General features: G+C 41.6%; 2 protein-coding genes across 3 annotated transcripts in view; one reads left to right on the top strand and one right to left on the bottom strand.

Annotated features, from left to right (window-relative positions):
* The first annotated feature begins 50553 nt into the window (after positions 1 to 50553).
* Positions 50554 to 120852, top strand: Rim2 (replication in mitochondria 2). Of its 2 annotated transcripts, XM_053793797.2 has the most exons (9): positions 50575 to 50675; positions 52767 to 52990; positions 60412 to 60696; positions 65458 to 65639; positions 109026 to 109150; positions 110586 to 110695; positions 111915 to 112015; positions 113395 to 113584; positions 115051 to 120852. In XM_053793797.2, the coding sequence occupies exons 3-9, from the start codon at positions 60425 to 60427 to the stop codon at positions 115127 to 115129; spliced, it is 1059 nt and encodes a 352-aa protein (XP_053649772.1). In that variant the 5' UTR covers positions 50575 to 50675; positions 52767 to 52990; positions 60412 to 60424; the 3' UTR covers positions 115130 to 120852. The 2 variants fall into 2 exon arrangements, with proteins under 2 accessions (XP_053649771.1, XP_053649772.1); XM_053793796.2 differs by lacking the exon at positions 52767 to 52990 and having other exon boundaries at positions 50554 to 50675.
* Positions 120853 to 131787: 10935 nt separating this feature from the next.
* The window catches only part of LOC128700541 (proteoglycan 4-like), a 25219-nt gene continuing 12827 nt past the window's right edge, over positions 131788 to 144179 (bottom strand). Inside the window, exon 2 of the mRNA XM_070098950.1 lies at positions 131788 to 136047. Coding sequence (XP_069955051.1) covers positions 132193 to 136047 — 3855 coding nt within the window. The 3' untranslated portion in view covers positions 131788 to 132192. The remainder of the gene's footprint in view (positions 136048 to 144179) is intronic.

The raw sequence follows: 144179 nt of genomic DNA, 5'->3' as shown, positions 1-144179 counted from the left end.
TGAAGAAACCTAGAGTTTAGGATGTAACACAGGTGATAACAGTGGAAGTGAAGTTGAAGTAAGCATTTCAACACTCCAGCAGTTCTCCCGAGAAGAACTCAGTCTGTCAAAGCAAGCCTCTGAATTTTTAGCATTCACACTAAAACAAATGAACAGTCTACAAGAAGAAGCTAAAACGGAAGTTTATCGGACAAGAGAGGTTGAACTTCTTTACTTCAGCCAAGATGAAGAACTTGAATACTTGGTGAATTAAACACATGTGCAACACTTGGGTATCTGTAATGTTTCCTCAATAAAGATACCCAGGTGTTGCATATTTGTCTCATCATGAAGTTGTCGGTTCTCTAAACCATTTACCTACAAACTTGTATACCACAATAACATCACTGGACGTATTCTTCGAATGGGACTTCAGCATCGACCAGGAGATTGGCGGCTGTTTATAGACGGCCATTACAAGCTTGATATGTGTTTTATTGCACAGTGGTAACCAATGTACGTCTCTTCCAACAAAACTTAAAGAATACGAAAATATCAAAATGGTCTTTCAAAAGCTTTGTTATCATGAGCACAAGATGTCTATTTGTGTCGGCCTGAAAATGGTAACCTTCTTTCTTGGATGACAGAGTGGATATACAAAGTACATTGTTTCATCTGTTTGTGGGACAATAGGGACAAAGCAGATCACTGGACAAAAGTGACATGTTCTGTAGGTGCAGCAAACATCATTAACGAGCCATTGGTTAACAGGGATAACATTATTCTACCAACACTCCATATTAATTTAGGACTAATGAAGCAATTCGTTAGGGCGTTGGACAAAGATGGCAGCTGCTTCAAATACATTTGTAGATGGTTCCGGAATCTTGTTGATACTCAAATTAGACTGCTTATCAAGGATTCTAATTTCACAAAATGTATGAATGGTGTTGAAATTTCTGTCTGGTGCAGTTATGTCGGTTGTCAAGAACTTCTTGGGTAATCATCAAGCAGACAATTATGAAGAACTAGTGCAAAACATGCTGACAAGCTTTAAGAATTTAGGTACTAATATGATCATAAAGGCATACTTTCTCCATAGCCACCTGGACAGATTCCCACATAATCTTAGTAAGGTCAGTGAGGAACAAGATGAGAGGTTCCATCTAGATATAAAGGTGATTGAGGAAAGGTATCAACACACATGATGGCAAACTATTGCTGGAACCTCCAACGGGACTGTGCTGATGACCAACACAGAAGAAAATTGCAAATACAACGTTTTTCAAATGCAGTAATTAATGCTATCTGAATTATGTTAATCTGTTGTTATAACGAATGAAGTGCCAGTATGTATTACATGATCTGACTGTTACATGATCTATAAAATAACTTCAAAGCGATTTGTAAGATACCTCCGCCTGACCAATATATTTTCCATATATTTTATGTTTTCAATGGGATACCAAATTTATCAAAAGTTATAGCCAGTTAAGCAAACCGATGACATTTTGGGAATCAGCAGCACAAACTTACGCTAAAATCGGTGTAATATCGCTGGCCAGAAAATGAATGTTGACCATATTACTGAACTGTTCAAGTAGCGGTATTATTTACTCTATTCGCTTCTTACTACACCTGGAGTTTACCTGGAGAGAGTTCCGGGGGTCAACGCCCCCGCGGCCCGGTCTGTGACCAGGCCTCCTGGTGGATCAGAGCCTGATCAACCAGGCTGTTACTGCTGGCTGCACGCAAACCAACGTACGAGCCACAGCCCGGCTGATCAGGAACCGACTTTAGGTGCTTGTCCAGTGCCAGCTTGAAGACTGCCAGGGGTCTGTTGGTAATCCCCCTTATGTATGCTGGGAGGCAGTTGAACAGTCTCGGGCCCCTGACACTTATTGTAGTGACACCCCTGCTTTTCATTGGGGGGATGTTGCATCGTCTGCCAAGTCTTTTGCTTTCGTAGTGAGTGATTTTCGTGTGCAAGTTCGGTACTAGTCCCTCTAGGATTTTCCAGGTGTATATAATCATGTATCTCTCCCGCCTGCATTCCAGGGAATACAGGTTTAGGAACCTCAAGCGCTCCCAGTAATTGAGGTGTTTTATCTCCGTTATTCGCGCCGTGAAGGTTCTCTGTACATTTTCTAGGTCGGCAATTTCACCTGCCTTGAAAGGTGCTGTTAGAGTGCAGCAATATTCCAGCCTAGATAGAACAAGTGACCTGAAGAGTGTCATCATGGGCTTGGCCTCCCTAGTTTTGAAGGTTCTCATTATCCATCCTGTCATTTTTCTAGCAGCTGCGATTGATACAATGTTATGGTCCTTGAAGGTGAGATCCTCCGACATGATCACTCCCAGGTCTTTGACGTTAGTTTTTCGCTCTATTTTGTGGCCAGAATTTGTTTTGTACTCTGATAAAGATTTAATTTCCTCGTGTTTACCATATCTGAGTAATTGAAATTTCTCATCGTTGAACTTCATATTGTTTTCTGCAGCCCACTGAAAGATTTGGTTGATGTCCGCCTGGAGCCTTGCAGTGTCTGCAATGTCTGCCTGGAGCCTTGCAGTGTCTGCAATGTCTGCCTGGAGCCTTGCAGTGTCTGCAATGGAAGACACTGTCATGCAGATTCGGGTGTCATCTGCAAAGGAAGACACGGTGCTGTGGCTGACATCCTTGTCTATGTCAGATATGAGGATGAGGAACAAGGCTTTCATCTGTTACCACATATTTTGGATGATTTTTTTTATTTATTTTTTTGTTAATTTTTGGCCTTTGCCTATCTAACATCTCTTTGCGGTTCGCCTCTTTTCCTGGATAATTCCTGGATGCTGCAGCATCCTGTTAATTTATCTTAATCGTTCACAGCAAATGATCACTGTATTTAATATTGTACAGTGTCTTCCCAGTTATCTAAGGCCACGATCTATTTTGTTTATCCTCCTCTCTTTCACTGATGCTGTATCATCAAGGATTGATGTTCTAAAAAATTCCCAGACATCATAAACATCAGTGCAATATGCAATATGCTGAGAGTTTAATCTTTGTTTTAAGTATTAAAGTATTTCGACTGGTGGTGTTAAGGTTACGGTTAATTTTAATGACCCTCGTGTAATTGATAGGTTTTAAACCACATTAACCAATAATATTTATCAGTCATAGTGTTGTAGTTTACTTATTAATTCTTCTTAGTTGTAGTTTCTTGTTGATCTCATTATTATTATCTTAAAATAACTCATTAATATTAGTGTGACTTACATTAGGCTGCATGTCACCCGTGCAACACCTGTCTAGCATACTTTAATACCTAAATTAGGGATTAAAGTCAATTCAGTGTACATGATGAATGGGTCACACGTGTAAACACCTGGGTATCTTTATTGATGGTCACGTTTCTCCAACCAGTAGCTTCTTCACCCCAACACACAAGATATACGGCTGACCTTGGAAGAAGTGGAGAAGTTAGGTTAGATAATTAGCCCCTTGGCCTTGATAGGAGGTATTCAGCCCCTCGGCCTTCATCGAAGGTGTTCCCTCCCTTAGCCTTGATGAGAGGTATTCAGTCATCTGTCTTCATGCAGAAGCATGAAGATAGAGATTTATATCCTCGAGTCAGCAGAGCTGTAGTAATCGAAGACATCCTCTCAAGTGGGCGGGACCCAGTAACGCAAGTTGGTTGGGTAATGGGATTATTTAAATTGGTTGGTTAATGGGGTTATTTAAGATAGTCCCTTGATGACCCACTGACTTTCTTGGGTTATCCTGGGCGAATAACCCTCCGGGGTTAGTCACCCAGACAACAAATTATCACTACACTTCTGTGGCAAGAAACATAAACTGAAAAGGGTAAATCATTTTAATGTCCAGTGTATTGGGGAACCTATTATTGCAGTAAATTCGGTGAAATATCTGGAAATCCCCTACGATCCAAGCATATCAGAACTAATAGGGAACAATGTTGTAAAGAAAGCCAAATGGAAATAAGTCACTCTGTCTGACTTTTTTGGGTTATCCTAGGTTCTCTACATATATGCTGCTATGTATGATAATTCTATGTAACTGTATTTGTGTATACCTGAATAAACTTACTTACTTACTTACTTGCCAGACTAAAATTCCTCTGCAGACAGGCGCAGTGTTTACCTGCTGAGGCTCGCAGGACACTATGTCTAGCTGTCTTACAATGTATTACAGACGACTCTTACTCTTCATGGTACTCTTCCTTAACAAAAAAAAAAAAAATAGCCATGTAGGCCAAAATGCCTGGGCATGATAGTGGCTATCTTTGTACTTAGCAAATCGAAATTGTAATTACACATCGTAACCTTTACAAAGAAATAAAGTTTACCTTACTTTATAACAAGTGAACATGCTGAATGTTGAAGACAGAGTAAATCAAATAAAGCTAAATTACGATGATAAATTTGCTCACAGTCAGTGTCCCCAATATCTTACTGCCAATTTTGTTAAGCCCGAGAACCAATGCTATTACAGAACTAGGGGGAAGGGAGAACAACTTTGCAGTACCTTGAGTCAGTGGTCAGGCTTCAAACATATATTTCTGTACTGCTATACAAGAATGGAATAGACTGCCTTCACATGTCAAATTATTATTATTATTATTATCATGGGGGAGCACTAAAATCGTAGAATTATACAGCCCACATATCAAAGCCTGTCATAGCACGAGCCAGTTCAAGAAGAGCCAAAATATACCTCATGAATAAGGCTACAGAAAAAGGAGGAGAGTGATTCCTTGTATAAAAATAACTAATTTTACCTCTCCCATAGTATATCTTCTCTTATTGTAGTCAAGATACTTCCCTGTTTTTAACTTTTAAATATAAATAATTATCACAATGGAAATAAGCCACTCTGTCTGGTTGTTTTGGGTTATCCTGGGTTCTCTACACATATGCTACTATGTGTTATATTCTCTGTAACTGTGTATACCTGAATGAACTTACTATCTTAGGAAGGTTAATGAGCTTATTAATGCTGCACGTAACCATTTCACCACCAGTCAGAAATACTTTATTTCCTATTCTATGGATTAAGATAAACTTTCAGCATATATACACTGAGAGAAATATGTCTCTGTGTATATATCCAAGAGTTGAGACAAATATAGACAGTAGTGTTGAAGAAACCTGTACCAGTGAAGTCACATTATTTGACTTAATTGAATTATTCTAGGTTCATTCTACATAATTTATTATATAAGACCAGTGACGGAGTTTAAATTTATCTACGAGACTTAAATAAGCGTTTATTTACTTCATTACATGTTATCACAAGTATTTTTAGTATCAGATTAGTTTACGTTAAAAATTAACAAAGAAAACTAAACACTTTTGTTTCATAGAGAATGTAAATTAGTGTTGTGGGTATTTATACTATTTTAATATTTTTCACATAATATAGTGATACATTAACTTTCTTCAGTCTCTCAAGGCTATATATAATTGCATAAGAATAGAGCAGCACTACAGTAGGCTTATGAGTCCATGCTAGGCAGGTTCTTCTCACAAAGACATTAAATACAAAACCTAGGATACTTTTATTGTCACTGCTTTTACATAGTTAAGATACCTACATTTAATTTTTAAATATAAATAATAATTATCACAAAGACCCCACTGGAAACAAGTCACTCTGACTTTTTTGGGTTATCCTGGATTTTCTACACATAGGCTGCTATGTATGATAATCTATGTAACTGTGTATACCTGAATAAACTTACTTACTAAATGTTTTGGCCCTGTGACCTTGGTCACTCCAAATATACATCTGCGTAGGAAAAATAAGCTTAAAATGGCCAGGAAGATCCATGCGTGGCACTGAGGTTCTGGTTTAGTGATGAATCACTCGACAACCGCATCTGGTGGTGGAGAGGCAAAGTTTGTTTCGTTATCATGTGTAATTACTTATTTATTTTACCGTGGCCTGGTGGCAAAGCTCTCTCTTCACAAGCTGAGGGCTCGGGTTCGATTCCCGGTAAGGAAACATTGGGCGTGTTTCCTTATACCTGTTGTTCTTGTTCGCCCATCAGTAAAATAAGTACCTGGGAGTTAGTCGATTGGTGTGGGTCGCATCCTGGGACAAAACTGACCTAATTCGCCCGAAATGCTCTGCATAACAAGAGGCTTTCTACATAGTAGTATGTCATGATGTCAGCTTATAATAATCAGGAAGTCTTCCAAACACTGGCGTCTGTTGAGCTCTGACTCTATTACGATTTGTGCATTGATCTAATTCATCAGGTATCCCTCTGCTCCTGTGTACCAGGTCTGCACTACTCATGTCGCTCCTATTCTACCTATCTTTCCTATGTACGTGTTCTTCCAGGCGTTGAAACCTGACTGATGAGTAGTGGGTCGCTGCCTGATGAGTTCACCGATGGATGTGGTAGGCATAGCAGCTTCAATAAATAAATAAGGAGTTCCTTGATGGATGTGCAAGACACAGTAGCCTACTAAATGCTACTTTGGGGGCCCAGTCCCTGGACCCGTTATGTACCTCTGTAATCTGTAAATACTTTTGTAACTTGTCATGATTGTGACCAGATCTACCTGGAGTTCATTACCTCTATAACTTGCTCAGCTGTCATAACTTTGGGGTCCAATCCCTGGACCCATTATGTACTTCTGTAATCTTTTAACTACCGCCCACAGAATGGGTAAGGGGGTGTATAATAAACATTTTAAACTTACTAAATGCTACTTCTAGCCAGTGCACATATTGTGTTGTTAGATTGCAAACACTAGGACATCTGGAGTGACTAAGGTCCCAGAACCAAAACCTTTCCAATAAAATGTCCTATCGTTCGCATTCTGTCAATAATGGGCTTAATAACATACCATTGTTATTTCCACATATGTCAGGGGCTACACTGCCCCAGGAGAGGACCATATGTTGGTAGTTTCCTCTCTGGATATCGTGTTAAGCATGGCCTTCGCCCCTGTGCTTACTGTTAAGAAAACCAGGAAATTGAAGTCGTGTAAACATGAAGGGTGAGAGAGGGACATCCTTAACATGATACCTAGTGACCAGACAGCTAAAGGACCCCAATGAAAATAAATAACTTTGACTCTTTTGGGTTATCCCAGGTTCTCTACACATATGCTGCTGTGTATGATAATCTATGTAACTGTATTTGTGTATTACTGACTTAAGAGATATATGGTCCTTCATTGCGGCAGTGTTTCTCAACCTACCTTCACACGTAAGACAGATTACCAACAAACCCCCTCTAGTAATAATAATAATAATAATAATAATAATAATAATAATAATAATAATAATAATAATAATAATAATAATAATAATAATATCTTTATTTCTACAAGTACATGTACAAGGTATACAGTACTAGTTGACATCAATAACATAGTACTATATACAAAGCTGCTTGTTATGCTGAGCATTTCGGAAAAATTAGGTCAGTTTTGTCCCAGGATGCGACCCACACCAGTCCACTAACTCCCGGGTATCTATTTTACTGATGGGTTAACATGGACAACGGGTGTAAGGCAACACGTCCAAAGTTTTCACCCTCATTGTATCAATCGCATCTGCTAGAAAAATGACAGGATGGATAATGAGAACCTTCAAAACTAGGGAGGCCAAGCCCATGATGACACTCTTCAGGTCACTTGTTCTATCTAGGCTGGAATATTGCTGCACTCTAACAGCACCTTTCAAGGCAGGTGAAATTGCCGACCTAGAAAATGTACAGAGAACTTTCACGGCGCGCATAACGGAGATAAAACACCTCAATTACTGGGAGCGCTTGAGGTTTCTAAACCTGTATTCCCTGGAACGCAGGAGGGAGAGATACATGATTATATACACCTGGAAAATCCTAGAGGGACTAGTACCAAACTTGCACACGAAAATCACTCACTACGAAAGCAAAAGACTTGGCAGACGATGCACCATCCCCCCAATGAAAAGCAGGGGTGTCACTAGCACGTTAAGAGACCATACAATAAGTGTCAGGGGCCCGAGACTGTTCAACTGCCTCCCAGCACACATAAGGGGGATTACCAACAGACCCCTGGCAGTCTTCAAGCTGGCACTGGACAAGCAACTAAAGTCAGTTCCTGATCAGCCGGGCTGTGGCTCGTACGTTGGTTTGCGTGCAGCCAGCAGCAACAGCCTGGTTGATCAGGCGCTGATCCACCAGGAGGCCTGGTCACAGACCGGGCCGCGGGGGCGTTGACCCCCGAAACTCTCTCCAGGTAATACTCCAGGTCGCCGGGAATCGAACCCGGACCCTCACCGCCACCGAGAGCTTTAGCCACCAGGCCACCGGCCACCGTTATGCTGCACAGTTGTCTTCAAGGAAGAGTTTGATAAACTCGTTAAGCCAGTTCCTGTTCAGCCAGACTATATCTCAGGATGGCGTTTTAGAGATCAACACCCTCGCGGCCCGGTCTGTGACCAGGCCTCATGGTGAATCAAAGCCTGATCAACCAGGCTGTTACTGATGGCCGCACGTAAACCGGCGCACGAACCACAGCCCAGCTGGTCAGATACTGACTTCACGTGCGTGCTGCTGGCACCAATAACCTGGTCGTTCAGACTGAAAAAAACCTCACCCCCAAACCTCCCACTAACAGGTAAGAAAAAATTTAACACTAGTTCGACAAAAATTTAATGTCTCATATCCATCTTTAACTTTTTCTGTTTTTATAACAGGAAAAGTTGGTAGATGGATCTATAATTTCCTCACAAACAGAACACAAAGAGGAGTAGTCAACAGAGTAAAGTCTGAGGCAGCTACGGTGAAAAGCTCTGTTCTGCAAGGCACAGTACTCGCTCCCATCTTGTTCCTCATCGTCATGTCTGACATAGACAAGGATGTCAGCCACAGCACCGTGTCTTCCTTTGCAGATGACACCCGAATCTGCATGACAGTGTCTTCCATTGCAGACACTGCAAGGCTCCAGGCGGACATCAACCAAATCTTTCAGTGGGCTGCAGAAAACAATATGAAGTTCAACGATGAAAAATTTCAATTACTCAGATATGGTAAACACGAGTAAATTAAATCTTCATCAGAGTACAAAACAAATTCTGGCCACAAAATAGAGCGAAACACCAACGTCAAAGACCTGGGAGTGATCATGTCGGAGGATCTCACCTTCAAGGACCATAACATTGTATCAATCGCATCTGCTAGAAAAACGATAGGATGGATAATGAGAACCTTCAAAACTAGGGATGCCAAGCCCATGATGACACTCTTCAGGTCACTTGTTCTATCTAGGCTGGAATATTGCTGCACACTAACAGCACCTTTCAAGACAGGTGAAATTGCTGACCTAGAAAATGTACAGAGAACCTTCACGGCGCGCATAACGGAGATAAAACACCTCAATTACTGGGAGCGCTTGAGGTTCCTAAACCTGTATTCCCTGGAACGCAGGCGGGAGAGATACATGATTATATACACCTGGAAAATCCTAGAGGGACTAGTACCGAACTTGCACACGAAAATCACTCACAACGAAAGCAAAAGACTTGGCAGACGATGCAACATCCCCCCAATGAAAAGCAGGGGTGTCACTAGCACGTTAAGAGACAATACAATAAGTGTCAGGGGCCCGAGACTGTTAAACTGCCTCCCAGCATACATAAGGGGGATTACCAATAGACCCCTGGCAGTCTTCAAGCTGGCACTGGACAAGCACCTAAAGTCGGTACCTGACCAGCCGGGCTGTGGCTCGTACGTTGGATTGCGTGCAGCCAGCAGTACCAGCCTGGTTGATCAGGCTCTGATCCACCAGGAGGCCTGGTCACAGACCGGGCCGCGGGGGGCGTTGTCCCCCGGAACTCTCTCCAGGTAAACTCCAAGTAATAAAGTTACCTTCTTCATTATTTTCAAAACATGGAGGAATAAATCTGAATATTCACCTTCCCTCCCATCTTTTACCCACCTAAAAAATTATACCCATAAATTTGATTATGATTATTATTATTAGGCTGTTATAACTCTCATAACCTGCTATGGAAAATATACAGAGAGTTTAAGTTTCTATGCTCCACAACATAAGATTCTTTACATATAACAGCTCTGACATAGACCCCAGCCGCTTGTCTTACTGCATCTTATGTTTTTATTAATAAAATTACAAAACCCAGCGTTGTGTTAGGCTTGTTTCTCAAAGTTGGTGGTTGTTAGGTACTTCTCGCCTCCTTCATTATTCTTATCAAAGTTGGTGGTTGTTAGGTACTTCTCGCCTCCTTCATTATTATTATCTTACTTCTGCCTCCTTCATTATTCTTATCTTACTTCTCGCCTCCGTCATTTTATTATCAAATAAATTATTCTTATCAAAAGGTACTTCTCGCCTCCTTCATTATTCTTATCAAAGTTGGTGGTTGTTAGGTACTTCTCGCCTCCTTCATTATTCTTATCAAAGTTGGTGGTTGTTAGGTACTTCTCGCCTCCTTCATTATTCTTATCAAAGTTGGTGGTTGTTAGGTACTTCTCGCCTCCTTCATTATTCTTATCAAAGTTGGTGGTTGTTAGGTACTTCTCGCCTCCTTCATTATTCTTATCAAAGTTGGTGGTTGTTAGGTACTTCTCGCCTCCTTCATTATTATTATCAAAGTTGGTGGTTGTTAGGTACTTCTCGCCTCCGTCATTATTATTATCAAAGTTGGTGGTTTTTAGGTACTTCTCGCCTCCTTCATTATTATTATCAAAGTTGGTGGTTTTTAGGTACTTCTCGCCTCCTTCATTATTATTATCAAAGTTGGTGGTTTTTAGGTACTTCTCGCCTCCGTCATTATTATTATCAAAGTTGGTGGTTGTTAGGTACTTCTCGCCTCCGTCATTATTATTATCAAAGTTGGTGGTTGTTAGGTACTTCTCGCCTCCGTCATTATTATTATCAAAGTTGGTGGTTTTTAGGTACTTCTCGCCTCCTTCATTATTATCCCAACAACCTTGTGTTCACTTTGTCTCGCTAAGTTTGTTGTCAAACAGATTGCACCCATGTGGCCCTTGAACCTTAGAACTTGTACCCATGTGGCCCTTGAACCTTAGAACTTGTACCCATGTGGCCCTTGAACCTTAGAACTTGTACCCATGTGGCTCTTGAACCTTAGAACTTGTACCCATGTGGCCCTTGAACCTTAGAACTTGTACCCATGTGGCCCTTGAACCTTAGAACTTGTACCCATGTGGCCCTTAAACCTTAGAACTTGTACCCATGTGGCCCTTGAACCTTAGAACTTGTATCCACTGTGACCCTTGAACCTTAGAACTTGTATCCACTGTGACCCTTGAACCTTAGAACTTGTATCCATTGTGACCCTTGAACCTTAGAACTTGTATCCACTGTGACCCTTGAACCTTAGAACTTGTATCCACTGTGACCCTTGAACTATAGAACTTGTATCTATTGTGACCCTTGAACCTTAGAACTTGTATCCACTGTGACCCTTGAACTTTAGAACTTGTATCCACTGTGACCCTTGAACCTTAGAACTTGTATCCACTGTGACCTTTGAACCTTAGAACTTGTATTTACTGTGACCAAGATTTAAAGATTTTGTGCCACTCTGGTTTAGACACATAAGCACGACAATACAAAAACCCCTGATTTTTTTTAGAGAGAGAGAGAGAGAGAGAAAGTCCTTCAAGTCTGGATTATTTTGGATTGCATGTACTTTAAATTTTAATGTAAAGTTTCAGAAATCCTAAAGTTAATAAGATAACAAGTAAACAAACATAAGGAGATAACATGAGAGGAATGATAAAGTTATTAGGATGTTTATTATCACTGACGTCAGAAGTATTTTGATGAGACAGATTATTGTGACAATCTCAACTCTGGATGGGAACAAACTCTCCTCTTACATTACCTGCCTCAGGTAACTATGCAAGCCATGTATGTGTTATGTATATATATATATATATATATATATATATATATATATATATATATATATATATATATATATATATATATATATATATATATATATATATATATATATATATATATATATAGAGAGAGAGAGAGAGAGAGAGAGAGAGAGACCACCTCTGGTGTAAATTGTGGGACCCACACCCTCGAAGTGGATAAAAAGGCTTCAAGGAAGAATATTTGGGTTTCTTCCTGAAGCAATTTGTTGTGGTTGTCTACCACAGGACCTGCTGTGGTTGTCTACCACAGGCCCTGCTGTGGTTGTCTACCACAGGCCCTGCTGTGGTTGTCTACCACAGGCCCTGCTGTGGTTGTCTACCACAGGTCCTGCTGTGGTTGTCTACCACAGGTCCTGTTGTGGTTGTCTACCACAGGTCCTGCTGTGGTTGTCTACCACAGGCCCTGCTGTGGTTGTCTACCACAGGTCCTGTTGTGGTTGTCTACCACAGGTCCTGTTGTGGTTGTCTACCACAGGTCCTGCTGTGGTTGTCTACCACAGGCCCTGCTGTGGTTGTCTACCACAGGTCCTGTTGTGGTTGTCTACCACAGGTCCTGCTGTGGTTGTCTACCACAGGCCCTGCTGTGGTTGTCTGCCACAGGCCCTGCTGTGGTTGTCTACCACAGGTCCTGCTGTGGTTGTCTACCACAGGTCCTGCTGTGGTTGTCTACCACAGGTCCTGCTGTGGTTGTCTACCACAGGCCCTGCTGTGGTTGTCTACCACAGGCCCTGCTGTGGTTGTCTACCACAGGCCCTGCTGTGGTTGTCTACCACAGGTCCTGTTGTGGTTGTCTACCACAGGTCCTGCTGTGGTTGTCTACCACAGGCCTTGCTGTGGTTGTCTACCACAGGTCCTGTTGTGGTTGTCTACCACAGGTCCTGCTGTGGTTGTCTACCACAGGCCCTGCTGTGGTTGTCTACCACAGGCCCTGCTGTGGTTGTCTACCACAGGCCCTGCTGTGGTTGTCTACCACAGGTCCTGCTGTGGTTGTCTACCACAGGCCCTGCTGTAGTTGTCTACCACAGGTCCTGCTGTGGTTGTCTACCACAGGCCCTGTTGTGGTTGTCTACCACAGGTCCTGCTGTGGTTGTCTACCACAGGCCCTGCTGTGGTTGTCTACCACAGGCCCTGCTGTGGTTGTCTACCATATGCCCTGCTGTGGTTGTCTACCACAGGACCTGCTGTGGTTGTCTACCACAGGTCCTGCTGTGGTTGTCTACCACAGGCCCTGCTGTGGTTGTCTACCACAGCCAGTGTTGTGCTTGTCTACCATAGTCCTTGCTGTGGCTGTCTACCACAGGTCCTGCTTTGGTTGTCTACCACAAGTCCTGTTGTGGTTGTCTACCACAGGTCCTGCTGTGATTGTGTACCACAGGTCCTGCTGTGGTTATGTACCACAGGCCCTGCTGTGGTTGTTGACCACAGGTCCTGCTGTGGTTGTCTACCACAGGCCCTGCTGTGGTTGTCTACCACGTTCCCTGTTGTGGTTGTCTACCACAGTCCTTGCTGTGGCTGTCTACCACAGGTCCTGCTTTGGTTGTCTACCACAAGTCCTGTTGTGGTTGTCTACCACAGGTCTTGCTGTGATTGTGTACCACAGGTCCTGCTGTGGTTATGTACCACAGGCCCTGCTGTGGTTGTTTGCCGTATATCTTAATAGAATGGTAGTTAAGGTAACGATCCTATGACAGAGAATAATATGACATATATTTCTTAACTTCCGTATCCATTACTTGTATCTAAAGTTAATATTATTCATACTAATTTCCTAAAACCGACCCTACTTAAGACAAACAGCTTGATAAACAAGCAAGTAGTGCTGGGTGAGTGATATCAAATGTCTTTTGTCAATATAACGTAAACCGGCTATTAGTGCTCGATACGGCGTTATGCTGTCACTGGCTCTATAACCCCTGCTTGATTACCAGGTTACATTAACTGCTAGAGCAGCAGGTTACATTAACTGCTTGATCAGCAGGCTACATTAACTGATTGATGACAGATTACATTAACTGTTACATCAACAGGTTACATTAACCTGTTGATGTAGATAATGTAACCTGCTACATCAACAGGTTACATTAACTTCAACAGTTTCAAGTGCTACAAGTGAAAATTGGCAGATTACCCAAGGCTTGCATGGGCGTCCTCCACGGAGTTATTGTGGAGACAGAGGTCCCTGGAGACTGCCAACGGAGGTAATGGTGGCGCATGTTGATATTTGTCTAATTAAATAACTCCTACGCCATTCTCTTTCCTTTTCCCACTTTCTTCTTCTTCCTTCATCACTCCTTTATCTTCACTCTACGTTCGCCTTCATATCAACAACATACCACTAAGTTTGTGTGGTATGTTGCTGTTATAGGTCCACTCTTTCCTGCTTGAAGGATATCTTGAAAACTGTCGTATATACTAAATATTTACTGAATATACACTGGGAGGTATATTTCTCCCAGCGTATACACGCTATGAGTTTATTTTAACAATTGTTTTAGGGATCAAAGTTTACGTGCAGCCTTAATGAAACTAATGTAGTCGATAGGCTGTAAACTACAAAAACCAACTTACTGGAATTCTTGACTATATCCTCGAAGGACAAGGTACTGACTGGTACCCAGGTATTAAGGAAATTTACACAGATGGATTCTCTTGGGAGACCTTTAATGAAAACCTTTCGGTACTTCAACTTCGATTATTTCAAGTACATGTGTTTGAAATTATCAACCTCTAAGGATTGATAGGTTTTCAGTAAAGGTTTCCAGAATGAATTATGGTTCTTTTTCCTGAAATTGTAGACAATCATTTGCCTTCTCATTACCCAAATATCAGGGGGCCCGAAAAAAAAAAAAAAAAAAAAAAACATTGGTAGGGACGACAGAAAGCCACTAGTAGGCAGTACAATGTGTGAGTATTGTTTTATCCTGGGTTAAATCTGCATAATGGACTGTTTTGTGTGCCTGTGTGAACTCAAGACCACTGTAAAATATTTGTATGTTATGCATGCAGCATACATTCCCTCGCATCCTTGAATGGCTGAGATAACCTCCAAAATCCTCTGCAGTGGAGCTTCTAAAGTTCGCTAAAGTTGTTTCCTAATTCGGAGACTGAAATTCAAGTATGTAGGTTCAGATTTGACCATTTTATGTGTGAAATACTGTGAATTTTAAATCCCCGTTTGATCATAACGATCAAAATATATAAGTCGACCTGTTCTGAACAGCTTCAGTATTAATGGCTGATGCAGGTGGCCCGGTGGCCTGGTGGTTAAAGCTCCCGCTTCACACACGGAGGGCCCGGGTTCGATTCCCGGCGGGTGGAAACATTTCGACACGTTTCCTTACACCTGTTGTCCTGTTCACCTAGCAGCAAATAGGTACCTGGGTGTTAGTCGACTGGAGTGGGTCGCATCCTGGGGGACAAGATTAAGGACCCCAATGGAAATAAGTTAGACAGTCCTCGATGACGCACTGACTTTCTTGGGTTATCCTGGGTGGCTAACCCTCCGGGGTTAAAAATCCGAACGAAATCTTATCTTATCTTACAGCCAGGATAGTACTCATTCAGTCTGGGCAAATTTTGTCAATCCAATAAATATTTTTTTTAAGCTTGGAGTCTTTGGACTTTTCACAAAATTGGACTATCTTATAAAGGTATTTTTTAGAAGACTGTAAAAAATCTTAAAATTAATGCAAATGAAAAAAAAAATATATTGAATATTCACATTTTCATGGCGTTTTAAAATTTATGAGTTGTGTGAGCCCTTAAATACTGGACGGCGTGATGCCAGAGCCGTCCATCTGTTAGCTACAGTTTTCTTGTTCCATCTAAGGTTTTTGCTCATTACTTCAGAATGCCTTATCCAGTCAGCTTCAAATTTTAAGCCCTGGTCGGCTGTTACTGGGTGAAGGTTCATAGAGCATTTGACAAGTGCTGGTTGTTTCTGTTCAATTTTATATCGAATATTCCTTAAATTTATTTCCACGATTTTGTTTTAAAGATCTTCTTCTGAACGGCATCACAATTTCACGTATTTTTTAATTCCCGAATATTAAAAATCTTAATACCCGGGTATTTAAAATGCTTGAGTCTTGGGTATTAAAAATTTGATACCCTGGTATTAAAATTTTAAATATCCTTATATATTTTTTTAATAACCAGGCATTATTTTGATTTAATATCCAAAAATACATACACACGTATACATGTTTTATATATAACTGCATTAGAATTGCATGACCGCCTTGCGTGCACTGAGGTAGAGGGGGCTAGGTTTGTAAGACGCGGGGATACTTCCACTACTATATAGAAAGACACTTGTTATGCTGAGCATTTCGGACAAATTAGGTCCTTGTCCCAGGAGTTAGTTAGTTAGTTTAATATGTTTATTATGCACCCCATACCCATCCTGTGGGCGGTAGTCAAAAGATTACAGAGGTACATAATGGGTCCAGGGACTGGACTCCAAAGTTTTGATAGCTGAGCAAGTTACAGAGGTAATGAATTCACAATTTACAAAGGTAATGAACTCACAATTTACAAAGGTAATGAACTCCAGGTAGGTCTAGTCACAATCATGACAAGTTACAAAGGTATTTACAGATTACAGAGGTACACAATGGGTCCAGGGACCGGGCTCCAAAGTTTTGATGGCTGAACTAGGTACAAGGTAATGAACTCACAAGTTACAAAGGTAATGAACTCACAAGTTACAAATGTAATGAATACTGTAAGAATGGTTACTTACGTTTATACATGGCTACAATCATGAACAAATTTTAGAGTAATGAGCAATTCACACTTCCACACCCGGTCACAACTGTAGTGAGTTATTGGTGCAAATGTTGATTGCTGAGTCTCTCTCTCTCTCTCACACACACACACACACACACATACAAATTCATACACACACACACATAAACACACACACACACACACACACACACACACACACACACACACACACACACACACACACACACATACACACACACATACACAAACTCATACACACACACGCACACACACTCATACACACACAGCAAGAAGGCCTTTGACACAGTTCCTCACAAGAGATTAGTGCAGAAGCTAGAGCATCAGGCGCATATAACAGGAAGGGCACTGCAATGGATCAGAGAATACCTGACAGGGAGGCAACAACGAGTCATGGTACGTAATGATGTATCACAGTGGGCACCTGTGACGAGCGGGGTCCCACAGGGGTCGGTCCTAGGACCAGTGCTATTTTTGGTATATGTGAACGACATGACGGAAGGGTTAGACTCAGAAGTGTCCCTGTTTGCAGATGATGTGAAGTTAATGAGGAGAATTAAATCTGATGAGGACCAGGCAGGACTTCAAAGAGACCTGGACAGACTGGACACCTGGTCCAGCAAATGGCTTCTCGAATTTAATCCTGCCAAATGCAAAGTCATGAAGATGGGGGAGGGGCACAGAAGACCACAGACAGAGTATAGGCTAGGTGGCCAAAGACTGCAAACCTCACTCAAGGAGAAAGATCTTGGGGTGAGTATAACACCGAGCATGTCTCCGGAAGCACACATCAATCAGATAACTGCTGCAGCATATGGGCGCCTGGCAAACCTGAGAACAGCATTCCGATACCTTAGTAAGGAATCATTCAAGACACTGTACACCGTGTATGTCAGGCCCATACTGGAGTATGCAGCACCTGTTTGGAACCCGCACTTGATAAAGCACGTCAAGAAACTAGAGAAAGTACAAAGGTTTGCGACAAGGTTAGTTACAGAGCTAAGGGGAATGTCCTATGAAGAAAGATTAAGGGAAATCGGCCTGACCACACTGGAGGACAGGAGGGTCAGGGGAGACATGATATCGACATATAAAATACTGCGTGGAATAGACAAGGTGGACAAAGACAGGATGTTACAGGGAGGGGACACAGAAACAAGAGGCCACAATTGGAAGTTGAAGACACAAATGAGTCAGAGAGATAGTAGGAAGTATTTCTTCAGTCATAGAGTTGTAAGGCAGTGGAATAGCCTAGAAAATGACGTAGTGGAGGCAGGAACCATACACAGTTTTAAGACGAGGTTTGATAAAGCTCATGGAGCGGGGAGAGAGAGGGCCTAGTAGCAACCGGTGAAGAGGCGGGGCCAGGAGCTAGGACTCGATCCCTGCAACCACAAATAGGTGAGTACACACACACTCATACTCACACACACACACACACACACACACACACACACACACACTCACACACTCATACACATACACACAAACACACACACACACACACACAGCCAAATGCAAAGTCATGAAGATTGGGGAGGGGCAAAGAAGACCGCAGACAGAATATAGGCTAGGTGGACAAAGACTACAGACCTCACTCAGGGAGAAAGACCTTGGGGTGACCATAACACCGAGCACATCACCGGAGGCACACATCAACCAAATAACCGCTGCAGCATACGGGCGCCTGGCAAACCTGAGAATAGCGTTCCGATACCTTAATAAGGAATCGTTCAAGACACTGTACACTGTGTATGTTAGACCCATACTGGAGTATGCAGCACCAGTCTGGAACCCACACCTGGTCAAGCACGTCAAGAAGTTAGAGAAAGTACAAAGGTTTGCAACAAGGCTAGTCCCAGAGCTCAAGGGAATGTCATACGAGGAAAGGTTAAGGGAAATCGGACTGACGACACTGGAGGACAGAAGGGTCAGGGGAGACATGATAACGACATACAAGATACTGCGGGGAATAGACAAGGTGGACAGAGATAGGATGTTCCAGAGAGGGGACACAGGGACAAGGGGTCACAACTGGAAGCTGAAGACTCAGACGAGTCACAGGGACGTTAGGAAGTATTTCTTCAGTCATAGAGTTGTCAGCAAATGGAATAGCCTAGCAAGTGAAGTAGTGGAGGCAGGAACCATACATAGTTTTAAGAAGAGGTATGACAAAGCTCAGGAAGCAGAGAGAGAGAGGATCCAGTAGCGATCAGTGAAGAGGCGGGGCCAGGAGCTGAGTCTCGACCCCTGCAACCACAATTAGGTGAGTACAATTAGGTGAGTACACACACACACACACACACACACACACACACACACACACACACACACACACACACACACACACACATACACACACACACACACACATGCACATATGTGGTAATGCTTTATTTACAGCTAGCAAAGTCAGGGTATTTCTCCAGAATGGTCTGTAATATACCACTGTGGATAAAATACTTAGCCACAAAATTGGATGCGACCCACACCAGTCCACTAACTCCCAGGTACCAATTTTACTGATGAGTAAACATAGACAACCGGTGTAAAGAAACATGCCCAATGTTTCTACCCTCACTGGGAATCTAACGCAGACCCTCGCCGTGTGAAGCGACAGCTTTAGCGACCAGGCCACGGGGGCACCTTAATCTCGGATACCGCAGCGATCGGAATCCATCTAGGTGTTATTATAAGTCGGACTAGTTGGAGTACAATTTCTACGTGTTTTATTTAACCATTGTGGACAACACTGAGGCTTCCTCCTTCAACTTGTTTATCTTCTCTGCTGACTTTTACATCTCCTTGATATTTATATAACTGAATTCTTTCAAGTTTGATATTTTCCGAGATGTACACTAACCCTGGGACGCGTCCTTGATGCCATCTGTATGAGACACGCTAGTCGACTCCCTTGTACATCACAACCGTAGGTCCCGGGGTCGATGCCAGGACATGGGGCATGTTGGCAGGGAGGTGTTCACCCGGCAGTAAATAGGCACTCGTTGTGGTGGCATTTTCTAAATAGGTACCTGGGTGTTGATCAACTGTTGTGGTGGCATTCTGTAAATAGTTACCTTGGAGATGGTTAACTGTTCTGGTTGCATTCTGTAAATAGGTACCTGGGAGTTGGTTAACTGTTGTGGTAGCATTCTGTAAATAGGTACCCGGGAGATAATCGACTGATGTGATTGCATTCTGTAAATATGTACCTGGGAGTTAGTCGACTGTTGTGGTTGCATTCTGTAAATAGGTACCTGGGAGCTAGTCGACTGATGTGGTTGCATTCTGTAAATATGTACCTGGGAGTTGGTTAACTGTTGTGGTAGCATTCTGTAAATAGGTACCTGGGAGATAGTCTACTAATGTGGTTGCATTCTGTAAATATGTACCTGGTAGTTAGTCGACTGTTGTGGTTGCATTCTGTAAATAGGTACCAGGGAGCTAGTCAACTGATGTGGTTTCATTCTGTAAATATGTACCTGGGAGTTAGTCGGCTGTTGTGGTTGCATTCTGTAAATAGGTACCTGGGAGCTAGTCGACTGTTGTGGTGGCATTCTGTAAATATGTACCTGGAAACTAGTCGACTGTTGTGGTGGCATTCTGTAAATATGTACCTGGGAGCTAGTCGACTGTTGTGGTGGCATTCTGTAAATAGGTACCTGGGAGTTAGTTAATACGTATGGTGACATTCTCTAAGTAAGGTTAAATTAGGTTAAGTTCTGTTGCCATAGGTTAGGCTAAGTTACCTTAAGTTCGATTACATTATGAGTGCAGTAAATTTCAAACCTGTAAAAAACGTACCTGTGCAACTGCAATTAAGGAAACTGAAAGAAGAATGACTGCAAAACGTCTGGCAACGTGTTAATCGAAAATAACCAGGATACGTTGAAATCTGCACGAGTATTCCTGGCGGCAGATGTGTGACACACTTGTCCAACACTTGGGAATTTGCATTAAGGAAACGTTTCGCCCAAATACAGAGGAAAACTGTGGAAGATGTGAAGAAAGAGTTTGAGGTGGTCAGTCCCTCAACCTGGAGATGACGTGGTCAGTCCCTCAACCTGGAGATGACGTGGTCAGTCCCTCAACCTGGAGATGACGTGGTCAGTCCCTCAACCTGGAGATGACGTGGTCAGTCCCTCAACCTGGAGATGACGTGGTCAGTCCCTCAACCTGGAGATGACGTGGTCAGTCCCTCAACCTGGAGATGACGTGGTCAGTCCCTCAACCTGAAGATGACGTGGTCAGTCCCTCAACCTGGAGATGACGTGGTCAGTCCCTCAACCTGGAGATGACGTGGTCAGTCCCTCAACCTGGAGATGACGTGGTCAATCCCTCAACCTGGAGATGACGTGGTCAGTCCCTCAACCTGGAGATGACGTGGTCAGTCCCTCAGTCTGGAGATGACGTGGTCAATCCCTCAACCTGGAGATGACGTGGTCAGTCCCTCAACCTGGAGATGACGTGGTCAGTCCCTCAACCTGGAGATGACGTGGTCAGTCCCTCAACCTGGAGATGACGTGGTCAGTCCCTCAACCTGGAGATGACGTGGATAGTCCCTCAACCTGGAGATGACGTGGTCAGCCCCTCAGTCTGGAGATGACGTGGTCAGCCCCTCAGTCTGGAGATGACGTGGACAGTCCCCTCAGTCTTGATAAAAGTGCAGCATATGCCCGGGTTCAGCATTCTGTTGTGAATACAATGCTACCAGGTTGAAAACGGTGGTGAATGTTGCACAGCAATGCTAAAGTATGATGGAGTGCTAAACTAGGTGGGGAATGTTGCAACTACCCAGTTAATAAGATGGTAGAGAGTAAGTCCCTGATGGTCCTTGACAGAGCTACTGACACAATCACGGACGTACAGAGAGTTCAGATCATCTTGCAAGGATAATCATGAATAAACTACTACTCATTCACGGGTAGATTACGTTACGTTACGTGAACGTATGATAACCTGTTCTATAATGAACAGGTAACACATTGACAAACTAGGCGTCTTAAGGGGTACGTTAGTTCCCCCGTCTTTTAATATCTTGTTTATTTTTCCCCCATAATCTACTTTTTTCCATAATTATTAACGCATTTGCTTTGAAGTCTGAACTTTGCTCAAATTTCTACAACATAATTGTCCTCAAAGATTTGTTAAGTTATACCATGAATTAAGGAAAGATCCTGGACTTCACCTTACGGAAGCGAACAAAGCGAATGTGATAGTAATTATGTACAAGGTAGATTATAGGAGGGAAATAAATATATTAGGAGACAGGGAAACTCAGGCATCTCTTGGAGGATTACCTGTGTATATAACAGAAGAAGATTTGGTATATTTGTTCGGTCTTTAATCACTGTTAAACAAGATTTTTTATATCCGGATGGCTTCTCTTTACAAAATTTCATTGTCTTTCAAACCTTTTACAACACTTGAAAAACCACAAAATCGCCACCTTTATCGCATAAAAATAATGATAATAATTTTATTATTATTATTATTATTATTATTATTATTATTATTATTATTATTATTATTATTATTATTATTATTAATGGAAAAGCCTGAGGAATCAAGAAGAATAATAATAAGTATATATTTCTCGGTTTGTAAACACCGAGAGGTGTATATCCCTCAGTGTATATACTCTGGTACTTTAATCCCAGATTTAGGTATTGAAGTATTCTGGACTGTTGGTGAACAGGTGAGGTGCAGCCTTAATGACCCTGGTGTAGTAGATCGGCTTCAAACCCAACAAGCAAACCCGCCAGACCTTGGTATATTTTATGGCTGTATACCCTGTGACAGTCTCTAGAGTTGGCAAGAGTCCCTCATACACACTCCTCTGTATAATCATGTATACGTCGTGATGTGATGATTGGTTTTGCAAACCGACACTTATGCAACATATGGAAATCTTTATTAAAGAAATGTTTCGCCACACAGTGGCTTCATCAGTCCAATACAAAGTAGAAAGGTGTAAGGAGAGGAGGAGTTTGAGGTAATCAGTCCCTCAGCCTGAATTTACACATATTACCAACCCTTAACACATTAAACTCAGCTAATTGCAGCAAACACAGCATATTTATCTTCGTAAAAATGTAGCTAATAATAGTTATAACGTACTTACATTCTCCATGCATGTCTCTGGAATTAATTCTGTACCCTTGTAATCTGCTGTATCTTAAAACACAGTACAGAGAGTGTTTACAATCCCCTCCACACATTATCTGCATTGTCACATGGTGTTGCTTCATCAGCCTGCAACACTTGCAATATCAACACCACTGCTTCAACTCTCCCATCCTAGTCTTCCCTTCAAATAAAAGGGAACATTTTGCTACGAGTGGTTTCCTGGGTGAACGTGGGTAGCATTTATTCTAATAAAGTTGGTAGAATTACCGACAATATGTAAAGTAAAAGGACACAAGTGCAACTAATGTGACATTTATTGTGGCAACGTTTCGCTCTCCAGGAGCTTTATCAAGCTTTATCATGCCACAATAAATGTCACATTAGTTGCACTTGTGTCCTTTTACTTTACAGCATTTATTCTGTTAGTGGGTTGGATTTGTGAAGGACCTGCCTAGTATGGGCCAACAGGCCTATTGCAGTGTTCCTCCTTTCTTATGTTCTTATGTGTCCTGAACTGTACAAAAGATATCTTTTTCATATATTGTCCGTGTAACTGTACCATTTACAACCATTTCGGATTAAGGCGACATGTGGCGATAAAGACGGTAACAGGAAAGTACTTTATTGTTACGTTCCTCTTCAGACAATGACTGATTCATGAAACCTGTCCTCAGACAGCGACTGATTCATGAAACCTGTCCTCAGACAGCGACTGATTCATGAAACCTGTCCTCAGACAGCGACTGATTCATGAAACCTGTCCTCAGTCATTGACGAACTGAAGCAACCTGTCCACAAGTGGGACATCTCAACAAAACCTCCTTCTACCATCCGTGGTATCACCTAGCTTGATGCTAGGTGATACCACGGTTCACATAACCAAATAGTTGGATCTGATGCAGTTTTATTGTGATGCTGTACAAATTCACTATAAACACTGGCCTCGCGAGCCATCACTCACCCAGGTTCACATACGAGGGTACGGGGCCAACATAGCCTCGTCTTGTAGTAGAATAAGGGTGAATTTCACCTCCCACGAGGTAACCTTCAACTGGTGCTATTGCCACATTGTAAATATCCAGGCAGGAGCGACTGTTGCCTCGCTTGGTGCTATTAGTAGAATGGTTAGCATGTCTTGTGTGTGTGTGTGTGTGTGTGTGTGTATGTGTGTGTACTCACCTATTTGTGGTTGCAGGGGTCGAGTCTAGCTCCTGTGTGTGTGTGTGTGTGTGTGTGTACTCTGTGCCTACCATCACTCGCTATGCACACGTAATGTGCATACTATATACAAGTACATGCACTCATATATACATGCGTTGGTCTAAGTATACATACTTTTATCAAGATTGATGGACTGAGCACATCGACTCAGGGACTGATTACCTACAACTCCTCATATTCTACCGTTCGTCTCTGTACTGAACCGAAGAAGCCACTGACTGGCGAAACTTTTCCACAATAAAGATTCCCTGATGTTGAACTAGTACCAGTCTTATACAACATTTACATCACATACCTTGTCTCTCAGTGTACTCGTGGCTCCTCTGCTTTACTTTCCCTCACTAACAAGCAGGGGCACCACGCGCACACTGAGTGACAACACAGTGTCAGAGGCCCAAGATTGTTCAACTGCCTCCCAGCATACATAAGGGGGATTACCAATAGACCCCTGGCTGTCTTCAAGAAGTCACTGGACAGGCACCTAAAGTCAGTACCTGACCAACCGGGCTGTGGTTCTTATGTCAGTTTGCGTGCGGCCAGTAGTAACAGCCTGGCTGATCAGATCCTGATCCACCACGAGGCCTGGTCTCAGACTGGGCCGCGGGGGCATTGATCCCCGAAACTCTCTCCAGGTATACTCCAGGTATACAACTAGCCTAGCCCGAGGATCGAACTGACGATCCTTCGATAATAAAGTGGAGACCCCACCCACTTTAAAAGACTCGCAAGCGAAACTGATTTCAAATACCAGGATTCGAACCCTGGCCTCCTAGGTTTAAAAAATACAGATCTCCTAGCCACTAGGATCACATAGGACGTGCTAGGATAGACTTCCGTCAATTATTAACAGGCGCGTGAGTTTCCCTGTCTCCTTAATGAGCTGTTCTGAAAGATTTGTTAAGTTATACCATAAATTAAGATCCCAGACTTTACCTTACTAAAGCAGACAAAGGAAATGTGACAGTAATTATAGACAAGGTAGATTACAGGGAAAAAATAATATTGCTGATAATGTGGTGCGAAACTATCTTGTATTGGGAACAATGTTTCGCTCTATTAAGTCGTGTTTCACTTTATGTAGAGCTTTGTTGATTCATTTTATCTTCTGCGTACAGCTTTATGTTAATGTATTTCTGTCGGTGTAGAGCTTTATTAAGTTGGTTAGCTCTATGCAGAGATTTATTTAAGTCATGTTTCACTCTGTGTAAAGCTTTACCATGTCAGCTCATGGTAAATATACACTGATACAGACACTTCACTGTGTATATACTTCCAGTAATACACACCCTTCAGTGTGTATATATTTGAGACACACACACACACACACACACACACACACACACACACACACACACACACACACACACACACACACACACACACACACACACACACACACATAGCAGTTACAGAAACAAAACTCACGGAGACAATAACAGATGCAATCTTCCCACCAGGATACCAGATCATGAGGAAAGATAGAAGGGGCAGGGGGAGAGGTGGGGTTGCTCTGCTCGTAAAAAAACAGATGGAAATTCGAGAAAATGGAAGGCATAGATGAGACGGGAGAAAGAGACTACATAGCAGGCACACTTCAGTCTGGGGAACACAAAGTGGTCATTGCAGTGATGTATAATCCACCACAGAACTGCAGGAGGCCAAGAGAGGAATATGAAGAGAGCAACAGAGCAATGGTGGACACACTTGCTGAGGTGGCAAGAAGAGCTCACTCCAGCAGAACAAAGTTGCTGGTTATGGAGGATTTCAACCACAGGGAGATTGACTGGGAAAACCTGGAGCCACATGGGGGTATCGAAACATGGAGAGCCAGGATGTTGGACGTGGTGCTGGAAAACCTCATGCACCAACATGTTAAGGACACTACCAGAGTGAGAGGGGAGGATGAACCAGCAAGATTAAACCTTGTGTTCACCCTGGGCAGCTCAGACATTGAGGACATCAAGTATGAGAGTCCCCTAGGAGCTAGCGACCACGTGGTTCTGTGCTTTGAATACATAGTAGAGCTGCAAGTGGAGAGAATAACAGGAGTTGAATGGGAAAAGCCTGACTATAAAAGAAGGGACTACATAGGGTTGAAGAACTTCCTGCGGGAGGTCCAGTGGGACAGAGAACTGGCAGGAAAGCCAGTAAATGAAATGATGGAATATGTAACAACAAAATGCAAGGAGGCAGTGGAAAGGTTTATTCCCAAGGGCAACAGTAACAACGGGAAGACCAGAACGAGCCCCTGGTTTACCCGACGGTGTAAGGAGGCAAAAACAAAGTGCAATAGAGAATGGAAAAAGTACAGAAGGCAGAGAACACACGAAAATAGGGAGATCAGTCGCAGAGCCAGGAATGAGTATGCACAGGTAAGGAGGGAGGCCCAGCGACAGTATGAAAATGACATAGCATCGAGAATCAAGACTGACCCGAAACTGTTGTATAGCCACATCAGGAGGAAGACAACAGTCAAAGACCAGGTGATCAGATTAAGGACAGAAGGCGGAGAACTCACAAGAAATGATCAGGAGGAATGTGAGGAGCTGAAAGGAGATTTAAGGAAGTGTTTACAGTAGAGACAGGAAGGGCTGTGGGAAGACAGCACAGAAGGGAACATCAAGAGGGAATATACCAACAAGTGTTGGATGACATACGAACAACTGAGGAGGAGGTGAAGAAGCTCCAAAGTGACCTTGACACCTCAAAGGCGATGGGACCGGACAACATCTCCCCATGGGTCCTTAGAGAAGGAGCAGAGATGCTGTGCATGCCTCTAACCACAATCTTCAACACATCCCTTGAAACTGGGCAACTACCTGAGAAATGGAAGACAGCTAATGTAGTCCCCATATTTAAGAAAGGAAACAGAAACGAGGTGCTAAACTACAGACCTGTGTCTCTGACATGTGTTGTGTGCAAAGTCATGGAGAAGATTATCAGGAGGAGAGCGGTCGAACACCTGGAAAGGAACAAGATTATAAATGAAAACCAGCATGGGTTCATGGAAGGCAAACCTTGTATCACAAACCTCCTGGAGTTTTATGACAAGGTAACAGAAGTAAGACACGAGAGAGAGGGATGGGTAGATTGCGTTTTCCTAGACTGCAGGAAGGCCTTTGACACAGTTCTCCACAAGAGATTAGTGCAGAAGCTGGAGGATCAGGCGCATGTAAAAGGGAGAGCACTGCAATGGATCAGGGAATACCTGACAGGGAGGCAGCAACGAGTCATGGTACGTGAAGAGGTATCAGAGTGGGCGCCTGTTACGAGCGGGGTCCCACAGGGGTCATTTCTAGGACCAGTGCTATTTTTGATATATGTGAACGACATGATGGAAGGAATAAACTCTGAAGTGTCCCTGTTCGCAGATGATGTGAAGTTGATGAGAAGAATTAAATCGGACGAGGATGAGGCAGGACCGCAAAGAGACCTGGACAGGCTGGACATGTGGTCCAGTAACTGGCTTCTCGAATTCAATCCAGCCAAATGCAAAGTCATGAAGATTGGGGAGGGGCAAAGAAGACCGCAGACAGAGTATAGGCTAGGTGGACAAAGACTACAGACCTCACTCAGGGAGAAAGACCTTGGGGTGACCATAACACCGAGCACATCACCGGAGGCACACATCAACCAAATAACTGCTGCAGCATACGGGAGCCTGGCAAACCTGAGAATAGCGTTCCGATACCTTAATAAGGAATCGTTCAAGACACTGTACATTGTGTATGTTAGGCCCATACTGGAGTATGCAGCACCAGTCTGGAACCCACACCTGGTCAAGCACGTCAAGAAGTTAGAGAAAGTACAAAGGTTTGCAACAAGGCTAGTCCCAGAGCTCAAGGGAATGTCGTACGAGGAAAGGTTAAGGGAAATCGGACTGACGACACTGGAGGACAGAAGGGTCAGGGGAGACATGATAACGACATACAAGATACTGCGGGGAATAGACAAGGTGGACAGAGATAGGATGTTCCAGAGAGGGGACACAGGGACAAGGGGTCACAACTGGAAGCTGAAGACTCAGACGAGTCACAGGGACGTTAGGAAGTATTTCTTCAGTCACAGAGTTGCCAGGAAGTGGAATAGCCTAGCAAGTGAAGTAGTGGAGGCAGGAACCATACATAGTTTTAAGAAGAGGTATGATACAGCTCAGGAAGCAGAGAGAGAGAGGACCTAGTAGCGATCAGTGAAGAGGTGGGGCCAGGAGCTGAGTCTCGACCCCTGCAACCACAATAAGGTGAGTACAATTAGGTGAGTGCAGCACCAGTCTGGAACCCACACCTGGTCAAGCACACAACAAGGCTACACACGTACATCACACGACACACAGAAGGGTCAGGGGAGACATGATAACGACATACACTGCGGGGAATAGACACATGTTCCAGAGAGGGGACACACAAGGGGTCACACACACACGAGTCACACGTTAGGAAGTATTTCTTCAGTCACACACACACACCATACATAGTTTTAAGAAGAGGTATGACCAATTAGGTGAGTACACACACACACACACACACAGTCTAGGGGGTCAGAGACTACAAACCTCACTCAAGGAAAAAGATCTTGGGGTGAGTATAACACCAGGCACATCTCCTGAAGCGCACATCAACCAAATAACTGCTGCAGCATATGGGCGCCTAGCAAACCTCAGAACAGCATTCCGACATCTTAATAAGGAATCATTCAGGACCCTGTACACCGTGTATGTTAGGCCCATATTGGAGTATGCGGCACCAGTTTGGAACCCACACCTAGCCAAGCACGTGAAGAAACTAGAGAAAGTGCAAAGGTTTGCAACAAGACTAGTCCCAGAGCTAAGAGGTATGTCCTACGAGGAGAGGTTAAGGGAAATCAACCTGACGACACTGGAGGACAGGAGAGATAGGGGGGACATGATAACGACATACAAAATACTGAGAGGAATTGACAAGGTGGACAAAGACAGGATGTTCCAGAGATTGGACACAGTAACAAGGGGACACAGTTGGAAGCTGAAGACACAGATGAATCACAGGGATGTTAGGAAGTATTTCTTCAGCCACAGAGTAGTCAGTAAGTGGAATAGTTTGGGAAGCGATGTAGTGGAGGCAGGATCCATACATAGCTTTAAGCAGAGGTATGATAAAGCTCACGGCTCAGGGAGAGTGACCTAGTAGCGATCAGTGAAGAGGCGGGGCCAGGAGCTCGGACTCGACCCCCGCAACCTCAACTAGGTGAGTACAACTAGGTGAGTACACTGGAGGACAGGAGAGATAGGGGGGACATGATAACGACATACAAAATACTGAGAGGAATTGACAAGGTGGACAAAGACAGGATGTTCCAGAGACTGGACACAGTAACAAGGGGACACAGTTGGAAGCTGAAGACACAGATGAATCACAGGGATGTTAGGAAGTATTTCTTCAGCCACAGAGTAGTCAGTAAGTGGAATAGTTTGGGAAGCGATGTAGTGGAGGCAGGATCCATACATAGCTTTAAGCAGAGGTATGATAAAGCTCACGGCTCAGGGAGAGTGACCTAGTAGCGATCAGTGAAGAGGCGGGGCCAGGAGCTCGGACTCGACCCCCGCAACCTCAACTAGGTGAGTACAACTAGGTGAGTACACACACACACACACACACACACACACACACACACACACACACACACACACACACACGTGGTTCTGAGTTTTGATTATATAGTAGAGTTACAAGTGGAGAAGGTAACAGGAATTGAATGGGAAAAGCCAAACTATAAAAGGGGGAACTACACAGGTATGAGGAACTTCCTGTAGGAGGTTCAGCGGGACAGAGAACTGGTAGGAAAATCAGTCACTTGCGGTCACACCTGCCTAAGCTCTTGGGAGTTAGCGTGGGCTGTTACCAAGCACCATGACTTGTTGTAGTGTTTTAGAATCTCAGGTTCAAGTGTTGAAGAAGGAGATTCTACTTCTTCAGGAGGAAAATAGGAAGCTGAAGCTTTGCATAGATAAGTTTGGGAGCGAGTGTGAGAAGGTTTTAGCTGGTAAGGAGGAAATGGTCACCAGCAGTGATAGTGGCAGCCGCTTTAAGTGGCAAGTGGTTCACAGTTCAGGAACAAGGAAGATGAGGAGAGTTAATAGAGAAGATGTGAAGGTAGGAAGTCGATTCTCTGTTCTCCAAGACGAGTGTACTTCAGTGGTTAGTGAGGTTGAAGGTACCACTGATTCCCCTGCCAATCAACGTAAGAATATTTTAATAGTAGGCGATTCTCAGGTAAGATATATGGACCGTGCATTTTGCAACAGAGACAGAAAGGTCAGACAGAGAGTGTGCCTTCCTGGAGCTGGTGTTGGTGACATAGTCAGCAGGTCGGATAATATTATGGCAGGTAATGGGAACAAGCCCATTATCTTTCTTAGTGCTGGGGGTAATGACACTGGGAAGGGCAGGAGACAGGAGCTGCTGGATAAGTACAGGTCAGCCATAGAAGTAGTTAGGTCTGAGGGAGGGATCCCAGTCATATGTAGCATCTTGCTTTGAAAGGGAGTGGGCAATGAATGGATGTCTAGGGCAATTGGTATAAATTGCTGGCTTAACAGGTACTGCAAGGAACTTGCAATCCCATTCATTGATATCTGGGACCTATTCTTTGGCAAACGTGATATGTATGCAAGGTGTCTTCCATTGCAGACACTGCAAGGCTCCAGGCGGACATCAACCAAATCTTTCAGTGGGCTGCAGAAAACAATATGAAGTTCAACGATGAGAAATTTCAATTACTCAGATATGGTAAACATGAGGAAATTAAATCTTCATCAGAGTACAAAACAAATTCTGGCCACAAAATAGAGCGAAACACCAACGTCAAAGACCTGGGAGTGATTATGTCGGAGGATCTCACCTTCAAGGACCATAACATTGTATCAATCGCATCTGCTAGAAAAATGACAGGATGGATAATGAGAACCTTCAAAACTAGGGAGGCCAAGCCCATGATGACACTCTTCAGGTCACTTGTTCTATCTAGGCTGGAATATTGCTGCACTCTAACAGCACCTTTCAAGGCAGGTGAAATTGCCGACCTAGAAAATGTACAGAGAACTTTCACGGCGCGCATAACGGAGATAAAACACCTCAATTACTGGGAGCGCTTGAGGTTTCTAAACCTGTATTCCCTGGAACGCAGGAGGGAGAGATACATGATTATATACACCTGGAAAATCCTAGAGGGACTAGTACCGAACTTGCACACGAAAATCACTCACTACGAAAGCAAAAGACTTGGCAGACGATGCACCATCCCCCCAATGAAAAGCAGGGGTGTCACTAGCACGTTAAGAGACCATACAATAAGTGTCAGGGGACCGAGACTGTTCAACTGCCTCCCAGCACACATAAGGGGGATTACCAACAGACCCCTGGCAGTCTTCAAGCTGGCACTGGACAAGCACCTAAAGGCAGTTCCTGATCAGCCGGGCTGTGGCTCGTACGTTGGTTTGCGTGCAGCCAGCAGCAACAGCCTGGTTGATCAGGCGCTGATCCACCAGGAGGCCTGGTCACAGACCGGGCCGCGGGGGCGTTGACCCCCGAAACTCTCTCCAGGTAAACTCCAGATGGGGTTCATCTCTCTGGGGATGGAGTGGTTGCATTAGCCAATTCATTTGAGAGGGTAATTGATGACTTGTCTAGGAATTTAAACTGATAGATTATAGAGGTATGGGTGTTTGTGGGAAACAATCAGGCTGCAGCATTAGGGTTAAAAACAGCAGTTATTACCGGGATACCTCAGGGATATGTTTAAAAGACAATATTCAAAATAAAGTTGCTAGTAATGGCAAATCAACTGATCAACAAACAAAGAGAGATAGTAGAGGGCAACGAGTGACTAGCTCCCTTAATTAAGGTTTACTATACAAATAGTAGGAGTCTAAGAAATAAGATGAGACCTGGTTCAACCTGAAAGATAGAGAAATGCCTTCTGAATGCAACATACAGGATTATAAACTGTTCCACACTGATAGGGTCAACAAGAAGGGTGGTGGAGTGGCGATGTATGTCAGAGAAAATTTAAATTGTTGTCTTAGACATGATATAAGATTAGAAACATCGAACACAGAATCTGTTTGGCTACAGTTTCTCGAGGGACGTGACAAATTAATTTTTGGTGTGATTTATAGGCCCCTCCCCCCAAACCTTGATAGGGAGTGCAGTAAGCTGTTATGGGACGAAATTCATAAGGCATCTAGATATGAAAATGTTGTGATAATGGGAGATTTTAACTTTAGACAAATTGATTGGAACAATATGATAGGAAATCTTGAGTCTAGTGACTTTCTTGATACGGTTCAGGATTGCTTTTTAGAACAGGTTGTGACAGAACCAACTAGAGGAAACAATCTGCTTGACTTGGTTCTTGCCAACAAAGATTCACTAATTAATAATCTTGAGGTTAATGATGAGCTTGGGGAAAGTGGTCACAAATCACTTAGTTTCAATATATCATAGAATTACCCAGATAACTGCAATCAAATCTCTGTCCCAGATTTTCGCTTGGCTGACTTCATGGGACTGAAAAATTACCTGGGTGGGCTAAATTGGGATGTCCTGACTATGGGTCAGGTAGGTGATCTTGGTTGCCAATATGACGTTTATCAGAGCATAGTTCTAGCTGCCCAGACAACTTTTGTTCCGAGTAGGGAAATTAGATCTAACAAAAATGATCCCAAATGGATGAACAATAGATTAAAACATCTCATTGGTCAAAAGAGAGGCATATATAGGCATATCAAAAGATTGGATGGACAGTTAAGAAATCAATACATTCAATTAAAGAGAGAAATAAAGAAAGGCATAAGAAAAGCAAAAAGGGATTATGAGGCTAAGGTCGCAAGGGATTCAAAGATTAATCCAAAAGGGCTCTTTCAGGTATACAGAAGTAAGATTAGGGACAAGATTGGCACACTTAAGAGTAACTCAGGTCAGATCACTGACAGTGATAAGGATATGTGTGAAATTCTCAATACCTACTTCCTCTCAGTTTTCACCCAGGAGAATACTAGCGATATTCCTGAAATAATAGATTATGTAGAACAGGATGATAATAAACTATGCACGATTGTGGTAGCTAGTGACATGGTCCTCAGACAAATAGAGAAACTAAAACCTAACAAATCCCCAGATCCTGATGAACTGTTTGCAATGGTGTTAAAGGAATGTAAAGAGGAACATATCACTACAAACTGGCACAGTGCCTGATAAGTGGAAAATGGCAAATGGAATACCTATTTACAAGGCAGGCCAGGGAGGTACTACCGTCCTGCCAAGTGAGTGTAAAACGGAAACCTGTAATTGTTTTACATGATGGTAGGATTGCTGGTGTCCATTTTTCTGTCTCATACACATGCAAGATTTCAGGTACGTCTTGCTATTTCTACTTACAATTAGGTCACACTACACATACATGTACAAGCATATATATACACACCCCTTTGGGTTTTCTTCTATTTTCTTTCTAGTTCTTGTTCTTGTTTATTTGCTCTTACCTCAAGGAGGTCTGGTCACAGACCGGGCCGCGGGGGCGTTGACCCCCGGAACTCTCTCCAGGTAAATCTCCAGGTAAGGTGACAGGTCCTTGGCTTCGAACTATAGACCAATGAGCCTTACCTCCATAGTAGGAAAATTTATGGAATCAATAACTGCCGAGGCAATTCGTAGCCATCTTGACAGGCACAGATTGATTAATGAATCTCAACACGGTTTTACAAAGGGACGTTCCTCTCTTACGAATTTACTAACTTTTTTCACTAAGGTGTTTGAGGAGGTAGATCATGGTAATGAATATGATATTATGTATATGGACTTCAGTAAGGCTTTCGATAAAGTTCCACACCAGAGGCTATTGAGGAAACTTAAGGCACACGGAATAGGAGGAGAAATTTTTTCCTGGGTAGTGGCAGGCTAACAAATAGGCAGCAGAGAGTTTGCATAAATGGGGAGAAATCAGAATGGGGGCACGTCACAAGCGGTGTTCCTCAGGGGTCAGTGTTGTTCACAATTTACATAAACGACATAGATGAGGGAATAAATAGCGACATAAGCAAATTTGCTGATGACACCAAAATAGGCCATCCAATTCATTCTAATGAGGACATTAGAGCACTCCAGGATGATTTGAATAGACTGATGCAATGGTCAGAGAAGTGGCATATGCAGTTTAATATTGACAAATGCAAAGTTCTAAATGTTGGACAGGTAAATAACCATGCCACATATAAACTAAATGATGTATATCTTAATACTACTGATTGCGAAATGGATTTAGGAGTTCTTGTTAGCAGTAATCTAAAACCAAGACATTAGTGTTCTCAATAAAGCTAACAGAATTCTTGGCTTCATATCTAGAAGTATAAATAATAGAAGTCCTCAGGTCGTTCTTCAACTCTATATATCCTTGGTTAGGTCTCATTTAGACTATGCTGCTCAGTTCTGGTCACCGTATTACAGAATGGATATAAATGCTCTGGAAAACGTACAGAGGAGGATGACAAAGATGATCCCATGTATCAGAAATCTTCCCTATGAGGATAGACTGAGGCCCTGAATCTGCACTCTCTCGAAAGGCGTAGATCGAGGTGTATAAATGGAAAACAGGAATAAATAAAGGGGATGTAAATAGCGTGCTGAAAAATTCCAGCCAAGACAGGACTCGCAGCAATGGTTTCAAGTTGGAAAAATTCAGATTCAGGAAGGATATAGGAAAGCACTGGTTTGGTAATAGAGTCGTGGATGAGTGGAACAAACTCCCGAGTACAGTTATTCAGGCTAAAACGTTGTGTAGTTTTAAAAATAGGTTAGATAAATACATGAGTGGTTGTGGGTGGGTGTGAGTTGGACCTGACTAGCTTGTGCTGCTGGATCTTGTGCCATGCTCCTTCCTTGAGTAGAGGTGGCCAGACTGGGTGGGTCATTGAGCTAATCCGGGGGGGGGGTCATTGGGCCTGCTCTGCATGGGTCAGTAGGCCTAGTGCAGTGTTTCTTCTTTCTTATGTTCTTATGTTCTTATAAGTGGGAGGAGTGGCACGAAAGAGTCAGAGGCATCACCGGACATCATAGCTCTCACAGAAACCAAGCTTACAGGTATGATAATGGATGCCATCTTTCCAACAGGATACCAAATCCTGAGGAAAGACAGAGGGAACAGGGGGGGTGGAGGAGTGACACTGCTGATCAAAAACCGATGGAATTTTGATGAGCTGGAGAGAGGAGACAGTGGATAAGCAAGTGATTACATAGCGGGAATGCTTCACTCTGGAGGACCCAAGGAGGTAATTGCAGTGATCTATAACCCACCACAGAACAGCAGGAGGCCAAGGCAAGAGTATGATGAGAGCAACAGAGCAATGGTTGACACATTGGCTGCAGTGGCCAGAAGGGCTAATGCATGCAGGGCAAAGCTACTGATCATGGGTGACTTTAACCACAAGGAAATCGATTGGGAGAATTTGGAACCACATGGGAGCCAAGATATATGGAGGGCTAAGATGATAGAGGTGGTATTGGAAAATTTTATGTACCAACACGTAGGGGACACTACAAGAGAGAGAGGAGAGGAGGAACCAGCAAGACTGGACCTAGTGTTCACCTTGAGCAGTGCAGATATTGAGAACATCACATATGAAAGACCCCTTGGGGCCAGTGATCATGTGGTTTTAAGCTTCGAATACACAGTAGAGCTACAAGTGGAGGGGAAGCAGGAAGGCCTGAGCGAATGAAGCCAAACTACAAGAAAGGGGACTATACAGGAATGAAGAACTTCCTGAACGGGGTTCAGTGGGACAGAGAACTGGCAGGGAAGCCAGTTAATGAGATGATGGAATATGTAACAACAATATGCAAAGAAGCTGAGGATAGGTTTGTGCCCAAGGGTAACAGGAATAACGAAAAAGCCAGGATGTGCCCATGGTTCACCCAAAGGTGCAGGGAGGCAAAAACCAAGTGTGCTAGGGAATGGAAGAAGTATAGAAGGCAAAGGACCCAGGAGAATAAGTAGAACAGTCGTAGAGCCAGAAATGAATATTCACAGATAAGAAGGGAGGCCCAATGACAATATGAAAATGACATAGCAGCGAAAGCCAAATCTGACCTGAAGCTGTTATACAGCCACATCAGGAGGAAAACAACAGTCAAGGACCAGGTAATCAGGCTAAGGAAGGAAGGAGGAGAGATAACAAGAAGCGACCGTGAAGTATGTGAGGAACTCAACACGAGATTCAAAGAAGTGTTCACAGAGGAGACAGAAGGGGCTCCAGAAAGACGGAGAGGTGGGGTACACCACCAAGCGCTGGACACAGTACACACAACCGAGGAAGATGTGAAGAGGCTTCTGAGTGAGCTAGATACCTCAAAGGCAATGGGGCCAGATAACATCTCTCCATGGATCCTGAGAGAGGGAGCAGAGGCGTTATGTGTACCCCTAACAACAATATTCAACACATCTGTCAAAATAGGGAGATTGCCTGAAGCATGGAAGACAGCAAATGTAGTCCCAACTTTTAAAAAAGGAGACAGACATGAAGCACTAAACTATAGACCAGTGTCACTAACATGTATAGTATGCAAAGTCATGGAGAAGATTATCAGGAGAAGAGTGGTGGAACACCTAGAAAGGAATGATCTCATCAACAGCAGCCAACATGGTTTCAGGGACGGTAAATCCTGTGTCACAAACCTACTGGAGTTCTATGACAGGGTGACAGCAGTAAGACAAGAGAAAGAGGGGTGGGAAGATTGCATTTTCTTGGACTGTAAGAAGCCGTTTGACACAGTTCCACACAAGAGATTAGTGCAAAAACTGGATGACCAGGCAAGGATAACAGGGAAGGCACTACAGTGGATCAAGGAATACTTGTCAGGAAGACAGCAGCGAGTCATGGTACGTGTCGAGGTGTCAGAGTGGGTGCCTGTGTCCAGCGGGGTCCCACAGGGGTCAGTCCTAAGACCAGTGCTGTTTCTGGTATTCGTGAACGACATGACGGAAGGAATATACTCCGAAGTGTCCCTGTCACAGTCCATCATCATCATCATCATTATCACCATGAACTTACCAGTCACAGTCCATCATCATCATCATCATCACCATGAACTTACCAGTCACAGTCCATCATCATCATCATCATTATCACCATGAACTTACCAGTCACAGTCCATCATCATCATCATCATCATTATCACCATGAACTTACCAGTCACAGTCCATCATCATCATCATCATCACCATGAACTTACCAGTCACAGTCCATCATCATCATCATCATCACCATGAACTTATCAGTCACAGTCCATCATCATCATCATCATCATCACCATGAACTTACCAGTCACAGTCCATCATCATCATCATCATTATCACCATGAACTTACCAGTCACAGTCCATCATCATCATCATCATCACCATGAACTTACCAGTCACAGTCCATCATCATCATCATCATCACCATGAACTTACCAGTCACAGTCCATCATCATCATCATTATCACCATGAACTTACCAGTCACAGTCCATCATCATCATCATCATCACCATGAACTTACCAGTCACAGTCCATCATCATCATCATCATCATCACCATGAACTTACCAGTCACAGTCCATCATCATCATCATCATTATCACCATGAACTTACCAGTCACAGTCCATCATCATCATCATTATCACCATGAACTTACCAGTCACAGTCCATCATCATCATCATCATCACCATGAACTTACCAGTCACAGTCCATCATCATCATCATCATCATCACCATGAACTTACCAGTCACAGTCCATCATCATCATCATCATTATCACCATGAACTTACCAGTCACAGTCCATCATCATCATCATCATCATTATCACCATGAACTTACCAGTCACAGTCCATCATCATCATCATCATCATCACCATGAACTTACCAGTCACAGTCCATCATCATCATCATCATCATCACCATGAACTTACCAGTCACAGTCCATCATCATCATCATCATTATCACCATGAACTTACCAGTCACAGTCCATCATCATCATCATCATTATCACCATGAACTTACCAGTCACAGCCCTATGATAAAACTCACTGCTGATAAAGTCACCCTAGTCTTAATTCTACTCTCTCTCTCAGAGCTGAACGACCCATTCGGGTTGATACAGCAATAATTTTATTAGGAAGGTTGGATCAAAGACAGATGATAATTCAGATAATTCTAGTTTGTCTAGATTATCTAGGCTGTGGATGTGATGTTTGTTGAGTGATGGTACTTCATAGCTACCATGGTGATGGTAGGTACCTAATAGCTATCATGGTGATGGTAGGTACCTCATAGCTACCATGGTGATGGTAGGTACCTCATAGCTACCATGGTGATGGTAGGTACCTCATAGCTACCATGGTGATGGTAGGTACCTCATAGCTACCATGGTGATGGTAGGTACCTCATAGCTACCATGGTGATGGTAGGTACCTAATGGCTACCATGGTGATGGTAGGTACCTCATAGCTACCATGGTGATGGTAGGTACCTCATAGCTACCATGGTGATGGTAGGTACCTAATAGCTACCATGGTGATGGTAGGTACCTCATAGCTACCATGGTGATGGTAGGTACCTCATAGCTACCATGGTGATGGTAGGTACCTCATAGCTACCATGGTGATGGTAGGTACCTCATAGCTACCATGGTGATGGTAGGTACCTCATAGCTACCATGGTGATGGTAGGTACCTCATAGCTACCATGGTGATGGTAGGTACCTCATAGCTACCATGGTGATGGTAGGTACCTCATAGCTACCATGGTGATGGTAGGTACCTCATAGCTGCCATGGTGATGGTAGGTACCTCATAGCTACCATGGTGATGGTAGGTACCTCATAGCTACCATGGTGATGGTAGGTACCTTATAGCTACCATGGTGATGGTAGGTACCTCATAGCTACCATGGTGATGGTAGGTACCTCATAGCTACCATGGTGATGGTAGGTACCTCATAGCTACCATGGTGATGGTATGTACCTCATAGCTACCATGGTGATGGTAGGTACCTCATAGCTACCATGGTGATGGTAGGTACCTCATAGCTACCATGGTGATGGTAGGTACCTCATAGCTACCATGGTGATGGTAGGTACCTCATAGCTACCATGGTGATGGTAGGTACCTATAGCTACCATGGTGATGGTAGGTACCTCATAGCTACCATGGTGATGGTAGGTATCTCATAGCTACCATGGTGATGGTAGGTACCTCATAGCTACCATGGTGATGGTAGGTACATCTTAGCTACCATGGTGATGGTAGGTACCTCATAGCTACCATGGTGATGGTAGGTACCTCATAGCTACCATGGTGATGGTAGGTACCTATAGCTACCATGGTGATGGTAGGTACCTCATAGCTACCATGGTGATGGTAGGTACCTAATAGCTACCATGGTGATGGTAGGTACCTCATAGCTACCATGGTGATGGTAGGTATCTCATAGCTACCATGGTGATGGTAGGTACCTCATAGCTACCATGGTGATGGTAGGTACCCCATAGCTACAATGGTGATGGTAGGTACCTCATAGCTACCATGGTGATGGTAGGTACCTCATAGCTACCATGGTGATGATAGGTACCTCATAGCTACCATGGTGATGGTAGGTACCTCATAGCTAGCATGGTGTAGGTACCTCATAGCTACCATGGTGATGGTAGGTACCTCATAGCTACCATGGTGATGGTAGGTACCTCATAGCTACCATGGTGATGGTAGGTACCTCATAGCTACCATGGTGATAGTAGGTACCTCATAGCTACCATGGTGATGGTAGGTACCTATTGCCATCATGGTGATGGTAGGTACCTCATAGCCACCATGATGATGGTAGGTACCTCATAGCCACCATGATGATGGTAGGTACTTCGTGGCCACCATGATGATGGTAGGTACCTCATAGCTACCATGATGATGGTAGGTACCTCATAGCCACCATGATGATGGTAGGTACCTCATGGCCACCATGATGATGGTAGGTACCTCATAGCCACCATGATGATGGTAGGTACCTCATAGCCATCATGGTGAAGGTAGGTACCTCATAGGCACCATGATTATGGTAGGTACCTCATGGCCACCATGAGGATGGTAGGTACCTCGTGGCCACCATGATGATGGTAGGTACCTCATAACCACCATGATGATTTTAGGTACCTCATAGCCACCATGATGATGGTAGGTACCTCATAGCCACCATGATGATGGTAGGTACCTCATGGCCACCATGATGATGGTAGATACCTCGTGGCCACCATGATGATGGTAGGTACCTCATGGCCACCATGATGATGGTAGGTACCTCATAGCCACCATGATGATGGTAGGTACCTCATAGCCACCATTATGATGGTAGGTACCTCATGGCCACCATGATGATGGTAGGTACCTCCTGGCCACCATGATGATGGTAGGTACCTCATAACCACCATGATGATGGTAGGTACCTCATAGCCACCATGATGATGGTAGGTACCTCATGGCCACCATGATGATGGTAGGTACCTCATAGCCACCATGATGATGGTAGGTACCTCATAGCCATCATGATGATGGTAGGTACCTCATAGCCACCATGATGATGGTAGGTACCTCATGGCCACCATGATGATGGTAGGTACCTCATGGCCATCATGATGATGGTAGGTACCTCATGGCCACCATGATGATGGTAGGTACCTCATGGCCACCATGATGATGGTAGGTACCTCATAGCCATCATGGTGATGGTAGGTACCTCATGGTCACCATGATGATGGTAGGTACCTCATAGCCATCATGATGATGGTAGGTACCTCATAGCCACCATGATGATGGTAGGTACCTCATGGCCACCATGATGATGGTAGGTACCTCATGGCCACCATGATGATGGTAGGTACCTCATGGCCACCATGATGATGGTAGGTACCTCATAGCCATCATGGTGATGGTAGGTACCTCATGGCCACCATGATGATGGTAGATACCTCATGGCCACCATGATGATGGTAGGTACCTCATGGCCACCATGATGATGGTAGGTACCTCATAGCCATCATGGTGATGGTAGGTACCTCATAGCCATCATGGTGATGGTAGGTACCTCATGGCCACCATGATGATGGTAGGTACCTCATAGCCACCATGATGATGGTAGGTACCTCATAGCCACCATGATGATGGTAGGTACCTCATAGCCATCATGGTGATGGTAGGTACCTCATGGCCACCATGATGATGGTAGGTACCTCATGGCCACCATGATGATGGTAGGTACCTCATAGCCATCATGGTGATGGTAGGTACCTCATGGCCACCATGATGATGGTAGGTACCTCAGCCATCATGATGATGGTAGGTACCTCATAGCCACCATGATGATGGTAGGTACCTCATAGCCATCATGGTGATGGTAGTCACTTTATAAACATCCTATGGTTGGTAGTGATAGACGTGTCATGTTCTTGCAGAAATAAAAATTATTATTATTATTATTATTATTATTATTATTATTATTGCTATGGTGGCCAGTTTTTGAGGTCGGTCTGTTAGTGGGGTTTAAATGCTGTCGACTACACTATGGTCATTAAGTCTGCAACAGTAACCTGGTCACCACCAGACAAGAATACTTTAATACCTAACACAGTGAGCAACTTAAAACGCTCGTCATATACTGAGGGAAATGTACCCTTAAGGGGTAAGGTACATGGAATGAACAGAACTACCGAGAATCATTCAATAAAGATAGGAATGTATAGAAGCCTCGTGAGCTCCTGAATTCCAGAAGCATTATTTTTATTATTGGGGAAGAGGTTATAAAATTTGTAGATTTTTTTTTTCGTCTCCAATGAAGGTTTCCAGTACTGCCATAGTGCCACCGAGTTTTATTATTATTATTATTATTGGTAAAGCTGTGCACACAGAAAAGCTACACAGACTATAATTATAGCTGCAACGTACGTTTTTCTTCACTTTTGTCGGCATTAGGCTGCATAGATGACGAGGTTGTACATGTAAAACAGTGGTAAGCAATTATAGAGGTGGAGGGGTAAGCCGGTGAAAGGCCTCGGTCAGATGACCTAAAATTCCAGCTGTGGATCATCATATGATTAAGATCCGCGTCAGGAACACTTGTCCTGTTTCCTAACGAACCTTATCTAACCTAATTTACCTCTGAGGAGACAGAATATCCCCATGAAAGATGGGAATCATCCTTTAAATTCTTTCATTCCTTGATTGAAACATATTAGTTTAATATGTTTATTATGCACACCATACCCATGGTGTGGGTGGTAGTCAGAGGTTTACAGAGGTACATAATGGGTCCAGGAGCTGAGTCAGAGGTTTACAGAGGTACATAATGGGTCCAGGAACTGAGCCCCAAAGTTCTGATAGCTACACAAGTTAGTGGTAATGAACTATTTGTGGAAATTTTTGGATTTTCCTAAATTTAGAACATGTAAATTAGAATAATACAATAACTGTGTAATTAAATGTGATGCTAATTTGACCCTTTCAAAAAATTTCTAGTGAGAGGGAGTGTAGAACAGCTGCTGAGTGACGCCGTGAGAGACGCCATTTGTAATTTGTGGGCGCTGGTTGTCGTGGAAAATTCAGTTAATAATCCGGCGTCTTTGTGGCCAAATTACGTTTTTTCGGCCTGAATTTGTAATAGGAACCCGTGTTAATGTCCTCTGCTGAAGAAATGGGACAGGAAATTTGTGGGACCTCAAAAATTACGTGTGGATGGTGGAAGATACGGGATACGACCATCACTCACAGGGAAGTGTGCCATTAGTCCTTTCATTTAGATCGCTAACAGGCCAGTGTAGGGTCTAGGTGTAAGGCAGGTGTTGTGGTGTGATCTATCTATAGTAACTAAATGGTAAGTGGTAATATGAATTTCTATTGTGTACCCAGCAAGCCTAATCATATACAATCCACAATTTTAATTTACCAGAGTAACTGGTTTTAATACTGTAATTATTGATTTAAAGTCAGGTCTAGCTTTTATGTGAGAGTGGTAGGGAGTGGACTTTAAGGGAGTGACAATTCGTCGACCTACTGTGACTAAGTCCCATTTACCTCACCCAAATTACTTGCAGGTAATAATTCAGGTAATATCTTGTAAACCTCCTACAGGTAATTTACTCACATAATAATAATTCACAAAACTATTTACATGTTTATATCTGGTTACAATACCTCCCAATCCCCGGGTGCTGTGTGGCCCCTTATGAGCTTAGCATTAATTGTTAGTTTGACATCTTCATTATGCACTCGATACCCATCCTGTGGGCTGTAGTCAAAGGTTTACAGAGGTACATAATGGGTCCAGGGACTGGACCGCAAAGTTTTTATAGATGAATAAGTTACAGGGGTAATGAGATATTATTTACTGATGAATATAATAACTAATAATTGCCATCTTAGTACTAATGAGGAGGCGAAGAAGTTGGCAGGTAGGCGTAAGGAAGCCATGATAACTCTGTGAGATAAGACGTAATGGAATCTCAAGATTACAAAACTCTTATTATCTAGAAATACGTCTCATAGTGCTACAGAGCTCTCATTGTTATCTAGTAACACGTCTCAGTCTATAGAGTTCTTACTGTTATTTAGAAACATGTCTTCTAGTGCTACTTAGCTTTGATTTTTATCTAGAAGCACGTCTCATAGCTTTCCATGTCATCTAGACCCATGTCTCGTAATGCTACGCATTAGTGCTGCATAACAGAATCACTGATGGCAGCAAGACTCAGAGATTCGATCGAGTGCCAGGCTTCACTACTCATCACAGCGAGAACTGTGGTTACCAAAACCCGGTGGGTGATCCGGGTTTACCTGTAAAGGCGCCTAATATCATGTTTATTTCCCCCCTATAATTTACATTGTCCATAATTACTATCACATTTGCTTTGTCTGCTTTCGTAAGATGAAGTCCAGGATCTTTCCTTAATTCATGGTGTAACTTTACAAATTTTTTATGACAGTTGTGTTGCAGACAAAGCAAATGTGATAGTAACTGTGGATAAGGTAGATTATAGGGGAATAACTAAGTTTATTCAATTTAACACAAATACAGTTACATAGATTGCCATACATAGCAGCATATGTGTAAAGAAAAATAACATATTATAGGAAGACGGGAAGGAGACTGGCAGGTGTTTTGGGATACGGTCAGTTCTCCATCGAAGGACATTAAACTAGTCTGGGTATTGGGATCCCTCATATCTTAAGTCTTGTAAAATGGAGGTAGTGATTAGCATGTTAAGGGCGCTTATGCTGGTGCTGACATCCAACACTACCTGAACGGCACGTTGAGGAGTTGTTTGTGGGGTTTACGACAAGGTTTGTATTTATAACTCATTACAATTGTGACCGGGTGTGGACGTGTCACTGGCTCATTACTTTGTAATTAACCATGTATAGGAGTGAAGATGATTCATTACCTTTGTAACTTACCATGATTGTGACCAGATCTACCTGGAGTTCATTACCTTTATAACTTGTCATGATTGTGACCGGATCTACCTGGAGTTTATTACCTTTGTAACTTGCCATGATTGTGACCAGATCTACCTGGAGTTCATTACCTTTGTAACTACTTCAGCTATCATAACTTTGGGGTCCAGTCCCTGGACCCATTATGTACCTCTGTAATCTTTGAACTACCGCCCACAGGATGGTTATGGGGTCCATAATAAACATATTAAACTAACTAACGGTCAGGCCAGTGCATCTGCTCCTCCACTAAAATATAAACAAATTATTATATCCATAACCATAATTTCTAAATGGATGGAAGGGTAAGCCAGTGGAAGGCCTCGGTCAGTTGAACAAAAGCGGGTCTTAGTCATCATATGACTAAAACCCGCGTCAGGAAACACTTGTCCTGTTTCCTGATATCCTCCCTAACCTAACCTAATCCTCCACCGCTTCAAATATTACGCCTTTCGTGGGCATCTTTAGACGTATGCAACGTTAAAAGACGTTGAATGGGACGGAGGATTTTGACGTATAACTTGCCCTTGGTCTTCGTAGTGGATTTTCTTCACCGCAGTAGTCTGTGAGAGTTTTTTTAAACATTTAGTGATTGGGGTAGTTTTTCCCCCCTCCTGGTTGCCTGGTGTGTATTTTCCATTTCTTCTGGTTTGTTTTTTCTCCAGTACCTGACCAGCCGGGCTGTGGTTCGTACGTCGGTTTGCGTGTAGCCGGCAGTAACAGCCTGGTTGATCAGGCCCTGATCCACGGTGAGGTCTGGTCGTGTACCAGGCCGCTGGGACGTTGACCCTGGAACACCCTCCAGGTAGGTCAGTAATGGTGGCGGTTGTAAACAACCGTACATCAGTGCAAGTGTCTCACTATCTACGCTCGGTTTTGTTGTCCTGTACGATAGGCCTATGGGGCTAATGACCTAGTTGCTGAAGCACCTTAAGCAGCGAATAACAAGAAGGCCAGTAGGCCTGCTGCAGTGTTCCTTCTTTCTTATGTTCTTATGTTCTTATATGTATATATTAGAACTGAAGGACTCCACTGGAAATAAGTCACATTGTCTGATTTTTGGGGTGGTTATCCTAGGTAATTTACACGTGTATAATAATTTGTGTAACTGTATTTATGTGGTTACCCATGAATGATATATAACACCGACAAGATGAAAATTTAGACACATGTGCAACATCTGGGTATCTTTATTGTAGACGTTTCACCATCCAGTGGCTTTATCAATACAAATTCCAGGACGTAACTGGAAGCTAGAAGAACTATATACAAAAGATGAGATAATCAGTCCGTCAACCCTGGCGGTGGTGTGAAGAACACTGTAGTGGTGAAGATTGTTTGAATTTTCGCCACTACGGTGCTGAAAAGTTACTTTTAATAAATCTCCCGAACTGTACATAAGCGTTCTTTAAGCAGTAATGGCTAAAAAGCGATAACAGGTGCAAAACAGTCACAGGTAAAGTTGACTGAGAGCTGTCATTCATCTTCCTCTCCCTGTGGTTGTTTTGCACTACAGTTGACGGTGTCCCGTGGCCTGGTGGCAAAAGCTCTCGCTTCACAAGGTGAGTGTCAGGGTTCAATTCCCGGCGAGGGTTGAAACATTGGACGTGTTTCCTTAAACCGGTTGTCCATGTTTATCCATCAGTAAAATGGGTACCTGGGTGTTAGTGGACTGATGTGGGTCGCATCTCGGGACAAAATTGACCTAATTTGCGGGAAATGCTCTGCATAACAAGCGGCTTTATATATAGTAGTATGTCATTGATGTCAGCTAGGTCGGTATTTTATACCATTTATATCCATCGTGTCAAACACTGCAGTAGAAATGGATCCTTCACACAGAGAATACCTGGACCTTCTTCACCCCAGGTAGATCTGTTTGTGACTTGAAAAAGCCCACTGTGTGGGTGAAACGTAGCCAATAAAGGATCACATTATACTGCATATGTGTTTATATTTCCACTGTATACCTTGTACATGTACTTGTAGAAATAAAGATATCATTATTATTATTAAAGTTTGTTGGTATCAGCATACCGTTACAAAAGAGCAGACTTCGTTATCAGCTCCCTACTTACAACTAGCCCTACTACAGAGAATCACCCTGGTCCTAAGGTTACTGATAAGATTGAGTTGAGATGATAGTCTGTATTTCATGAAGCGTTAAACCCATGTGGGTCATTTAGTGCAAGCAGTGATGGAGGCTCAGTACTCCGTCCCATTAATCATGGCTCTGTGTTTGATCAGTTAGGCAAGATGAAGAGGCAGACACATGTGCAACATCTGGGTATTTATATTCGAAGAGGTTTCGCCAATCACTGCCTTTATAATTCCAATACGGAGATGATATTCGGCGACAGAAGATGAGGTAATCAGTCCCTCAACCTGGTAGCAGATATTCAGTACCTTATTCTGGATGAACCTCTGCTATTGGGCGATAAGTCTTCAAATACGGATACCCAGATGTTGCACATGTATCTAATTCCTCGCCAGTTAGGCTGCTGGTAATCGCCTGGATCAGAGAACCAGTCTAAGTATTATTAACCTATATAACCAGGGGTGAATGACTGCAGACGTCTCTCAGCGAGTTTGATGAGCTTAATCTTCACGCACACTAGCAACACAAGTGAAGCGTTGGAGAGAACGAACGTTTCATTAATCACCTAACTGCAAGTGTCTCTTATATGCAGAACTTGTCCATATCTGATTTTGTTTTTCGTTTCCGCAATCCTGGTTTTTTAAGTCGCTTTCGCTGTTTTTTTATAAGCAGGTACACCGCATGTTTCAGATTATAGGGGGATTAAACCCCCTATAATCTCAATCAGCTCTCAAAGTCCCCGCCCAAATAATAGTAACTACGTAGCTTCAGGACAAGTCCCCTAACGCCCCTTCCAAACAGTCAGCCACCCTTAACAAGTCCCTCTTAGCGTCCCTTTCGAACAGTCAGCCACCCTTAACAAGTCCCTCTTAGCGTCCCTTCCAAACAGACAGCCACCCTTAACAAGTCCCTCTTAGCGTCCCTTCCAAACAGTCAGCCACCCTTAACAAGTCCTTCCTAGCGTCCCTTCCAGAGAGCCACTCTTAACCCCTTCCTATATAGAGATGCTATAGCCACCTCAGGGCTGCAAGGATAACATTTATTATCTAACTATATCTTGAGATCTTAAACTGGTATTCACATCTACACAGCACAAATCAGTGTCCATGACAAAACCAATCTAATATTGAACTTTTTACGGGAGTAAATATTTTCCAACTCGCCCAAGGATTGGATTTCCATAATTACCTCAGCGTTATCACCCAGCTGCACGTCACTGTAAATACTCGTGGAAGTCACCCACTAAAATTCTTATGTTTTGATTAGAACGAACAGTATTTAGAAAAAAAATCACAGTCCTTGGAGTATACCTGGAGAGGGTTTGGGGGTCAACGCCCCCACGGCCCGGTCTGAGACCAGGCCTCGTGGTGGATCAGGGTCTGATCAACCAGGTTGTTACTGCTGACCGCACACAAACTGACATACGAACCACTAGTTAATGGTCCAAGTCGGACCGAAACATCGTCATAAGTTTCAACCTTCTATGTGCAGGTTATTTGTTTGTATTATTTAACCTAGGTTGGTTATTATCCCAGGAAAACCTAATATAGCCAAGTAGAAGAGGAAGACTTGATTCGAATTAACACTCAGAGGGTTAATAAATTAAGATAATATTGGACAGCAACGTACTGTGAGCTGTTCATGTTGTCGTCCGTAAGTCCTTGCCCAGGATGCCACTCACAACAGTCGCTAATTAAGGAAAAGAAGTAACATTTCTCAAGATTAATGGACTAAACACATCGACTCCCTCGACTACCGCCCACAGCATGAGTATGGGGTACATAATAAAGATGTAAGTTTATTTAGGTACAGGTACACATAAATACAGCTACATAAATTATCATACATAACAATATATACTTAGGATAACCCCCCAAAAACCAAACTGGCTTATTTCCATTGGGGTCCTTGTTAAACTAACGACTCCAGACTGAGGGATTGATTACACAGTAAGTGTCCGGGGACCAAGACTATTCAACAGCCTCCCACCAGCCATAAGAGGCATTACCAATAGACTCCTGGTTGTCTTCAAGAGGGAGCTGGATAGATATCTAAAGCTGGTGCCGGATCAGCTGGGCTGTGGTTCGTACATTGGACTACGTGCGGCCAGCAGTAACAGCGTCGGTGATCAGGCCCTGATCCACCGGGAGGCCTGGTCGTGGACCGGGGCCGCGGAATACCCTCCAGGTAGACCTAAGATAAGATAAGATAAGATAAGATTTCGTTCGGATTTTTAACCCGGGAGGGTTAGCCACCCAGGATAACCCAAGAAAGTCAGTGCGTCATCGAGGACTGTCTAACTTATTTCCATTGTGGTCCTTAATCTTGTCCCCCAGGATGCGACCCACACCAGTCGACTAATACCCAGGTACCTATTTGCTGCTAGGTGAACAGGACAACAGGTGTAAGAAAACGTGTCGAAATGTTTCCACCCGCCGGGAATCGAACCCGGGCCCTCCGTGTGTGAAGCGGGAGTTTTAGCCACCAGGCCACCGGGCCACCATACTCATACTCATACTCATCCTCATCTTCCTCTGTTATTCTCTGTAATACGCTGAAGAAGGCCCTGGCTGACAAAACGTTTCTTCAGTAAAGAATCTCCAATGTTGTACAAGTGTCTCATTCTTTAACAGGTTTAAGGAAACAGTCATACGTCTGGTTGCCCTGGGTCGGACCCGGGTACTTTCGGTTGCGAGCCAAACGCTCTAATTTGTCTTCTGAGTAAAGTGTTTTTAGGCACAGGTACACATAAGCACAATTATCATACGTAGTAAACTTATTTCCATTGGTGTCCCTGGGGGTGTATATGGCCACTAGTCTCCTAGAGAGACTAGTCCCAAATCTGTACACAAAAATCACTCCCTAAGACTCGGCGGGAGGTGCAACTTCCCCCAATGAAAAGCATGGACGCCACGAATACACTAAGAGATAACACAATAAGTGTCCGGGGCCCAAGACTGTTCAACTGCCTCCCAGCATACATAAGGGGGATTACCATTAGACCCCTGACTGTCTTCAAGAAGGTACTGGTCAGGCACGTAAAGTCAGTACCTGACCAACCGGGCTGTGGTTCGTACGTCGGTTTACGTGCTGCCAACTAACAGCCTGGTTAATCAGGCCTTGATCCACCACAAGGACTGGTCACAGACCGGGCCTAGGGGGCGTTGACCCCCCGAAACACCCTCCAGGTAGCGCCATGTAGAACCTAAAAGATCGGTCTTTATAGCGCCCTTGTTTAGTACCAGTTGAGCATAACCAGCAGGCGTAAGGGCACTTGTTCTGCTTTGTAATCGAACTCGGGACCTTTTGGTTGTGAGTCGGTCTACCGTTGGAGGGTCAGCCAGGTTAAACACTATTGGGTGTGGTCAGGGACGAGACTGGTGACCTTGTGGAGAGACCAGTGTCCTTGGCCAGAGGGACCTTAGTAAGCCGCGGTTATACTCTCCTTGGCAAGATATAAAAACATTGACTGTGCATGAGGTCTCTCGGAGAGTCAGTCAGGTCACCGAGTAAATGCACAAAAAGTTATTTTAGTATATAAGTAAATAAAAATGTTTTGTCTGGAGTCTGCATTACGTACTATTTTACCTGCATTTTGAATATTAATAATAATTATTAATATATATATTCTTTGGAAGGTTTAGTGATAAACACACCAAGCGAACCCATTGAGAAAATAAAGTGAATGTTTTTAAGTAATGTTAAAAGTAAGTTTATAACATCGAGGTTGAGGGTTGGATGTAAACAAATATCACATGTACACTTGGAGTGAACCCAAGAGAAGGACCAATCAGCGTCCCCGGCCTCACACACTTGACCAATCAGCTCACAGTGATCACGTGATGGAAACCCACTCAAAACATGAGCCAGCAGCAGACCATCAGTGATGACTAGACCAGTGGTGTGAGTACTCATATCTGCTCCCTCTTAATAAAACCTAGCGCAAGATGAATCTGAATAGGGATACGCTAATCCATCTGTTCGCAGGCGGGTAAGCTATCACTTTTGATCTGTACGTTAATCAAATTACTGTTTTATTGCTACTAACAATGTTTTTCCCACTCATCCTGTGTAGGAACTACAGGCTTTTTAAAAGGCCTTGAAATTCTTAAATGTCTCTTGAGAAACGTTCACTGAGCAACAAGAATGATTTACATGTCCCCGAGGATCCAGGTTACGAAATGGTATTGGTAAAATACGTATTAGAAAATGAAATAAGGAGGATGTATTAGGTAATAAACAGGTTATGGGAGGGTTGTAGAAGCCACCATGGACGCCACCTCTTACTTTTATTATACTAACTAGACAATATGCATCACCCTCAACCCCTCAAGGGAGGTTCCTTGACGCTGGTGAGGTGCTCTTGATCTAGGGAACTGGATCTGTGCTCTGGTTCCCTGAATTGAGTCTTGAATACCTGCCATCCCCCCCCCACATGCGCAGTATAATCCTACGGGTTTAGCGCTTCCCCCTTGATTATAATAATATCTTCAAGGGAAGGTTCCTTGATGTCAGTGAAGGGGAAGGGGCTGGCTCTCGATGCAAGGAATTAAACCTGGCTTCAGTTTCCTTGGATCATAATTGAATTCTTCCCAGGACTTCAGTGGAAATAAGCCACTTTGCCTTTTTTTTATCCTAGGTAATTTACACGTATGTTACTGTGTATGGTAATTTGTGTACATATTTGTGTACCTGTACCTAAATAAACTTGTAAAGTAAAAGGACACAAGTGCAACTAGTGTAACATTTTATTGTGGCAATATTTCGGTCTCCAGGAACTTTGTCAAGCCGTTACAGTCTTCCCCTTCCTTCCAGGCTGTGTCCCCTACAGGTTTAGCGCATCCCTTGACTAATCACATACAATACACAAGTAACCACAGTAGGTATATTTAATCTTTGACTTCATTGGGTTTTCTAAGCTTAGTTCTACATAATTTGTTATATAAAACTTGTAAAAACTGAAGATTATGTATAAGGCTTAAATCAACATGAGTTTTCATCTAGGAGTCCTCAAAACCATTGTACGAATGTGTTCATCTGTACTAAATAAATGCATGGAGAACTAGTGTAGTACACATGTAAGTTTATTTAGGTACAGTTATACAATTTTAGATCAATACAATTTTCTCATATAATATCATGTATTCAGATTAGCTAGGATAACCCAAAAAAGGTGTAAATTACTTAGGATAACCCCAAAAGTGTCAGTGACTTATTTCCACAGATTTTTTTATATATATTAATATTTCTCTTCATGGGGGTGGCTTGATGCCAGTGAAGGGTTTGATAAAGGATATTAATCACCCTTCCTTTAGATTTAATCTCATCACGTTCAGTTCCCAAAATGCTACAGCTCATTGCTTTAGCGTTTCCCCACACTTGTAATAATAACTGAATTAGTATTTGCAGTGATGCTTTGATGAGGGAACCCATTGCTGGTTATTGACATAAGATTGTGGAGAATTATTGACTAGTGAAACCTAATTCAGTTCACCATATGGAACTCGAGTAATCCTAACGGCAATAAATTATAATTTTTTACTTTCCTGAATTTACGTAATATAGAGTAGATAACAACAGTACTAAGTCAATTTGTCACCCAGCCATAAATAAATACCTAGAAGTGGCATCCAGAAAGTGGACCTAAAAAGAACCCCAACAGAAATGAGTTACACGGCTTAGCTTTCTTGGGTTATCCTCTGTTGTTAATTCTCTGGGGTTACTAATGATTTTTTTCTTCTGGGCCATATTAGGCAGGTCCTGTTCCTAAATTAAATTAAAATAATTTACCTCCCATGTTTACCTATAATATAGTAAGACAAACCATTCAGAAATCTAAAACAATAGGGATAATGCTGGTAATATATGGCATAAGCATATAGGCCAGGTGGGCAGATTTCAAGCAAATTGCTTCAGGCTGCAAATTTGGGGGAAAATGGAAAAAATAAAAGATCCCAATTTGGAGAAAGAATTTTTTTAGTGAAAATTTCTTTGCAGTCTTGTGTGCCTAGGAGGTGTATTGCTGAACAACTTGTTCTGATTACAGCTTCAAAGTGGTGTCAGATTTTTATCATGTTGACAGAGATCGACTAGAAATCCAAGAGGATCACACTCTTAACTTCACTCGCTGAGCATTCTACTTCCAGCTCTCCAGTAAAAGCTGTGGCAGAAGTAATCAACAGTGTTTCAGGATGGACTAATTGAATTTCAACTATTCTGTCATCAATCCTGGTCAGATGCTCAGCAGAACGGTCCATCAGTAGGCTGCGATGCTTGAAGACCTACCTCCGCACAACAATGGGACAAGTTCAGTTAAATATTGTTGTTATAATAAACACTGAATAAGCACAAGCTAACAACATGGTTGAAAACGATCTGGACAAAATGATCAACACTTTCGGTGGGCAAAAAGAGCAAGAAAAAAATATTTCTAATCTGGTCATAGTTGTAGGTTAAACAGAAACATGTGGCTGTTGATAGATTTTGATAATTTTTACATATTCATGAATTGGCTTTGTTTACTACCTTATTTTGCTCTGCTTTGATCAAGCACATCAGTAAAACATGTTTAAATTTTCACTGGGAGGCTAGGAGCAGGGGTGCAGTTTTTGTTTCCTTGATTTTGAGAATGTGTTTGCCATGCTAGGTACATAACAAATTAGTATAAGTCATGACAAGAATTTCATTTGTATCTTTTTTATTAGTGCTTAAAATGTGTCAGACTGGAGGCTTCTGTGATGATCCTATACGATACGTAGTTGACAAGTTGTTTACTGTAATGAAAAATTTAGAAAATTCCATTCTCCCCCTCCCCCCCCCAAAAAAAGGATTTAATGTTGTACACCTATAATATATAGTTTTTGAGCCTCTCTTTATCACCACAGTAAACTTTGTTCAGGTTAAATGTGCAGTTATCTCAGTCATTTGGGAAAAATCATCTGACACTGGCTTTTGTCATATTATGACCTATTCAGCTTTGACATTTGTCTTCATAGAAGGGGTATGACAAGGAAGAGACCACTGGCACATATTTTTTAAGATAATGCACTCTGACACAGATATGATTGTGATTATAGCAGACTGTAGCAGAACTTTGGTTTCGATAATACTATCCCCATGATGTTTGCAGGAGGGAGCTGTGAAGAAGAGAAATGGAGGGGGGGGGGACTAGACTGTCGATGTGAATATGGTTCAGAGGCTTTTGCTTTTGGTGATGGAGTGAATGATGGTGAAAGTTTTTCTTTTTCGGGCCACCCTGCCTTGGTGGGAATCGGCCAGTGTGATAATAAAATAAATAATACTATATACGTATTTATGTATGTGTGCACAGAAAGCATACTAACCACATTAATAAATGGAATATACTGTACAGTATATATACTTCAGATTGTATATATGTATTTATATGAAGGGTTAACAGTTTCAGCTTAAAATACAATACAACAACGAGTCATGGTGCGTGACGAGGTGTCAGAGTGGGCCCCTGTGATGAGCAGGGTTCCACAGGGGTCAGTCCTAGGATATGTGCTGTTTTTGGTATATGAGAATGACATAACAGAAGGGATAGACTCAGAAGTGTCCCTGTTTGCAGATGATGTGAAGTAAATGAGGAGAATTAAATTGGTCGAGGATCAGGCAGGACTACAAAGAGACCTGGACAGGCTACAAGCCTGGTTCAGCAACTGGCTCCTTGAATTTAACCCTGCCAAATGCAAAGTCATGAAGATCGGGGAAGGACAAAGAAGGCCGCAGAGTATACATAGTGTAGGTGGACAGAGACTGCAAACCCCACTCAAGGAAAAAGAACTTTGGGAGTATAATACCGAGCACATCTCCTGAGGTGCACATCAATCAGATAACTGCTGCAGCATACGGGCGTCTGGCAAACCTAAGAATAGTGTTCCAATACCTCAGTAAGGAATCGTTCGAGAGACTATACACTGTATACATCAGGCCCATACTGGAGTATGCAGCACCAGTTTGGAATCCACACCTAGTCAAGCACGTCAAGAAATTAGAGAAAGTGCAAAGGTTTGCAACAAGGCTAGTCCCAGAGCTAAGGGGATTGTACTATGAAGAAAAGTTAAGGGAAATCGGCCTGATGACACTGGAGGACAGGAGGGTCAGGGGAGACATGATAACTACGTATAAAATACTGCGAGGAATTGACAAGGTGGACAAATACAGGATGTTACAGAGATGGGACACAGAAACAAGGGGTCACAATTGGAAGCTGAATACTCCTCTTAGTCAAAGGGATGTTAGGAAGTATTTCTTTAGTCATAGAGTTGTCAGGAAGTGGAATAGTCTAGGAAGTGGCATAGTGGAGGCAGGAACCATGCATAGTTTTAAGACGAGGTTTGATAAAGCTCATAGAGCAGGAAGAGAGAGGACCTAGTAGCAATCAGTGAAGAGGCAGGGCCAGGAGCTGTGACTCGACCCATGCAACCACAAATAGGTGAGCACAAATAGCCAGAGCATTTCGGGTAGACTAATCCTAATGCTTACACACTACTTAAAACTAGATGTAGATTAGAGGGTAACTTTTAATCATTCTTTATTTTACCTTATTACTAAAGTGAGGTAGTCAAAAATTTTATAATTAATAAGATTTATAGTAGTGAGATAGCAAAAACAAATAACAGTATTACAGTTTATAGTGTTACAGCAGCACAGTTTTAAGAATGTATTAATGTTTTAAATTGATCAAGCAGTCCTAAAGTTTGAGATTTTTTGAGTTATTTCAAGCTGGTTGAATAATTAAGTGTATAGTGTTGGTATGGTTAATTTTGGGAGATGAGATAATGTTAAAGTATAGCTATAAATTCAATGGCAGACAGGGGACCTTTTCCTGGTTCAGGTAATGAATTTCAGATTTTAGGGCCTTTCATGTGCATTGCATTCTGGGCTGTGGTTCGTACGTTGGATTGCGTGCAGCCAGCAGTAACAGCCTGGTTGATCAGGCTCTGATCCACCATGAGGCCTGGTCACAGACTGGGCCGCAGGGGCGTTGACCCCCGGAACTCTCTCCAGTTAAACGTAGTGCGAGACAGACACAAGGGATGTCAGAGAGTTTTGTGCCTTGTATTGTGCATTCTGTTGTAGCTATCTTATAGATTTTTCCATTTTCTGCCATATTATATGTGTTGGATTTACTTTTTTTTAATGCCCTCTTCCATGCTCTCTTACCTACTCTACATTCCTGGTTGAACTATGGGTTTGCATAAATGGTTTAGATAACCACTTAGTTGATAAATGAGACGCTTGTGTAACATTTGAATATCTTTATTCTGAAAACATTTCGTTAGCCATTGACTTCTTTTCTGAACTGTGCTGAAGAATCCACTGGCTGGCGAAACATTTTGAGAATAAAGATACCCAAATGTTTCACAAGTGTCTGTCTCATTTATGAACCATGGGTGCTTTTCATATTTCTTTTCTTTGAGCTCATTATTGCTTGTCTAGCTTTGCTATCCTGTTCCCTTTCTCATTGCATTTTTAATTCTGTAAAATTTCTCATAATCCTCTGATTAGAAGACTGTCATGGAAAGGGATGGTTTGTGATGTCTGGATCTAAGTTTTTGCTGTTGCTTGCAGGCAGTCTTGCTATTGCTGGTTGTTGATCCCAAGCACATAAACTATCAGTAAGATATGAATAGATTAGTGTTTACAGTGCTGTATTACAGAGCTGATGAAGGTTAGAATGTACATGTTAGCAAATCTCTAAAAAATTGTTCACTTTTTTGTTTTGTTGGATGTGCATATTGAATTTTAATAAATCTAGGAAATGAACATTGCTCCTTATATAAATACAGTATCAGTAATCTTGATACAGGGTTTGTGATTTTGTATTTTTCTTATAAACCTTATGTAATGTGTGTTTTGTTGTCTGACAAATTGCTGGTTGCTATTTTTTTTATTTACTATGATGTTAAGTCAGCTGGATATGGGTTTTGAAGGGGGGCAAATGTTGTGCCTTCGAAAGACTGGTTTGAGTTGCTTGATGCATTTGTAAGGTGTCCCGTGGCCTGGTGGCTAAAGCTCTCGCTTCACATGGCGAGTGTCTGGGTTACATTCCCAGCGAGGGTAGAAACTAGACACATGTGCAACTCTTGGGTATCTTTATTGAGGAAACGTTTCGCCACACAGTGGCTTCATCAGTCCATACCAAGGAGAATCTTGAAGAACAGGAGGAGAATGAGGTAATCAGTCCCTCAACCTTGAGTCGATGTGGTCAGTCCATCAATCTTGAATAGAATACGGCATATGGGCGGAGAAGGAGCTTATAAACTGTAGGCAGGAGAGGTGCAGCAGAGGTAGGTGGTGTCACATTTGTTCAATGTGGAAGTAGGTCGTGCCCAAGGGTTAGGCAAGTGAAGAATTCCCAAGTATTAAGATCCCAAGAAGTTGCAGTGTCTGACAGGTTTGTAGATGAATGGTTCAGAGAACCGACATGTTGATAAATTAGACACATGTGCAACTCTTGGATATCTTTATCGAGGAAACGTTTCACCACACAGTGGCTTCATCAGTCCATACCAAGGAGAATCTTGAAGAACAGAAGGAGAATGAGGTAATCAGTCCCTCAACTAATAAATCAATAAAGATACCCAAGAGTTGCACATGTGTCTTATTTATCAACATGTCGGTTCTCTGAACCATTCATCTACAATCCTGTCAGACACTGCAACTTCTTGGGATGTTAATACTTGGGAATTCTTCACTTGCCTAACCCTTGGGCACAATCTACTTCCACATTGAACAAATGTGACACCACCTACCTCTGCTGCACCTCTCCTGCCTACGGTTTATAAGCTCCTTGTCCGCCCATATGCCGTATTCTATTCAAGATTGATGAACTGACCACATCGACTCAAGGTTGAGGGACTGATTACCTCATTCTCCTCCTGTTCTTCAAGATTCTCCTTGGTATGGACTGATGAAAACACTGTGTGGCGAAACGTTTCCTCAGTAAAGATACCCAAGAGTTGCACATGTGTCTAATTTATCAACATGTCGGTTCTCTGAACCATTCATCTACAACGAGGGTAGAAACATTGGGTGTGTTTCTTTACACCAGTTGTCTATGTTCAGACATCAGTAAAATTGGTACCTGGGAGTTAGTTGACTGGTGTGGGTCGCATCCTGGGACAAAATTGATCTAATTTGCTGGAAATGCTCTGCATAACAAGCGGCTTTCTATATAGTAGTACAGTGGACCCCCGGTTTACGATATTATTTCATTCCAGAAGTATGTTCAGGTGCCAGTACTGACTGAATTTGTTCCCATAAGGAATATTGTGAATTAGATTAGTCCATTTCAGACCCCCAAATATACACATACAAACACACTTACATAAATACACTTACATAATTGGTCGCATTGGGAGCTGATCGTAAACCGGGGGTCCACTGTATGTCAACTAGGCCTGTATACCTTGTACATGTACTTATAGTAAATATATTATTATTATTATTCATAATACAAAGGGAAAATGGCAATGGGCCTAGAATGCTGCCTTGTGGTGTACCCCAGTGTTGGGTAGTTATTGAGGAGATGTATGTTCAGATTCCATGAATCACTAACAGGAATTGCAGTCTGTCTATATAACTTCTGTGACACTTACAAAAGTGTTAGTTTTCTGTTTGTGTTTATGTTTCCCATATTCCCAGTGCATTTTGCTCCCAGCTGAAGGAACCCTGGATCAAATCCTTGTTATGGATAGATGTACAAGTACATAAGATAGCTAGAAGTTTAGTCGACTCTTGTGGGTTGCATCCTGGAGAGAACTTAAAAATAACCTCCAGTGGAAATGATCATACTGCCTGGCTTTCTTGGGTTATCCTGGGTTAACCCTCTGGGACTAATACCATGCTGACTCATCACACAGCTCTAACCACATTCCTTGATAAAGTCCTTGCCAACATTGAGAACTTTGTGTGGCCTTTCAACTTTCTCCTGAAGGACAGTGATCTACATGCTTTTGCTTGACACACAGGTTGTGTTTACACAGCTTACATTGTTTAGTGTACTTACCTGAAGTTTAACTGAAAACAGTTTTTGGGGTCAGTGCCCCCTCAGTCTAGACCAGGCCTCCTGGTGGATGGTCGGGTTAACCAGGCTGTTGATGTTAGCTGCACCCAATTTAGTGGCTGATCAGGAACTGACTTAAGAAACTTTATGAAGACAGGCTATGATCATAGGTAAGATAAGATAACAAATTTTTTGGATTTTGAACCCTGCAGGGTTAGCCACCCAGTATATCCCAAAAAAGGCAGTGCATCATCAAGGGACTGGCTGTTATTTTCATTGGGGTCGTCAATCTCATCTCCGAGGATGCGACCCACACCAGTCAACTTAACACCCAGGTACCTACTTGTTTGCCAGGTGAATGGGAAAACAGGTGTGAAGAAGTGCCCATTGTTTCCACCCTTGCTAAGCATTGAACCATGGACACTCAGCGTGTGAAGCGAGAGCATTGCATACCAGGCAACCTCAGTTTAACCTATTAATAGGGGAGAGGGTGTCTAGTAATATCAGATGTTTGTTTAATTCAAGTGAGAAGATTTGTTTTTTCCAGGATCATAACAATAATGGACAGTTCTGAATATAACTTGAATTTGTTAAATCTGAAATTGTTAAATTAGGGTACACGTACATTAAATTGATTTTTTTTTTTATATTGGCATATGGGACCTTACTGTAACAAAAGCATGCGCATGCATGAATTGTGAATGTAGTTTAAACTACAATGCGTACATGGACTTGTGCCATTGTTGCTACTGCGACAGCTCCCACCATCATTTATATAACAAAACTGATAGCCTATGAATTGGAATGATTTGTAGATACGGTTTGATCTGTAGAGTTTTAAGCCAATTTGTGGGTTTGTGATTTGTTCCATTTCAGATTAAAAATTTAGATCTAAATAAGAAATATGAAAACAGGTATAGTAGTAGTAGGTATGTGCTTTTGCAATACATTAAAGCATAGTGTCTTAAGTGCAAATACTATATACAGTACATTACCTGATGGGTTCAGATTTACTGTGGACAAGACAGAAAGTGTAAAAATGGTACTAATATTAGCAATTAAATTTTTGTTTACTATGTAATTATCATCCTAGGAAAGGTTGGAGAGAGGGAAAAAGATTGTGTGCAAGGGACACATGGACATGTGATTGTGTAAGACAGGAATGAGTGGAGGCAAGCGATTTTTATTTGGTGTGCTGTCGGAGTGTGAAGAAGGTAACATTTATGAAGGGTATTAGGAAAACCACTTAGCTAGACTTGAGTTCTAAAGGTGGGAAGTACAATGCCTATGCTCAAAAGGAGGGTCATCCAAACTGATGCCAGCATGTTTCTGGCAAGACAATGATTGAATGAATGATGGTAAAAGCATTTCTTCTTTACCCTACCTCAGTGGGAGACAGCTGGCATGTTAAAAATTTTTATTATTTTTTATTTTAATATTGCCAGTTGCACAGATTTGTTATGAAAATTAAAACTGACTTTTTGGGTTATCCTAGGTAATTTACACTGTATGAAAAATAAACTTAAATATTCTGTAAAACTGAGTGGATTATATGATTATTATTATCCACATCTGGTGATTTTTTTTTCTGACAAAAACTAACACAAAGATTATTTTGATTATGTCCAGTGGTGTATATACGGTACAGTATTTCTATATCACTAATACGCTTGTCTTCCTCTTATTATATCAGGTGCGGTGGAACAATGGGTGCAGTTGCCACTTGCCCGCTTGAGGTGGTCAAAACCCGGCTACAGTCCTCGTCGTATGGATATATGAGTGGCGCCCTTCCTCCCCCAGCAGCACGGCAAGGGGGATCTACTACATGCCCCACACTGCCTCACCAGCATCGTGGTTGCAGCACACGCAGACTTTGCACTAGTGCTCTGAGATCTGGCACACAAGTTGTGCATCTTTCACAGCAGCTTCCTAATCCTCCTGGCCAGCGAAGTACGGTGTCCATCTTACATTGTCTTAAGTAAGTTAATAAGAAAGCTGATCTGTTTATTGATGTATTGCAGGTTATCTTTTATAAATAAATACTCGGTTGGTGTAAGTCACAACTAACCAAGAATTTAGAGAGGAAATGTCAGTGTTTTGGCCTATTCTAGAGCACTATAAAATCAATATCAGAAGTGACTGATGAGTAAGATAATGATCAGTTGTTATTGTTGCAGGAGCTTGCTTAATGTAAGATACAATATGATGTTTTATTAGAATTTGATTTGACAGTGGTAAGTTTCATCAGTTTTAAATACAAATAAGAGAGACCTGCACTTTGTTTCACATGATATACACAGCCATTTTTGACAGCTAATAAATGTTAAAATGTTGTACCATACTCTGTTATTAAAATGACAATGCTGAATTATTAAACTGTGCATAGTGCCATGAAAATTGGAATGTGTTATTATGTGATACATTACTTAATAAAACTGATAAAGCATATCTTTCTTATTTATGGTTGTTAAAGTCAGTAATTGAGGCAGGTGTGTAACTTGAGTTGTTTATAAGACTGAAATTGGAAACTGCAATACAGCACTGTAGTATATTACGAAAATAACATTGATGTCGATGACAATGTCTGAGATTTTAAACAAAGCTAAAAGGATAAGTTAATATCATAATGTTAATACAGAGCCTAGGTAGGTCAGCGTTCCCTGATAATTCTTCAAAAAATATTGTACATTATCATTATTTACTTATTTATTGTGTGAGGCCCATGAGCTCTACAGTATTACAGATCTTAAGAAAAAGTATTGTACTGTACTCTGTCTGAATTAACATTACACTTCAGGGTCTTATAGCTGTAGTGAACAGCAGACTGTTTAAATGGTTTGTATATTTAGTTAGTTAGAAATTTGTGCGTGTATAAGGAAGCTGTGTGCTGTAGAGCTGAAGTTTGAAATTGATCTGGTAAAATAAACTTTTATTTCCACAAGATTCACAACATAATTTTACAAGATTGGATGATGATGATAGTACTCATGGAAAGCCATTGGTTATGCATAGCATTTCAGGCAAGCTAAAGTTTAAGACTAATAGAGCATAATAGACAATAACAATTGCATCTATGTACAGTGGTCCCTCAATAATCGTCCGGCCTGAAAGTCGTCCATTTCGGAAATAGTCCCATTATTTCGTCTAAGCATTGGCTCGCAAATGGTCCGTTAAATCGCTAATCGTCCTTTGTCCGGGACACGTACTCACGCTTTGAGCGACCTGGGCCTGCCTTCCCAGCCAGTGTGCTATTGTTTACCTGTGAGCGACGGTCCCCTCACATGCTCCTACGAAATATTTCATAATATTCCATTGATTTTAGTGCTTGCAAGTGCTAAATAAGCTACCATGGCTACAAGGAAAGCTTCTAGTGCCAGCCCTTTGGTAAAGAATGTGAGAAACACATATAATTTATGAAAAAGTTTGTAGAAAAATACAAAGGTGGTGGTGGTAGAGTGGAAGCAGTTGTGATAGTGGTTGATGGTGGTAGAAGGTAGTAGTGATGGTGGTAGAGGGTTCCTTCTTTAGTGATTCAGCAATTCTACCACTCCTCCAATGTTGTTGGAGTTATATAGGGCTAAAGAAAACACCACCGCCTCAGCTGCTGCTTCACCACCATTATGGGCGGCTTACTCTCAGTGGCCCTTATATACCCAACAACAACACAACACAACACCTCTCATGACATACTTAATGACTTATTTTATTCATTCTAGAGTATATTCCATGTTTCTATGTTATTAATATTGTTTATTATGTCATATTAGTTGAATTGTGATAGATAAATAAGCCATAAGAGTTGATATTAGTGTCATATTCTCCAACAATAAGCTTGCCATCCCTCCCTCACACAAACAAGTCTCCAATAAGAACATAAGAAAGGAGGAACACTGCAGTAGGCCTGTTGGCCTATACTAGGCAGATCCTTTACAATCCTTCCCACTAAGAACATAAGAATGGAAGAACACTGCAGGTCTACTGGCCCATACAAGGCAGGTCCTTATTAAAATGACCTCTACCCAAAGCTACCCAAGAATTTACTCCCGTACCCAATGACACAAATCAAACTCAGCCCCTCCCACTCATATATTTGTCCAATCTCTTCTTAAAGCTACCCAAGGTCCTAGCCTCGATCACCCTACTGGTAAGTGCGATGTTAAATAAGAACTTAAGAAAGTAGGAACACTGCAACAGGCCTGCTGGCCCATACTGGGCCGGTCCTTCACAAATCCAACCCACTAACAGAACAAATGCTACCCAAGCAATAAGCTCAGGTGCAAGTCCGACTCAAATCCAACCCCTCTCACTCGTGTATTTATCAAACCTAAATTTGAAACTACCCAATGTTTTAGCTTCGATCACCCTACTAGGCAGACCGTCCCACTCATCAACTACCCCTATTACCAGTGTTCATTTATACATTTTATTAATGCTTTACATTTATTTGGCATTTTTGTCTGCATGTAAATCTATATTTATGCTAGGGAAGTGACCCCTGAAGTGACCATTCATCAACAACAGCCTTCAATAAAGGTAACTGTAATGTTGAATGTTCATTCTTTTGTGCATGTAAATCTATCTTTTAGGTAAAAAAAAAAAAAATTGTTGTTGATACTTCTGGGTGTCTGGAACGAATTAATTGGATTTACATTATTTCTTATGGGGAAAATTGATTCGAAAATCATCTATTTCGATAATAGTCCCACTTCCAGGAACGGATTAAGGACGATAATTGAGGGACCACTGTATATGCAAAGACATTAAAGAGACATTAATTCTAATGAAGATAACAAACATACATGCTTGAGAGCAAATTAACAGCATAACATGGTACATGACAATAAAAAATGAAATGAGTGAGTCCAAGGACCTTTGCTGTAACAATTGGTTTGAGATAATTTGTTGTTGATCCCAGTGCCATATGGATAATATGAGTAGATAAATGTGTAGTATGGGGTAAGCAGTGATTAGTATGATGAAAAAAATGTCTTCAAAAGCCTACCTACATTTTGTTTCAAAGGATGTTCTGGGTTTGAGTTTTTTTTCATCTGTAGGTCTAGAAATTTGCCTTAATTTTTTTTCTGTTTGTCATTTATTCTGTTCGTAACGTTGTTTGATTGGTTTGTCGAAACCCAGTAGTATTAATATTGGTTCTACTGAGATGGTTTCTGGTTCTCTCTTCAGGCTCATAGCCCATAGAATAGAAATGATTTGTGAGTACAGTAGTACCATGTAGAGTTAGAATGGGTTACATGATAGCACACTTTTTTAGCACCATACACAGCACTATATTATGTTTTATACAATATTTTTAGATTTGTTGCTTTCTGTATTTGTGAGATGTTTATTTTGGGGTCATTTGGGATGGATGATTTTGTTTTTCAAATGTCTTCGAGTGCTAAACCTTCTTTCCTTGTGACAAAAATTGTAGAAAGTGTGAACGTGCCATGCAGCATGCCCATTATTGTCCTCAGTGACATTATCGGACACTTACATACATTGATATATGACTATATCAATGTTTATCTCTAAGTTACAAGTGAAAGACATCTTTTTTATCAGTCATTTATCATTTGGCTAATTTTTTGATTGTACAATGATAAGAACAGATATCAGTCTTTATGGTATCTGAATTCTGAATGATAAGGCTTAGTTTTCGATTGATCATTTGTGGAACTAAGTCATCTGCAATACCACAAAACAGTAGGCTCTGTAAGAGTCCCAGAGATGCAGTTTGCATTGTACAAGTGGACTGCAATAAGGCCTGAATAAGTAGTTTGAATTATTTATTGGCTAGGTTTTACTTACTACCGTGCAATATTTGAAAATAAGTTTTTCATTAAGTTTTAATCTTGATGGTTACATAGTAAATAATAATAATAAAAATTATATTTTGTTGAGCATATGAGGGTAGTACTTAATATTTTGCTCAGAATAAGGGGTTTAAATTTTTTTTTATAGAGAACTGTATTTGTAAGGCAACATGACTCACGAAATCGTAATGACACGATTGCAAACAAACAATACCACGGGCGGGATTGAACCCGCGGTCAGAGAGTCTCAAAACTCCAGACTGTCGCGTTAGCCACTAGACCAGCTAGCCACAATAAGATTCGTTCAACTAGGTATATTTCTACACCATAGGAAGGTTAGCATAGGCACCACTGTGACCACAAATGCAAGTTTTTACAGACGAATCTCCAGCTAGCGTGGCCGTGACGAACTCTAGCTCAAGTCCCCTCAATGCCGTCAACATGACTCACGAAATCGTAATGACACGATTGCAAACAAACCATACCACGGGCGGGATTGAACCCGCTGTCAGTGTGTCTCAAAACTCCAGACCGTCGCATTAGCCACTAAGACCAGCTAGCCACAATAAGATTCGTCCAGCTAGGTATATTTCTACACCATAGGAAGGTTAGCATAGGCACCACTGTGATGAATCTTATTGTGGCTAGCTGGTCTAGTGACTAACGCGACTGTCTGGAGTTTTGAGACTCTCTGACCGTGGGTTCAATCCCGCCTGTGGTATGGTTTGTAAGGCAAATTGCCATATTTTGTTAATGAAAATGTTAACTATTGCTGGAGAGTAGTAGGGAATAGGAAGGACTACAAGTTAAGTGATTAATTATCATTTATACTATGCAACAAAAATTCATTGTTTAAATATACACACATACAAAAATATATTTTTTAAGACTGAAAAACTGGATGCCTTTTTTTCTTTTTCACATAGGTACATTGTTGAAGTTGAGGGTCCACGAGCATTATTTCGGGGACTTGGTCCCAACCTTGTAGGGGTTGCTCCCTCCCGTGCTATATATTTCTGCTCTTACTCTCAGATGAAGAAAATCCTTAATAACCACTTAAACAAACCCGAATCTCCCATTGTTCACATCATGTCAGCATCTTGGGCCGGTGAGTATGTCATAAATTTTTCTCAAATATTATTGTATCTAATAATAATAATACTGTAATAATATTATAATTTCCATGCTTCGATAATAAAGACTGATGTTAATTACAATCCCACATATGCACTGACCTCTGTTGATGATCATATGTACATAAAAATCCTCCAGGATTTTGTATTTGGTAACTGTATACAGTACTTGTCCGCCAAGATCAGTACCATCTGTTGCCCTCTTATCATGCCTCTATCACCACTGCTTATCCTGAATGACCTACATGGTTTGGCACTGCATGAAATACAGTATGTACAGTCACTCTTGATATACATACCATAACTTAGTGGGGAAGAGACACAGAGAGAGAAATATAAGAGGAATTGTAAATTACAGCCTCTCCTCACTTAGTGACATACTCATTTACCGATGCCTCAGACTTACGACAGGCTATCTGACCAGTATTCATGCGTAAATAATATATATTAGAGCTGATTTCCTCTGTTCTGTTTATTTCAGTATACAGTACACTACTGTACAAACATTTAAAAATATACCAGAAATGTTATAAATGGTGCAAAGGTGACATTAAAACATCAAAGATGGTTGACACAAACCCACTACCATTATAGTATGCTCCTCACTTAGCGACGAATTCGTTTAACGACATGGTCTCATTAGCGGAACTCCATTAAGCGAGGAGAGGCTGTATACTCTGAAAAGCAGAGGTGCCATAAGGACAGTGAGAGAACTGTCAACATTCATGGCCCAGGATTCAACTCACTGCGTATCATCAGATATAAAAATTATTGACGCAACAATTGCGAAAGTATTCAAGAAGAAACTGGACTACTACCTCTGGGAAGAGCCAGGCTGATTTAATCAGGCTTCGATGGCTGTCGGCCAGTGGGCTACCAACAACAGAAGCCTGGTTGAAGAGAGAGTCAACTGGGAAGCTTGGCCTCTGGCTTTATTGTGATGGTAGGAAAAACTCAAAACCAGTGACATTTATATCAATTATAGTGCTATTGCCTAGCACAAAGTTCTCAAGAAAGCTCGTGTAATTGAATGCAAAATTGTTGTGCACAATAGATACCCACTTTTTCAGGAACATTTAAATATGTTCTCAGGAGTGTATATGATTTTTTTTTCCCCCAACAAGTTGGCCGTCTCCCACCGAGGCAGGGTGACCCAAAAAGAAAGAAAATCCTCAAAAAGAAAATACTTTCATTATCATTCAACACTTTCACCTCACTCACACATAATCACTGTTTTTGCAGAGGTGCTCAGAACACAACAGTTTAGAAGCATATACGTATAAAGATACACAACATATCCCTCCAAACTGCTAATATGTATATATATAATATTTTTTTTTTTTTTCAACAAGTCGGTCGTCTCCCACCGAGGCAGGGTGACCCAAAAAAGAAAGAAAATCCCCAAAAAGAAAATACTTTCATCATCATTCAACACTTTCACCACACTCACACATTATCACTGCTTTTGCAGAGGTGCCCAGAATACAACAGTTTAGAAGCATATACGTATAAAGATACACAACATATCCCTCCAAACTGCCAATATCCCAAACCACTCCATTAAAGTGCAGGCATTGTACTTCCCATTTCCAGGACTCAAGTCCGACTATATGAAAATAACCGGTTTCCCTGAATCCCTTCACTAAATATTACCCTGCTCACACTCCAACAGATCGTCAGGTCCCAAGTATCATTCGTCTCCATTCACTCCTATCTAACACGCTCATGCACGCTTGCTGGAAGTCCAAGCCCCTCGCCCACAAAACCTCCTTTACCCCCTCTTTCCAACCCTTTCGAGGATGACCCCTACCCCTCTTTCCTTCCCCTATAGATTTATATGCTTTCCATGTCATTCTACTTTGATCCATTCTCTCTAAATGACCAAACCACCTCAACAACCCCTCTTCTGCCCTCTGACTAATGCTTTTATTAACTCCACACCTTCTCCTAATTTCCACACTCCGAATTTTCTGCATAATATTTACACCACACATTGCCCTTAGACAGGACATCTCCACTGCCTCCAACCGTCTCATCGCTGCTGCATTTACCACCCAAGCTTCACATCCATATAAGAGTGTTGGTACTACTATACTTTCATACATTCCCTTCTTTGCCTCCATAGATAACGTTTTTTGACTCCACATATACCTCAACGCACCACTCACCTTTTTTCCCTCATCAATTCTATGATTAACCTCATCCTTCATAAATCCATCCGCCGACACGTCAACTCCCAAGTATCTGAAAACATTCACTTCTTCCATACTCCTCCTCCCCAATTTGATATCCAATTTTTCTTTATCTAAATCATTTGATACCCTCATCACCTTACTCTTTTCTATGTTCACTTTCAACTTTCTACCTTTACACACATTCTCAAACTCATCCACTAACCTTTGCAATTTTTATTTAGAATCTCCCATAAGCACAGTATCATCATCAAAAAGTAACTGTGTCAATTCCCATTTTGAATTTGATTCCCCATAATTTAATCCTACCCCTCTCCCGAACACCCTAGCATTTACTTCTTTTACAACCCCATCTATAAATATATTAAACAACCATGGTGACATTACACATCCCTGTCTAAGACCTACTTTTACCGGGAAGTATTCACCCTCTCTTCTACACACCCTAACCTGAGCCTCACTATCCTCATAAAAGCTCTTTACAGCATTTAGTAACTTACCACCTATTCCATAAACTTGCAACATCTGCCACATTGCTCCTCTATCCACTCTATCATATGCCTTTTCTAAATCCATAAATGCAATAAAAACTTCCCTACCTTTATCTAAATACTGTTCACATATATGCTTCAATGTAAACACTTGATCTACACATCCCCTACCCACTCTGAAGCCTCCTTGCTCATCCGCAATTCTACATTCTGTCTTACCTCTAATTCTTTCAATTATAACCCTACCGTATACTTTTCCTGGTATACTCAGTAAACTTATTCCTCTATAATTTTTACAATCTCTTTTGTCCCCTTTCCCTTTATATAAAGGGACTATACATGCTCTCCGCCAATCCCTAGGTACCTTCCCCTCTTTCATACATTTATTAAACAAAAGTACCAACCACTCCAACACTATATCCCCCCCTGCTTTTAACATTTCTGTCATGATCCCATCAGTTCCAGCTGCTTTACCCCCTTTCATTCTACGTAATGCCTCACGTACCTCCACCACACTTACATTCTGCTCTTCTTCACTCCTAAAAGATGGTATACCTCCCTGGCCAGTGCATGGAATTACCACCTCCCTTTCTTCCTCAACATTTAAAAGTTCCTCAAAATATTCTCGCCATCTACCTAATACCTCCCTCTCCCCATCTACTAACTCCCCTACTCTGTTTTTAATGGACAAATCCATACTTTCCCTAGGCTTTCTTAACTTGTTTAACTCACTCCAAAATTTTTTCTTATTTTCATTAAAATTTCTTGACAGTGCCTCTCCCACTCTTTCATCTGCTCTCCTTTTGCACTCTCTCACCACTCTCTTCACCTTTCTTTTACTCTCCATATACTCTGCTCTTCTTATAACACTTATGCTTTGTAAAAACCTCTCGTAAGCTACCTTTTTCTCTTTTATCACACCCTTTACTTCATCATTCCACCAATCACTCCTCTTTCCTCCTGCCCCCACCCTCCTATAACCACAAACTTCTGCCCCACATTCTAATACTGCATTTTTAAAACTATTCCAACCCTCTTCAACCCCCCCCCCACTACTCATCTTTGCACTAGCCCACCTTTCTGCCAATAGTCGCTTATATCTCGCCCGAACTTCCTCCTCCCTTAGTTTATACACTTTCACCTCCCTCTTACTTGTTGTTGCCACCTTCCTCTTTTCCCATCTACCTCTTACTCTAACTGTAGCTACAACTAAATAATGATCTGATATATCAGTTGCCCCTCTATAAACATGTACATCCTGGAGCCTACCCATCAACCTTTTATCCACCAATACATAATCTAACAAACTACTTTCATTACGTGCTACATCATACCTTGTATATTTATTTATCCTCTTTTTCATAAAACATGTATTACTTATTACCAAATTTCTTTCTACACATAGCTCAATTAAAGGCTCCCCATTTACATTTACCCCTGGCACCCCAAATTTACCTACTACTCCCTCCATAACATTTTTACCCACTTTAGCATTGAAATCCCCAACCACCATTACTCTCACACTTGATTCAAAACTCCCCACGCATTCACTCAACATTTCCCAGAATCTCTCTCTCTCCTCTACACTTCTCTCTTCTCCAGGTGCATACACGCTTACTATAACCCACTTTTCACATCCAATCTTTATTTTACTCCACATAATCCTTGAATTTATGCATTTGTAGTCCCTCTTTTCCTGCCATAGCTTATCCTTCAACATTATTGCTACTCCTTCTTTAGCTCTAACTCTATTTGAAACCCCTGACCTAATCCCATTTATTCCTCTCCATTGAAACTCTCGCACCCCCTTCAGCTTTGTTTCACTTAAAGCCAGGACATCCAGTTTCTTCTTATTCATAACATCCACAATCATCTCTTTCTTATCATTTGCACAACATCCACGCACATTCAGACTTCCCACTTTGATAATTTTCTTCTTCTTATTCTTTTTAGTAATCTTTACAGGAAAAGGGGTTACTAGCCCATTGTTCCCGGCATTTTAGTTGACTTTTACAACACACATATATCTATATAAAAAAAAAATACAAAATGTGTATATGTATGTACGTATATTGATTGGTGGTATGCTTGTGCATGGAGTTATGACCTACTGGCTTTAAAGTAACTTGAGTGTATGCAATTGCAGTGTTTAGGAGGGAAAAAATCTAAAATTCTGAATGGATGCATCGCATTTCTGAGATTTGGGCTAGAGGCTGGTCTGCGTTCCATCTACAATATGCTTAAGATATCAGAAATGTGACTAGCCCTGTTTTTCAGATTAGAGGTAAAAATTTGAACAGTGAAGCTTGTTTCTAATTAGTGTCTGTCAAGGCTTTGTTGCTAGTTATTCACATTTTTCAATATTTTTAGATCCATTGCCTGTATTCTTTTCCCCACCCCCTTCCCTCCCTTCAGCTGAGGAACTTTTGATTACCTGTTACTTTCATAAATTGCTAATATGTGTTGCATTTTAGTTGAAATTTGAGTATGTAATAATAGATGGTATGAGGATACCAGCAAGTTCTAGTTGATACAGATGCAAATCTGCTTAAAGTTTGCCAATTTTTTATTATTGTTTTGGGTAAAAATTAAGTGTAATGTGCCTTGCATTCTGGTAGTGCTTTCTTCTGGAAATGGAAGAGTATGAAGAAGGTTGATGTGGGCCTACTGTACTGAGGTGAATAGTTGTGGTTTTTATTGTTATGTAGATGGAGTTCTCAATAGTTTGTTGTACTGGAGTGCTGTATTCTCTAATGTGTTTGGTATGTTTTACCCTGCAACTTTTATAGAATTGACAAGAAAACTGTCATAAAGATTATTGTTCTTAACTTTCATATCCAGCACTAAATGTGGTCTGTTGTTAAGGCTCTTTCCTTCCCACACAGTTGTACAGTGCAGTAGTTTTGTGCCTGATTGAGCATTATGTGGAGCCTCTCCTTTCAGTGCTCTCAGTCCACACATTCAGTAATTTTGTTGCACAGTGGACCCCTGGTTAACGATATTTTTTCACTCCAGAAGTATGTTCAGGTGCCAGTACTGACCGAATTTGTTCCCATAAGGAATATTGTGAAGTAGATTAGTCCATTTCAGACCCCCAAACATTCACGTACAAATGCACTTATATAAATACACTTACATAATTGGTCGCATTCGGAGGTGATCATTATGCAGGGGTCCACTGTATTTAGTTGTGATCTCTGGCATTTCTTTTGAGCAGGTGAACATCTGTGCTAAATGTACAAGCTCATATTTTTCTTGTTTCTAATTGTACTAACAGTTGATTCATGCACATACATCTTCTGTTTTCTTCATTAACCCTTTGACTGTCGCGGCCGTATATATACGTCTTACGTCCTGGTGTCGCAAAATTTAAAAAAAAAAAAAAAAAAAATTTTACGAAATGATAGAGAATCTTTTCCCGATTGTAATGACACCAAAAAAAAACGAAATTTGTTGGAAAACTGGCGGAATTATGCTCTCGTGAAGTTAGCGACCTCGGCGCCGTTTACAAATCGGCGATTTCGCCCACTTTGAGCCCTATTTTTGGCTAATTCCATTGTTCCAGTCGCCCAAACTCATAGCTATTTCCTTAGAACTCCATTTTTTCTATCGATTGAGTACAAGAAACTGCCCATTTACCGATTTCAACTACCTAATAATGTGGTCAGAAATTTGCAATTTGGCCAATTTCACGAAAACTAAAAAATATGACAATTTCAAAATAAGGTCCAGAATGAACAATGCAGACATTCCTGGCTCTAAAATAACATTTTCTTTACTCATCAGTCGTGTTTCCAGGCCCCTCTGATATTACTCTTGCTTTCTATTTTGAATTTTTATTCAAACAAAAAATTGAAGACTTACTATTATGCAGACTACTGCAATACTGTAATAATTGTATAAATAACATCAACCCATTCATGACTGCATATTAGAATGGCTAGTTGGACATTTACTGGAAAATGGCATCATTTGCTTACTTTTGAACATTGGCAAAAATCAAACATTTCCCCTATTTTGAGCTCCATTTCTAGGTTCTTTTTATAGTAAAATCAATCAAAATCATCTCTATTTCTATAATATGTCTTCCATTCTATCAAATGAGACCAACAAAACGAGAATACAACCATAAATACTATACGAAAATAGACCACAAAGTCGGCATTTTAATTAAAAAAAAACGGTTGGAGTTTTTTTTTCTCATTATGCACTGCGTGCTCCAGGATTTTTTTTATATGGTGCACACTGACCACACAGACCCATTCTCTCACATGTAGGCCTACCAGCTTTCTCCTGCTTGATTTGAAGCCGCTAGAATTTGAGTATATATACGTCAAACACGGTACCTCGTAAGACGTATATATACGGCCGCGACAGTCAAAGGGTTAAAGTCAGATTATTGATTATTATTCTTGCCATCTCCAGCATCACTAGTATTCCTCCTGGGTGCCATGGTTAATATCCAGAGATCAAATATAGTAATGAAAATACACAAAATTGCTTGGTAACCATAGACTGAATGAAGCACAAGAGGCTTCCAGAATGCAACTATGTATAGGTGGTGTGGGTTGTCTTTAAAAGGGATATATTAGTATACCGTGTTATTTTTTACCCAAATTTTGCATGTAATTTAACACCAGTAATTTGCATACTAGCTGATTCTCTAATGCTTCACAGTGCTTTCACTTTCTCTGTAATTTTTCAACAAAATCATGTTATGCAAGGTTGCGTTGTAAGAGGGTTTTCAGTACAGCCTCTCCTCACTTAATGGTGGAGTTCTGTTCATAAGACCTCGTCGGTAAATGAATTCGTCGGTAAGTGAGGAGCATGCTATAATGGTAGTGGGTTTGTCTCGACCATCTTTGATATTGTTTTAATGTCACTTTTGCACCATTTGTAGCATTTTTGGTATATTTTTAAATGTTTATACAATAGTGTACTGTATATTGTAATAAACAGAATAGAAGAAATCAGCTCTAACATACATTATTTAGGTATGAATACTCGTCAAAGAGCCTGTCGCAAGTCCGAGTTGTCGGTAAAAGAGTACGTCGCTAAGTGAGGAGAGACTGTATTGTACATGCTTTAGACAAAATCTTCAGTATATTAGTATAACGTAAAAAATTTAAACTTCTTTACCGTGTACATACTATACTAATCGGTATAACCATACACTGGTGAGAAGTGATAATATAATCAAGGATGACTCAGAAGTTACAGGTTAAAAATTTTATTCATATTTTGACACTGTATGGCCTACATTTCGATGGAGAATGCAGAAACGCCTACTTTGAAGTGCTAAACCCTTAGGGGTCGTGGAGTTCCTGGAGAAATGCGAGGCAGTCAGGTTCAGTACAAGGAAGGAGAGGTCAGGTCCTGTTCCATGAATCAAAAACCTATCACTGGCATCAAAGCACATCCCATGAGAGATCTTCGAATTTTATATTTAACCCTCGAGGATGGTTTCTTGATGTTGGTGAGGAGGATCTTGTATTCTTCCCTTGCTTGAATCATGCTTGATTACCGCCTTCTCCCCAGGCAGTGATCTCTACGAGTTTAGCGCTGCCCCTCAGAACGTAGCTGTAATAATAATTTGAGCATAATACACAAGTGCTGATGTTTGAAGTTGATCATTAGACATTCTTCAGTTATTGCATGGACACCAACAATTCCATACTTTATTATAAAAACAAACATTGGCATCTATACATAATAAAACTATACAGAACCTTACTCTGGGTTACGTGCATTTACATCGTAAGTTTGAATCAGTTTAGAAGACTCATTTGCCCATGACCATTTTCAAGTGTTTTCATACTCCTGCAGCCTGGCATGGGGCCAGACCTTCCTGTTTGTCTGGTCAACCAGGCCGGACCACAAAACCGTCACAGCCTGGTTGATCTGGCACACCAGACAATGATACACCGCAGTTGCACGAGTAAAAAGAGATCACAATATTTTAAGCAAAATTGGCATATACAGCCCAATAGAAATACGTACCTCGCTTTAAAAAAAAAAGAAGAAAAAAAAAAGAAAGCAGACTAGCGTTCAAAGCTTAAAAGACAATCAGAAGAGGCATTCTTAAGTCGTCGTATTGAGATCTTTGAGGACGGTAAAAACAAAAAACATTGATATCCACTATACGTATGCTCTCTTGGGTAATACCTCATAACAAGGAGGTTATATAGACTTGGCATCCTTTACGAATTTTATTACGTTGGTCTTAAGCAATTCCCAATGTAAAGTTTTGAAAATTATATGTAAATTTTCAAATATTGCGTATTTTCTTTGCGTATAGGTTAGGGTTGGCTAAACCATACCACAGGTAGTGATAGAACCCGCGATCAGTCATAAAACTCCAGACCGAGGCGCTAGCCACTGGGCCAGCTGATTACAAGGAAGTAGGGCTGGTTACACCTAAGTATAAAGAAGCGTATCTCTCTCTCTCTCCCGTCGAAATGTATGCATGTGTGTGTGTATATATATATATATATAATATATATAATATATATATATATATAATATATATATAATATATATATAATATAATATATATATATATATAATATATATAATATATATATAATATATATATATATAATATATATAATATATATAATATATATATATATGTGTGTGTGTGTGTGTGTGTGTGTGTGTTTTCAGCAAGTGGTACAGCAGTGTGCTGCCACCGTATCTGTTCTTTGATAATTACACGATGGAAACAAAAACTAGCAGTTTCCGTCATTAACTCACGCAGGGTGAGGCTTGCACAGTGTTGAAATCAGTGTGAGCCTGAGCCAGGAGACCTCAGTGGGGCAGTGAGGATATCGTTAAGCATTTCAACAAGGGTTCATCAGCTACTGGAGCTTTAAAGGTTTCTTTCAACATAGCTAGAGTTAATTATCGCTTGGGAAATGCCATCTCAGGAGAGCCTGTCCCATATACAGTAGAAATGGAATTAGGAAGAAATAAAAATTTCATTTATTCTTTGTATGTGATAGGCTATCATAAGAGAGATGGTAGGAAGAGAGAAGGGAGGGAGGGGAAGCGAATGAAGTGAGGAAGGGGAGGGGGAGAGGAAAAAATCGACGGAGGGTCATTGGGTACAGCGGTTATGAAACTGCGCTCTAAGTCTCCCTGCGCACTGAGGTTATACTGTTTCTATCTTGCGTATTTACACTCTTGTAACACAATTTTGGGCAATGTGTATACGTATGTATAATTAAGCGTTTCCCAATTATTGTGGTGTAATGTGCATGTCTTATTTTTTTAGGCAAAATTGAGTGTTTTATTTTTATTCGGGTAACTAACTGAACATAGTAAAAAAAAAGTTTTTTTAATTAACTAGTATTATTTTTAAAATTTATATGGCATTTAACCTGCTAAGGGAAGTAATATTAGATAGTATTATCTATCAGTCAAATCTCTACTCTCCTATGGTACCTCGTCCCCCAATATCAATGAACTATCATAATTTCACTTAGACATTTTATTATACTTATTTGGCAGATCGACTTTGCCATACTACTTTACTTTGTCTTATCGTTTGTTAATGACTCTTAATGTCTCCCTGAACCTCACAGGTGTAAAGCAGGAATGCTAACCGCTGCATCCTTTAACTTGGCAAGGACTCAACAATTCTTCCTCCGGTCCGTTGGATGTGATTGACAGTTGCTGTGGTCCACACACCCTCCGTCTGGGAGTGGGTAGAAAGTGACTTTGGGGCACAGTAATTGTCCATCACGTTTGGTGTACTCGAGAAGTAGCAGCCGGCAGTATTGACTTGGCTGTTGGAGGAGGGAAAGGCGTGGCGTGGCGTCATAGGGGTGAATTCATCATGGCGATGGCTACTGTAGCATCGTATAGGCGCTTTGGTTGTTTTCTGGTCGAATGCATTTCGGGTTAGTTTGAGCTGATTGATTAATGTTAGCGTTATCGCAAGACCACAAGTAATATGAACTCCGGTCCAGTGTTGGCAGTGGGCAGGTTAGACGTTTACGTCAGTGGAAGGGTCCGGTACTGTGCCAGTGCCAGCTTGATTGACCTTGAATGTTGGCACTGCTCCCTGTCGGCTGCTTGAGGCATGAATCCTGCACTGTACTTAGGCCTTTTATTTCACCCGGTCATTGAATGAACCAACTTAATGCTGGCTATGGTGCCTACGTAAGCCAAAAAAAACTGACAATCAAAAGGGGTTGTTCCGAGACGACCGCGGTTTCTTGGATTTTAGTTATTTTTGCTACACTTGCTAAAATGATGTATATAACTTACGCAGAATTACAAATGAGTTACCCTGCCTAAGTGTTATATTGACTATACTTACAGCCGGAAGTATAGTCACGTATTCGGCACTTCCTAAGTCGTCTATTTACAGTTGTGTGCGCTTTGCATCTGGCAGCAGGACCACTTGGAAATTTCCTTTGCCAGGTCGAACAGGTATGGTTGTTGTGTGGGTTGATTAAGAGGCGGAGGGAGGGTGAGTGCCAAGAATGTGTGATTCTTGGCACCTGGACCACTGTTGACACCACCAATGGTAGCATGCTACACAGACTCGTAAAACTTGCCTACTTTTGGGATCGTTTACTCAACCATTCTTTATTGACGTCACTTTCACAAACTTTTTTCAAAACGTCGCAGCGGGATGTTCGTAGTGTTTTATTAGTCAGGAAAAATGCTTCCTGACTGGCGTCTTAGTAGAAGGAAAATTCACTTGATTAAACAACCGTTATTGTGTGGTGCTAGGTTTCTTCTCCATTAAAAAATAACATTTTGACGGCAGAGACAAACCACATACTCGTAAATTTTGAAGGCCGAAATGTTTTTCTTTAAATGAAGGTGCCTTGACGTCGGTGAAGGGCTCTTGAGCTAGGGAATTAGCGCTATCCTTCCCATTGATCAAACTTTATTTCCTTTCATTAAGGTGCTGAGTGACCCTTACTAGTTTAGAGCTTTCCCATGAATACATAATTAGCTACTGTATACGTGTATAAGGAATTTTGTTGCATTTTGGTACTTATCTGCTTTTGTGTTGTAGAGCCACTGCTTTATATATATTTTTATTAAATCTTGTATATATCTGCATCATGCGGCTACCACGAGGAGTATGACAGTTAACTGTGCTGACCAAACCCTCCGACAGGATACAGACTTCACATGGCAAATGTTGACAGCGTCAACAGGTTGAAAAAACTAGCTGCTGTTTAGGGCATTGTAATTATTAACTTAACGTGGGTACAAACCGGTCTCTCTTACTTTAGGCAACATATATAGTTATAATACAATTTTAGTATAAAGGGGAATATTTGGTGATATACACTATACTTACAAGGATATTGGGGAATTTAAATTTCACAAAAGTGCTTGTACAACAGTGGGTAGGATAGCTAGGTTGGGAGAGATGAATATTTTTGTCATTTGTATACGTGTAGCTAAGACTAACAGCGTCAGGTACAACCGTAAGGTCCCTTGTCAGAACTCTAATGTAGGTTTCCTTACATCAGTTTCTCCTGTTCACCTAGCAGTATATAATATAGGTACTTAAGTGTTAGTAGACTGTTGTAGGCCGCAGCCCTAAGCTGCGGCTTATAACAGGGCTACAATAGGGCTGACTGAAATGAGTTAGGATTACAGCTCCTACTCTGCATAAACTGTGTAAAAAAATAAAATAAAAAGAAGTTGCAAGATTTAGTTGTCTTACCACTTTATGAAAAATTCTTTTGTAATCCATGCAAGTATACTTTGTCATGTCCTTGGACACTTTATTTGATGATTTTTTTTAGTGTAAAACCTAGTTCTGATAAGCCAAGAGATACTTAACCACATAAGTGTTATGTGACGAAGACTTGTCAGATATCTTTCCTGACGAACAAAACACCACGCCAAGTTAGTTCATTTTTTTTCACCGCAAATCTCTGCCTTCTCTGTGACCTATAACTTGCACATCAAGGGATTAATCGTATGCAACATTGACATAACTGGTTGATGCGAGGCCGTGTATTCTTTACATTGTTTTTCCTGTTTCTTTAATGCCATGTAATTTGTTAAAACCGTTCGTAGCAAATTCAAACCCCCATTCTTCATTGTATTTGTGAAGAAGCATTCTACAGTTTCGCTAGTTAATTTCTCCGTTGTTAGAGCTTTGCTATTTGCATTGGTGGCTTTTTCTGTTGGGAGTTAAAATTTATATACATTTCCTCGCATCCCCGAACCACCCCTCCCCGATGTGTATTATATTAGCGTGATTTCATTTTATATGGATTAAGTTGTGGGTATTACTGCAAAAATGTTAGATTTAAGGTCTGAATTTTACTGCAGTAGGTATTTTTTGTTGTTCAGGTTAAGGGGAAGAAAAGTCTGCTCTCAGACGATCTCTGGGTAGCCATGCCAGACACCACCCAGTGTCCTTGACCGTCGTTCCCTTTCCGAGTCACATTGTGTGTGTTTGTTTTTTGAGTGTGATGGTAGTGATAATAATTTGTTGTCTTTAATTTGGTGCCTCTTTTAAACTAGTAAAAAAGTAGAATTTGGGTGAAAATATTTTGGCTAGGTCATTGGTGCAGGAATTTTGCTGCTTTGAAGAGAGCAGTGAGAATCTTACTGTAGCCCAGTGATCAAGATACGGCGCAGTGTTCTCGGCTCATGTTAGGCTGCCAATTCCACTCATGCAGTATAAGCACTTTTTATTTTAATAAAAATGTAGGGTGGTGGGTGAGACCATAACACTACGATAAAAGGGGTATATGGTATAATTTTTGTAAGCTTGGTTATGGAGCTAGTGCACATTAGTGAAGCGGAAAACAAGCAAACGATGAAAGGAATGGAGAAAGGACGAGTAGGATATGAGTGTGTGAGTTTGAAGTTGTGGATGTACAGTATTTGTATTTGTTGGTCAAGAATGTAATTGATGTAGGTAATTGGAACCTTCGCTTATTAGTTTCTGAACATTGACTCTCCAGCCTTACCAAGGAAAGGAAAAATAGTTAAAGAAGCTCTTAGATAGGTTAGTCTTGGTGAAAAATTAGAAAGTTCAAATTTTTTTTGTAAATGGTAAACTGATTTCCTTAGGGGGAGGGGGTAAATCTTACAAGGTGATTCAGTGCCCCCTTTGAAAGTATTAATAAAATTACCCTGCCTTGACTGGAACAATTCACAGCTAACCCTGCACACCCCTAATGGCTCGTTTAACGTTTGTTCCTCCTTATCACTAACCACCAGTGTCCTTTTTTTTCCGCATCCTCGCCAAAGGAACAACTATACCACTGAAGGAGTAATAAGAAATCGATCTCTACAATTCTAAGCAAGGCTCGTGACACCTACTCGGCTAGACCTTTGGCTCAGCGCCCCTCAAGCGAGGCTCCTTGATATAAGAAATAAGACCTGTGCTCTGATTCCTTGAATCGAATCTGAATGCTTTCCATTTCTCCAGGCGTTGTAACGCTCCCCCATGAATGTAATAATGTGGGCTTGATGAGGTAACCCCTGTGGTGAAAAATAGGGATGATGCTTTATGCACTGTGTCTGGGAAGAACAAGAATTAATTTACATATATTACGTTTATTATACACACAAACAATTAGTACAAAGGTTTGTTGCCACGATAGTACTAGAAATGTGACACAATCAGTACGTACCGGATTTTTTTTAACAGTGGAAGAAAGGAGAACTTACGAGGATTTTGTTAAAATGATGTGTAGCAACATTGTTGTAGTACTCGCATTCCAGTCAAGAGAAGGCTGAAGTACGGCGTAGCCGACAAGTAGTAAATAGTTATACAGTAAAATGAGACCTTGATTTGTACCGCGTTCCGCCTAACCTCCTCACGTAGGTGAAACGTCGTACTAATGTTTGTCTCCTGCTGTACGTCTCTTTGCCAGTCAAAAACTGTCTGGAAATGTACTTCTTCATTTAGTAACAAAATAGAACAGAGTTGGAAAATAGCATAGTGGAATAAAAAAAACAAAAATATCCACAGCTTATAAAAAACAGTTGGTAAGTGATTCCGAAAGGACAAAAATATTTGACAAAATGGCAATGGACTGGTAGAATGACATATTATTATTATTATTATTATAATCAAAAAGAAGCGCTAAGCCACAAGGGCTATACAGCGCTGATAGAATGACATAGAGGGGGCTTACACATACCGGAAACATGACATATAGCCCTCTGGTTCTGTTGCCTCAAATAGGTAGCTGGTCCCCAGCAATCCTGTACCCACATGATATTTTCGTGTAATATTCCATTTTGGGTGATGGAGTATGACAGGAAATAGTTTAATATTCCAACACTGTAACTGCAACTATTATATTGTAGCCGCACACTGCGAATATACGCATTCAGGTTATTTTTACTAAAGTTTTTATACTTGTATCTTTGCTGGTCCCAGGATGAACTGTAAGATCGTCCGTGAGTAGTAGTGAATTAGCAATAAGTGTCATCAATAAGCGGTGTGAGCCAGTTTGATGCAGCTGGCGGATGTAACAGATTAGGTGAATACAATACAAGCTACTTCCTGACCCTGCTATCATCTGCGTTTTATTTAAGCTGGGAGTACTTGATCAGCATTGTTGCAGTGTGGGTCTGCGGGCTGCAAGTAACAATAGGTTGGCCGTGGTAACCTCATTTTCGTAAAAAAAAACTGCATCGCTTAATTTTTATTTGCTCCAAGTTATTTATATTTTGTAAGTAATAAGTGAAAACAGCATTGCTGTCAAACATGAGCTCTCAAAATTAAAATATTTAGTAGTCTTGGTGTGAAGGCTTACTCAGCCCTGTAACAACTTCAGTCAGTATTACCAAGGCTGGCTCCTCCTCAGGAAAATTAGTGAATAGAAAAAGAAATAATAACAGACAAACATAAACACTATTATATAGAAAATATAAAATATAAAACACACACTTTATTATATAGAAAATATAAAACACTTAAATATGAAATATTAATCCTACATTAAAGAAAATGATAAATATAAATAACTGAATTCAACGCTAATATATATAGGGGTGTCTGATGTTGGTGACACTGTTGTTGAAATCGTAGCCGTTGCTGATGGGGGGGGGGGTCGCAGGTGTTGGTGACCACCACTGGCTAGTTCTTGGCAGAGTATCGCCATGAGTAGTATCCCAATGACAGGAAAGCAGGTTCTTTACTGCTGCAATGATGTGGGGGTTACGTCCTGCAATTTCATACAGGTGCACAGGTAATTAAATCCAAAATGGGACGTCTCCAGGACGTTAGTCCGTCTCCTGTTCCTCTCGTTGATTGACAGGTGACCCTCACTGTCATCCAAGCTGAAAAGATAGACAGGTTACCCACTGCTTAAATAATCACTCTCCATGGCAAGTACAATACTCAAAAGACGTGGTGATTATTACAGCAGTCAACCTAGAGCAAGACTGAAAGGACTAAGTTTATTATTGGTCAAAAGTGAAGCTTTTAACCAAAAAATCCACTAGAATACAAGGCAGGCATGTACTTACAGTAGTGTTGGGAGCTGTGAGTCGAGTGATTTAATGTTTGACCAGAGCCCCACACGTCACCTTTTGGGGGGGGGAAGAGGGAGGGGAAGGGATAGGGGGAGCTAGACTGACCCTACGTTAACAAGCAGCCGGCAATCAAACTAACACTTTAGGGGTGGGGGAGAAAAGGCGGGAACTTGACTTACCCTACCTTAACAAGTAGCCGGCAATGAAACTATTGTTACTATATACTCCCTCGCTACTCCTATCTATTGAACTTTTCCCTCACACTCCCCCATACCAAGACTTACAGTCAAGGAGTATAAGAAGAATAGGTGAGGAAAAAGTTCTAACATGTGGAAGTCGCGTAAGGCAAGAAATCTTCTACTGACTGTCACGACTTAACCAGTCAGAGAAATAATTGGATGAACCATTGATATACACAATATGGAACTTAAAAGCCTGGAGTGCCAATGTCCACCTCAAGAGGCAACTGTTGGTTCCCTTAAAAGTTTCTAGGTATATCAAAGGTTTGTGGTCCGTTTCTAAAATTAATTCTTTTCCCAGCAAATAAAATTTAAGTTTGGAGATACCCCACACAAGGGCCAAACATTCCTTTTCTATGGTGGAGTATCTCGTTTCTGCGGGAAGGAGTTTCCGGCTTAGGAAGCATACAGGGAAGGGAGTACCATCATGGTATTGTAGTAACACCACACCTAAGCCAGTATTGGAGGCATCAGTTCTTAAACAAAATGTTTTATTAATATCTGGAATCTTAAGTATAGGGTCTTTCGAAAAGATACTTTAATGTCATTAAACTTTTCCCGAGCTACGTCGGAAAGTTCAAGAGGTTCCTTCACAGACTTTTTAAGGAAGTTGGATAAGATGCCTGTAAGATCAGTAAGGTTTGGGATAAACCATGCATAAAAATTTACAGAACCAAGAAAGCTACACATGAGCTTCTTGGTTTTGGGGAATTTAAATTCTAATAAAGCTTTGATCTTACTGGGGAGAGACAGCAGAGAGTTATTAGAAAGCATCAGTCCAAGATATCTAATCTTGTTATACCCAAGGAAGCATTTCTTCGGCTTGGCAGTGAGGCCATGCGAGTGTAACCTACGCAAAACTGATGTTAATGTTTGGATGTGTTCGCAGCACGTAGATGTCATTACGTAAATGTTATCAAAATAAACTGAAACATTTGGCATATTACCCAAGACCTTTCTCATCAGTCTCACGTAGGTAGCACAGGCAGTTACCAAACCGAAGGGCATAGTTCTATACTGCATCAGTCGTTGGTGTGTAGGAAAAGCGGTGTACTGCTTAGAAGAAGGATCTAACATTACTTGATGATATGCCTGCGCAATATCAATCTCTGAAAAGAAGGAAGCGTCATAAAATTTGTGTAGATCGCTATCTATTAAGGGCATAGGTTCAGCATCCCACCGAGTTATAGCATTAAGGTCTCTGAAGTCAATAGCAAGTCTATATGAATTATCCTCCTTCTTAACCATGACTACTGGTGAACAATATGAAGATACTGAAGGTTCAATGATCTTTAGTTTTAATAATTTGTCTACCTCTCGGTCAAATGCATCCCTAAGGTGAACTGGAACTGGGTATAATTTTCGTTTGATAGGATTGTCCGTCACTAAGTCAATCTTATGGACTACCGTGGAGGTAACACCTGGAATATCAGTAAAGACGTTTGAAAAGTTACTCGCACATTGAAGTAGTTCATGTCTCTTATGGTCATCCAAAGATTCATTAATATTAATGGTGGTTGCGTCCGAGTGGTCAAGAGTCACCAAGTCATGTAGTTCTTCATCATAGTCTAAGTTAGAGGTGTCAATTATGCACACTTTACATTCTTCAGTTGTCTTATCAAGTTCGTGTGGAAAAACTAAGTCAAAGTTATTAAGGCAGTTAACCGAATTTCTTTGGTAATATTTCTTAAGGATGTTGATATGATAAAGCTTAGGTTTCCCCTTGACTTCTATGAGGTAGTCAACTTAACCACAAATTTTTAATACTTTATATGGACCTTTCCATGCTACTAATAATTTATTTGACTTGATAGGCAAAAGTACCAGAACTTCATCCCCTACTTTAAAACTTCTCCTCTGACTTTTGGAATCAAAATAGGTTTTGTACTGGTCCATTGACGTCAAGCTTAGGTTTTTCGAAACTATGTCAGAGGTCTCCTCAAGTTTGGATCTAAGGTCAAGGAGAAACTGGTAAGAAGACTGAACCTCAGCATTTACCTCCTCATTAGTCCATAAGTCATGAAGGATGGACAATGGGCCTCTGGCCTGTCTACCATAGAGAAGTTCAAAAGGTGAAAACCCCAAAGAGTCACTGGGAACTTCCCTCATGGCAAACAAAGCACAGGGTAGGTAACGATGCCACTCCTTAGGTTTAAGGGAGCAAAGTTTCCTTAAAATGGACTTGAGAATTGAATGCTGGCACTCAATCCTCCCATTACAGCTGGGATGATAGGGTGTGGTGAAGAGAGGCTTCACTCCCAGAAGTTGGTATAGATGTTGCATTAAGTCAGATGTGAATTGTGTCCCACGGTCAGACAAAATTTCTCTAGGGATGCCCACTCTGGAGAAGATGGACAAAAGGGCTTCAGCCACCTCTGTAGTAGTTATGGTCTTTAAGGGAACGGCTTCAGGGAAACTCGAAGCATAATCAACTAATGTTAATATATATCTATGTCTCCCAGATGAAAGTGGAGATAAAGGACCAACGATGTCAATAGCTACTCTTTCAAACGGTACCGTAAAGATAGGCATTTTGACCATAGGTACTCGCCTGGTACCTCGGGAGGATGACAGTTGGCAAACTTTACACGATCTACAATAGGTAGTGATATCTGAGGACATTTTTGGCCAAAAATAGGTTTCCCTAATTTTATTTAAGGTTTTACGATGCGAGAAATGTCCGGCCACTGGCAGGTCATAAGCCATTTTAAGAACAGTCTCTCTGCATTGGCTTGGAACAACTAAGATGGAATAGTCTATCTCATCTGAATTTAATTTGAATACTGACTTGTACAAGATTTTTTTTTTTTTTCAACAAGTCGGTCGTCTCCCACCGAGGCAGGGTGACCCAAAAAAAAAGAAAGAAAATCCCCAAAAAGAAAATACTTTCATCATCATTCAACACTTTCACCACACTCACACATTATCACTGCTTTTGCAGAGGTGCTCAGAATATAACAGTTTAGAAGCAAATACGTATAGAGATACACAACATATCCCTCCAAACTGCCAATATCCCAAACCCCTCCTTTAAAGTGCAGGCATTGTACTTCCCATTTCCAGGACTCAAGTCCGACTATATGAAAATAACCGGTTTCCCTGAATCCCTTCACTAAATATTACAAGTACAAGATACCTTTTATATATTCAAATTTATATGAAAAGTTTTTCCTTTGGATAACTTGATTTTGTTTAGCGGCATTATGGCAATTCTGAAGAGAAGGGCAATTACGTTGTAACTTGACAAAGGAGTCCTTCGATATATCTAAAGGCTTAAAGTCAGGGGAAATCAAAGGATGGACAGTAGGAGAAGCCTGGGCTTTAGTCTGAGCCCTAGTCAAGACATTTATGGTATCGGAGGTGATATCTTCACTTTCATGTAACAAGTGAACCTGTGATCCTACTTCCTCGCTTTCGAGAGTAGCATCACTGGTTTTTAATCCCACATGAATATCGCGAGACATTGTCTCATCTGAACTTTCGAGGGGCTTCTCTGACTCTACAGGAAGAGGATCTGAAACACTTATATCCATCTTTGGTGATGAAAGGTCAACCTCAGAAGGAAGAATGGCACCTTTTACATTACCTATTAGTACGGAGCAAGAAGTGATGGGAGCTAGTATGGCTTCAGACCAACCTGTGAACCATTTAGACCTAATGTAACAACGGATGGTAGGAAAAGTGTCCGTACGGCCCAAGTAGTCTGAAAGTATAGCAGAGGAATGAGTTTAAGGTTAGGGAACAGCTTATCAGAAATGACTATACATGTGCATCCAGTGTCTCGTAAAATGGTAGATACATTAAGTCCATTAACTGTTCCTGAACAGAAGGGTGCTTGGTCATTACAGTCTTTAAAACATCTTCCATCTTTTTGGACCTTCTTAGAAGGACAATCTGGACGTTTATGTCCCTTAACTCCACACAAATGACAAACAGGAATAAAAGAAGTCATTTTACTTTCCAATAGAGGCTTTGATTTCTTAAGGTCTGATGAACCCTTGCCCTTAGGGTTCGATCCCTTTAGGTCTTTATAGGAATTGTGAGCCTCAGCATACAGATCAGCAGCCTCAGCAACTTCCTCAGCTTTAATCAGGTTACGTTCTCTGATGAATGTTCGTATCTGGTGAGGAAGAGCTGTCAGGAACTGATCAGCAACCATGAAGTCTCTAAGAGATTCATAACTGTGATCAATTCCTGAACTATCTATCCAAAAGTCGAACAAACAAAAGAGTGTTACCTGTAACTGCTGAAAGTTCTGGCCAGGCTGTAAGGTGGCATACCTGAAATCTTTCCTGTAAGAATTAGTGGTTTTTTGATATGCTTTAAGGATTGCCTTCTTCAGTAGGTTATAATTACATATATCCTGCGACAAAGTTGCATAGATATTCAAGGCTGTACCAGAAAATAACATTCCTAACCTGGTAGCCCAGGTGTCAGCAGGCCATTCACAGAGGGTAGCGGTATTTTCAAACCTGATAATGTATGAAGTTATGTCTTCCCCCTCTGTGAAGGGAGGTAAATTAGGTGATGGAATATGTGCACTGACTGCACGTTGTTCCATTACTCCTTCCTCTAATTGTTGTTGTGTAAAAGTTAACTTTTTATTCTCTAATTCAAGGCGAGATTTTTCGAGCTCGCCATCCTTTTCTCTCTATTAACTCATGCTCTCTAGCTCTTTCCTCACGTTCTCTAGCTCTTTCCTCACGATCAAGTTTATCATGCTCTTTTTTGTCTTCGCGCTGTCTTTCTACCTGTCTTTCTTGGCTTTCTCTTTCAATTCTCTCTCTCTCTCTTTTCTCCTGTCTTTCAAGGTTCTCTTTCTCCTTTTTCTCTTCTCTTTCGATTTTCTCTCTCTCCTTTTTCTCTTCTCTTTCGATTCTCTCTCCTTTACTTCTTCTTTCCCTTTCTGTCTCTCTTCTCTCTCTTTCAAGTCTTTCCTGGATCTTAGCACTAATGAAAGATTCTAAATTTTTCCCTGTTATTCCTAACTTCCAGCATTCATCCAAAACTGGTATTCCTCCATGCTTGCAAGAATAACTTAAACTATCAGGGGAAATGAAACGGGTATTAAAGAAAGCGGAGGGTTCAATTCCTACTCCGCTCAAACTGTAAATAAACCAGAGGGCTCGATCCCTGCTTCAATTAAACAACATGTATTAATGAAAACGAAGGGTTCTATGCCGGCTCCGAGCAAACAGTAAGTAGAATGGGGTCACTTGACCATCCAATCTTCTCACCAACAAATCAAGAGTGTCCTATGACAGTTCCCTTGATATAATAAAGAGCTCAATGAAACAAATTGTCACTGGAAAAACTCGGGTCCCTAGAGTCTAATCCTCCAAAGTGTTTCAAGCTCCAAAAGGTGGCAGAATTAAATATTATATCCTGCCTGACTTGACTTACAATAAATTGAGACTATAACAATCGCCAAATCTTTTAAATACCTGTACTGTAGTTCTACCATAGAGAATGATTACTCATGGCTGGTGGTAACCGTCTGTGGTATGCGGCGTTGAAGTTCCAATGGTAGATTCGAGATGGAGTTGAATCTTGATTCAGTAGAGTTGATCCTGGCAAGGTCGCCACTTGTGAAGGCTTACTCAGCCCTGTAACAACTTCAGACAGTATTACCAAGGCTGGCTCCTCCTCAGGAAAATTAGTGAATAGAAAAAGAAATAACAGACAAACATAAACACTATTATATAGAAAATATAAAACACTTAAATATGAAATATTAATCCTACATTAAAGAAAATGAAAAATGAAAAATATAAATGATAACTGAATTCAACGCTAATATATATAGGGGTGTCTGGTGTTGGTGACACTGTTGTTGAAATCGTAGCCGTTGTTGATGTGGGGGGGGGGTCGCAGGTGTTGGTGACCACTGGCTAGTTCTTTGCAGAGTATCGCCGTGAGTAGTATCCCGATGACAGGAAAGCAGGTTCTTTACCGCTGCAATGATGTGGGGGTTACGTCCTGCAATTTCATACAGGTGCACAGGTAATTAAATCCAAAATGGGACGTCTCCAGGACGTTAGTCAGTCTCCTGTTCTTCTCGTTGATTGACAGGTGACCCTCACTGTCATCCAAGCTGAAAAGATAGGTTACCCACTGCTTAAATAATCACTCTCCATGGCAAGTACAATACTCAAAAGACGTGGTGATTATTACAACAGTCAACCTAGAGCAAGACTGAAAGAACTAAGTTTATTATTGGTCAAAAGTGAAGCTTTTAACCAATAAATCCACTAGAATACAAGGCAGGCATGTACTTACAGTAGTGTTGGGAGCTGTGAGTCAAGTGATTTACTGTTTGACCAGAGCCCCACATGTCACCTTTCGGGGGGGGGGGGGAAGAGGGAGGGGAAGGGATAGTGGGAGCTAAGTTAACAAGCAGCCGGCAATCAAACTATCACTTTAGGGGTGGGGGAGAAAAGGCGGGAACTTGGCTTACCCTACCTTAACAAGTAGCCGGCAATGAAACTATTGTTACTATGTACTCCCTCGCTACTCCTATCTATTGAACTTTTCCCTCACACTTGGTATTCGAAGATCGTAAAATTTTACAACCACTCGCTGAAGAACATTGATGCTGTGTGAAACAGACCAATCCAGACCCTTCAACCTTTAAATAAGCATAAAATATTAAAACAAGTATTTTTAATTAAACAGTGGATTTACTTGCAGCAGTGAAATTAAGGCGATAGATATGTGCTAGATATTTGTTTTGACTATGTACTAGAAGAACCAACGTGGCTGGCTAGGACGTGGCTATGTGATCCCCGGAACCATCAGAAAGGTAGATACCAACCTTTAGAATGCGACCTTCGACAACCGAATAACGCAATGTTACTTATAGTATTTCGTTTTGGGTCCGAGACTACACCCAAACACAAATCAGCGAAGTAAGGCACTTGAGCAACACGCGAACACTTTATTAAGGAACGTTGTGCATCACGAGAGCACCATTGTTAAGGAACGTTTTTCTTGCCCTGGCAACAGGTATATGTATTTGGTCTGAAGAGCAAGGTGAAAGGGGCAGAGGGTGTAGATTGTAGATGCATGATAGAATATTGGTCATGGTGATCGCGGAAGTGACGTTGATTCAGCAGAGGGTTTTAAGATTCTTGATTATAAGAAGAGCAAAGAAGAAAAGGCTGCTTCTCTTATGCATGGGTGCCTTCTGTTTGTCTAAACACATTAATATCTTAAACCGTTATTTTTTCTTATAAAGAAAAATCCAGATTTTGTAGTGTCAAGGACAGACCAGGCCAGCTGTGCATGAAATGTTGCCCCACACAATGCATTAATTAATAGTAGTGACAATGGGTACAGACCTCTCCCCTCATACCGTTGCAAGAAAAATAAGCCCCCAACCACGAAATCGTACCCTTGGATCATTGCCACAAACACCTTAACAAAATACTAGGTGCTACAATCTGCCCTAAAGTAGAAAGATTTATTTTAACCATAGTATATATTCATGCAGATTGCTCCATTTACTTTTATTTTGTTTGACTAAATTAGACACGTTTTCCTTGATGCATTTCATTATGGTGGACAATGGATTTGCCAGTTCCTACCTATACTGTTCTACATTAAGTATTCCTGTATTTTCTTTTAAGTCTGTTGAAGGATCATGATAGTGGGTAGCCTCGCCCCACTATCAAACTAGTCAAGAGCAGTACGCGAGGCTTGCCTCAAAGTTTACATAGATAACCAGATAAGTCATGTACAGATTTCTTGTTAGTAAAAGTTATTAGGGCTTAAGTTGTATATTTGTAATTGCTCAGAGGTGGGGCAAACACAATTTACAGTACGTTTTGTAAGAGTGGGACCAAGGAAATATGCTGAAACGTAATAAATATTTTTTTTTGCTCACGAAATGCAATAATTTTCGTGTAAAAATATGTAAGATGACTGCTTTAATTATCAGTGTGTCACAATACCGTAGATGGAGCACTTCATAATTTACTCACAAAATGGAAATTAATAGTCATGATTCAAGAGTAACGAAAAGGTCATGTCACACCATACCAAGTATAGCACCTGTTAGACAGCCGTCGCTACTCTTGGCTCGTCCTAGGGTCAACGGTTATCTGACCTTCACACATGGCCTTGGAAACAGTCTTTTACATTATTATTATAATCAAAAAGAAGCGCTAAGCCACAAGGGCTATACAGCGCTGCAGGGTAGGGAAGGAAGCAAGGGAATTGGATGGCAGAAGGGAGGGGGGATGATCAGCAGGTTACAGAAAACAGCGGGGCAGGGGATAGTACGGGGGTAGAGGGTAGCAAGAGATACAAGTAGAAAGGGCTGAAAGTATCAGAATTTGTGAAGTAAGTCAGTCGTTGTCAAAAAGTCAATGAGAGAGTCCGGATGAAAGGTGGGTCCATCAGCGAGAAGGGAAGGTAAAGAGAGAGCAGCGGGGCGAAGACGACGACAGAGGTAAATTCTGCGTGCTCGTTGATAAAGTGGGCAGTCCAACAGAATGTGGCTGACTGATAATGGAGCTTGGCAATTCTCACAGAGAGGAGCAAGACGCCTCTCCATGAGATATCCATGAGTAAGACGAGTATGGCCAATGCGAAGACGGGAGAGAGTAGTCTCCCAACCTCGACACTGGTGATAAGAAGACGGCCAGTAACCTATACTCGGTTTAATAGACTGAAGTTTGTTGCCGAGCATAGTAGACCAACGTTGTTGCCAACGGGTGTGAAGGTGGGAAGATATTACAGCAAAATAGTCCGTACATGGAATACCTCTATAAGAAACTGGTAGGTCATGTACTGCTGACCGCGCAGCAGTGTCTGCCTGTTCATTGCCCTGTACGTCAACATGACCAGGGACCCAACAAAAAACAATATCTTTATGCTTAGTAAAGATGCGGCGTAGCCAAAGTTGGATACGGAGGACTAAGGGGTGAGGTGTATCAAATTTTTGTATAGCCTGTAAAGCACTAAGGGAGTCTGAGACAACCACAAATGATGACACAGGCATAGATGCAATACGGATAAGTGCTGTAAGGATGGCATATAATTCAGCAGTAAAAATACTAGCTGAAGATAGTAAATGCCCTTGTACGACGCTGTCCGGAAACACTGCTGCGAATCCTACGCCGTCAGAAGACTTAGAGCCATCTGTGTACACAGCAATGGCATGAGAATGAGAGTGAAAGTGGTCAAGAAAAAGAGAGCGGGAAGCGACCGTAGACAGTTGGGCTTTCGAGCAAGGGAGGGAGAAAGAACAGACTCGAACAGCTGGAACTTCCCAGGGGGGTAGGGAAAAGTGAGATGCTACATGTACATAGAAAGGTGGTAGTTGAAGAGAAGACAAGAGCGAATGAAGGCGAAGAGAGAAGGGACGGAGTAAGCAGGGGCGGCGAACAAATAAAGAATGTCTACTAATATCAGTGACCATTCTATAAATGGAAGGATTGCGGAGATCATGAGAGCGTACATAGTAGCGCAGGCAATGGGCATCACGGCGATCGGATAAGGATGGAACGTTCGCTTCTGCATAGAGGCTTTCGACAGGGGAAGAGCGAAAAGCACCAAGGCATAAACGTAATCCTTGGTGATGAATGGGGTTAAGGCTAGAGAGAGTAGCAGGAGATGCCGCTGAATAGATCTGGTCACCATAATCAAGTTTCGATAAAATAAGGGTGGAATGTAGGTGAAGGAGGGTTCGACGATCAGCTCCCCACGAAAGATGAGCAAGGGTTTTAAGAAGGTTCAGCCGGCTGTGACAAGTTGCCTTCAGAGAGGTAATGTGAGGTTTCCAGGATAACCTACGATCAAAGAGGAGGCCCAGAAACTTGACTGTATCACGTTCAGGGATACGTGAGCCATAGAGGTACAAAGGATGATCAGAGATGACAGAGCGTCTAGTGAAAGTGATTTGGTGGGTTTTAGTGCTGGAAAATTTAAACCCATGTGTGGTGGCCCAATTGGAAACACGGTCGACTGCATGCTGGAGAGAAACTGTAAGGAGGTGACAGTCAGCGCCTGCACAGGCAATAGCGAAGTCATCAACATAGAGTGATGACCAAATATTTGATGGAAGACTAGAGGCCAAATCATTAATAGCAAGGAGAAAAAGTGTTGTGCTCAGAACACATCCCTGGGGGACACCTTCAGCTTGGACAAAGTCCGGGGAGAGCACATTATTAACCCGAACACGGAAATGCCTGTCAGTTAAAAAGTTCTTAAGGAAGGATGGTAGATTGCCTCGAAGGCCTAAGGAGTGGACTTGGGCTAAAATATTATACCTCCAAGTTGTGTCATATGCCTTCTCAAGGTCAAAAAATATGGCAATAACTGAGTGGTTATTCGCAAAGGCATTACGAACATACGTATCCAAGCGCAGTAAGGGGTCTATGGTAGAACGTCCCTTACGAAAGCCATATTGACGAGTGGAGAGACTGTTGTGTGTCTCTAAATACCACACTAAACGTCTATTTACTAGACGTTCCATTACTTTGCAAACTGCACTGGTAAGAGCAATGGGACGATAGTGGGAGGTTTCATGTCCCGTAGTGCCTGGTTTGCGGAAAGGGAGAACAATGGCGGATTTCCACAGCTGTGGAAGAACTCCTTGTGACCAAATAAGATTGTAAAGGCGTAATAGGACTGCAAGGGCTGACTGATGTAAATGTTGTAGCATACGAATATGAATGTCGTCGGGCCCAGCTGCCGATGATCGACAAGCTGAGAGTGTTGCCTCCAGTTCTTGAAGTGTAAAAGGCACATTATACTGTTCTTCTCTGAGAGAAGAAAAGTCCAAGGGTGCTAACTCTCTGGCAGACTTTGAGGAAAGAAATGAGGGGCATAGATGGAGTCCCTGAGAAATACGGACCAGATGATTGCCAATTTCATTGGCAACATCTAGTGGGTTTGCTATATCAACACCGGCAACTCGCAGAACAGGAGCCGGGTCAGGAGAATATTTACCACTCAGTTTTCGTACTTTTTTCCAGACTGCACTCATAGAGGAAGCAGAGGTGATGGTGGAGACATAATCTCGCCAGCAAGTGCGTTTAGCGTCACGGATGACACGGCGAGCGATCGCACGCTTCTGTTTAAAATCAAGGAGTCGCTCTGTGGTTCTATTGTACCGGTACCTGCCCCATGCAGCGCGTTTCAAACGTACTGCACGAGCACAAGCAGGAGACCACCAAGGCACGCATTTCTGAGAATGCCTGCCCGAAGTTTGGGGTATAGAATGAGAAGCTGCGGTGAAAACGGAGGACGAGAAGAGGTGTAAAAGCTCATCGATGGAGGACGAAGAAGGAACCTCTTTAAAAACAGTCAGGTGTGAGTAAAGGTTCCAATTTGCCCGATTAAATTGCCAGCGTGGGGTGCGAAGAGGTGGCGAATATGAAGGGGAAGAAAGAATGATTGGGAAATGATCACTGTCATGTAAGTCCGGGAGAACAGACCAAGTAAAGTCTAATGCGGCGGAGGAAGAGCAAACTGAGAGATCGATGCAAGAGAGAGTATGAGTCCGAGGATCAAAATGGGTGTGAGTACCTGTATTTAAAACATGGAGGGGGTGGGTGGCAAGAAAAGCCTCTAACTGAATTCCACGGGAATCACAGTGAGACCCTCCCCAGAGGAAATGGTGGGCATTAAAATCACCAAGTAACAGAATCGGTGGCGGTAATGACGAAACAAGGAAGGCAAAATCCGGAATAGATAATGCCCGAGAAGGAGAGAGATATAAAGAACAGAGCGTATACCACCTATGTAAGTGGATACGGGCTGCTGTGTAATGCAGCGAAGTATGAATAAATAGTTGATGGTACGGAATATCAGTGCGGAGAAGAAGGGCACTTTCATTAAAGGTCCCATCAGGAAAAGGATCTGAAGAATACAACAAATTATAGCCTGAGATGTGAGAAATAACAGCAGAGTGTAATTTTGGTTCCTGTAAGCAAACACCAACAGGGGCAAACTGGGAGAGTAACATCTGAAGCTCACCCCGATTACCCCTGAGGCCGCGTATATTCCACTGTAAAAAGGCCATGATTGGCAATGATAAAGATACTTGAAATCCGCAGGTAAGGGTTCCTACGGACTAGAAGGGTTAGAAAAGTCCACATGCGGAGGCAGTGGAAAATGTTCAAGCAGCGAAGGAACGGTGCGCTGTGAAGAAAGGAGTTGCGCAGATGGAGCAGAGGAGAGAGAAAGAGCGGAAGGTGGATCAGTGTCCATTGATGGTTTGGTCTCTGCAATATATTCAGAGATTGCTTCAAGTGTTTCGGAATTCAGAGATGTCGTATGGGAGACAATATTGGGAATGGTAGGGGGAGGATGAGTAAAGATTGGAACTGTATTGGACTGTACCAAGGTAGGGGGGGGCGAAAGGGTGGAGGGAACTGGAGAAGCGTGGCAGGGGACAGAAGAGACAGGAACCTGGGAGGTGGCAGAAGAGGAAGAAACTTGGGAGGGAACAGGGGAGGAAGGTACATTACGAGGAGGAGGGTGAACCTCTGCACTTGTAACCGAGCCAGTGAGAGGGGAAGAACTAGGGACAGAGACAGGGAGGGTAAAATGAGGAGGTGGAAGATGGGTAGGAGGTGTTACCGGACCTTTTTTTGACTTTTGAGAAGTAGAGGGACGATTGGGAAGAGGTGTCGTACGAGGTCTCGTCGATACTGAGGCTTGTAAGAGAGAACTCGAAGAAGCGAGATTAGACTGAGGCGTTGAAGTAGGGACGTCTGAGCCGAGGACAGCAAAAGGATTAGATACAGGAGTGATTATGGGAGAGGTAACCACAGAGGTGGGTGTAGAAGATGGGATACCAGAAGTGGGGGGACGTTTTGAAACACGGGAATAAGAAACACGTGGGAGTCTCCCTTGGAGGCGGAGATGAGAAACTGCCATGGCATAAGGGAGACCTTCTGTCTCTTTGAGGTAACGGATTTCCCGCTCGTTTAAATAGACCTGACAACGGCGAGAGTACGAAGGGTGAGCCTCATGACAGTTAAGGCAAGAGGGAGATCGATTGCAAGACGTATTAGAATGGTCATCGGCACCACAGACTGGGCATTCGGCGATAGATCTGCAATATTTCGCTGGATGGCCAAATCGCCAGCAATTTCTACACTGTTGTGGTGTAGGGATCACCTTTCGAACTTGTAACCGATGTCCTGCTATATAAACGGAGGATGGGAGTTCTCGGCTGTCAAAAGTTAAACGAGCCACATTGCTAGGGTATCGTCTCCGCCCACGGGCAGGAAGAACGTAAGTGTCTACCTTGAGGATTGGGAGATCTTGGAGTTCCAGCTGTTCGAGAATGTCGGTGCCACATGTCTGGAAATTTTGTTGAACTATGGTATGGGGCAGAATAACGGTACCACTACAAGAATTGAGGGAATGATGTTTTTCAAGGGTGACAGGAACAGTATCTATATGGGAAAGACGAGAGAGCTCACGAGCCTGGGTAGCATTCTGTACGGTAATGATGCGCGTACCGCTCTTAAGAGCATGAAAAGAAATATCTTTACCAACATGGCGTAGGAGTGCCTTGCCAATACTATGGTCAGAAAGATAGGCAGTAGAGGAAGTTGGTCGTAAAGTGAAGAATTTAGTCCACTGTTCAGTCTGAAACTGAGCGTGGAAAGGTAGTGAAGGACGTGTCAATCGTTTCTGAGAAGAACGAGAAGGTGAAGGTGGAGAAGTATCATCAGCAGGTAATTGTCGTTGACGTTTAGGCGTGGGACCAGAGTTGGTCCGACGTGGAACGGGTCGGCGATTTGAAAATTGCCGCACCGTAGAGGGAGAGGCCGGAAGCATAGTCAGAGGAGAGCGAAGGTCTGATAAATCGAAGGAGTCAGTCGAGGCCTCAGTACCTGAAGCGGGTGAGGAAACAGCACCGGCAATAGGTACAGAGGCATGAGGAATGTCTGAAGAGTGGTCCAAAGACGAGGCGGGGTCAGAACGGGGTGCGGTATCAAGAAGGGGCCCGGGGGTACTAGGTTCATGGACTAGGGCTGCCATGGTTAGGTTACTTCTTTCTTTTTGTTTTTAAGAAAAAAAAAGAAAGAAGAAAAGAAAATAAAAACAAAAAAAAGAAAAAAAAAGGGGGGACCGGGGAGGGATAGTTCCTAGGAGGAATGAAAGGGCCAGAAATCTCCCTCCGCGCCCAAGAGGACTCGACACCGCTAGTAGCGCAGATGCAGCATGGAACCCGTGCCATACCCTACCCTTCATGCCAGTAAACCAGCAATCTGGGATAGCAACCTCACATCTGCCGAGCTACCTCGGTGGACAAAAGAGAGGGCGGCCGGATATCCGCCACAAAGCATACCTCCTTCAGCTACCACCCCCGGAATCCGAAAGGTGGCTTCCAGAGATACACCCGTCGCCCAAAAGACACCCAAAGCTACTCCGGGATACCGGAGAGGGATCGGGACATCCCTAGGCAATCCAGATTCCACGGCAAACTACGCCACCGCCAAGAAACCTCAACGGAATGGGATGGACCCCGGTGTCCTTTCCCCTACCTAGGAACTAGCGCGCCTGTGGGAGAAATCACGAAGGCTAAAAAGAGGAAGGGCAAAAGGGAGGGGTGAGGAGGAGGAGGAGGAATGGAAAAAGGGGAGGATGGGGAGGATGGGATAGGGGAGGGGAGAATGGGGGGTAATTAGGTTCGGTCTGAGGAAGAAGACCGACAGGGCTAATTCCTCAGACCAAGAGCCTCTTCACCACGCCAAGGAGCCCCCCTTGAAGAGGACAGTCTTTTACAGCGCCCTCTTCATAATGCCGCCAACACATAACGGGTCATCGTATGACGAAGACCAGTGTCAGGTTATTTTACCTGACCAGTAAATTAACTGGTTAGTTAGATCAACATGACTCAAGAAATCGTAATGACACGATTGCAAATAAACCATACCCCCGGCCGGGATTGAACCCGCGGTCTGGAGTTTTGAGACTCTATGACCGCGGGTTCAATCCCGGCCGGGGGTATGGTTTAGTTAGATCAAGATCGTAATGAAAATTATAGCATTTGTGAAGGATACTAGGAGGGACGAAGCTGAGGAATTCCATTGGTAGCCTGGTGTAGCCTCCAGACAATTTCCTTCACACTAAATTACAGCATTCCACCAATGATTATTTTAAACTTTCTAAAAACTCTGTGAACTATTAATCAAATACCACATTTGCTTACCTTTTAAAAACTACGTAATATGGCAGCATTAATGTATTTTAATATTGCAACATTGGTTTGTAAATAAGCCGCTTAAATAATACATTTGTTTTCTCGTTACCATTAAATTATTATAGCGCTTGGTAAAACTACACCCTTAATAAAAAGAGAATGCAAGATGGTCGTACGGTGCATGGGAACGGGTCTTGAAAAACCTCTCCTCAGCACCCCCTTAAGTAGAACTGCAACAATATGTATAAAGAGGTGTGTTTATGTATAGTTTACTTTAATCAAAATTTTATGAGTTAAAATATTCGTGACGGGTTACTTGCAGCTATGATGACCCAGCCCCCCCTCTTCCATGTAGTCGGTAGGATTAAACCAGATTAACTAACAGACCAACCTTTATATATATATATATATATATATATATATATATATATATATATATATATATATATATATATTTATATTAAGAAATATAGGGAAGTACCACCTCTATAGCTGGACTGGGGACCCTCATTCTCAGAGTAGACAATAAACGTACCTCAGGGAAAACTCAAGGTTCTCCCCGGTGATCTTTGAATATTTTCTTCTACCACCCCCTATATATATATATATAATATATATATATATATTATATATATATATAATATATATATATATATAATATATATATATATATAAGAGAAAAAGGTAGCTTACGAGAGGTTTTTACAAAGCAGAAGTGTTATAAGAAGAGCAGAGTATATGGAAAGTAAAAGAAAGGTGAAGAGAGTGGTGAGAGAGTGCAAAAGAAGAGCAGATGAAAGAGTGGGAGAGGCACTGTCAAGAAATTTTAATGAAAATAAGAAAAAATTTTGGAGTGAGTTAAACAAGTTAAGAAAGCCTAGGGAAAGTATGGATTTGTCAGTTAAAAACAGAGTAGGGGAGTTAGTAGATGGGGAGAGGGAGGTATTAGGTAGATGGCGAGAATATTTTGAGGAACTTTTAAATGTTGAGGAAGAAAGGGAGGCGGTAATTTCATGCACTGGCCAGGGAGGTATACCATCTTTTAGGAGTGAAGAAGAGCGGAATGTAAGTGTGGTGGAGGTGCGTGAGGCATTACGTAAAATGAAAGGGGGTAAAGCAGCTGGACCTGATGGGATCATGACAGAAATGTTAAAAACAGGGGGGGGGATATAGTGTTGGAGTGGTTGGTACTTTTGTTTAATAAATGTATGAAAGAGGGGAAGGTACCTAGGGATTGGCGGAGAGCATGTATAATCCTTTTATATAAAGGGAAAGGGGACAAAAGAGATTGTAAAAATTATAGAGGAATAAGTTTACTGAGTATACCAGGAAAAGTATACGGTAGGGTTATAACTGAAAGAATTAGAGGTAAGACAGAATGTAGGATTGCGGATGGGCAGGGAGGCTTCAGAGTGGGTAGGGGATGTGTAGATTAAGTGTTTACATTGAAGCATATATATGAACAGTATTTAGATAAAGGTAGGGAAGTTTTTATTGCATTTATGGATTTAGAAAAGGCATATGATAGTGGATAGAGGAGCAATGTGGCAGATGTTGCAAGTATATGGAATAGGTGGTAAGTTACTAAATGCTGTAAAGAGCTTTTATGAGGATAGTGAGGCTCAGGTTAGGGTATGTAGAAGAGAGGGAGACTACTTCCCGGTAAAAGTAGGTCTTAGACAGGGATGTGTAATGTCACCATGGTTGTTTAATATATTTATAGATGGGGTTGTAAAAGAAGTAAATGCTAGGGTGTTCGGGAGAGGGGTGGAATTAAATTATGGGGAATCAAATTCAAAATGGGAACTGACACAGTTACTTTTTGCTGATGATAATGTGCTTATGGGAGAGTCTAAATAAAAATTGCAAAGATTAGTGGATGAGTTTGAGAATGTGTGTAAAAGTAGAAAGTTGAAAGTGAACATAGAAAAGAGCAAGGTGATGAGGGTATCAAATGATTTAGATAAAGAAAAATTGGATATCAAATTGGGGAGGAGGAGTATGGAAGAAGTGAATGTTTTCAGATACTTGGGAGTTGACGTGTCGGCGGATGGATTTATGAAGGATGAGGTTAATCATAGAATTCATGAGGGAAAAAAGGTGAGTGATGCGTTGAGGTATATGTGGAGTCAAAAAACGTTATCTATGGAGGCAAAGAAGGGAATGTATGAAAGTATAGTAGTACCAACACTCTTCTATGGATGTGAAGCTTGGGTGGTAAATGCAGCAGCGATGAGACGGTTAGAGGCAGTGGAGATGTCCTGTCTAAGGGCAATGTGTGGTGTAAATATTATGCAGAAAATTCGGAGTGTGGAAATTAGGAGAAGGTGTGGAGTTAATAAAAACATTAGTCAGAGGGCAGAAGAGGGGTTGTTGAGGTGGTTTGGTCATTTAGAGAGAATGGATCAAAGTAGAATGACATGGAAAGCATATAAATCTATAGGGGAAGGAAGGAGGGGTAGGGGTCGTCCTCAAAAGGGTTGGAAAGAGGGGGTAAAGGAGGTTTTGTGGGCAAGGGGCTTGGACTTCCAGCAAGCGTGCATGAGCGTGTTGGATAGGAGTGAATGGAGACGAATGATACTTGGGACCTGACGATCTGTTGGAGTGTGAGCAGGGTAATATTTAGTGAAGGGATTCAGGGAAACCGGTTATTTTCATATAGTCGGACTTGAGTCCTGGAAATGGGAAGTACAATGCCTGCACTTTAAAGGAGGGGTTTGGGATATTGGCAGTTTGGAGGGATATGTTGTGTATCTTTATATGTATATGCTTCGAAACTGTTGTATTCTGAGCACCTCTGCAAAAACAGTGATAATGTGTGAGTGTGGTGAGAGTGTTGAATGATGAAAGTATTTTCTTTTTGGGGATTTTCTTTCATTTTTGGGTCACCCTGCCTCGGTGGGAGACGGCCGACTTGTTGGGGAAATATATATATATATATATATATATATATATATATATATATATATATATATATATATATATATATATATATATATATATATATATATATATATAGATGACTGTCGACAGCTTCTCCCACACCTACCTTGGTTCACTTCCAAACTTCTGAATAATATTATCTTCTTTTGGATCACTTTCACTTTTAACATTAAACGCTGTTGCCTTTGCTTTCAGTTTAACAACGACTCAAGGGTTTTTAACCCTAAAGCATGACAGCTTTCGACAATGCTCTCAAGTCTTTGGCTGGTGGAACCCAGACTGCTGCGTAGCTGTATGTCAGCCATCAAAGGAGCACTACTAGTCAGCGTGGCATGCATGGCGTAGGTGCTCTCACGTCAGTGGAAGGCTCAGGCTCTGACGGCACCTCGACACTATTTTTTTTCTAATCCTTTGTCTAGGATTTGAGGCGAAGTTTCGTCTCAGAAGTATCCAGGCGTGCCCAGTTATACAATGGTAAAATTATACAGCATACAAAGCCTCACAATTGGAATAATAATAATAATAATTATTATTATTATTATTATTATTAACTTTTAAGTTGTTCTTTCGGAGGTGGGGGTGAAGTTGGGAGACAAAATGATAACTGCTTTGGAAATTATTGTTTGGGGGTGAATGTTGGAAGACAAAAAAAAAAAAAAATTACCTCTATCGAACTGAGTCGCCTGATATGCAAACGGTTTCCTGAAGCTCTGTCCAAACACCAGCAAATTGTTTGCTGGGTTTAAGACCTATAAATCAAAAGGATCATTAAGGCTGCACTTAACCTGTACATTAACAAGAATACGTTCCGGTACATTAACATGAATACGTTAATCCCTAAGGTAGGTATTGCAATAAGGTCACTAGAAACCTATCTTAATATGCAATATAATCACAGTGAATAGGAAAGCGCCTTTGTGATTTTTCTCATGAAGGAGCGTTTGGTTATTGATGACATGAGAAAGTTCGCATCCGTGTGTTTACAAATTTAAGAGATAAAAGATGGAGAAATTTAGAAAGAATATTGGGAAGTAGAGTTCGTAATACAGTTATAGATGAGTAGAACAAACCCCAAAGTAGCGTCATTGAGGCAGGAACTTGGGGTAGCTTTAATATAGGTTGGACGGGTACACAAGTGGGCGTGGGTGGGTGTGAATTGGACTCTACCGCCAATGGGCCAGTAGCCTTAATTGTTCCTTCGTTCGTATGTTCATATACACCGGCGCGTAAAAAAAAATAAATATCGACAAAGTGCAAAAGACAAAGGCTGAATGGACATTTATCAAAATATCCATTCTGTCAGCGTGTCTTTGTTTTTGCATGGTTTAGGAAAACACGTAAGCAAACACTTGGATATGTTCATTAGAAAACGTTTCGATCCTGGAACCTTGAGAAGTGATCAAGATCCCAGGACTGAAGCGTATTCTAATAAATATGTCCTAGTGTTTGCCTAAGTGTTTTTCTAAACCACCTTGTCGGTATCTATTACCTAGGTTTATACCCTGTTTTTGCATGTATATACCTCTTAAGTGTTTCTACCGACACTTCAGTTCATGTCACTACGATAAAAATAAAGTTGAATCATGACTTAAGATGGCTTTTATAAATAGTATCTGTAATCTGTTTTAAGATTCCGGATGCACCACATTTATCATGAATGAGATTCGGGTTGCTCTACCTCTCAGTCAGGGTGCAAGAATAAGAGAACTGAAGAGTGGAGAGTTTGAGACTTGTCAAGAGCAGTCGGCTCTCTCCTCTCTTTCCTCCTTTAAACACGTGCTCCAAGCCTTATACTTAAAGATGCTGATTATACAAATACCGGAAGAGGTTTATCTTGTGTAATTTTGTAATTTCTAAATTAAATTGATTAGTGGGTGTATACGTATTTTTGACATTAATATTTAACAGCTGCGTCAGACGTCCGAATTTCGAAATAGAAACATATGAGGTAAGAATTTCATTTACATTTGATTATTTTGTGTGTAGTAGTTGGATGAGGTTAGTTATTTTAGCTTCGAGTACTAGTAATAACTAATTTTTGATATTGTAGGAAATGTGTTGAGCTTAATTTAAATTATTTGCCTTGTGACCAATATACAGATAAAATCACATTGTTAGAAGTTAAAGTCAGCCGTTCAAACTTCAGTTTTCCCATTGACAAGAATGACAGTACATCTTTTGTAGTGGCAATACAAATAACTCTTGAGAGCATAATTTAGAAGTGTATATAAGGAGGACTGTGTTTTAAGTTTGTGGCATGTAACTGGGACAAAATAATCGCATATATGTATTTTTTTAATTAACATCCTTAAGTACACGGATACCTGACAAATGAGGCACTTGTGCAACATTTGGGTATGAACATTAAAATGGTATAAAATACCGACAGGTTGTTAGATAAGACACATATGCAACAGTTAGGTATCTTTATTATGAAACGTTTCGCCTACACAGTAGGCTTCTTCAGTCAAGTACAGAAAAGTTGATAGCAGAAGATACTTGAAGACGATGTAATCAGTCCATCACCCTTAAAGTTTTGAGGTGATCAGTCCCTCAGTCTGGAGAAGAGCATATTGTTTCATACTATGGAACAATGCTCTTCTCCAGACTGAGGGACTGACCACCTCAAAACTGGCGAATCGTTTCCAGAGTAAAGATATCCGAATGTTGCACAAGTGTCTAATATATCAACTTGCCGGTTTTCTAAACCGTTTATTCAGACACAGATAACTTTTATCGACCAATTTAATACTAGCAGCAGGTACTGAACTGGAGTGTTTTCTTAGGCAGGATATTACTATGCTAGGAGGACTGACTGAGCTTTCCAACGCATTGTTACCCTGGACACGACCCAGAACAATCTAACACAGGTACCTATTTTTGTGGCAAGGTTGACGGGCGCCTGGGGTGTAAGCAACATTTTTTTTTCACGTGTTTGTCCACGCAAGGGAATCTTTAACTTTGCGATGTGTCAAATCATCTCACCACTGAGCAACACTTCCACCAGTGAACAACACAGCACTCCCATGCAGCATGTATGGAAAATTTGGGTGGCGAGATTTGTAATTACCTATTTATTTGTAGGGGATAGGAATGGGTAGGGAAGGAGTGGTGGTGCGTTTAAGTTGTTTGCTACCGTGTATTGCTAACTTCTTGAGTAATAGCAAATGAGAAAAACATTTTTTTTTCTACTAAATTGGGGAACTCAGAGGTGTTGCATGCATCAAGGCCGGTCATTGCTTGAAACCTTGAGCTCTGCTGACTGCACCTTGGTGCTATCTTGGGAACGTACCTTACAGTCTATCCCTTGGTGGTGCTATGAGAAAAAAATACTCACTAAATATGTAGCGGCATATCATCATTTTTGTTTATTTCATGTACTTCCATTTCTATTGATAAATATTAAGAGGATAGTCTGTTGTGGATAAAAGTGGTAGCAGGTAAATCTTTGATAATCACAAAATTGAATTTTTATTTTAAAACACTTAATAAATGACAATCATGCTGTTTTAGTAAGGTTGCATTATAGTAGAAAAAAGTTGAGGTATAACGTAACCATAGGGGTAACATTATCGGTGGATAATAACCTTGTTGACGAGAGTTGTGGATGTGTGCCGGCGTGCATGATAACCACTGGTGGTTGTATTAATCGCACAGAGCAACGAAGCCTTGTTTCACCTCGGTGCAAGACAGCTTGACCTACTTGGAAGCCATTGCCTTTACTATCAACACTCCTGTTGGTTGGTCGCTCAGGGATATTTTTTACCGTGTTGTTTATTTGATCTACATTGGGTACATAGGGTCACCGCTACCCTTGTTTAGAGTTGTCTGGCGTGGAGGTAACAATTTTACTCTTTCTCCTCTGCAGTAAATGTCGTAGTTTCATCGTTACGTATGCTGTGAACTTTTTCAATCATTCTTTAAGCTAACTTTACATTTAAAAAGACATTAAGCAAGAATGCATAAGCACCTCAGTTAATTTTTAAGTGCTAAGTTTTAGGTAATTCTCAAGTAGTATATGATTTGAGTGTTTATAGTGACTATATGTAATAATCTAATATTAGATCTGCCAGTAGGATGGAAAGACTATAAAGTATTAATACAAACGGCGTGTCTAAGTTTTTTAAGTACGAAAGGTATTTGTGCAAGGGAAAGAAGATAAATGGTTTATTAGGTATATCCTGTTTTAAGATGAGTTCATGGGGAAAGAAATGGACAAAAGCATACTTGACAGCGCGCCTCTCGTACAAACTGTCCTGGTTGCTATTGATCGTTTCCTCCGTCTTGAATGAGACTTCGCGTCACTCATCATTTGCGATACTTCACATATTGCTAGCCACGTTATGTAACAGTGGTTTATAAAACGAGAGAGTACGACATTGTTTATTTCAGTAAATTAACTTTATTGTATGACAGACTTTAGTACTTTAGGCAGGGAACTTGCTGGCCACATATGGTCGTATATGCGGGTCACTGGCCACATGTGGTCGTATGTGCAGTTCACTGGCCACATGTCATATGCGGCTCGCTGGCCACATGTGATAATATATGCCGTTCACTGGCCACATGTGGTCGTATATGCGGCTCACTGGCCACACATGGTAGACTGGTCATGTGGGGCAACATATGAAGCCCATTGGCCGTGCAGCCATATGTAACCCACTGGTTATGTGGCCATATATACAGCCTACTTGGCCACATGCAACCTCCTGGCCACATATGCAACCTGGCTACATGCGGCGGTGTATTTCTGGGCCACTGACTTCATGCAGCCATGTATTTACAGCCTGCTGACTACACGAGGCTCTTATGCGTCAAAATTGATTCGTCAGCACTGCCCTCAAAATCGGTAAAACGCACCCCTGTAAAACGTATCCGTGCCAAATGACACACTGTTAGGGACCTGGGGACTGGGGGGGGGGGAGTGCAAATGATGGTAGCCTCAAGAAAATACACTAATGAATCCTGTGACTAGTTGAATGGTTCAAGGAGGAGGCACTGGAAGTACTGTGTAAGCACATCTCATCAGTAACAACTCTCAAGCACATTGCACAGTTAATTAAATCAGGCATATTCAATTTGCCATGCAAGTCTGGCAGAATGGTACAGTATGGCGTGGAATTCAGTACGACATTTGATTTTTTCTTTTAAAAATACGTTATAACGTTAAGGCATGGCATAGCATTTCTGGCAGGTACGAAAAAAAAAAATAATACCCTACCGTACCATATACTATACTGCCTGCTTTGTGTGATGCTGGTGATGGGGTCTTGATCCAAGGAATTGAAGTAATCCCTCCTTTCTGAGGTTAAACGTGATTTCGTTCCATACCCCAGGTGATGCGTGATCCTTAGGGGTTTAGTGTTTTATGAATGTTTTAATTCTTCCAGTGCTGGTCATCTTAATGCAGTGGTGGCATTTGAGTGATGTGTGCCTAGGCGTAGTCCTCTAATTTTGGTGGGCTGCCACTCTTCCCAAAGGGCGCTTCCTGACTTAAGAACTCGGTATTTCTTTGGGGATCGGTGGTGGATATGTTTGCTTTTTTGTGTAAATTTTATGACATGGCCAGCAACAACAGGCTGAGGTCATCTCTTCAGTAAAGGGTGACACCAACCCCTTCAACTGCTGCTCTTTCAGGTGAAGTCAATGATGAGTCATGGGCAGAATCCAAGGGTCAGTACTATTTTCTCCATGACAGTTTACCCCCTCCACAAGTTGTGATGCATCCCGATTGTTTCTTTGCTTCCACATGCAGGTCTTTTAAAATGCCCAGCTGCTTCTCTTTCAATGCAATGTTGGTGTTGCTTTCAAGAATTACACCTTGCTGACGAGGCTTCTGCTGGGCTTGGAGGAATCTCAGTTTGCCCTTGTTCTTGAGCATAGTTTTGGTGTTGGCATGTTGGGGAACATCTCTAAAAATGCCTTTATCATCTTTCATAGACTATCTGCTTGCCTACTTTTGGAGTTCCTTCCATTACATGTACTCGAGGGCCTGGTCCCAAATCTGCACACTGCCATAACACACTGGAGTGAGAGATATGGGAGGAAGTGCAAAATAAACCCAGTTAGGAGCATGGGTGCTGTGGGGACAATAAGGGAACACTGTATCAACATCCGGGGTCCCAGACTATTCAACATCTTACCAAAAGATATCAGAAACACGGCTGGAACAAGTGTAGAAGCCTTCAAGAGGAAACGGGACAAGTATCTTCACCAGGTGCCAGATCAACCAGGCTGTGATGGATGTGTGGGGCAGTGGGCCTCCAGCAGCAACAGACTGGTTGAACATCAAAATGGTATACAATACCGACAGGTTGTTAGGTAAGACACATATGCAACAGTTAGACAACTTTATTCCGAAACGTTTCGCCTACACAGTAGGCTTCTTCAGTCGAATACAGAAAGTAGGCAGGAACAGTAGAGATGTGAAGACGATGTAATCAGTCCATCACCCTTAAAGTCGTAGAATTTGAGGTTGTCAGTCCCTCGGCCTGGAGAAGTTCAGTTCCATAGTCAGGAACTATCCTGACTATGGAACTGAACTTCTCCAGGCCGAAGGACTGACAACCTCAAATTCTACGACTTTAAGGGTGATGGACTGATTACATCGTCTTCACATCTCTACTGTTCCTGCCTACTTTCTGTATTCGACTGAAGAAGCCTACTGTGTAGGCGAAACGTTTCGGAATAAAGTTGTCTAACTGTTGCATATGTGTCTTACCTAACAACAGACTGGTTGACCAGACAAGAACCACACGAGCCTGGCCCATGTCCGGCCTCCGAGAATAGTGAAACTCGAAACTCTTCAAAGGTATATTTTCAAAGGTAAAGGTACAGATCCTTAACCTTGTTTGATGTGTTTCTCACGGACAAAACATTTATTTTTATGGACTTTTACTGGGATTATTTAAAAATGTATAAATTATTTATAAATATTTGTGCCTTTTCCACGAAATGTAGTACGCGCGCGCGCGCGCGCGCGCACACACACACACACACACACACACACACACACACACACACACACACACACACACACACACACACACACACACACACACACACACACACACGCACGGGCACCTGGCAGACCTGAGATTAGCGTTCCGATACTTAAGCAAAGAATCTTTCAAGACACTGTACACCGGGTACGTCAGGTCCATGCTGGAATTTGTAGCACCAGTCTGGAATGCGCACCGGGTCAAGCATGTTAAGAAATTAGAGAAAGTGCAAAGGTTTGCAAGAAGGTTAGTTCCAGAGCTAAGGGAGTGTCCTACGAAGAAAGTTAAGGGAAATCGGCCTGACGACACTGGAGGACAGGAGGGTTAGAGGAGACATGATAATGACATACAAAGTACTGCACAGAATAGACAAGGTGGACAGAGACGAGATGTTCCAGAGAGGGGACACAGATGTGAGGGGTCACCCTTGGAAGTTGAAGACTCAGATGAGTCACAGGGATGTTAGGAAGTATTTCTTCAGTCATAGAGTGGTCAGGAAGTGGAACAGTCTGGTGAGTGATGTAGTGGAGGCAGGAACCAGACATAGCTTTAAGACGAGGTATGATAAAGCTCAGGGAGCAGGGAGAGAGGGGACCTAGAGGATAGGGTCAGGAGCTGAGTCTCAACCCCTGCAACCACAATCAGGTGTGTACACACACACACACACACACACACACACACACACACACACACACACACACACACACACACACACACACACACACACACACACACACACACACACACACACACACACACACACACACACACACACACACACACTTGCTTACCTGCCTCCCTCACCATCTCGTGTCGTACAGTGTCGTCAATGAATGAAGTAAACTGGTGAATATCTCATTAGAAAGAGTTTTCCTCCCTTGATCAGATCTGGGAGGTCATTCTTGAGGAGTGAGATTGTCTTAAAGCACATAACCATCACTACAAACAAGTGTACAAATGAGACCCTAGTAGAAAAAAAGCTAATAATAATAATAATAATAATAGTCATTTTGTAGGGGATGAAAATTTGGTGTCATGGCATCTTGAAGTTAAGTCCAACTGTTACAAAAACTATTTTTTATCCTTAAGGAAAGACAATGAAGAGAGGCGAGATAAATTTGGGAATCATTTTTCTATCCCCTATTAATGGACCACCGTAACAGTCACTTATAAAATAGTGAGGAGCTCCTGTGTGATACAGGTTGACTTTAAAATAGTTTTCAGCTGCATTACATTGATGGGGAACTGCTGAAAAAAACTGCACAACACATGTTAGACCAGAATGAAAAAATAAATTATGACAGCATTGGATGTGCCATCTTTGGCTTATAAAAGAAATTGGGGATACATAAAGATACAGAATAATTGACAAGGTAGAGCTTTGAACCTCAAAACTGGCATAAGAGATTATAACTACAAACAAGGAGGAGCTGCTAAATTTTTTAATAAGAGCTGTAAATCAGTGGAATGAGTTACAAGAGGACTTATTAAACACTACAACCACTGGATCCCTTTAAAAGCTTTGATGGCCTTTAAAATAGTTTGATTGGTAGTACTGAAGACTGGATGCCACAGGTTGTAGTTACAAATAGGTAATCATGAACGTCTACTAAAAATATATTTTTAGTACTGAGTCAGTTCTGAAATGTAATCTTTAGTTCAATGTTTATAACATTTTATTTAGCAGTAGTTATTCAGGAAAATACCTTTTGCATTTTTACAATTGTTTAGTGTAGTAAGCTTCAGAGCTACTGTGTTTATCAGTGTTCATGTTTTGAGGCTAAAAAGGATAAAAGAAGCTTGATTAGTTATTTCAACAGCTATTTTCTTTTCAGGCTTCACGGCTTGCACGGCCACTAATCCAATTTGGTTTATCAAAACTCGTCTTCAATTGGACTACAGTGTGTATGGTCATAATGCTTCTGCGATCCAGTGTATACGCCGAACTTACCGACAACAGGTTTGTTTGCAGTGCATTGACAGTTACGTTGCAAACTCTGTAAATGTAAAAAAAAAAAAAAAAAAAAAAAGAAAACTGTTCATTAACTTGGGCTAATATAAATTTCAACAGATTAAAGAGCAGCATGGGTTTTAAATGTGGTCATGAAAAGAACACATTCTGCCATTTATCAGTTTCAGAATTTGTGCATGTTTCATGTTTAATTCTATTGCACTCGTATAAACTGAAATCTCAATACAGTACAGTACTCTAGTAATATTTTTTTTTTATTAGTTTTACACTATTCATATCAACTTTTGTAGTTTCCAACTGAATCTTTTAAGTGGGAGTTCTATAAAAACTTTTTTGAAATCACATCAAATGTAACTTGTGCATACATTTTATGAAATATCGCATTTTTATATTTGATCGTGTTATCCTAGGTTAAATCTGGATAACATACTTTGTAAGTGCCATTAACATGTACTTGTCAGTTTTTTTTTTGTATGTTATACCCAAATAAAAACTTAGACTTGATAAGTAGAACTTATCAAGTCTAATTGGAAACCAGACTGACAACAGAATTTTGCTCCCAAAGTCTATTTACCAATAGAAAACTTTTTTCAGTATCTTTACAATGCTTATAATGGAAAAGGCCTATACATTAGTGGTCTTCTTTCTCTCTGTTTTTTGTAATTCTGTATTGGTATAGTGTGTGTTTTTTGGCTCTCTTGCTGAAAGGGTTTTTCTCTCTTCACAGCACTGTTTCTTGTAGATTCTTGCCTTTCCCAGTACACTACAAATTCTCTCATCTTCTGAATACTTGGTACAACATAACATTGGCTGTTTCCCAACTTTTCTTTGCTTGACCTGACTTCTGACTTCCCTTTTCTGACTCGCTGACCAAAACCTTGAGTTGAATCTCCAGTTTTTATGTTAGATGTGAATTATTCCAGCCAGGGCATTCTGACTTATTACAATACTATAATGTATATTTTGATGTTGTGTTTACATTGTCTTTATTAAAAGCATAAGCTATTATTATTCCAGTAACTTTGAAATACTGTAATATTTTAATATATTTGAAGACTTGGTAAATAATGAAAGGTTTTTGGCTCTTAATGGTGAGAAAATTGGGTGTTTGCCAGTCTGCGTGGTTTTAATACACTGGGTGTCTGCCAGTCTGCATAACTTTAAAGCACTGAATACTGTGCCAAGATATAATTGAGAAAATAAGATGCCTTTCATGTTATATAAAGTGAAAGAATAGGTACTTTGCTTTTGTATATTCAAGTTTGCTAAGTAGTACAGATTTCAAATTTCATCACTTACAGAATGTTGAGTGATGCAACAAATTAATTTAAATGTAATTTATTAATACTATACTTTTTTGTCAGGACTGAATAAAAATTCAACTTAATGTTTATGTATCTAAAATTATACAGTTACTTTACAGGGCATTGGTGGGTTCTACCGGGGGATCACAGCATCATACTATGGCATCTCAGAAACGGTCATCCACTTTGTAATATATGAAGCCATCAAAGCGAAGCTTATTTCTGATAGGTAAGTTTTCTCTTAACATAAACATTTATTAACTAATTTGCAAGAGGAATATATTTTAATACATTCACTGTACTTTAAAATATGATGTGTAATATATGAGGAAGTAGGGAGGAGAGGTTATACTATACTTCCCTTTCTTCATACTGTTAACACACTTATTGTACACATACACACCTGCACACACTACTACAGTGCACCCCCCAGCTCTGCAACCTATCCATCCATTAGCTATTTCCTGTGATCAGCACCGTGAGATTGTTCTCACCCGAGATAGTGACCTGTGATCTGCCTCCTTTCTTGGATCAAACTTGATTATTTGCCATTCCAGATACACTGTACGAGCCTTGCAGATTTATTGCCCATTCAGCTATAAGAAGTACCCTATAATGTTCCCAGAAATTGATAATTTGACTAATTTTACTCAAAATTCAACAAATTAAAATTTATGAAGCCCAAAATAAACACTGGGCATTCCATCCGCTAAAGCAACCTTTCCTCAGTTCACTAATCACATCTTCAGGCCTCTCCTATAATAACACTTGCTTCCATTTTGAATCTCTCATCACACACAAAAAATGAAGTTCTCTATTTCTTGATTAATAAACTATAAGAATGTTTGGTTATAATTTAGGCTGCCCCCAATAATTGAAGCAGACTAGTGAAAATCCATAAATCAGATCCTGGTATCATTGCCTTTTCCCTTCCTCAGGAAAATTGCTAAAAACTGAATCATCTCTATTGGTATCATTATGAAGTGATACCAAGAAACATCCAATAAAAGCATTAAACCCACTATTAAAAATTCCTCAGAGTTGCTATTTTTAAACTGATATAAGGTCAGAAGTTAGCTTCTCCTATCATGCATTGCTTGGGGCAGGATTTTTTTTATATTGTGCACACCCACCACAAGCTCATTCTTTCTTCTAGGTCAAAATTTACCAATCACAGTATAATTGAGGGTTCTGAGAATTAAGATCCACTATGTGAGAGACAGTAAAGGGTTAAGGAAGATATCTACTGCCATCAAGTGTCATTTACTCAACATTGTTAAACATATTGGAGAAATTTTCAAACAGTATTTACAGTATTGATCCCTTTTAATACTACATTCAATTAAAACATTTTGAACATTGAATTGTAGGTTTTTTATATAATACAATTTCCAAGTGGTTTTTAATACTTTTTGTGCATGAACTGACTAACTTATTAATCTTTCCAGGCAAGGCAATCCCAATAATCGATCAACTCGGGATTTCCTGGAGTTTATGCTTGCTGGTGCCACATCAAAAACCATAGCATCTTCAATCTGCTACCCTCATGGTTAGTATGCACATTGGTTTCTGGTCAGGTTCAAGTGAATTAAATTGCAAATTATGGGTATCTTGCATAATTTCCACATGGTACTACATTGATTAATATTGTTATCTGGTCCTGCATTTGGACTACAGTACAGTTTACTGCCATTTTCAGGTTCTTTAGGGTGACATGCTGTGATGGCATACATAAGTATAATTTTGGTTAAGGGGATATAAAGGAGTGGGCGTAGGGGTGAAGTGAATCTTTTTGGCTGGAAAGGTTGAAGGAACTCAACCTGATGACACTGGAGGACAGGAGGGATATGATAGCTACATATAGAATACTGAGAGGAATTGAGAAGGTAGACAAGGCCAGAATTTTTCAGAGATGGGGCACAGGAACAAAAGATCACAATTGGAAGTTGAGAACTGATAATAAGCAAAGGGGAAAAGAAGTGTTACTAAATTATAATTGTTTATATTCTGCATACTTGTTGAAGAAAATTGAAAAATCACCAAAATTATCACTGATTGAAATAAAGTGCACGTACAAGGTTGTCCGGTAGGCCTGTTATGCATTGTAAAATTGTGAAGAAAATTGACCAGTAGCTTTTGTATCATAATTCAAGATGCACTTCCTTTAAGTGTAATTAAATAACAAATTGCTTTTTCTAGGGGAAGGATAAAGATTTCTTTTATAAGAATGGTTACCTATATCAATTAGTACTAAAATGCTATATTATGTTTGTGGTTGTAATACCAAGAAAACACTAGTGTGGTTGTTTCAAGTTCAACAATGTAAATTTGATAAATTTTCTCATGCAAAATATCAAAGCAATTTTTAAGGTTTTCAGTGATGCTGTATGTTAATATTTTATAACTGCCTGTTTACCCTTGTTAAACTGCATACTGCCACATTCAGTGATCGAGTGAAGTCTTGTAAAGGTTAATTATGTAATATAATCTATTGGGGAAGTGGAACAGAATTTTTCCCTTTTGAGTCATGCGTATCATAAGAGGTGACTAACATGCCGGGAGCAAGGGGCTATTTAACCCCTTCTGTATACATTACTAAAGTTAAAAAGAAGCTTTTGTTTTTCTTTTTGGGCCACCCCTGCTTCGGTGGGATATGGCCAGTTTGTTGAAAGAAGAAAGAATCTATTGTTCATCTTGTGATGAACTTTCCAGTAAGCTCCATGTTTTGCTGTAGCCTTTGCATGTGGCTGTCTAATATACCCTGGTAATTTTAGTTAGAGTATTCACTGTTTTGGTATAAAATACAATAATGAGAAAATGAGCTTAAATCAAAGTTTCTTTAACTAATGCAAGGAATAATAAAATAGCAGAGTTACAATATTCAGATCATTGTGGCATTGTAATATCGAGTCTTAATTTTTGTTGCAGAAGTAGCAAGAACGCGGATGAGAGAAGAAGGCCGCAAGTATCGAGGGTTTTGGCAAACTCTTGGATTAGTACTGCGTGAGGAAGGATGGGGCGGTCTTTACCGAGGTCTAGCAACACAACTTGTACGACAGATTCCCAATACTGCTATTATGATGGCTACATATGAGGGTGTTGTCTATGTCCTCACAAGGTAAACTATCAGTCAGTCCTCTGAGTAATTTTATTTTCAGATTGAAAACTTAGTCTGTTAAATCCAAAAATTGTCATTTAACATAAGAACATAAGAAAGAAGGAACACTGCAACAGGCCTACTGACCCATGCGGAGCAGGTCCATGTCACCCCCCCCCCTGGTTAGCCCAATGACCCCCCCCATCCTCCCCGGGTTAACCCAATGACCCCCCCCTCCCCGGATTAGCCCAATGACCCACCCAGTCTGGTCACCTCCACTCAAGGATGGAGCACGGTACCAGACCCAGCAGCACAAGCTAGTCAGGTCCAACTCACACCCACCCACACCCACTCATGTATTTATCTAACCTATTTTTAAAACTACACAACGTTTTAGCCTGAATAACTGTACTCGGGAGTTTGCTCCACTCATCCACAACTCTATTACCAAACCAGTGCTTTCCTATATCCTTCCTGAATCTGAATTTTTCCAACTTGAAACCATTGCTGCGAGTCCTGTCTTGGCTGGAAATTTTCAGCACGCTATTTACATCCCCTTTATTTATTCCCATTTTCAGTTTATACACCTCGATCTACGCCTTTCGAGAGAGTGTAGATTCAGAGCTCTCAGTCTATCCTCATAGGGAAGATTTCTGATACATGGGATCATCTTTGTCATCCTCCTCTATGTTTTCCAGAGCATTTATATCCATTCTGTAATGTGACAATCACAGAAAATATCTTCATAATTTAATTTGAATTTAACAGACAATCAGCTTTATGGTCACCCTATTTTCCCTATTATTCTGTTAAATAAAGGGTTAACTGTATCTTTAATCTAATAACATTATAAATTTTCTCAAAATGTTGTCAGTCCGTTGCATATAAGAGACTGAATTACAACCTCTACTCACTTAGCGACATACTCGTTTACCGACGACTCGGACTTAGAGTGGGCTCTCTGACCAGTATGTATACCTAAATAATGTATGTTAGAGCTGATTTCTTCTGTTCTGTTCATTACTAAAAATGTTATAAATGGTGCAAAGGTGACATTAAAACAATATAAAAAATGGTTGACACAAACTCACTACCATTATAGTATGCTCCTTGCTTTGCGACGAATTCGTTTACCGACGTGGTCTTAGGAATGAACTCCATCATTAAGTGAGGAAAGGCTGTTCTTAAAAATACATTCCTCATTTGTTACCACATTCACACTGAGAAACAAAGTGTGAAAGTATTCTTAGTAATGGAAAGGAATGTGTTGCCCATGGAGCATTACTATGGGTTAAATATATCTTAGGAACCAGAAAAATAATATCATGCCCTATTAGTAATATAATAGAAAAATTTATAAACTAGGAATAGGCAAACAGCTTCTTTATTGTTTTGTATTTATTCTGATATCTCACATCTTTTATTGAACTATGAAACAGTTATGAAAAATTGCAAGTTTAAGCTTTTATTTATTTTTTATTGTACAGGCACTTTGGTGAACATGACAGTGAATTTTACGAAGATGATGGTTATGAGGATGACATGGACGATAACTCGGCAGAGTAGCATTGCATATTCAACTATTCTGTTTTGTGCTGACCTGCTGATAATGACTTAAAACAAAAAAAAGAAGAAAAAAGTTAAACTGAAGTATATGATATACTGTATAGCATGGTATCTTTGGAGGTTTTTAGCTAAATTTAATATAGTTTCAATGCAGTGCTGATGAATGGTTTTGTCCATAATGTGGAGTCTGAGTAGAATTTACTCCCTGAGAAAAGCATTCACCACTTAGTAAGTTACTGACCAATTTTGAAAAAAAAAATCCAGGCCCATGTTTGCCTCTGATTTATATGAAACATAAGTAAATATGTGACCTGAACTGCAGCATCCCCAATGTTTCTTAGAGTGCAGATATTATACTTCCCACTTCCAGGACTTCAGTTTGTAAATACACACGTACATGTGCGCGTTTGCTCTATTAAGTAACTAGCTGAATATAATTTTATTCAGAAGTATTTTGATGTATAAAAACCTCCTTTGAGTAAGTGTTCATTGCTTCATTTTTTTTTTCAACTCCTCGGCCATCTCACACTGAGGCAGGGTGACCCAAAAAAGAAACTTTTACCATCATTCACATAATCACTATCTTTGCAGAGGCACTCAGATACAACAGTTTAGATGTCACTCCAAACTGCCAGTATCCCAAATCCCTCATTTAAAGTGCAGGCATTGTATTTTCCGTCTACATGACCTAAGTCCAAATATTTTTTCAGTAATTTCAGGTAAAGTCCTTTTTTCTTACTCAGCACTGCATTACATACGTAATGAGTGACTTTTAGCACTACTTTCTGTTACTAGTTTATAGATGTTATGTCATGTGACTAGCTGGTGTAAAGTAAGCAATGAGAGGGTGATAGGGTCATATCTCACTTGAATGAGTAGTTAGTTTCCCAGAAATTATAATGCTGGTGAAAGTTTCTTGGTCCAAGGAATTGAGCTATCATACTGTGTGGATATAATTTGGTTGTCTCCCATTCTCCAGGTGCTTTATTACCCTTGCAGGTTTAGTGCTAAATTTCCCCATAAATATACAACTCCATTTTTTTTTTTCACGTCAGCTGTTTAATGAGATTATTTGGTAATGCTGGAAGCGGGTGGTTAATGATAAACTTTTTCTTCGGAGGCTTCTTTGTTTATTGAAAAGTGTCGTGGTGGGTACACAGGCTTGTGTGTTGTGCCCATGGCCCGGGCAGGGCCATCCCACGAGAGAGAGCTAGGAGTAAGGCCTTGTGTCTTCCTGCTAGGCTTCTGTGTGAGTGAGAGCGAGGCAAGGGCAGGCAGGCTGGCTTGCCCACCGAGAGGCTTGGTTGTTCTTCCAGTGCTTCAAATTTGGAGGATGGGGCCAGTTCCACCCCATCTTCTTCAATAGCTTCTACTGGTATAGGTGGAGGGGAGATGTGTGTATGCACATTTTTAAAGACTTCAATATTAACAACTGAACCTTCTAACTGGTTAGAAGATTCCTGTTCCATCTTGACACCAACCAGATACTTCAACTGAAGAGAGTAGAATCAGCGATGGTGGTACTGGTAGTAAGACTGCTTATAATGCTCACTCACACTCCACAATCTGTTGTTGTTGATGATGATGATGTGGTTAAGGGAGGTATGTATCACCATTTATAAAAAGGGATTATTTGGTGTTCTGGTAGCGGGGAGTCAATGATAGATCTTCTTCGGAGGCTTCTTACTTTATTGTTAAGTCGTGGTGGGTACACAGGCTTGTGTGTTGTGCCCATGGCCCGGGCAGGGCCATCCCACGAGAGAGAGCTAGGGGTAGGCCTTGTGTCTTGCTGCCAGGCCGCTGTGAGAGTGAGGCAAGGGCAGGCAGGCTGAAGTGGCAACACCTATAGGTGGCAGCACCAGCATGGCGTGAAATATGAACTAAGCTGGCAGACAGCATGGGCTGTCTGTGCAGACAGTACAGGCTGTCTACATAGGCTCGGCCACCTACCGCGCGTCGTCCCGACGTGACAATACTGGTGGTAAAGAAACTCGGTCTCTCTCTCTCGTAGGAACAGGGCACAGAACACAAAATAAAAACATATATATATACATATGGACATGGAAAAAAAACTTCCTACAGGGAGGGAAGAAAAAAACATGTGGGGTGTGCTAAACATCGTGGTCAAAGGCAGTGAGCGTCGATGGGCATCACTGCACGCCTTCCTGCATCTGGACAGATACTGCAGCACAGGAGACATCGCTGCGGCTGAGCTGTGACGTAACAGGGTACGGTCTCCTCTGGAACGGTGAAGCAGTCATCGTAGGAGTCGCTGCAGGTTTCACTCAACCTGGGGCACGACATGCTGGTGCCCTCGAGTGAGGCGTCGACAAAACTCGGCAACTGGGCAGGACTTCTGGCAAGCGACTCAGGAGGACACTTCTCGACTGGTACTGTCGCTGGGCTGTCACTGCCGGCGAGCGTGGAGTGAGTTGTGGAGCGAGTCGTGGCAGAGACGACTGGGCGAAACATCTGGGAGTCGTTACATCATACACCAGACTGCAGTGAGCGAGCTAGCAGTCAAAGTGACATCATCTTTGTGCAGGCTGCTCACTGAAGCTTGTGACACGAGGCTGACACAGCGCTTGCCGACAGGGCTAACTGCGGCTTGGCGAGTATCATTCTCTCGGCAGTTGGAGTTATAGCAGAGGCTAGTCTAAGTGTCCCCAGACTTGTTTCTCTACATATAACTGCACTCTGAAGGTCTGGAGGTGAAGTGAAACAAATCTTGATGGGAATCGTAGCAGGAACGATTCTGCTGAACATCATGAGCGACGAGCATAAGAACTTTCTGTACAAATGGGGCTCATACGCTCAGAGCTGACTGATAACTGTCAAACGCACTGGTCACATCGGGTGACTTAGCACAGTGGTGCTACTCAGGTCTGGCCGCAGACCTCACTGGACACACGGAAACTTTACATACACCCGCGGTACATGCTGTACACTAACATGTGAGAACACTGACTGAGAGGAATTAATTAGCACACGACATATATCTTCTCTCAATCTTCTCGACAATACTGAAACAATTACAAGAAACACTCGATGTGACATCATGTGATGTCTCGAGGTGACGTCAGGCAGACATCGTGAGGTCATGAAGTCGGCAGCAGCATCGGTGAAGTCGGGCAGCATCGTCGGTGACGTCAATGTGATGCGGGCAGCAGACCACAGCACGTGGCCTGGGACATCTGGTAACTCACGTGGTTTGTAGATCCACGTGATGTCGTGATCCACGTGGCGTCGTGATCTACGTGGCATGCTGATCCATGTGGCCTCGGGGACTTGGATACAGAGTTCTGGCAATGAATCACACGAAAAACAGCAGAAAACACAGCAGAGGGAGTGAGTAGTGGTGAGTGGTGTATGGTAGTGTGGTGGCGAGGAGCGTGGGTGAGTGTATGGTGAGGGAGCATCTGGCCATTCCTCCTCCTCCCACCCACAAACACAGGGAAACACACTGGACGCAGAAATCACCACGAAACTCACATCTGGCTTGCTGAAACAGCTGTGCTGAGCTGAACAACAACAGCAACATACAAGTGACGCTGAACACGTGACTTGAGAAACAGCGTTGGACTCTGTAGCGTGGGGTCACGCTCGAAGAAATTCGGTAAATTTCGGCTGGATCCTGCTTGTACCTGTGTCTGGATGCTCAAACGTGCAGACACGACATCAGGATAACTCGTTGAGAGACTGATGCTTCTTGTATAGGGTGATGAAGTGAAGAACTTCATTCCTTCCTTCCTCTCTGGGCAAACACACTGCTGCGACCACCGCTTTCCACCATTTACAAAAAGAGATTATTTGGTGTTCTGGTAGCGGGGAGTCAATGATAGATCTTCTTCGGAGGCTTCTTACTTTATTGTTAAGTCGTGGTGGGTACACAGGCTTGTGTGTTGTGCCCATGGTCCGGGCAGGGCCATCCCATGAGAGAGAGCTAGGGGTAGGCCTTGTGTCTTGCTGCCAGGCAGCTGTGAGAGTGAGGCAAGGGCAGGCAGGCTGAAGTGGCAACGCCTATAGGTGGCAGCACCAGCATGGCGTGAAATATGAACTAAGCTGGCAGACAGCATGGGCTGTCTGTGCAGACAGTACAGGCTGTCTACACAGCCGTCTCTCACTACGTCTGTTAACCATGTGAAAAAGTACATTTAATATCCATGCCTTTATTTCCTAAGGAGACCTGGAGATGGAGAAATAGTGTTGCACTCTGAAGGAGGGATGGGGATATTTGCAGTTTGGGGGAGGATCTTAACTATGGGATCGGTACATCTCTGGCATGACAGTGATGGATTGAATGATGGTGTATTTTTTTTTTTTCTTTTTTTTTGGTCACCTTACCTTGGTAGAATATGACCAGTGTGTAAAAAAAAAAAAAAGTAATGTGACTAATGTAACAGTAATCTAAATTATGTACATGTTTAAGAAAATGGTGGTGAATGCTTCCCCAGTGTTTTGATTTTGATATTTTAGATATAATCGGATTAATGTTTTGTGGTTTCGTTTTTTCTATTCTCATTCTCAACAAATTAATGCCGTAGCACAGATTCTGCACATCAGTGCTCAATACCGGTAATAACTTTGTAATTTGTTTTCCATGTATTATTACAGGTTCACAGAATGATCCTTGACTTGTATATTTTTCATGTCTTCCAGTAATTTTTTTATTTCTTTTTTTGTACTTTTTGCCAAGCCAATTAAGGTGCTTAAAAGTTGTTCCTATGACAATGGTTGGACTTTACAGTGATATTTTCTTGTAATGTCCTCCTCTGAATATACGTACCAGTTTTTTCTTAGTAGCTGAATGTAATCTGGTAGCCGAGGATAATCTGTAGGTACTTTTGTGGTTTACCTTTGATAGAGTACCTAATTATAGTTTCATTATGTGACTATAATAAATAAAATAAAAAATTTCTTCTGTAATATGTAGCACTGTATATTTTTCCCAGGAAACATTCAGTGAAAATTTACCGGTAGCTGTACAAATTAGACATTTAAATTTTTATATCATACCCAATGTAATAATTCAGTTATTGAGAGTTCAGTTAAAAATGCCTTGTGATACTGAATACAAGTTTTATTAATTGTTATTACAGCCAGGCTTTTCCAGCACCTTGTAAGCTCTTCCACATAACCTGTTTGACTGTGGATGATAAGTAGTCACCAGTAAGAACTTTCTGGGCAGAGTGATTATAAAGTTATTTCTAGATTTGTTGTAGTAATATAGAAATTATATGCTTGGCAGATTATACCTGTTGGTAAAATATTAATAATATACTTGAATTATTGGGCTTATTAGTCACAAGACAGACTATAACAGTTGCTTAAAATCCCAGTAGTTATAAAAGGCTCTTAGACTATGAAGCTTACACTTACCTAGGAGGGTACCACTTCAGATAGAACAAGGCACAATTTAGATGTTGCCATTTGCTTGCAAGCTAACTTTTGCTGGTGACAAGTAAGCAATCTTGTTACATAGATGCAGTGTACCATATATTACTGGCCATAGACCTAGAATAAGACTGGGAAGGAGGGGGAGAGGTGATACTTTTGCTACAGTAAGATTTTTTAACATAACTTCAGGTAAAAGTTGGGTATACTTTCTCACAGATGGGAGAAAGTCAGGTTTTCTTCTTCAGCAGTCATCACGTGTGTTGTTTTCATATCACAATGGGAGTCACAAGTCTAGATAGAAGGAACTAAATAAGCCATTTTTGTACTCCCCAATGAAAATGAGCTAGTCATTGCTGTACCTACATCAGAATGCATTTTTTTTTTTTTTGTAAATTTTGTGATAAGTAATAATGTTTGTGAGGTAGGACTCTCATGGCAGCTTGTACACATCGCTACACTCTTCCTCCCTTTATGGGTGCACCCAAGATGTATGTACAGCTAGTCTCTGCTGTACCAGAATTTGTTTTAATAGTACCTGTGGTGTGTCAATTTAAATATTGCATTAATCATGGTGAATGTAAATTAAGGTTCTAGTACCACAGCTTAGAGGACAGTCATAAATTTTAGCAAAATACTGTAACAGTTATCAGTCTTGTCTGGTACCCTGTGTAAATAAACATTGTATTGCAGATTTTTTTTTTAATTGAATTAAAAAAAATTTAACATTAATTTCATTTGAAAAAGGATACTGCAAGTCAGTCTCAAGGCACTTAGCAAGCTTTATAAAGTGAGTAAAACCAGTCCAAAGATTCAGTTGGACTTGTCACACCACCTCCAATGGCCCTGGGGGGGGAAGGGGATGCATTGCAACCCATCACTAACAACACTGTGATAACATGCAAAGGTTTCTTTATTTTTTTTTTTTTTAAAGGGGTATTATTACTAGGCCTATTTAGTAAATAACCTCTATTAATGGCCAATAATATATGACTAATCTATTTTGTGCCTTTGGTGAAAAACAAGAAGTTTAAAATACAGAATGTAATATCAGATAAGGTAACAAAAAAAGGCACAATACCGTGACTGGAATGATATATTGGTTGCTTTTGGCTACTTTGTATAAATGTTATTTTTTTACACCGAAATTTATTCAAGTGATCTCGATTTTCTGTTCTTAGTAGATCTGTTTATGGCAATGACCAAAATACGTGTTATAATGATTTTAGTTGGTACTATTCAGATTATGATTTTGTAGTGAATGCTATTTCATTGCATAAAATCTATTTGCAGTGCCATTTGAAGATAAACTAAAATATTGGTTAATCCTATGCAGTACTGCCAAACAATTTAGTTACTGTGTTAATCTGATATAGATTATTTTTCATAGAAGTACAGTAGCATGTTTAGTTGAAAGAAAAATAGATTTGCTACTCATTATTTATGCGCTATATTCTTTGTCTAGTCGCACACATTCAGAGATGTGGCTGTGAATGTTACAATTGGTTTAGACATCTTTGGAAAATGAGGTGTCTGGAGCAATTAAGAGAATTTCAGTTTAGTAAAGACCAATTACTGATCCACAGGTATTTTGAAAATTAATAATGTCAATTTGCTGAATTATCTGTTTTATCCTGAGTGTATTTAAATAATGCTTTATACTTTTGGAACAGTAGTTTGTTTTTAGTGAATTTGATTGTACAGTAATATGCATTTCTCGGGTTGTGACAAATTTCCAAAAAACATTTGTGAATGAGAACTTTATAAAAGTTCCATGATAATATTACGTTAATAATGATCAATATTTATTTGCATACTGTCTTGACACAAGTTATGTCATTTGTGGAAATTGAAAGTGTTTTATGAATGTACAGTGAAACCTCCATTTAACAAATTTCGTATTTAACACAGAAAAGCTGTAGCTGAGCAAATTATTCAATCCAGAATTGCAGTTATGATTATGGGAAAAAGTCTTGTCATTCATATTTAACGAACATCCCCTGCCCCACCCTGTTCCCCATCCAATAGTCTGTTAAATTGAGGATTCACTATATTTTCATTAGTCAACTTTACAGAGGATGAAAGTGATGTGTGGGGGGGATTGGGGGTATGGGTTAGAGGCTTCAACTCTATTTTCTTTTGGTATATAGCTGTATTATGGTTTAAACTGGCTGTGACTCCTTTTGATGATTAACACAAGGAGAGATCAGACTAGTAATGGATGAATGCATTTTTTTTTTTTGTGTCAAGGTTCCTCAATTCATCACTTTGTTTGCTCAACAATACCTGTTTAGTTATGATTCCAAACTAGTTTAGGTGTTATTTATTACCCGTGCCTGCCTGTAGGCGAGGGTGAGTTTTATCAAGTGTGACTTATAGTCAATTTAAATAGTGAATTCTATGGATGTTTACATTAATTCACTCATTTTTCACTTGCATTCAGCTGCCCTTCATAAGTCATAGTAGCTCCTTTAATAGTGGCCAGAGTGGCCCAGGTTGGACTTAGGAATTCAATTAAAAAACTTCAAGTCCTTAAGGGCACCAATGGTTTAACTGCTGTAAAATGAAGTGAAGTCTACTATCTGCACTAGTCGGTGACAAGCAGTTGAAAGTAGATTAGTGAACCACTTTGTGAACCATAGCTGTATGACCCATTCAGGAGTAGCTCATGGTTTTGAATAATAAAATTAATTTCCAGATGAAATATTTCCTCAGCTTTGTACATGACAGTACTGAAGTTGTGGTGGGAGGAAACCCACTTTATATGAATGCCTCTGTTAGTGACAGTTGCAACACCTCCACCTGTAATGGAGCTCTACCTACTCATGGAAATGTTCACATAATTCAGTTGTGGTTAGACAAGACTGAGTAGTTCTGCTGTAGTTACTCTGCAGGTCTTGACTTAATTAACATTGGGTTTCATTAGATTATTTCAGCTTTTAAGGATGCTCCTAGTATTTTGAGAATTTAGCATTGATTATATAAGGTCCTTGCATGTGTCAACATGATGACAAAAATGGTAATATTTATGGCTGTTTTCTTACATTTGCACAGAGCCAAATCCTGTTGTCTTTTTATAAAATCATTGTATTAATTTTGAATGGTTAAATTTTAAGTGAAATTTTGTATAATTTGAAAAGTTCTAATGCAGACTCCATACTTTCTTACAACTTGAATAATCTTGCACTTTTTCATGTATTTCAGAAAGAAAAGTTTAGTGTTGTGGAATATTTTGGTTATAGAATTATGGTAAAGTGAAAGTCCACAAAAGTACTCATATAATTTGAAAACATGGTTATCACATATTGCAGATTAATAAGAATTTTTATTTCTTGATTCAGGCATATGGTTAACATAGTGCTTACACAATTGGTGCCAAAATACATCTTAAATTTGAAGGAATAATGCTTGAAATGTGTGTTCATGTGGTTGATTTCTGGCATAAGACAACCATAGTCAAATAATGTTTTCATTATAGCCTACTTTAGTGATATAATTTTTTTCCATCTTTATAAAGGTTAGTTATCATTTGTCTCAATATATTCACGTTTCTTCTTCTTCTTTCAACACACCAGCCGTATCCCACCGAGGTGGGGTGGCCCAAAAGGAAAAACAAAAGTTTCTCCTTTCATATTTAGTAATATATACAGGAGAAGGGGTTACTAGCCCCTTGCTCCTGGCATTTTAGTCGCCTCTTACAACACGCATAGCTTACGGAGGAAGAATTCTGTTCCACTTCCCCATGGAGATAAGAGGAAATAAACAAGAACAAGAGCTAGTAAGAAAATAGAAGAAAACCCAGAGGGGTGTGTATACATATGCCTGTACATGTATGTGTAGTGTGACCTAAGTGTAAGCAGAAGTAGCAAGACGTTGAAATCATGTTTATGAGACAGAAAAAACACCAGCAATCCTACCATCGTGTAAAACAATTACAGGCTTACGTTTTACACTCACTTGGCAGGACGGTAGTACCTCCCTGGGCGGTTGCTGTGTACCAACCTACTACCTAGGATATTCACGTTTCTTTTATGTAAATTAGCTCATCCCTAAGTGGTATAAGAATCAATGTTGAGGCTGTATTGCACATAGTGCTGGCCTCAAAACAGTCTTGATATGCTGTTTAAAGGAAAAATCTGTGCATTTGAACACCAAAATCTTCATGTACAGAATGGTACTGCAATATTTTAAAGGTCAGGTAGAGTTTTCACATTTTAACAGTAACAGGTGGCTGAAAGCTGAATATACAGTAGGTCAAGCTATGTAAACTACTGTACTTGCACAATATTCACAAAGTCTGTGGACATTTGAAATTAAGTGAAGATTTGTACCTGAAATTGGGATGCATTTTCTTTCAGATAAACTCATGTTATGCATATGTGTGTATATAGGTGTTTATATATTTGTTGACATTGTAGCTTTGTAAATATATTGTATAATAGAGAAGTTTTATGCAGTTTTCTTCATTCCTTCCTAAACTACTACATGTATAAATAGGGAATTATTAAAAAAAAAGTGTTTTTATGGGTTATACAGCACTTGGGTATTGGAAAACAGTAACCCTGCAGTGGGTCATACAGAGCCTGGGAAGTAAAAAGTAATGTTTCATCCAAGGAAGGGGAAAAGAATTTTGTCTCGAGGGAGGCACTCTGATACCAGAGGGGGGGGCTCTTGGTCAAATGAGTTGGTCCTGACCTCCCCTTCCTTTGAATCTGATGGCCTGCTCCCCCAGGTGCTGTATGATCCCTGGGCGTTTTCATCACGAGAGCAATCATCACGGACTACCCCTCAAGGGAGGTTCCTTGATGCTGGTGAAGGGCTCTTGATCTAGGGAATTGAATCCGCTCCAGTTCCAGTTCCCTGAATACCTTACATCTCCCTTTGCCCACCCCCCTCCCAAAGGCGCTGTATAATCTCTATGGGTTTAGCGCTCCCCCATGATAATGTACCAACTTTGACTAATTTGCACTTCCCTTACTGTCTAGCATTATTATAATCAAAGAAAGTCAAGCATTGTACCACTTTCCAGTTAGCTCTTGTGAATAGGATAATCTGGAGGTGGCCATGTGGGTCTTGTATCCAATACTCTGATGAGAGAGAGTACTGTTTTCCCCATAACCATCGATGTTGAATAGTTGACCATTATTATTATTATTATAATCATGGGGAAGCACTAAACCCATAGGATTATACAGCATCTGTGGGGGGGGAAAGATGTGGAAGGTATTCAGGCTTAATTTAGGGAACTGGAGCACAGAATAGTTGATCAGAAATGGAAATGCAGCTGGACTGAAAATAATGCATTGGCAAGTAACTGAGCAGTGAAGCTGCCAACAATTTAATACACTGGGACATTGCTGGAAAATTAGAATTTGACAGTCTAAGGAGATTTGGAAAGATTCTGAATTGCAGAATGTGCAGAGAAATCTGCAAGTTCATTACCTAGAACACTAAATTTTTAAGGGACTCGGGCCACTGGTAGTGCTAAGGGCTTACAGCTGATGAACTCGGGCTCAGTCGTGGGTGAACGAGTCATATTAGCAAATCTAATGCCTGCTGCCCTTGCTCACTTACTGGTCAATATCTAGGTGTTTGTCAACTGCTGGAGAGGGGATCCTTTATGCTGATGAGGGACTACTGATTCAAGGAGAGGGACCTATCCTCTTTCTTTTGTTCAAATGTGCCCCTCAAGGGAGGTTCCTTGACGCTAGTGAGGGGCTCTTGATCTAGGGAATTGGATCTGTGCTTTGGTTCCCTGAATACCTTCCACCACCTACCCCTACCCCCACATGCTCTGTATAATCTACGGGTTAAGCGCTCCCCCATGATTATATGTAATAATAATATAGTTCAAATCTGATTGCCTCCTGTTCAATCGCATTCATAATAATATCTATTTCTACAAGTGCATGTACCAGGTATACAGGCCTAGTTGACATTGACATACTATATAGAAAACCTCAGATGCTGTATGCTGTATAGCCCTTGTGGCTTAGCACTTCTTTTTTGATAATAATAATCAGGTGCTGTATGGCCTAATGGGTTTAATGCTTCCCAATTATTATTATTATAATAAAAAAGAAGCACTAAGCCAAATGCTTCATAAGATTAAAATAAAACTACATACTGCTGTACTTTATGAATTTTTTGCTTCACTCTAGTTCTAATGTACATTTAATATATCACATTGCATAAATCACATTCACTAACCTAATTTCACACCACGTAACCCATGATGGTAGGTTCTTTACTCTGGATGGGGTGGTGGGCAGGGATTATGTTTTTTTGTGGTCAGCTTCCTCAGGTTGGTCAAGATATGTAGAGACCAAATTAAACACCAGAATATGAGCAGGCTGGCTGAGCTGCAGCTGATGTTTGCTTGACCCTCACCGAATACCTCGCCACCACCAGACTGTGGAGAGTGATGCAAGACCAACCAGATTTCAATGTAGCCAGCACTGACCCTGTTTGACCCGTGTCCTACCAAAATAAAATGTTGGCCACCTGCTGGCCGCAACTCCACCGGCCTACTTAACTTCTTGGCAAGTTTGAAGAGAGTTTACATTATTATTATAATCAAGGGGGAAGCGCTAAACCCGGAGGATTATACAGCGCCTGGGGGGGATGTGGAAGGCATTCAGGCTTAATTTGGGGAACTAGAGCACAGATCCAATTCCCTAAATCAAGAGCCCCTCACCAACATCAAGGAACCTTCCTTGAGGGGAAGAGAGTTTACAAGTCACTATGCATGACAAAACACACAAGGTTTGATCAGTGTTATGGCCAAGCTGAACCAATGCAATATACAAATTTACATTTATGGAAATGCACTGAACTTGTAGATTATCCAGCACCTTGGAAATGGAAACCAATCATCGTCGATATGAAAAAGAGAAAGTTCCAATTCCTTGGATTAAGAGCCCATCAATATTAAGACACCACCTTGAAAGACTGAGGGGACAAAACTGACCCAGTCTCTTACATCATGAGTCACTCCATTAACACGAACTTATTAACCGGTTAATAGGGTTTAAAGCCTATTGACTACACAAGGGTCATTATTGCTGGACGTAAATCTACCAGGCAAGAATAATTCAATACTTAATACAGGAATTAAACTCTCAGAGTAAACTAAAAATTACGCACATCTCTGTGCATATAACCTATCACGAGTTTATTAAACGATTACATGTATAGTTAAAAAAAAAAAAGCTAAATCCTCGCGGGTCATACAGTATAAATTAATAATAGTTTAGAATTGTGTAGTAAAAAGGAAAAAGTATTGTTTACAGATGAAAGCTGTAGTTTACCTGGAGAGAGTTCCGGGGGTCAACGCCCCCACGGCCCGGTCTGTGACCAGGCCTCCTGGTGGATCAGAGCCTGATCAACCAGGCTGTTACTGCTGGCTGCACGCAAACCAACGTACGAGCCACAGCCCGGCTGGTCAGGAACCGACTTTAGGTGCTTGTCCAGTGCCAGCTTGAAGACTGCCAGGGGTCTGTTGGTAATCCCCCTTATGTGTGCTGGGAGGCAGTTGAACAGTCTCGGGCCCATGACACTTATTGTATGGTCTCTTAACGTGCTAGTGACACCCCTGCTTTTCATTGGGGGGATGTTGCATCGTCTGCCAAGTCTTTTGCTTTCGTAGTGAGTGATTTTCGTGTGCATGTTCAATACTAGTCCCTCTAGGATTTTCCAGGTGTATATAATCATGTATCTCTCCCGCCTGCGTTCCAGCGAATACAGGTTTAGGAACCTCAAGCGCTCCCAGTAATCGAGGTGTTTTATCTCCGTTATGCGCGCCGTGAAGGTTCTCTGTACATTTTCTAGGTCAGCAATTTCACCTGCCTTGAAAGGTGCTGTTAGTGTGCAGCAATATTCCAGCCTAGATAGAACAAGTGACCTGAAGAGTGTCATCTTGTCTCTTGTCAGCAGATTACAATTATATATATATATATATATAACACGTCGGCCACTTCCCACCGAGGCAGGGTGACCCAAAAAGAAAAAACTTTCATCATTCAACACTCACCATCATTCATGCAAAATCAGTCTTTGTAGAGGCGTTCAGATATGACAGTTTAGACGTCCCTCCAAACTGCCAATATCTCAAACCTCTCTTTTAAAGTGCAGGCATTGTACTTCCCATTTCCAGGACTCAAGTCCGGCTAACTGGTTTCCCTGAATCCCTTCACTAAATATTACCCTGCTCACACTTCAACAGCTCGTAAGGTCCCCATCACGCTTGCTGGAAGTTCAAGCCCCTCGCCCACAAAACCTCCCTTACCCCTTCCCTCCAACCTTTTCGAGGACGACCCCTACCCCGCCTTCCTTCCCCTATAGATTTATACGCTCTCCATGTCATTCTTTCATCCATTCTCTCTAAATGACCAAACCACCTCAACAACCCCTCTTCTGCCCTCTGACTAATACTTTTATTAACTCCACACCTTCTCCTAATTTCCACACTCCGAATTTTCTGCATAATATTTACACCACACATTGCCCTTAGACAGGACATCTCCACTGCCTCCAACCGTCTCATCGCTGCTGCATTTACCACCCAAGCTTCACATCCATATAAGAGTGTTGGTACTACTATACTTTCATACATTCCCTTCTTTGCCTCCATAGATAACGTTTTTTGACTCCACATATACCTCAATGCATCACTCACCTTTTTTCCTTCATCAATTCTATGATTAACCTCATCCTTCATAAATCCATCCACCGGCACGTCAACTCCCAAGTATCTGATTATTATTATTATAATAAAAAAAGAAGCGCTAAGCCACAAGGACTATACAGCCCCAAGTATCTGAAAACATTCACTTCTTCCATACTCCTCCCCAATTTGATATCCAATTTTTATCTAAATCATTTGATACCCTCATCACCTTACTCTTTTCTATGTTCACTTTCAACTTTCTACCTTTACACACAAAAATAAAAAAACAAAATACAAGGAACAATTCAGGAAAATTAAAAATAATTGATCTCGATTTTTTATAGTTTCATCAATAAATGTTTAGTAGACACATTAACAGACGTAATTTAACCATTTTCACATTGAAAATTATTTACAATTCTTTATCTTATTCATAAACTCGTAAGCGCCACCAATAAACTTGAACAAATAAGACATTTGAAAAAAAGAACACTCAACCCGTAGGGGGAGGTCGGGCGATACGTCGCTTGGGGTTGGATCCAAGGGAGGCCAAAATCCTTGGATCAAGAGCCCATCACCAGCATCAAGAAACCTCTCTTGGAAGGAAATAAAATGTCTCACAAGCCTCGCATTTTTGAAACACATTTAAATGTATCAATGTATCATTAATTAGCGGATACATAAAGCAGGATACAGTGCAGAGAATATCCTGTAATTTAATATTAAAACTCAAACTATTCAAGAACGTAAGACATGGAAAATACTAAACGTACTTCGTTCATACTTGGAGTATACCTGGAAGGTATTCCAGGGGTCACCGCCCCCTCCCGGCCCAGTCATAACACTACCAGAACAAAACCTCCAGCAACCACTACTTGCGCCAGATACTTATAGTCACGAACCATGTGTCAGATACAGTCACAAACTGTGTGTCAGATATAGTCACAAACTGTGTGTCAGATACAGTCACAAACTGTGTGTCAGATACAGTCACAAACTGTGTGTCAGATACAGTCACAAACTGTGTGTCAGATACAGTCACAAACTGTGTGTCAGATACAGTCACAAACTGTGTGTCAGATACAGTCACAAACTATGTGTCAGATACAGTCACAAACTGTGTGTCAGAGTCACAAACTGTGTGTCAGATATAGTCGCAAACTGTGTGTCAGATATAGTCGCAAACTGTGTGTCAGATATAGTCGCAAACTGTGTGTCAGATATAGTCGCAAACTGTGTCAGATACAGTCGCAAACTGTGTGTCAGAAACAGTCACAAACTGGGGTGGCCCGGTGGCCTGGTGGTTAAAGCTCCCGCTTCACACACGGAGGGCCCGGGTTCGATTCCCGGCGGGTGGAAACATTCGACACGTTTCCTTACACCTGTTGTCCTGTTCACCTAGCAGCAAATAGGTACCTGGGTGTTAGTCGACTGGCGTGGGTCGCATCCTGGGGGACAAGATTAAGGACCCCAGTGGAAATAAGTTAGACAGTCCTCGATGGTGCCCTGACTTTCTTGGGTTATCCTGGGTGGCTAACCCTCCGGGGTTAAAAATCCGAACGAAATCTTATCTTATAATCACAAACTGTGTGTCAGATACAGTCACAAACTGTGTCAGATACAGTCACAAACTGTGTCAGATACAGTCACAAACTATGTGTCAGATACAGTCACAAACTATGTGTCAGATACAGTCACAAACTATGTGTCAGATACAGTCACAAACTATGTGTCAGATACAGTCACAAACTATGTGTCAGATACAGTCACAAACTATGTGTCAGATACAGTCACAAACTATGTGTCAGATACAGTCACAAACTATGTGTCAGATACAGTCACAAACTATGTGTCAGATACAGTCACAAACTATGTGTCAGATAGTCACAATGTGTCACTGTGCATTTCCTTACGCTACACATGTTGTCCATGTGGCCTATTTTTCATTCCCCCCAAGATAGGGACCTAGATGTCATCCAAGGGCTCTTGATACAGGGAGCTGCGTAACCCCTACGAGTTTAGCGCCTCCACACAAATGTAACAGTATTACTTGTGCTTTCCTATGAAATTTGTTTTATTTGCGAATTCAATTATACGTATTAAACCAACTCTAAATTATTAAAAATAGTCGCTAAACCCGTTTAAACTTACACCTCATTTGGTCATCCTAAAAATTATAGGAATATGAAAATGTTGTGTGGATATTACAATTACAATAAAAAGAAACGATAAATATTTACTTACACACACTATATATATATATAATTAGGCATTTACATGTGCCTATCAAGCCTAACTTGTCAAATAGGCTGAACTTTAAAAATTAAGATTTACCAAAAAATCTTTTACATAATAAATTTTTTTTTATTCATACTGATAATGATTTTTATTTTTTGGATCAACACTGCTTACTTTAAGTGAGGTTACTAACAAATTTTTTTTAGCTAAATTCTAATATATATATATAAAATATTATATAAATATATATATATAAATATATATAATATATATATATAAATATATATATATATATATATATATATATATATATATATATATATATATATATATATATATACACACACATTTATGTACACAAAATTATTCAGAAAATGCATTTCACTATGAAAGGAGATTTATTAATATGTATTCTTTTAATGCCTCTACAGATAAAATTGAAAGTACCGATGCAGCAGCATCAGCAGCAGCGGCGGTGGCGTTTACAACCTTGCTAAGAATCACAAACTGTAATAATTAAATATGCGCTGAACCTACGAAGGTCATAACAGCCATAAACTGTAATAATAACAATCTGTTTCTACATGTTACAACTTATACACTTGCATCAGGTCTTCTTCGAAGAATGTCTCTGAAGGATGGCAATTGTCATTGGCTGATGTAAATAGTTTTTTTTTTTGTTTTTTTGTGTTGACATCTATTTAAATATTGAAAGCTTGGAGCAATATTTTGCTTTTTAGGAAATTGCAGAGTAGTGTGTGTGTTAGGTGCCCATGTATACAGTGATTTCACAGACAGTGCAGGAAGCTGTGACTTTGTAATTGTGGATGTTGAAGGTGGCGAGGGTTGGGTCGAGGTAGTGACCCAGGGGACATGTGTCTGACACTTCGTCTTGCAGCACATACGAACAAGTCTTCAGTGTCCTCGCTAACTCTTCCCTGGACAGCTGGCTGGAGGCTTCCACCGCATCCACTCTCTCAGAGAAAGCTGTGTGTCCTATAGTAGTCTTCTCAGTCATATTGTGATTTTGAGTAAGTTTTCGCCTTTTAAAATTCCTTCTGGGTAGATTATATCTCGGTAGTGAAACTGAATTTTGGTCTCCAGTCCCAGGCATTTTAGAATTTCTGCTGCTTTCGTGAAATACAAACTCACCTGATTTAGATTCAGATATATATTCGATGTCATTATCTATTTTATTTACATTAATGTCCGCCTCTGGTTCCCGTAACGTCCCGTGTTTTGAATAGTTATCCCACGGGTGTTCAAAGATACTTAATTCAGTATTAAAATCACTGAAAGTTTCTTCAAAATTTTGATTTTCAATAGACTCACTCGCATAATGTTTAGTTGGTTGAAAGACATTATCGCTACGAGTCGGTGTTTCATTAGTTTCCTGATGGGTGCTGTTGAAGGTTTGGCTGTTCCCAGGTCTTTCCTCAGCTCTGACACAGCTGTCAGTTGCTGTCAGGGAAACGCGACATACAGAAACCACGGTGTCCATCGAGGCGTCCAGGAGTTCCTTGTCCAGGAGGAAACTATCACCGCCTCTGCAGTCCTCAACTGTCATCTTATCCTCACAATCGTGTCTTGCCACAGGCGGATGAACCCTCTCTACCTTGGGCCGACAGAATGAGCTCCAAGTTGAATCATACGAATTCACAACCGTGTCTTCTTCAGCGAAGTGTTCCTCAGTTTTAATAATGTCATCCAAACCGTCAATTGCATCTTTGTCCTCCAGGTGGTCAGTCTTAAAACCAGTCATGTCTTCACATTTTGTAGTCATAATAAACGGCAACTCTTCCCCCTCAAATTCCTCGCTTTTGACAACATCCTCTTCGTTCTCTTCCCAGTTCTCCGACTTCATGTTCGATTTGCCCAATCCACCAGCGAGATAACTGAAGGCAGGAACACACACACACTTCGACCCCTCGTTGCCAGCTGCCTCAATGAACATTGAGCACATCTCTAAATGATTCACCTGTTCTTGCTTAATCATTCCATTAGCAAGAATATCAACACACTGTTTACTATCTGAGGTTTCAGTTAACTCTTCTACTGACTCAACCCGAGATGCAGCGCTCACAGCTGTCTTTCCAGGAGGTGATAGAACTTCCTGTTTTACCTGATCTCTCGTCATGGGGGACACGACCTCCATCTCTCTCCTATGAGTTCGAGGAGACTTGAGGTGTGCTGGTAAGTTGTGGAGACCCACGCTCTTGGCTTTATCAACACCTGCTTGTCTTATTGCTGTTGCTCTGTTTACTGGTACGTGTTGATTCTTTGTTAAGGAGTGGATAACGCCACTGCTATGGTCCACAGGCGTGGGTAGGAGCGAGGGCTTATTTTGATCCATGGGTGTGGGGAGGATACATGTTCCTGGGTCCACGGGCGTGGAGAGCGGGGAAATTTCTCGGCCCACTGGCGTGGGGAGGCGCGAAGGCATATTTTTATCCGTGGGAATGAGGACGGCCATGGGTGTGCCTTGATTCACAGGCGTTCCTTGGCCCACGGACGTGAGGGCGACCATGGGCGTGTCTCTGACTACGGGCATGTCGTAGGTTACCTGTGTACTGTGGCCCATCGATTCCTCTGACTGGGTAACACGCTTTGCCGTGGGTTGGCTCTCGGCCTCCGTGGGCTGTTTTGTGAATGCCGCATCAACCATGGATGGCTTGGACCCAGATGAAGGAACCGTGACAGTGCCAGTGGGTTTTTCAGTCTTAAGCGCCATATTCTTGGTTGTGGGCACCCTATTCTGGGTCGTGGGCGCCATATTCTGGGTCGTGGGCGCCATATTCTGGGTTGTGGGCGCCATATTCTGGGTCGTGGGCACCATATTCTGGGTCGTGGGCGCCATATTCTGGGTCGTGGGCACTGTAGTCTGGGTAGTGGGTGCCATATTCTGGGTCGTGGGCGCCCAATTCTGGGTCGTGGGCGCCATATTTTTGATCGTGGGCACCATATTCTTGGTCGTGGGCGCCCTATTCTTGGTCGTGGGCGCCCTATTCTTGGTCGTGGGCGCCCTATTCTTGGTCGTGGGCGCCCTATTCTGGGTCGTGGGCGCCATATTCTGGGTCGTGGGCGCCCTATTCTGGGTCGTGGGCGCCCTATTCTGGGTCGTGGGCACCATACTCTGGGTTTTGGGCGCCATACTCTTGGTCGTGGGCGCCATACTCTTGGTCGTGGGCGCCATATCCTTGGTCGTAGGCGCCATATTCTTGGTCGTGGCTGCCATATTCTTGGTCGTGGGCACAGTGTTTGTGGGTGCCGTATTCTTGGTTATGGGCACTGAGTGCCTGGTAGTGGGTGGAGTGCGTTTGATAGTCGGCACTACTGCATGTTCATCAATGGGCCCCTTGCGCTTGGGTGTAGGAGACCTGGGCTCCTCCACTGACAGGGGTACAAGCGCCATACCCTGAGCCATGAGCGACATACCCTGGGTCACAAGGTCTGTCAGCTCAGCAATAGATTCCGAGTCTTGAGCCGTGAGCATGTTAATTATATGCTGTGCCCATGGGCTTAAGTATTGTGCCAAGGTACTGGGTTTCTGAGCCATGGGTGGTGGATATTGGATCAGCGGGTACTGGGTCGCTGGCGGTGGGTACTGGGTCGTCAATGCCAGATGCTGAGTCATCTGTGGTGGGTACCGGGTCGTCGGTGTTGGATACTGGGTTGGCGGTGCCGGATGCTGGGCCGGCGGTGCATGATACTGGGTCGACGGTGCCAGATATTGGGTCGGCGGTGCCTGATACTGAGTCGGCGGTGCCCGATACTGAGTCGGCGGCGCCTGATACTGAGTCGGCGGCGTCCGATACTGAGTCGGCAGTGCCCGATACTGAGTCGGCAGTGCCCGATACTGAGTCGTGGATGGTTTTCCATCCATTGTCGTTGCAAACTTAGCAGTTGAAGACTGTAGATTGCGTGAGGCAGACCTCTCACGCAAAATCTTTTCTTCCGGAACCGACGTCAAATATCGAGTCTGGATTACAGAGTCCAAGGGTGGATTTGAGGTTGAGAATGTAGGGTTGATCATGGAGGTCTGACCCATCTGTGAAAACGAGTTAATAAAAGTGTTTCTTGTGTTGGTCGCCGCCTCGGTTACAACTACCGGCTTCACTTTGAAGTCCTCTACCACGTCATGTACAGCAGAGGAGTCATAGACCCTGTCCTTACTATAACGAAACTGGCAGTTATTTGACTTCATCTGGTACCATCGAGAGGTTTGTGTGTGCGTTGTGTCTGTAAACACTGGTATTCTTTGATCTTCCGTGTTTTGTTCCAGTCCTGATACAGTGCCTGTATTTGCTTCTTGCTTGTCGGAAAACACCGATGAATGATTGCCTGGAAGCTGTCCTGCTAACTCGCTAAGATCATTTTGTATGTAACATGGCTTTATTACAGGTGGTGGTGGTACACACAGCCATATTGGTGGGTACCTCGAAAAACAGTCTTGGGTAACCCCTGGAGGTGGGAAGCTGGGGATTGGCATGGACAATGACTTGTCTTGAGAGCTGAAGGAAAGTCTCTCCCCATCCAGGGGTTGATTCTCATACCAATTGCTTGGAAAACTTGGAGACCTCAGCCACACCGGCTGACTACTTACAGACGTCGTCTCCATCTGTAATTCAACAACCTGTATTAATGTGCAGCATTCCTCTGTAGAGATCAATGTAGAGTATACTATTTCCCTAATGCTAATTTTCAATACATTTTCCCAACTCCACTTCCCTTTCCTGTGTGTTTTAAGGCTAACTTGTCACTTTCGATATTGCTTTGCAAGCTATATGCATTTCCAACAAGGACGAGTATTTTAATACCAACAGATTATGGGAAGAATAAGTGTATAATCAAAACATTTAATGAAGAAGTTTCGCCACTGGTGAGTTTATCAATCCAAATATCTAGTTAAATAACAAAGTATAGCACAGAGGAGTCAAGACTGATCACTCGTCAGCAGCAGTAATCTGGGCATGAAAATAAGAATAATCTTCCTAACATATGCCAGTAGGTCCACTGTAATGCATCTCCATCCTGTCAACAGATGGCAATGTTCTGGTTGAGCTGAATAAACTTACCTAGAATAGAGATTCAGAAGCTCCGAGTTTTGTGTGATTGAGGTAGAAATTAAAATCACGAGGCTTCCAGACACTGTTGTCTCAGTAAATTACTCTCCTTAATAGTTCTGCTCCTTTCCACCTCATGATGTGGTCATGTCAATATGTTGAACATGCGCACACTGTTCACATCACAGCTCAGGTATAGAATGCATGGCATAGAATACCGAGAGGATAAAAATTAAACATGTGCAACAATCTGGGTATCTACAATAAAGATACCCAGATGCTGCAAGTGTCTAATTTTCACAAGGCGTTTGTGTGTTCCTTAACACGATGATCCATGGTCCTGCCTGTTTCTCCTACCTATACCTCATCACACAGCCACCGTCAAGAACCTGGTTAGACCGTAATAAGCCGGTTCCACAGAAGGCTGTGCTGAGATGCGACGAGGTACACATACATGTTGTCAGGCAGGACCATGAAGAATTGCTACTGGCCACATTGTGACAATGACATTAAAAAACAAAACTGATGAGCAATTTTATTTATCTAGGTTAGAAGAAAGTTTCTGATAAGTTCCCCATGAATAACTGATTTGGAAAGGTCAAACCTAGGAGGAGTAGCAGGTAAATTGTTGCGACAGATGAAGGACTTCATATTCGAGAGAAATGCTACCAGTTATAAGAGGATTATAATAACTAATCGCTAAATCCACAAGGGTCATACACAGTGATAATAGGAAAAATGTCCCAGTAGGGAGAAGTCAGAAGAGTGGTGCCACTAGGATCTTTATGTGACACCAATGTTTTTGATTTTTTTAAGATTTATCAGAAGGAATCAAAGTCTACATTTATGTTTACAAATACAAAAAAATGTATAGGTACTCTTCAGAATGACTCAATTTGAGTAAATGGAGGGATAAGATGGATGATGAAATTAGACAAATGCCATGCAATAGAAATGAGTGTGAAATTAAGCATAAAATAGACTGAGAAAATGTTGAACGTAAGAGAGATTTAACAGTCATTAACAAGAAAAAAATTTACTAGATGATCACAAACGAAATTAAGAAAAACTCGTATTAACTTAAGACTAAGGGAGACTGACACCAGCGAGTCCATCTATCATCATTCTATCATGCAGGAGGAGCCACAGGTCTATGGTGCATCCAACAAGATAAGCAGACTCTTGGATGTCACTACCGCCCGGCTCCGGCTGGGTTACAAGTATCTTTGGCAGGTTAAATCACCACCACCAGATGTAGACCAAACGAAATATAAACTTTGCCAGATGGATTATTGTCACACCTTGCGTCTTTATGTACTGGAGTGCGATAAAATTAATAAATTTAGAGACAACTCGCCCAGAAATGTTCAAGAAATGTCAAAGTATTTTATGTACACACACGAGTACAATCACAGTGAGTGCTTGTACTCTTGTGTGTACTCGCCTATTTGTGTGTGTGTGTGTAATCACCTATTTGTACTCACCTATTTGTGGTTGCAGGGGTCGAGTCTCAGCTCCTGGCCCCACCTCTTCACTGGTTGCTACTAGGTCCTCTCTCTCTCCCTGCTCCATGAGCTTTATCAAACCTCGTCTTAAAACTATGTATGGTTCCCGCCTCTACTACGTCACTTTCTAGGCTATTCCACTGCCTGACAACTCTATGGCTGAAGAAATACTTCCTAACATCCCTTTGACTCATCCGAGTCTTCAACTTCCAATTGTGACCTCTTCTTTCTGTGTCCCCTCCCTGGAACATCCTGTCTTTGTCTACCTTGTCTATTCCACGCAGTATTTTATATGTCATTATCATGTCTTCCCTGACCCTCCTGTGTCGTCAGGCCTATTTTCCTTAACCTTTCTTCATAGGACATTCCCCTTAGCTCTGAAACTAACCTTGTCGCAAACCTTTGCACTTTCTCTAATTTCTTGACGTGCATGATCAATGTGTGTGTGTGTGTGTGTGTGTGTGTGTGTGTGTGTGTGTGTGTGTGTGTGTGTGTGTGTGTGTGTGTGTCCTAACAGTCAATATTTGCACTGATAATTCATTACAGCTGTGACCGGGTGTGAACGTGTGAATTGCTCCTTACTTAATAATTTGTTCATGATTGTAGCCATGTATAGTATAAACGTAAGTAAATTTACTTACATGATTCATTACCTTCGTAACCTGTGAATTCATTACCTTTGTACCTAGTTCAGCTATCAAAACTTTGGGGTCCAGTTCCTGGACCCATTATGTACCTCTGTAATCTTTTGACTACCTCCCACAGGATGGGTATAAGGTGACTACCTCCCACAGGATGGGTATGGGGCGCATAATACACACATTTAACTAACTAAACTACTCGAGGGAATCATAAAATAGCTTTCAATTATATAGATGGAGAATAAAAAAAATGGTAACATGATAAAACTGGATTATGAAGCGGTAGTGTGGAGAAGTTAGAAAAGTGAGAGAAGAACTATAATGTGGTTACTAAAGAGAAATTATGATGAAAGGTTGAAAGCACTGAAGATGCCAACGCTGGCTGATAGAAGACGACATGGTAGCCACATACAAGGTACCACATACAAGGTACCACATACAAGGTACCACATACATGGTACCACATACATGGTACCACAAACAAGGTACCACATACATGGTACCACATACATGGTACCACAAACAAGGTACCACATACAAGGTACCACATACAAGGTACCACATACATGGTACCACAAACAAGGTACCACATACAAGGTACCACATACAAGGTACCACAAACAAGGTACCACATACAAGGTACCACATACAAGGTACCACAAACAAGGTACCACAAACAAGGTACCACATACATGGTACCACAAACAAGGTACCACATACATGGTACCACATACATGGTACCACAAACAAGGTACCACAAACAAGGTACCACATACATGGTACCACAAACAAGGTACCACATACATGGTACCACATACAAGGTACCACAAACAAGGTACCACATACAAGGTACCACAAACAAGGTACCACATACATGGTACCACATACAAGGTACCACAAACAAGGTACCACAAACAAGGTACCACATACATGGTACCACATACAAGGTACCACATACAAGGTACCACAAACAAGGTACCACATACATGGTACCACATACAAGGTACCACAAACAAGGTACCACATACATGGTACCACATACATGGTACCACAAACAAGGTACCACAAACAAGGTACCACATACAAGATACCACATACAAGGTACCACATACAAGGTACCACATACAAGGTACCACATACAAGATACCACATACAAGGTACCACATACAAGGTACCACATACAAGGTACCACATACAAGGTACCACATACAAGGTACCACATACAAGATACCACATACAAGGTACCACATACAAGGTACCACATACAAGATACCACATACAAGATACCACATACAAGATACCACATACAAGGCACCACATACAAGGTACCACATACAAGATACCACATACAAGGTACCACATACAAGGTACCACAAACAAGGTACCACATACAAGGTACCACATACAAGGTACCACATACAAGGTACCACATACAAGGTACCACATACAAGATACCACATACAAGGTACCACATACAAGGTACCACATACAAGGTACCACAAACAAGGTACCACATACAAGATACCACATACAAGGTACCACATACAAGGTACCACATACAAGGTACCACATACAAGGTACCACATACAAGGTACCACATACAAGGTACCACATACAAGGTACCACATACAAGATACCACATACAAGATACCACATACAAGGTACCACATACAAGGTACCACATACAAGATACCACATACAAGATACCACATACAAGGTACCACATACAAGGTACCACAAACAAGGTACCACATACAAGGTACCACATACAAGGTACCACATACATGGTACCACATACAAGATACCACATACAAGGTACCACATACAAGGTACCACATACATGGTACCACATACAAGGTACCACATACAAGGTACCACATACAAGGTACCACATACAAGGTACCACATACAAGGTACCACATACAAGGTACCACATACAAGGTACCACATACAAGGTACCACATACAAGGTCATAGAGGACATCAGAAAAACTACAGAGAGGATTCTTTTTTTTTTTGTGTCTACAACAGGGATAACGAAAGATGACATAGTTGTAAACAGAGGAAAAGTGGCGCCGGAGGGATGGCAAGAAGTGCGCTTGACGGAGGGATGGCAAGAAGTGGGCTTGACGGAGGGATGGCAAGAAGTGCGCCTGACGGAGGGATGGCAAGAAGTGCGCTTGACGGAGGGATGGCAAGAAGTGCGCTTGACGGAGGGATGGCAAGAAGTGCGCTTGACGGAGGGATGGCAAGAAGTGGGCTTGACGGAGGGATGGCAAGAAGTGGGCTTGACGGAGGGATGGCAAGAAGTGCGCTTGACGGAGGGATGGCAAGAAGTGCGCTTGACGGAGGGATGGCAAGAAGTGGGCTTGACGGAGGGATGGCAAGAAGTGGGCTTGACAGAGGGATGGCAAGAAGTGGGCTTGACGGAGGGATGGCAAGAAGTGTGCTTGATGGAGGGATGGCAAGAAGTGCGCTTGACGGAGGGATGGCAAGAAGTGCGCCTGACGGAGGGATGGCAAGAAGTGCGCCTGACGGAGGGATGGCAAGAAGTGCGCCTGACGGAGGGATGGCAAGAAGTGCGCTTGACGGAGGGATGGCAAGAAGTGCGCTTGACGGAGGGATGGCAAGAAGTGCGCTTGACGGAGGGATGGCAAGAAGTGCGCTTGACGGAGGGATGGCAAGAAGTGCGCTTGACGGAGGGATGGCAAGAAGTGCGCTTGACGGAGGGATGGCAAGAAGTGCGCTTGACGGAGGGATGGCAAGAAGTGGGCTTGACGGAGGGATGGCAAGAAGTGGGCTTGACGGAGGGATGGCAAGAAGTGCGCTTGACGGAGGGATGGCAAGAAGTGCGCTTGACGGAGGGATGGCAAGAAGTGCGCTTGACGGAGGGATGGCAAGAAGTGCGCTTGACGGAGGGATGGCAAGAAGTGCGCTTGACGGAGGGATGGCAAGAAGTGCGCTTGACGGAGGGATGGCAAGAAGTGCGCTTGACGGAGGGATGGCAAGAAGTGCGCTTGACGGAGGGATGGCAAGAAGTGCGCTTGACGGAGGGATGGCAAGAAGTGCGCTTGACGGAGGGATGGCAAGAAGTGCGCTTGACGGAGGGATGGCAAGAAGTGCGCTTGACGGAGGGATGGCAAGAAGTGCGCTTGATGGAGGGATGTCAAGAAGTGCGCTTGACGGAGGGATGGCAAGAAGTGGGCTTGACGGAGGGATGGCAAGAAGTGGGCTTGACGGAGGGATTGCAAGAAGTGGGCTTGACGGAGGGATGGCAAGAAGTGGGCTTGACGGAGGGATGGCAAGAAGTGGGCTTGACGGAGGGATGGCAAGAAGTGCGCTTGACGGAGTGCCAGAACAGTGCCACACTCTGCGAGTCCACATAATATCCAGCCAATGGATTTTTTTCTAAAACTTATGAACAGAAAATTGAAGACGTGACACCACGAGCATAACTTCGCTTTTTGTAGTTATAAATATTATAATCAAAACGAAGCACTAAACCCACTAGGGTTATGCAGCGTAGCTACAAATAGGTAATAAACTGATTATTATAAAGCAAGCAATATTAATTAAAAGTATTTTTCACATTCCATAATCCATATCTAATTCGTGTCATAGGCTGTGTCAGCAGATTTAATCGAAAGGGTAAATATCCCCACATTTAACAGGTAAGAGATGCTGGCTTCCTAAGTCGGGCAAGCACCCTGTGAGGAGAGTGCCACTCTTCCCAGAGGGAAGGCTCTCCCTACCATTTGCACTTCTCTAACAAAGTATTTTATCCACAGTGGTATATTACAGACCATTCTGGAGAAATCCCTGAATTTGATAGCTGTAAATAATGTATTACCGTGTGTGTGTGTGTACTCACCTAGTTGAGGTTGCGGGGGTCGAGTCCGAGCTCCTGGCCCCGTGTGTGTGTGTGTGTGTGTGTGTGTGTGTGTGTGTGTGTGTGTGTGTGTGTGTGTGTAATGTTTGTACGCTCGTGTGCATGTGTGCCCTAGTGTGTGCGTGCGTGCGCGCATTCGTGTGTGCGCGCGCGCGCACGTGTGGGTGTATGACCCACTTCATGTTTGTATTTATAATTCATTACAATTGTGGCCGGGTGTGGACGTGTCAGTGGTTCATTACTTCGCAATTTGTTCACGATTGTAACCATGTATAGGAGTGAGGATGATTCATTACCTTTGTAACTTGTCATGATTGTGACCAGATCTACCTGGAGTTCATTACCTTTGTAACTAGTTCAGCTATCATAACTTTGGGGCCCAGACCCTGGACCCATTATGTACCTCTGTAATCTTTTGACTACCACCCACAGGATGGGTATGGGGTGACTATACCGCCCACAGGATGGGTATGGGGTGACTATACCGCCCACAGGATGGGTATGGGGTGACTATACCGCCCACAGGATGGGTATGGGGTGACTATACCGCCCACAGGATGGGTATGGGGTGACTATACCGCCCACAGGATGGGTATGGGGTGACTATACCGCCCACAGGATGGGTATGGGGTGACTATACCGCCCACAGGATGGGTATGGGGTGACTATACCGCCCACAGGATGGGTATGGGGTGACTATACCGCCCACAGGATGGGTATGGGGTGACTATACCGCCCACAGGATGGGTATGGGGTGACTATACCGCCCACAGGATGGGTATGGGGTGACTATACCGCCCACAGGATGGGTATGGGGTGACTATACCGCCCACAGGATGGGTATGGGGTGACTATACCGCCCACAGGATGGGTATGGGGTGACTATACCGCCCACAGGATGGGTATGGGGTGACTATACCGCCCACAGGATGGGTATGGGGTGACTATACCGCCCACAGGATGGGTATGGGGTGACTATACCGCCCACAGGATGGGTATGGGGTGACTATACCGCCCACAGGATGGGTATGGGGTGACTATACCGCCCACAGGATGGGTATGGGGTGACTATACCGCCCACAGGATGGGTATGGGGTGACTATACCGCCCACAGGATGGGTATGGGGTGACTATACCGCCCACAGGATGGGTATGGGGTGACTATACCGCCCACAGGATGGGTATGGGGTGACTGCCGCCCACAGGATGAGGCAAATGGTATATTTTCCTAGAGCTGGTATGGGTTAGATATGTCAGGTAATGGGAACAGTCCCCATTACTTAACCTAGCGTGATCTACAGATCAACATAGTGACCACGGTAACCTAACTCGGGACGAGTGCGCCGAGGCATCTACACAGAAGAATGTAGTCCTCGTGGCAGATTGTAACTTCTGCCAAAATGACTGGAGTAATTTTGAAAGGAACGCTAGTCTAGCTACTTTCTTGAAATAGTCAAAGACTAGTTGGTTCTGACAAGCTGTTTAGAAAAAGTTGACGGTTCTAGTAATGATTATCCGATAATCTCAAGCTTGTATATGAATGGTATGTAACAGCGACAAGTGAAGAATTAGACGCGTGCAACATCTGGGTATATTTATTCGCCATCCAGTGGCTTTATCAATACAAAATGAAGGACATAATAGATATAATCA

The sequence above is a fragment of the Cherax quadricarinatus genome, chromosome 65 (assembly GCF_038502225.1).
Source record: "Cherax quadricarinatus isolate ZL_2023a chromosome 65, ASM3850222v1, whole genome shotgun sequence".
Taxonomy (NCBI): domain Eukaryota; kingdom Metazoa; phylum Arthropoda; class Malacostraca; order Decapoda; family Parastacidae; genus Cherax; species Cherax quadricarinatus.
The sequence above is the reverse complement of the archived record's forward strand: the minus strand, read 5'-3'. Positions and strand labels throughout refer to the sequence as shown.

What these genes read in the sequence shown, in the direction of transcription:
- Rim2 (XM_053793796.2), top strand. Translation starts at nt 50,632, where the DNA reads ATGAATCTGAATAGGGATACGCTAATCCATCTGTTCGCAGGCGG. An exon ending in GCGAAGCTTATTTCTGATAG is followed by an intron (nt 110,696 to 111,914) that starts GTAAGTTTTCTC and finishes TAATCTTTCCAG; the next exon opens with GCAAGGCAATCCCAATAATC. An exon ending in GTTGTCTATGTCCTCACAAG is followed by an intron (nt 113,585 to 115,050) that starts GTAAACTATCAG and finishes TTTATTGTACAG; the next exon opens with GCACTTTGGTGAACATGACA.